At 40.6% G+C, this 143,078-nt stretch overlaps 1 protein-coding gene across 2 annotated transcripts; it reads left to right on the plus strand.

Annotated features, from left to right (window-relative positions):
- The first annotated feature begins 4,887 nt into the window (after positions 1 to 4,887).
- Positions 4,888 to 114,858, plus strand: Wwc3 (WWC family member 3). Of its 2 annotated transcripts, none has more exons than XM_057759384.1 (23): positions 4,888 to 5,473; positions 48,569 to 48,678; positions 51,991 to 52,194; positions 62,398 to 62,474; positions 63,954 to 64,033; positions 76,915 to 77,044; positions 77,884 to 78,033; positions 80,277 to 80,350; positions 87,937 to 88,179; positions 93,052 to 93,141; positions 94,016 to 94,578; positions 99,531 to 99,651; positions 100,627 to 100,701; positions 101,579 to 101,665; positions 102,604 to 102,796; positions 103,156 to 103,323; positions 103,668 to 103,819; positions 105,237 to 105,402; positions 106,466 to 106,630; positions 108,276 to 108,368; positions 109,998 to 110,225; positions 110,830 to 110,957; positions 112,302 to 114,858. In XM_057759384.1, exons 1-23 carry the CDS (start codon positions 5,190 to 5,192, stop codon positions 112,366 to 112,368), a joined length of 3,648 nt encoding a protein of 1,215 aa, XP_057615367.1. In that variant the 5' UTR covers positions 4,888 to 5,189; the 3' UTR covers positions 112,369 to 114,858. The 2 variants fall into 2 exon arrangements, with proteins under 2 accessions (XP_057615367.1, XP_057615368.1); XM_057759385.1 differs by having other exon boundaries at positions 99,534 to 99,651.
- The last annotated feature ends 28,220 nt before the right edge of the window (positions 114,859 to 143,078 follow it).

Raw genomic sequence — 143,078 nt, forward strand, 5'->3', positions numbered from 1 at the left:
CAATGTTTTTACCGCACACACATTTTTTCATGTTTTTATAGAAACATCATGGTTTAGTGATGGAAAACAAAATCTTAATATTTCTTACCATTATTCTTCAACATGAAAGCATACAGTTGGTATCTCCTTGGTTTTATTGTTCTGCAATGTTTGGGTTTCAAAAACCGCTATTAGTGTTGATGAATTGATATCATGGAGGAACTGAAGAAGGAGACATAAAGAGGGAGATAGTAAAACAAAGGTGTTTTAAATGGGGAAAGGGAAAAATGGAAGAGGAATTTAACTGGAAGATGGGAGGAAGGTAATACAGAGGGAGATGGTGGAAGGCAAGATAAAGAACACTAAGGATGTTTGAAAAGCCATAATGAAACATTATTTTATATGATTATTTTAAAGACATACAACATATGTATTAATGTATATGTATAGTGTGATATTATACCACATGGGCTGACAATGCTCTCCCCAGGAGTCATTGGTCATCTAATAAGTACCCCAGTGTGCTGGGCAAAGGAAATTTACATGAAATTGTTGGTCAAAAGGGTCTAAGAGTCTCCCCAGAACAAAATAGGCTGTGCCCATTGCCCTTGGTTGCCTCCCAGAACTTGAAGGTAAGGCCCTATTACTGAAGATAAGGCGCACTTCAAGCACAGGACTTGGAAGGATCAAGCTGGATCTGACCTGAAAGTCTCCATGAGGAGTAGGTCTCACTGGAAGCTTCTGTGGAAGCTGCTAAGAGAGAAAATAGCCCATAGTCCTACCTAGGTGTAGATGCAAGCCTTTGAAGCACAACAAGAATAAGCCTGAAGAAGACAACCTCAACAGTGAAATAGTGACACTTATGTCTTGGGAGTAACGAACTAGCTGTCTAATTAGACTTAAGGCCCTCTCAATACCAGGAACTCATGTCTGATAATATGAACCTAACCAATTGCCCATGACTGGAGAGGTCATATACCCTATTGGAGAAACTATTACTACATTTTCCTAAATCAGTATAGCTTCTAACTGTATTCTAAACAATGTTCTTTATACTCACACACAAGTGTGAGCATGGGGTGCCCAGCCCCATTTGGTAAATTTTCAAGACAACCTCTGCCCCTAAAGCTCAGAGAACACTATGGGAGGGGAGGAAGAAATATTGTAAAAACTCAGAGGACCAGGACATTTGAGATAATGTCTTCTAGATATGACAGGTATGCTGCACCTGTGAAATCTCAATGATATGGTTGCCTAAACAAGGCCTGCATAATGACAGCAGTTGACATACCAACGGGGTTAGGGGAAATTTCACCTGGATGAAGAGCTACAGGCTTCTAAGAGACAGATCAGTTTTTCCCAGAGACAAGATTCATGAGAGATTATCAAATCTCAAGCAGTTAGTCCTAATAACTTTTCATATAAGCAACACTAAATGGACTAAGATGTGTGTGTGTGTGTGTGTGTGTGTGTGTGTAACAATAATAATTAAGATGGAAGAGGTCAGGAATCTCAGACTGAGTGGAGAGGAAGGGAGGAGTTGGAGGGGAAAGGATGTGAAATGATATAAAAACAATATACTCATTTATAAAGTTCTAAAAAAAACATTTTTGTTGTTTCTTCAAGACAAGGTTTCTCTGTGTAGCCCCAGCTGTACAGGAATTTGATCTGTAGACCAAGTTGGACTCAAAACCAGAGATCCTCCTGCCTCTGCCTCCAGAGTGCTGGGATTAAAGGCATGACTCCCCCAACTCAACATTTTTTAAATTTAAAAAAGATCACTGAGTAAATTTTGCCTTGGGATTAGGAGAGATGTTTCAACAATTTCTAAAATGACTATAATAGACTTCTAACACTTTGCAATCTTCTAACATTCACAATTATAAAATCAAAGAAATGACCAACTCTAAAAACATTCACAGTGGCCGGGCGGTGGTGGCACATGCCTTTAATCCAGCACTCGGGAGGCAGAGGCAGGCAGATCTCTATGAGTCCAAGACCAGCCTGGTCTACAAGAGCTAGTTCCAGGACAGGCTCCAAAACCACAGAGAAACCCTGTCTCGAAAAAAAAAAAAAAAAACCAAACAAACAAACAAAAAAACATTCACAGTGCTCTATATCCTACAGAATCAAATATTTAGCCAAGGATTAATTGTTTTGCAAAGTAAACAAAGTAACCCACCTTCATCTTTCATAAGTTTTTAAAATTGTATGTCTGTCAAAGTATTGTCCTATGGCTTATCAGCAGTAAATGTTTGATTTGTTTGCCTATTTTAGATATTTCCACTCTGGGTTCTATGAAAATTTCTCATGTGAATAGGGATCAGAAGTAGAAAAGGTTTAAGGAGCTCTGCTCAGGAGGAGCCTGCCTCCGTACGGTGTTCTGAAGTGCGCCTTGTGCTTTGTAGCATGCGTTAAACAATCAGAAAGTATTTGATGACATCAGTTTATGGACCAAATGGCAAGAACTCAAAGCTTAGTAACCCAAAGGGTCGTGCCTCACTTTCCCCATCTAATATCTTTCCCCTTCCAGTCGCACAAAAGCTCCCCTGAGGCTTCAGGTTGAGGCTTAAACCTAGTCTTTGTTAGTAGACAAATCACCATTGTATTATAATTTTCTATTTCTTCATTTCAACCCCAAGAGGTGAGGTTGGAACACAGACCCTACCTAGGCTGTACAGTGAGTGCATCATCTCCCTCACCCTACCACCACGCCCAGTGCAGCATCTGCCCATGTGTGTGGTCAGTAGGGCAGCCAAAGTCTCTCACAATGGGGAAAGCAAATCAGTACTGGCCTTTTTGAGTTCCTGAGTGGATGCAGCCTAATCCCTCACATTACTCTTTATCTGTTCCTTTCTTCCTTTACCTGGCCGTCTCTGCCCTTTCTACTTATTTTCCAGGATGATTTCACTCCCATATTCATTTGGATCCAGATTTGTTGGATTCTGAAATGACAGCGTGCCTGGGAGGATGAGAATAAAGCTTGTCAGAACAGACAAGTATGTTGGATGATAAGCTGCCTGCAGAATGGGTAGGAAGAGAAAGGAAAAGAAAGCGGCAGTAGCTCGCTGGTGATGAATAGTAGCAACCAGAAGTAAAAATGTCAGGACACCCAACATAAAGGGCATTCTGTAACATATAAGACATGACAAAGATGTCTCCATGTCTTCAGAGATTACCTTGCCACAACTTAAATCCTTGGATCTCAAGTCTCTTACATAAAATTTAGTAATATTTGTTTACAAGCTACATGTTCCTCACTTCTAGATTACAACGTCAAATGCTATGTAGATAGTTGTTTTGTTACATTTTTTTAGGGATAATTGCAGGAAAAGAATTCTGTATACTCTCAGTACAAACGTAAGCACAGTGAGACTGACTACACAGTGCACGAAAGTGACAAAGGGAAATAAACAATCTTTTCTCTGCTTGCTTGGTCAAATCCACGAATTGGGGCTAGTGGGTATGGTGGGAAGCCTGCATTTGCTTTTATGACCCTTCTCCTCTTTCCTTGGACACCCAATAAGCATTCAGGGGCCACTAAAATGATACAACTAGTGAAATTTCCAACAGCTTTTTCTGGTAGAGATGCATAAATACTTGGGGAGCAAAGAAATTTTGTGGTTCTTTTTTTTTTTTAGGGGCAGACGGGAAAGACAGATCTTTTTTGTACACCTTTCTTGTCAGTCTTTGTATCTTCACAATCTTTTTAGACACAATTCTTCCTTTTATAAAATAGTACCATTTTACAAGAAAATCAGAAAGTAATAAAAAAGCAACAGCACCCAAGGAATGAAAACTACTGTGAACTTTTGTGAATTGGTGGACACGGGGAGCACGTTTTCCTCAAGCGACTTCAACTGTGCAGTGGATTTCAACAGACTTAGTATAAACGCTTTTACAGTACTGAACCTAAAAAACATAACATGTTCTATGCTCTATGGGACTAGTGCATTATGACCCTGGATCTATAGCTGGGGAATTTCGAGAAAGACCCAGATTTCACTTTGGGGGTCTCTATTTCTCCGCTGTGAAATATAAGTAGAACAGAAATACCAGTTAGGTTTCAAAGTGACCTGACTTCCTAGCCAGCACTAGCTTTCTAGGGTTTCCCCTCAAACTGTGGGATCACAGAGTTGGGTAAAGGGCAAAAAGAGGGTTCTGGAATCCAGTATATGGACCCTAGGTAGATCTTCTGAATATCTCCTTGCTGAGCCACGAGCTTGCCACCACCCTAGATGTCCTCTTACAGTTGTGTCCTCTGCTTCAACCTAGGAGGCTGTGGGTGTTCCTCTGCCGGCTCCTGCGGCTTTGCGTACTTTGTGTCTGTGTCTAGAGTTTGAGTAGTCAACAGACCAAAAGCTCAGCCTCCACCCCCAGGTGCGCAGAGGGGAGGACCCCAGGCGTCTAGGGTCTGAGGGCGGGTGAAGTGCGGTGACTGCCCTCTCCAGGAGTCAGTCCTGTGCAGGCTGCGATCGGGTGCAGCACGGTCCTCCAGGCCCTCCTGCCTCTCAGAGGTGGCCCGGGGGCGGATTGACGTGGCGGCGCCCGTCCAGGCCCCGGTGCGGATTCCCGAGGCCGGGGGAGGTGGTGTGAAGAGGGAGGAGAAGAAGGAGGAGCGTGTGGAACCGAAGAAGGCAGGCAGAGGAGGAGCCGCCCGAGGGGACGCAGGGCGGGCAGAGTTGCTGAGAGGGGAGGTGGAGCTCGAGAGGGAAATGGAGGAGGAGCTGCGAGGGAGAGGGAGAGAAGGGAGAGGCGGAGCAAGGGGCGGGGGAGGGGGAAGCCTAGGCCCGGGGCAGAGGAGGAGCCTGGAAGGGAGAGTGAAAGAAGAGCATCAAGTAGGGGCGGGGCTAGCCTGGACGGGGCGTGGCGTGGGAACACCCCGCCCTCCCGACCCGGCTCTGTGGAGCGAAGATGGCCGGACCGGCCTGTGGAGTGGAGGAGCCGCTGCTATCGGTGGCCGCGGCCCCGGTTTTGGGACTGTGACTTCGCGCGTGGCAGCGACCTGGGCCATCGCAGAGGAGAAGACAGCGCAGCTAGCGGCTCACGAAGCCTGTCGGGTGCCGGTGCGCGGGCGCCCAGTGGAGGATGCGCCGGGTGCGGCGGGCGGCTCCCCGCAGCCGCCCCCGCGCCCCGGTCGCCCGGCCTTAGTGCTGGCGGAGGAGGCGGCGCGCGCGGGGCGGCCGGGCGGCGGCGGGGCCCGAGCCGTCATGCCTTGGTTGAGCGGCGGCCGGCGGCGACGGCGGGGACAGTCGCGGGAGGCCCAGCGAGAGCCACCGCCTCCTGCTCAGCCCCAACGGGAGCCGCCACCGCCAGCGCCCCCCGTCGCGGTCCCCGCACCCTCAGTGCCCTCGGTACCGCCTCAGCCGCGGGCCCGTGAGAGCGCCGAGCTGCCGCTGCCCGCAGGCTGGGAGGAGGCGCGCGACTACGACGGCCGCGTCTTCTACATCGACCATAACACGCGCCAGACGTCATGGATTGATCCCCGCGACCGGTAAGTGGGCCAACGGGGGCTGTGGAAGTGGACGAGGGTGACACTTCAGAGGATGTGCTGGCGATATGTCCAGCCCAGCGTGGAATAGACTGGAACGCTCTGGATGCCTCTGTCCCTGGGCCCCCAGATCAGGATAGGTGCTGAGATGGGGATCATCGGAGTGCCTCCATTCCCAAGACTGGAGCTTGTCTGTACCCCCTTAGTCCTGTCTATGGTTGTAACAATTCCAACCTTTGGGCCCAGAGTCAGGATGGAGTACGGGAGGCCCCTGCTGTTGAGATGGGATTTGAGCTTCTTCTCCAGCCGCACATCCCTTCTCTCAGTACTCTGGCCCAGGATGGAGGTGACCGCTCTGGAGTCTCCAGCACGCGAAGTTCATATCGCCTTCTGTCCCCTTGTCGAGGGGTGGACACTGAATCGATTGCCTCACATTACCCGCTGTCCAGGGCCTGGGAGCTGGGCCCCTGGAATTTCCTCTCTGGAGTCTGACGGATGGCCCTCTTTTCCTTTTTCTGCGGTGTGGCCTCGCCCATCCATACCCTGGGCCTTGGGCGGCCCACCACCCCGGCTTTGGCGGAACAGGGATACCCAGCTCTTGGCAGATGCGAGATGCGCTGTCACCTTGGAACACACAAACGTGTGCGCCAGTTTTGAGAATGAGGGAATGAGTTCCCTGCCTGGAGGGCTCAGTCTGGTTTTCATCCAAAGCCTGGTGCCAGACGGGCATTAAAAAAAGTATTCCCAACCCTTCTGGAGTCAGGAGAAGCTGTTCCTAAACTTTTTGGTGCTGTACTGCCTTTAAAATCAAGTGAGTTAAAATTCTGTTTGAAATAGCCTTGTGTATTGTGGCCAGAATGGGATATGATTAGTCCCATATGCTTTTGGAATAAGTGAAAAACAAGAGTTGAATTTAAGTTTCCTTTTTGTGCAAGATATGCCCAGGGCACAAAGTTGTCCCGTTCATGTAAATAAATCTGATCAAGTAAAAAACAGATTCTTCTAAAAGCACTGCCAGATTTTACTTAATGTCATGTAATAAAGTATCTCCTCGTTCCATTGGGTCAACTACTTTTGGAGAGATGTCATGTGTGTGCGCGCGCATGTGTGTGTGCGCGCGCGTGCGTGCGTGCGTGTGTGTGTGTGTGTGTGTGTGTGTGTGTACGTGTGTGTGTGTGTGTGTAAATGGGAATTCTGTTGAAACCAAGTATTTCCACTGGTTATCTGATATCTTGTCCTCTCTGGAGCAAGTTCTCTCCACCCTGGCCTGGATGCCAAAAAGGAAATACTGTAGGCTTCCTAGTGATTTCAAGACTTGAAAAGGCTGCTTCCTCCCACCTACACAGGAAAGGCAGCCTGCATGGCACTGTCTTTGAAAATAAACTTTTGAGGAGGGAAACTGCTAGTTTTTTTTGAAGATTTCTATGGGTTTAGATGGAGCAAAACAAATCTAAACAATTGTGGTTCCCGAACATTCCCTCTAACCTTTGCAGACCTCTGGACACAGAAATTTACATAAATCCAATCTTAGTTTTGTGGGTTCAAAAATGCTTATTTTGAAAATCAGATGACATATAATTTTAACCAAATGTGAGAGCCACATCTGTTTGATCAAACCTTGGATGATTCTGAAATTGGTGGAACTGCTTGAAATGTGATGTTCTTTTGTGTCGTATTCTTATTAAAGTCCTAAATCACTAGAACATGAGCCAATTAAGTCAGTATTTAAAGCAGGGCATGGTAGCACATGTCTTTAATCTCTTGGGAGGCTGAGGCAGGAGAATCAAGAGTTCCAGACAAGACTGGGCTGCATAGCAAGGTTTGGCCTTGAAAGGGGGTGTTTTGCTTAGCAAAGTCTAAGCCCTACTTTATGAGGATAATATAACAATTGTGGCTATTTTGGAAAAGAGATTTATAACAAAAACATAAGTGTGATCATTTTATTTTAATGGTATAGCCAGCAACATAAGTCCTACAGGAATCGTCTTCTAGGTTCTTTGTCTCTGTAGATTTCTCTTTCCACAGATCTGCTTTGCTCCTGAATAACATTTTTTGCCCCTTTCAGATATTACTTAGGTTACAGGTTTTTAAAAGTCCCCTTTCTAAGTGCTAAGTGTTGATTGAATGAACAAAAGTGGATATTTTGCATTTTTTGTAAAGTAAAAACATGTGTGTACTTTTCTGAGACATTGTTTTTATAGTGAGTGAAAATTCAGCTGGGGACAGCTTGAACTTCAGCTCCCATAATACCTTGCATGAAATATGTATGGAATGTTCAGCAAGCCACAAACATTTCAGTGGAGCCTGCTGAAGGGTGTGCTAGTCATTCTTCCTCTTTGAAAACACAAGGTTGCCAATTTTTATAGGTGACTAGGAATTCTTTAAGGTTGTAATTAACTTTTATTATATGAACAAGACTACATATCAGAACACCATGTTTTCTCCATGTACACATCTGACAGGTTATGAATCTTGTTTCATTCAGAGGTCTAGAAAATGGTGTTTAAGAAACTTTCACCATATAGCTTCCAAACAGAAATGACAGGAGAAGCAAGGGGAATAAATAAATGTGGTAGGTGAAAACTGTTGTTGACTTTCAACATTATTTTATATGTAACAAAATTCTTTATAGCATCAAGTATACTGTTGTAAGCAGAATAACCGGGGGCCAGAGAATGTAAATAAAATCTCTTCTAGAATGTTAAAGTAATTCCATTCAATGTTAAGTTTAATAACATTAGATATTTTCAGCTCAGCATATTGGTGAATTATTGAATCTCTAATTTTTTTTAAAGTAATAGAGAGCATGCAATTTTTTAGGGAAACATCTTTACAGATGTGGCTACACATGTCCATGAAAAAAAGTGTCTCTATTTTATAAACAGAATTTTTTTAGTTCTGTTGTGAACCACCGTTGTATTTGAATTCATTTTTTCGTAGATTGGTACTGTTTATATGATTTTCATAGTCAGCTTAATGTTGTTGTGAAATTATTTTGCTGTTTCTATGGCTTGAAGATCACCAAATAAGCCATTGTGATTTACATATATTCTGCATATACTACATATACATTATACTAACCACCTGACAGAAAGTTCTTTCTTCCTTCCTTTTATTTTTATTTATTTATTTTTTGAAACAAAGTTTTTCAGTGTAACATCCCTAGCTGTCCTGGAACTCACTCTGTACTGTAGACCAGGCTGATCTCCAACTCACAGAGATCTGTCTGCCTCACCTCTACCTCCCCAATGCTGGGATCAAAGGGATACACCACCACCACCTGGCTACTAGAAAGTTCTTTCTTTCTTTTTTCGTTTTGTTTTTGTTTTTTTTTTTTCTTTTTGTTAGTTTTTCGAGACAGGGTTTCTCTGTGTAACAGCCCTAGCTGTCCTGGGACTAGCTCTTGTAGACCAGACTGGCCTTGAACTCATAGAGATTTACCTACCTCTGCCTCCCTAGAGCTGGGATTAAAAGTGTGGGCCACCACCACCCAGCTCAGAAAGTTATTTCTTATAGAAAATAATTATAAATCTTATACTTAGAAAATATAGTATAAGGGTTATTTTTTGTTTTTAAAAAACAATTTAGTGCCTTTAAGAGTTGTGTGTGTGTACTTCCTGCATAATTTTCTTGAATAACACTGTTCAAGGATCCAGTTGTTGAAACAGGCCATTCTGTTTCTTGTAGCCTAGTGGTAGTTTTACATTACTGGAAATGAAGAACGGTAGGCAAAATCACATTTGAGGGCCACAAGACAGCTTAGTGGTTAAAGGTGCCTAATGCCAAGCCTGATGACCTCAGCTACATCCCTAGGACTCAGAAAGAACTGACTCCCCAAAGTTGTTCTCTGACTTCCACATGCACACTTTGGCACGTTCCCCTATTCAAATTAAAAATAAAACGCTGTGAAATCATATTTGCAATCAGAGCTAAGTGTAAATAATGGTTGACTGCTACAATTATGTCATGGTATGAGAGTTGAGGGCCATTTGTTCACTAGATGGGGTTTAACCTGGTGCCACATGTAAGAATTTTGTGATTTATTAAAAGTCCCTTGAGCAGGCTTCTTCTTCTTCTTCTTCTTCTTCTTCTTCTTCTTCTTCTTCTTCTTCTTCTTCTTCTTCTTCTTCTTCTTCTTCTTCTTCTTTTTTGCACAGGAAAAGGACACACAAAATTTATTATATGCTCAAGACATGGGAGTATTTGACTCCAAGCTTTTGCCTTAAGGAGAAAATAATCTTGGTTCTGGTATTTGCTAAGTTGGAGCCTTCTATAACAGAGCCAGATAACATTGCTACCTTCTTGGAACCACTATTCAGTATTAATTAATAGGAGCTTGACTATATTTACCTCACAGAGTCTATTTCTGGGTTATGTGAACTGTCTAAGTTGAGCTTTCCGATAAACAACTTAATGATTTTTCCATTTTTCATTCTTTAAGATTATAGATAGTGTTTGTATGAACTGGGGGAGTTTCTGGCTTTAAAAGCCATCAGGGGTCAGCCCCTGGAAAGAGTCTTCCTTTTGTATCCATTTAGATGTCAACTACCACTTTTCAATCTAATATCTTTCTTTTTCTTCCCTTCTCTTTTTTTTTTCTCCAAGAAAAGTAAATGGAAAAGTCATTGATTTCCAAAAATAGCTCTCGGATGTTTAGAAGTCTCCAAGTTTCCTTCTCTTTCCTTTCACTCTGATTTGGGAAGTGGAAATAATGTGTATCACAGTCTCTGTTAGGTTCACTTCAGGAAACTTTGGGTCAAGTGACATGACAGGGTCACCTGGTAAGTCTGAGATAGGCCTTTTGGCTTCTTGCCCAGGGCCTTCTGCTGATGTTTTCTGTCTTTGCAAAACAAAAAAATCTGATGGAATATAAGTAAAGTTAAATTCTGTAGAAATCAATTGTCTCATCTAAATCTAATAAAACAAGGAAATATTTATGAAGATTATTAACCTCTCTCATGCTGGGACTTTACGTGGAGACAGGACAAGGGTTTTTTTGGGGGGTGGGGAGGGAGAAAGTAACAAACATATAAAGCAAACAAAAGTTATAAATGTCATGGGAAATACTATGATTAATTCAGTTCCTTAGTTTTTTTTTAATAATTTATTTTAACCTTATTTTATGTGCATTGGTGTAAAGCTACAGACAGTTGTGAGCTGCCATGTTGGAGCTGGGAATTGAACCCGGGTCCTCCGGAAGAGCAGCCAGTGCTCTTAACCGTTGAGCCATCTCTCCAGCCCCAGTTCCTTAGGTTTTTAAATAACTTCCAAGAAAAGAACGGAGAGTTCTCTCTTTTTTTTTAACTTACACTACTATTTATCTTTTTTTTTTTTTTTTTTGGTTTTTCGAGACAGGGTTTCTCTGTGGTTTTGGTTCCTGTCCTGGAACTAGCTCTTGTAGACCAGGCTGGCCTCGAACTCACAGAGATCCGCCTGCCTCTGCCTCCCGAGTGCCGGAATTAAAGGCGTGCGCCACCACTGCCCGGCTATCTTATATATTTTCTTGAGAATTTCATAGATGTATATAATGTGTTTTGACCAGCTCTTCTGGTTCCTTTCCTTCTAATTCCTCCCACTTTTCTCTTACAATTTCATCTGTTCTCTCTCTTTTGAAACTCACTGAATGTACTTAGTGCTGCCTGTATTCACACAGCTATAGGATCATCATCTCCTGTGGTAGTCTTTCAGGAAGTTTTATCTTTGGAGAAAACCTATTTTTTCTACAGCCACCAATTTCCATCTTGGGTGGGACTTCATGAGGCCCTTCCTTATCCATGCCAAGATTTTAGCTAGCCTGATCTTGTGCAGGCCTTCCACAGGCACTCACAGCTGCTGTTAGTTCAGCTGTGCAATGACTCTGTGGCATTGTCAGGTCTAGCAGTCTGTACCTTAACCAGTTGTGTGTGAAAGGAAGACCACTTGTTTGTCTGAGCTGCCCAGAAATGAAATAACCACACAGAAATTGTCTTCATTAAAATACTGCTTGGCCCATTAGCTCTAACTTCTTATTGGCTAATTATTACATCTTAATTTAACCTATTTCTATTAATCTGTGTATTGCCACGTAGCAGTGGCTTACGGGGTAAAATTCTCAGCATCTGTCTCCAGCGGATCCATGGCACCTCTCTGACTCCGCCCTTCTTTCTCCCAGCATTTCATGTTTCATGACTGGAGGGAGAAAAGTATCTAACAGTCTCACTCTGTTAGAAGAGCTCTCTTGAACACGGACTGGTTTTTATTCTTGTTCATCAACGTCTTGGGGCAAGATATTAAAGCACTTATAGAACTGAGCAAGATAAAGAGGAGGCCCATGAAATTTTTCCTGGAGATGAGGAAGTGCTGAGTGTGTTCCAAACAAATAAGAGAATGAACTAATATGACTGGCCCAGAAGTTGTATGTGAAGGCTTGGAGACTTGGGCCAGACGATTCCTAGCTGAGATTGCCACAGTTTGGGGACCAGAAAAGCTAGGAACATCTTGTTCAAACTCCTCTCTTCACACTTGAGAGCCCAGCTAAGTGGTGTTTTCTGCCCATAGTTAGAAGGCCATGGGATCTCCTGACTCTTGACCTATTGCTTTTTCTAGCATGCAACTCATCCAGTCCACACCCATTTTAAGTATCCTATCTCTGTTCATTTATTTAACAGGGTATGTTGCATAGCTTTTCTCTCTTCAGCATTTTTCCAAGGTTCGGGACTCTAGCAAGTAATATCAGAAAGGGCCCTGCCTTTGTGAGGCAAATGCTGTCCTTGCTTCACTAAGCCTCATGCAGCAAGTCCTCTCCATTGGGATTCCATGCCTTTTCCCCCAACTTCTGGAGACAGAGCTCACGGCCTTGTCAGTGCCAGACAAACACCCTGTCATTGAGTCAAACCCCAGACCCTGGCTCTGTGGATATGGCAGACATATCATATACCTTTTATCGTGTGCCAAGCATGTGCATTCATGCTTTCATCAGAAGCCAGTCATGGCTACATAAAGTATAGATGGACGCATGATGAAACTGAGGTCAATGGGAAGTTGACTCAGAGACCCCTTTCTTTCTTTTTTTTTTTTTTTGGTTTTTCGAGACAGGGTTTCTCTGTGGCTTTGGAGCAGAGATCCCTTTCTTACAGCCAGTGAGGGACCATGTATTTGACCCTCCCCCGAGTAGGCTAAGTTTTATGCCCTTTGTGCTGTTCTGGACCCTCTGGTTATTTTATTTTGCATTCTTTGTTGTTTGATGTTTATTCCCCTCTGTGGTATCATGACCTCTTAAAGACAGACACATTAATGCCTCATTCCCCATTAATAAGTTACCCTCCATGACAAGATAGATTTTGTAGATACAGTTAAGGTAAGGATTCTGTGATAGGGAGATAATCATGCCTCATCTGGGTGGATCCAGTATCACAATGGGGGCTTACTGGGGGGAGCAGGAAGATGAGGATGAGAGAGAGGTGAGGATATGACAGTGAAAGCAGAGATTGAAGTCACATGGCTAGGAATCAAGAAATGCAGGCAACCTTCAGAATCTGGAAAGGGCAAATAGAAGAATGCTTTCCTGGAACCTGCAGAAAGAGTTTCAGCCCTGTAGACACCTTGACTTTAGCAGAATGAGCTGAACCTGTGAGATAAAATAGACTTGAGTTGGTTAAAGCCCCTTGTTTTGTTTTTTTGTTTTTGTTTTTTTTTTTTTTTGAGACAAGGTTTCTCTGTAGCTTTTTGGTTCCTGTCCTGGAACTAGCTCTTGTAGACCAGGCTGGCCTCGAACTCACAGAGATCCGCCTGCCTCTGCCTCCCGAGTGCTGGGATTAAAGGCGTGCGCCACCATCGCCCGGCCGAAGCCCCTTGGTTTTTAGCAGTTTCTCTTGGCATCAATAGATATAACTATCTTACTCCTACGCATTGTATCCTAGGGAGAATGAAAGCACCAGGTCAGCTTGCTGCCTTTAGTACCAGCCTCCCATTTGTCACATGACAATAAAACAGATGCTATGCATTTTCCACTATTTTCTTGCAGTTCTTCTCTAGGATCCACCTTTCTTGTGGTTCGAGTGTGAAGTTTTGTTTTTGTTGTTGTTGTATTTCGAGGCAGGGTTTCTTTGTAGCTTTGGAGCCTTCCTGGAACTTACTCTGTAGACCAGGCTAGCCTTGAACCCCCAGAGATCCGGCTGTCTCTCCCTCCCAAGTGCTGGTATTAAAGGCATGCACCACCACTGCCAGGCTGAGTGTGGAGCCTTATATCCTAAGTACTAAATCCTTTGCTGAGCTGATCAAGTAAGAATGGTGGGCAGGTTGGACATCTCACAGCAATAGAGACTATTGGAGGTTTTCTCAGGTGATGGTAGGCCTGCACTAGAGAGGAATAGTTTCATAGTTCGATAAAGAACAAAAGTTACCCATAAGCATCTCAAAAACCTTGAACCAGCATATGAAACTTTGGGAATATATATTAGTTTGAATATTGCTCCATTCTGAGGGTAATCTCAACCGATAGGCATTTATGGTATATACATATATACAGTGGCACAAAGGAAAATTAATGCATCCAGACTTCATTATTTGGAGCAACCTGAGGCTGTGATGGTTCCCTGTGTTGGATGTGAGTGTGTGTATGTGTGTATACCTGTGTGTGATATCTGCTGCCTAAGATGCTCCAAGCCATGGAATCCCCAGCTTCAGTGCACAGAAAAGCAGTGAGAGACTTGCTTCTGCCTTTGTTCAGGTCTGGAAGTATAGAGCAAGCATATACATCTCAAAAGCATGCTTATGCCGGGCGGTGGTGGTGCACGCCTTTAATCCCAGCACTTGGGAGGCAGAGGCAGGCGGATCTCTGTGAGTTCGAGACCAGCCTGGTCTACAAGAGCTAGTTCCAGGACAGGCTCCAAAACCACAGAGAAACCCTGTCTCGAAAAACCAAAAAAAAAAAAAAAAAAAAAAAAACCATGCTTATGGGCCTGTGGTATCCCCAGTGTTTTTTTTTTTTAAATGTTTTATGGTTTATTTAACTTTATTTTTTATGTGCATTGGTACAAAGGTGTTAGATCCCCTGCAACTGGATCTTCAGACAGTTGTGAGCTGCCATGTAGGTGCTGGGAATTGAACCCGGGTCCTCTGGAAGAGCAGTCAGTACTCTTAACCACTGAGCCATCTCTCCAGTCCCCTCCCCAGTGTTTTTTTTATCTGGAAAATGCTCTATGTCTTTAAATGGAAGGGATTCAGGGAATGAGTGGGAAGGAGATGAGAAGAATGTTAATGCAAAGAACAAGGAGTGCAGCCAGGCTATCTGTACCACCCCCAGGTGGCTAGTTGTGCAGTGTTGGTGGGTGGACCACTGAGACAGACAGGACATCCTGAGCAGTTTCTAAGTACAAGCCTCATTCCTACCAGGTGAGAGAACTCATACCTGAAGCTTGGCCATGTAAACTTGTGATTTTTCTGCGTTTCAAAACTCTTTTTCGGAGCTGGGGAGATGGCTCAGTGATTAAAAGAGCTTGCTCCTCTTCAGTGAACCTGAGTTCAGTGCCCAGCACTCACATAAGGCAGGTCACGCTGCCTGTAATTCCACCTCCAGGGATTCCAACTGTCTCTCTGGCCACCAGATGTAACATACATACATAGATACATATAAATAAAATTAAAAACTAAAATAAATAAACTCTTTGTCTCATTATGTGGATTTGACTCAATTTGCCTTTTAATTAGTATGTCTATTGCTTAGTTTTAAAGCTTTGAAATATAATTTACATACTATAAGATAATCCACTTTAAAGGGGTACAATTTAGCGTCTTTGGTATGTTCATGAGGCTGTCAACCATTACCACTATCTCATTCTTGCCACCCCTCCTCATAGAAAGCACATGTTCATTAGCAGCTACTCCTTATCTCCCCCAAAGCCAGTCAACAACTAATCAGTTTTTCATGTATATCATCTCATAGATGTCTTATGTGGTTGTCCCTGGGTAATTCTTTTTTTTTAAAGAGGGCACATTTATTGTCACTTCCAAATGTACAAAAAAAATTAGAAAATAACCCCCCCTGGGTAATTCTTTGTAATACTCCCGTGGATCTTTTTCAAAATGAAAAGTGAGGAATCTGAAATTGGGGGTTGAAGGAACTAAGAAAAAAAAATCAATTTTTTAAAATTATCTTTTTTTTAACTCATCCATATTTTATTCTGATTTGTCTGCACAGTACCTGGCATATACATGCCCTCCATAGATGTTGAATGTAATCATGTATATGGGAACAAGTTTTACTGATTTGTAATGATTATTTTACATTTCCTTATTTCTTTGAATTTTTCTCATAAATTCTAGCATACTCAAGAGGAATTCCTCCTTACAAAGATGTCAGTGCCTCTATTTTGTTAGAATGGCCTCTTCTTATCTTGACTCAGGATGGAATCCATCTGCAGTTCTTGATAAAATTCTAGTTGCTTTTAAACACTAAGTCTCAAATGGAGAGGCTCTTATCCTTTTCCACAGGACATCTAACAGTATTTGGAGACATTTTGACTGCTACAACAGGGGGATGACATGTAGTAGGTAGAGGCCAAGGAGGGTGTTGGGTATCCTACACAAAGGGCTGCCTGCAATGCATAAGATGTCCTCATAAGGCTGATGAGAAGCCAAGAACAATGGCACTGGGTTTTGATCCTACTGCACGTACTGGCTTTGTGGGAGCCTAGCGGGTTTGGATGCTCACCTTCCTAGACCTGGATGGAGGGAGGAGGACCTTGGACTTCCCACAGGGCAGGGAACCCTGTCTGCTCTTGGGACTGGAGAGGGAGGAGGAAAGGAATGGGGGGAGGGGGAGAGTAATAGGGGGAGGGGGAGAAGAGTAGGGGGAGGGGAAGGGACATGAGAGGTGGGGAAGAGGCGGAAATTTTTTTTTTTTTTAAAAAGATGTCCTCATAACAAAAGTGATCCAGCACTAAATATTAATAGTGCCCGACAGTGAACTAAATCTGACATTTGGCATAAGAGTCTACAGTTGGTTGACACAGAATTCTGGTTGATCTTAGATATGAGGTATGGGGCAGGAATGGTTGAAGAGAAGGTCTTCTCCCCCATAAGGTGACATGGAGCTAAATAATGCCCTGTGGGGATTAAGCTGCCATTGTGCTAGGAAGGAGCTGGTTGTGACTGGGGAAAATGAAAGGCTATCCCTTGCTAACAGCCTTGCTAAGGTGTGTGGATAGATGGGTCACACCTCCGGGCTACCTACCCCCAGTACTTTTCTCACATAAAATTATACATGTCTTCTTATCTTTTAAGTCAGTTAAACTTGAGTTTCTGGTTTTTTTTTTCCTGTTAGTTACTTTTCTTATTGATGTTTATTGAGCTCTATATTTTTCTCTGCTCCCCTCCCTGCAAGGTCCCCATGCTCCCAATTTACTCAGGAGATCTTCTCTTTTTCTACTTCCCATATAGATTAGATCTATGTAAGTCTCTCTTAGAGTCTTCATTGTTATCTAAGTTCTCTGGAATTGTGAATTGTAGACTGGTTTTCTTTGCTTTGAGTTTAAAAACCACTTATGAGAGAGTACATGTGATAATTGTCTTTCTGGGTCTGGGTTACCTCACTCAAAATCCATTTTCCTGCAAAATTCAAGATGTGTAGTACTCCATTGTGTAAATGTACCACATTTTCCTTATCTATTCTTTGGTCGAGGGGCATTTAGGTTGTTTCCAGGTTCTGGCTATGACAAACAATGCTGCTGCTATGAACATAGTTGAGCACATGTCCTTGTGGCACGATTGAGCATCCTTTGGATATATACCCAAAAGTGGTATTACTGGATCTTGAGGAAGGTTGTTTCCTAATTTTCTGAGAAATCGCCACACTGACATCCAAAGGGGTTGTACCAGCTTGCATTCTCACCAGCAATGCAGAAAGAAGTGTTCCCTTTTCCCCACAACCTCTCCAGCATAAGTTGTCCTCAGTGGTTTTGATCTTGGCCATTCTTACAGGTATAAGATGGAATCTCTGAGTTGTTTTCATTTGCATTTCTCTGATGACTAAGGATGTTGAACATTTCCTTAAGTGTCTTTCAGCCATTTTAGATTCCTCTGTTGAGAGTTCTCTATTTAGGACTGTACTCCATTTTTTAAAACTTGGATTATGTGTTATTTTGATGACTAGTTTCTTGAGTTCTTTATATTGGAGAACAGACCTCTGTCTGATATGGGGGTTAGTGAAGATCTTTTCCTATTCTGTAGGTTGCCATTTTGTGTTGTTGACTGTGTCCTTTGCTTTACAGAAGCTTTGCAGTTTCAGGAGGTCCCACTTATTAATTGTTTCTCTCAGTGTCTGTGCTACTGGGGTTATATTTAGAAAGTGGTCTCCTGTGCCAATACGTTCAAGTGTACTTCCCACTTTCTCTTCTATAAGGTTCAGTGTGGCTGGCTTTATGTTGAGGTCTTTGATCCATTTGAACTTGAGTTTGGTGCATTCTCCTAGATGTTGATATCCAATTATGCCAGTACCATTTGTTAAATATGTTTTCTTTTTTCCATTTGATATTTTTTGCTTCTTTTTAAAAAAATCAGATGTTTGAAGGTGTGTGGATTAATATACGGGTGTTCTATTCAGTTTCATTGGTCCTCCTGTCAGTTCTTATGCCAATACCAGGCTGTTTTCAGTACTGTAGCTCTGTAGTAGAGTTTGAAGTCAGGGATTGTGGTTATTTATTTATTTATTTATTTATTTATTTATTTTTATTATTATTATTATTAATTTTTTTTGGTTTTTCGAGACAGGGTTTCTCTGTGGTTTTGGAGCCTGTCCTGGAACTAGCTCTTGTAGACCAGGCTGGTCTCCATCTCACAGAGATCCGCCTGCCTCTGCCTCCCAAGTGCTGGGATTAAAGGCGTGCGCCACCACCACCCGGCTGAAGTCAGGGATTGTGATGCCTCCAAGAGTTCTTTTGTTGTACAGGATTGTTTTGACTATCCTGGATTTTTTGCTTTTCCATATGAAATTGAGTATTATTCTTTGAGGTCTGTGAAGGATTTTTCTGGGCATTGCATAGAATCTGTAGATTGCTTTTGGTAAGATTGCCATTTTTACTATACTAATTCTGCCTACCCAAAAGCATGGGAGATATTTCCACTTTCTGGTGTCTTCTTCAATTTATTTCTTGAGTTTCTGTTTTTTTCCCAGCCCACAAAGGTATATTCATTTATTTTTTTTCTACCCAGTGTCACTTGTAGTTTTCATCATGGCATTTCCTTTTTTAATTATAATTTTTATAGTTTGATTTTCAAGTTTTCTTTGTGTAGGTCTGGCTGTCCTGGAACTAGCTCTGTGTACCAGGCTGGTCTCTGCCTCCTGAGTGCTGGAATTAAAGGTGTATGCCACTACCGCCCAGTGTCCTCATGGCATTCCTATAGGCTGTCACTAACACATATGCTGTCACTTATCTCCCTTAACTGTTTTAGTTGCCTGTGATATTCACAATAAAGTACTGTTATTGTAATGCTCCTGTGTACCCTCCCTCCCTCCCTCCCTCCCTCCCTCCCTCCCTCCCTCCCTCCCTCCCTCCCTCCCTTCCTTCCTTCCTCTTTTCTTTCTTTTTCTTTTTTGCTTCATGTTTGCCTTAGAAGGAAGATGATGTCTTTAAATGTAAGGTTAAAATAATGTCTTTCAGCTTATTTGTTTTTAACACACTCTATTTTGGAATATTTTAGAGTTATTGAAGAGCTGTAAAATTTGTTAACTTCTAATATTATCATAGTAGCTTTGCTGAAACTGAGAAGTTAATCTTGATTCAGATTACTGATAGGCAAACTTAAGACATTTGGATTTCACCAGTATTTCTACCAATGTTTCTTTTCTATGCCAATGACTTTTTAGAACCAAACAGTCTTGCTTTGAGGCTTTATGTATTTTTGGAATCATGGAACTTGAGAAATCAGATGTGATGGGGGTGATTCTGTGTTCTGATAAAGGTGTCAGCATCTGGAAGCTTTCATATACTTTTAGGAAGATCACAGACATCTGCAAGTCAAAATGTAGCTCCTAAAATAATGGAGATTTGGTTTGAAATAGTAAAATTTCCCTAGGAATCTCTGCCACCTACCCTGTTGCTGAATGAGTATATGCTCCTGTATTTGACCATCATAATCCTAGGTATATCACAAAAGATTCATTCCACAGTGAGTCACAGAAAACTCTAGAGGCTTTCCCAATACAGCTTGAACTAGTGGCGTATAGTTCCAAGTACAGGATGTTTTTTACATGAAAAGGGAAATTATTGGGCAAACTTCAGAAACAAGATGCTTAGTGAAACAATGAGACAAAGACACCAGATTGTATGTTCTGATTACTACTGTGTCCAGAAACTATAAATTTGTAAAGGTGGAAAACAGATTAGTGATGTCTGGGTCTAGAATTGAGAAGAGATGGTATTGGCAAAAAGGCAAGAAATATCTTACTGAATAATATCCCAAAATTTAAATATGTGTCATACAATTCACTAAATTTACTAAAATCCTGGAATTGTACACATGAAATAAGAAGAGTTTATTGTATGATGGGTATAGCTAATAAAGTTTGTATAAGCAATTTTAAGGGAAAATCTTTAAAATTCAGATAGCTACCTTGACTTTGTAGTTGGAGAGATCAGACTATGTAGATTAGACTTGGCAACCTCTTACCATGCAAAAGGATTTGGGGGCTTCTCAAAATGTCCTTACAATTGTTAGGGCAAGGTGCCAAGAAGTCGCATGTTACTATTGCTTAGGAGCTTTGCCAGCTGTAAGAGGAGAACAATACTATGCAGCAGCCTGGTAATAATGACAGAGGCAGCTAACTTTTTCACTCAGAGTCATTGGTCTTACTGTAGGATGACTCACTCATATTTCTGATTGTTTTAGGAAAGTTATATGACAGGATTGGGATAAAAGAGAACCAATGTGACATTTAGGTCTTTAAATATCAGCATTCTGATTTTGAATGAACCTCTGAAAATTGTATTACACACTTTTTGTATTTTAATTAGCATTTGAACAGGTGACCCGAAGCAGAGTGGACACTAACTAACCTTACACTATCACTAACTGTGTGTACTGATTGATTGCAGATAAGGGACAGCCTAGATGTACTTCTGGCTCTGCTATTGGCTGTGAACTTTCTGATACTGTTTCCTCTTCTCTAAAATTTAGTGGAGATATTTATTTGCTAGGTGCTTTTGAAGATTCAGCAAGATGGTTTATACACTTAGGTCAGTGTCTACTGTATAACAAGTTCTACATTTTATTTCTTTTTATTGTTTTTTTGTTTATGTGTGTAGGGTATTCTCATAGATGTGTAGGTGCACATATGTATGTGGAAAGTCAAGAACAATCTTGGGGGAACCCTTTCTCAGGTGCTGCCAACCATTATTTATATCTATCTAAATATTTTATATCTTATATATCTATCTACATATTTTATGTCATATTTATCTACAAATATATATTATATATGTGTGTGTGTATGATAGAGACTTTCACTGGTCTAATGTTCATCAAATGGATTAGACTGATTGACTTGTAAGCTCCAGAAATCTGTCTGATTACATGTACAAGCCACTATATATTCCTTTTTTATGTGGATTCTAGGGATTGATATCAGGTTTTCTTGTTTGCAAAGTAAGCCTTTACCAACTGAGATATCACCCTAGCCATTTTTTTTTAAGAATAGAATTTGCTGCAAGGTTAAGATCTTCAGTCATATCTGATTGCATCACATCAGTACTTTAGGTATATGCTTAGTTGTACACACAGTAGACCTTACTTTTGGGGTGAAATAAAATTTTCCAATAAAGTCTTTGCTGTTGGATCTTTGAAGGAAACTGTCAAAGAGTGTAGAGAGAGGAGGTAGAGGCGCCTTGTCCATATGCATGTCCTAGAAAGTCCTTGTTCATGTGGTTTATTTATTTATTTATTTATTTATTTATTTATTTTTTGGTTTTTCGAGACAGGGTTTCTCTGTGGTTTTGGAGCCTGTCCTGGAACTAGCTCTTGTACACCAGGCTGGTCTCGAACTCACAGAGATCCATCTGCCTCTGCCTCCCAAGTGCTGGGATTAAAGGCGTGCGCCACCACCGCCCGGCTCATGTGGTGTTTAATGTGCTTGGTAGGAGAAGGGGAATTTAGATTTGGCAGGGTTAGAGAGAAGCAGTGGAAAGCAATGAAGAGTTAACTTCACTGTATGCTTAGGTATTTTCCTAGCAATATGTGCCTAAAGCTGTAAAATATCTTCACCCTTAGGTTCACAAATTCCATTTAAAGTGGTGGTTCTCAGCCAGGGATAATTTTTGCCTTCCAGGGGACATTTGGCAATGACTGAAGACATTTTTGGCTGTCACGACATGGTGGTGGGTGGGGGTAGTGTGGCCTAAGGTCATGTAGTGGGTTGGAAGCCAGTAACATTGCTCATCATCCTACCAAGCCCAAGATGGCCTCTCATGACAAACAATAAGCCATCTCTTGTGTTTATAAAGTTCAGACCAAGTGGTCCTACCTGTTCCTATGGACGAGTAGTGTAGTGATCACAAAGACAATAGTGAATATGTTAGTATTTTCTAAAGTGAAAATTCCTCTTGAGGGAGTTTGATTGAGTGTGATACGTATAGGTAGTCTTTTTGTGGAAATTATCAGGAGAAACCTCTCCGGATTCAGACTGTGGCCTTATAGCTAATCCCTGAAGATGGTCAGAAAGGGTCCTTTCATCTGGGTAAAGAGCTTTATAGGGAGAAGAAAAAACCCACAGAGACTTAAGTGAATAACAATGAGCCAGTTGGAAAGTGATATTTGTAGTATCTATTGACAGGGACTCTGGGTTTGATTCAAAATAGGCTAGGAGGCCATTCTATTTGAAAGAGTTAACATGTCACTGTTGTAGGAGACTAGGGCAGTAGCTGAGGCATGGGGAACTAGTTAGGAGATAGTAGTTTTCCTTAGAGTCAGGCAGTGATGGATGAGGGCAAAGACGAATGTTCTCAGACATAGATGTGTGTGATTTCTTAAGACTCTGGATGCTGTGCTTTGGTCATGTGTATAATTCACCCTTATTGAGACCTTCTCTCAGACTCCGTTAGCTTGGGCAACAGCATATAACACCAAAATGGACATTCAGTCATAACAGTTGGATCAACAGAGAGGAGCTTACTTTTCTATATTGTCTGCAACTCTGCTGCTGTTACAAGGAATTTTGTGTGAAAGAAAATGCCGGGCATTGTATACATTCTGTTCTTGCAATTTTACTACATTCGTAAGATGTAATACATTAAAGATACATTAAAGATTGTATCGATTGAAGAGAGCCATACATTTTATGAAAGCCCATGTGTTGTAAATAATTGTGCTTAGAAAGTTATATTATTATTATTATTTAAAAGTGGTGATTATTTGCTAATTCGTAGAGTGATTAAGAACTTGAAATGACAGTCTATGGTTATCACCTCCCAAAAGTGTGTTACATTAACATTGACATTTCTTCAGCACCATGGTCTTGTTTTATTTGCTATACATACACTTATTCAAAAGGCATTTGAGATAAATCATTCTGTGATTGACCTGATCCAAGTTAACCTAAGATTGCCATCTTGTTAATCTCAGTATTAAAAGCCAAGACACCAGAAACCAATCTTCCCTCCTCCACAGCCCATATCATAAACCTCCAAAATGTCACCATGTACATGGCATATTGACAAAAATGTCAAGGATTACCAAGAATAGCTTCTTGCATTCATATGCAGTTACAAGAGAATGACAGAGTAGCTTTCGAATTCAAGTGCCACTGCAGTGGCCTCAACCAACAGTTCTTGTTTGAACAACTTCCAACGTTCATCATCTCTGCCTTGGGGGTTTTAGAAATACGTCATACCTTGAATTTTAAAATATGAACACATGTACTTCTTATGCTCCTGGCGTTATTTTTTTTTTTGCTTCTAGAGTTGTTAATGGAATTATTTTTGTTGTTCTATTTATCACCCAGTTGCCCTTTAAAATGTAGATATCTATAATGTTTTTCATAAACTGGTGACTGATTTTTTTTTTTCTTGAGTCGTTGTCAGTGTCCCAGTTCATAAGCTTGTGCCAGCTCAGTCAATATTTGATGTAATACAAAGTCTCCATTTCCTTTAGAAATACTCCTTTTCTCTTGTCACTTAGAGATACATAGTTCTTTCTTCTCATCTATTTAGGAATGGTTACTGACCTCTCTCTCACTGTTTGCAGGAGACCTCATCCCCTTTGTGTACCAGTGAAAATAACAACTTAAGGTTTCATTTCAGCATTTAGGGGCCAGTGTTCCTTTCTGTCTCATTTTTGAGTTCTAAAGCCATTGTAGATTAACCTAAAGCAGGTGGTGGGAAGCAGGAATTAAGCTGTTTTTTTCCTCTATCTTCATGTCCCATGAGATCAATTTGGAGAAGAATCCTTGGCAAGCTTGTAGCTTGTATCTTCAGGTCTTCTGTCAATGGTGGGATGTTCACTGATCACTTTACAGAGGCAATGAATGTGCCTCTGTGCCTTTTATGTATTTTCTGTGGTCTTTTTAGGACTCACTGGTGTTGAGTTGCTTTTCCCTTTCATCTCAAATTAATGAAGGTAATGAAGGGACTTCATCATAATCCAAACTGCTAAAATAAATGGGAATCAGGAAATTTTCCATGAAGCAAGCCCATGACATAATGGCACCTCAAGTGTATGAGTTACTAAAATTGGTTTTGTTGAAGTTGTTTCCTAGCAATGTTTTCAAAAGTTTGTAAGAAAGAATAATATATATATGCATATATATACATATATAAAATGTATACATACAGAGAGAGAGAGAGAGAGAGAGAGAATGAATGTGTGTTTGTGTGCATGGATATTTTCCCTACAAAATTGTGAATCTACATTAAAATTAAATTCTTCTAATAATTAGTGTCGGTTTTTTTATGAAACTAATGTTCTTAAGTTCTTTATGCCTCTCACACCACTTGCTTTAAAAATACAGATGAGAGCCGGGTGATGGTGGCGCATGCCTTTAATCCCAGCACTCAGGAGGCAGAGGCAGGCGGATCTCTGTGAGTTCAAGACCAGCCTGGTCTACAGAGCTAGTTCTAGGATAGGCTCCAAAGCCACAGAGAAACCCTGTCTTGAAAAAACCAAAAAAAAAAAAATACAGATGAAATAGAAATATAACATTTGATTCAGTGACATGCTGTCATCATCTGCAAAGTTCATGCTTGAAAAGTATGCACTCAGGTTTTCAAAAAATAAATATTAATGGTTTTAGTAAATTTTCATTTTGTGTTAGGCCACATTCATAACTGTCCTTAGTTGCATGTGACCTGTGGGCTGCAGGTTGGACATACCTGGTATTAGACCATGATTCTTTTAGCAAATAGGTTTTATATTTACGGAAACAAAAGGCCAAATCAGAATCAGAAAAGACGATGCTAGAGAAAGGTGTCATTTGTATCATGGTCAATAAAAGGACAAATGAATAAATCTAGTGATTCCCTCATAATAACTACTCCAGCAAAATTGTTTAATTAAATGGTATCACATTCATAGACCTCTGATTTAATACCCAATTTCTGAAATACCTGCAAAAAGTATCCACCATGAAGACAATTACAGCATCATAAACTTGAAGTCTATTTTTATGGTGGACCTTGCTCCTCATATTCTCTGCAGGAATCACAATCCCAAAGTGTCTGGATAGCAGTTTTATGGGCCTTCTATCCAGTGACATATATAACCACTGGTGTTTGGGGAAGCTCCTAATTACATCCATCTTTTTTTTTTCCCTGTTGATCTGGTCGTGGACGCAACTAGAGGCTGATTAGTTCTGCAAAGGGCCCATTAATGTTTGCACTTGTTTAGCACTTACAGCAAGTAAGCTGATTCTTGACAAGGGGCTCTCTAGTTCATTTGTAATGCATTCTATTTTTCTGTCTGATTATATGAACATCCAGCATCTTTACCAGCTACTTTTAAATCCTAGCTGCAAGTACGATTAACCTGGGGGGCTTTATAATAATTATATATTTATACTTACACATGCACACATGCATGCACACACAGTCTCTTTCTAGAAGATTCTAACCAGCAGGTCCTAGGACACTACTGATATTCATTATCCCTCCTCCCACACATAAAAATATTCAGGCTAAAAATTAAAATAAAAATTAAACAGCATTAATCACTAACACTTTAAACTGTATAATTCAATAACATTCAGTATGTGTACAATGTTGCGCAAGTATCACCTTTATCTTGTTCCAAGACATTTTTATCAGCCTCAAAGAAAACCTTGTTCCTATTAAGTAGTTATTCTTCATTCCTCCTCACCTCCAACCCTAGACAACTGCTAATCTGCTTCATGTATTTGTGAATTGGTCTATTCTGCCCTTCTCATGTGACTAGAACAGAGTATGTGTCCTTTTACTTTACCACTTTTACTTAGCATAATGATTTCAAGATTCATCTGATGTAACCTTTGTCAATATATCATTTGCTTTTATAGCTGAGTAATATTCCATTATATGGATAGGTCATACGTTGTTTATCCATTCATCTATTGATGGGCACTGGGGGTATTTCCACATGCTGAATACTGCTGTCATGAACATGCTTGTGTAAGTGTTTGGATATGGAACACTTGACCTTGGAAACTGTAAATGTTGGCACTTGTAAAGGAAGAACAACTGTGGAACAGCTATAAATGTCATTGTATTATTTCTTTGAAGCAGAGGTGAGAAATGGGGATCAGAATACGAGTTTGGTGTTCTACTGACCGCAAAAACATTTATATTTTTAGCGAGCATCTAGTTTCCTGCTCCCAACTTCCTTCATGCTCTGTCTGAGTCCCTCCCACAGGGTGAGTGTGATGAGTGTGTTGGGCAGTGGGGGTTTGTTATTTGTTTGTTCCCCGGTAGAGCCGAATTCCTTGAGGTTACCTCCTGGCACTGAAGATCTCAAATAGCTTTTCTTCAGTGAATATTTAAGCAAACGCATAGCACTTTGCAGTCTTCATGGAGCTTTTGCTAGGGTGGGGTCCTCTAGTGCTCTCATCCTTAGCCAAGGTGACATGCCTGAGGCTTATGAGCATCATTTATCCCAAACTTACTGCACGCCTCACCTGGCAAGTGTTCTTGGTACGTGCTATTAGGCTGCCCAGGCTGTTCCCCAGGAAGGCTTTTCCTTCTCTATGTTCAGCTTGCAGGGGTCATTGCACATTAAGGTGGGTTGACTCACAACAGTTGGCCAGATGTAATATGTTACAGAGTGGTGGGGCTGTGGTAGGAGTAAATGGATGACCCTAGTCAGCATTTGCCCCTTTTTCTTCTTTAGCGACTATTACCAATGTGTACCAGCTCTTCATTTTTTAGGATTTTATTTCAGAAATGAAATCTTCTGATTTTAACTGCTAACAGCCCACTGTAACAATGGCAGAGCATCCCCAGGGACAACCCAGAAAGCCAGACAGAACAAGTCTATAGGTGGAAGTGGCCTAGCCACCTCTGGAGTCATGTGATTCTAGCTTTTACCATCTAGCTGAAAGTGCTCATAGGTAGAGAGAAAGCAGAACTCAGAATTCATCTATAGCCCACTTGCCCCCAGGGATTGCAAGAAGGGGAGGCCATGGTGGATTCTGTGTGAACTCCTTTTACTTTTATTTTTCCGTGTACACCACCTACAACAGCTACAGCTAAATTTTCGGGGGGGGGGTGTCTTACCTCAATCCCCACCCCTGGAAACAAAGGAACAAAAATGTAATCATTTATCAAGTAATTTCTCCCTAACAATCTCGTAAAAGTACTCCTACATTATTACAGTGTCTTGTTAAATATCCTTTAAAAGTTACTGCACTGGGGATGTATCTCAGTGTGTAGAACACTTGCCTAGCATGCCAATACAGCATAAAACCAGGTATGGTGGTAATCTCAGTACTAGAGGAATGGAGACAGGAAGATCAGAATTTAAGATCAGGACATTATCAATTTGATAGTGTGCCTGAGACCAGCCTGGGTTACTTGAGTCTCTGTCTCAAAAAAGGAGAAGAAAGGAAAGAAAATCCCAGGTATGTTTTACAATGATCCAAATTATGTTTTGATTATTTTTCCATCCATAGCAAACCCCCATGGAGCTAGTATTCAATGAAAAACATTTTGGTGTGTGTGTGTGTGGGGGGGTGATTTCAAGACAAGGTTTCTCTGTTTAACAGCTAGTGTCCTGGAACTCACTTTGTAGACAAGGTTGAACTCACAAAGATCCTCATGCCTCTGCCTCCCAAGTGCTGGGATTAAAGGCGTGTATCACCACCTGGCAACTTTTTTTTAAGACAGGGTCTTGAGATCATCTAGCCCCCAGCCTTTGAAGTGCTGGAATTAAAGTTGTGTATCACTAAGCCCAGATAATGAATGAATGAATGATATGCATGTAACAATTCGTTGGATCATATTTTTAGCATTAGACATTTAGCTTGCTTCTTTCTTTTTTTTTTCTGGCTGTTTTAAATAGAATTTTGTTGCAGCTGTTTTACACACACATACACACACACACACACACCCCTATATATTTTTTGAGACAAAATTTCTCTATGTAGCCCTGGCTGCGCTGGTACTTGTTCCGTAGACAAGACTGGTCTCGAATTCAGAGATTCTTCTACCTCTGCCTCTGGAGTGCTGGGATTAAAGGTATACACCATCACTACCCAACTGCACATTTTAAAACTTATACATTGTTAGCTATTTTTATAGATAGTACTATAGGCATTTGCAGCCGCAACATTCTCTGTGATGGAGAACATTCGGATATATAGCAGCATTCGTTATCTCCATTCATAAGATACTGGAAACACTGCCCGATCTGTTCTTATGGTAACTGAAAATAAATCTTCAGACATTGTCAAGTGTCCGTTGAGAAGAATAGTGGCTGCTGAGTGAAATGACTGTACTGGTGTGATTAGTGAAGTGAAAGGTACCAACCGATGTCTTAATTTTAGACCTTGACCTGTGGCTCACTGCCTCTATTTACCCCCTACTTTGCACAGTCTTCTCTGAAAACTTGGGGTCTTCCATTTACCTTGTCTTCCATTACAGAATGCTTTTGGATTAGGGTCTCCAAAAGCAGCTCTTTTTTTTCTTATAATCCTGGAAGCCAGAATGTCTACATCATATTCTGGCACAGTTTGTTTCTTGTATGGACACTTTTTATTTCCTTGTGGAAATAAAGTTACTTTCTTACTGTATCCTAACAAAACAAAGAAAGCAAGCTCTGATTTCTCTTCATCTTTTTTGAGACACTATCTCACTCTGTTGTCTAGGCTGGCTTTGAGCTCGAGTTCTTATTGGTACTACCTGTAGTCTTGTCATAATCTTATAGGGACATTTGCCCTACAAGATTGGGTGCTGTGTCCTTCCTTATGAAAATATTTAATTTTTTATTACCTTTTCAGAGGCACTATTTCCAAATACTGTCATTTTCCAGATTACCACTTTAATATGAACTTTATATGGTGCATAATCTAGTTCATAGTATTCTCGCCTTGGCCCCTCAAAATTCATGTCCTTCTTACAATTTTTTTCCCATTTTAGCAGCCCCAAAGTATAAATTCATTCCAACATTAACTCAAATATCTGATGCCCAAAGAGTCTTCTACATAGCATCTAAATCAGGTTTGCCTGAGACTTGTGTGATTCATTCTGAGGCAAAATTCCATTCCAACTCTGAACCTGTAGAACCAGACAAGCTATATGCTTTCTAAATACACTGGTGGGGCAGGCGTATGGTAGAGAAAAAAGCAGGAAAGGAAGGAGTGGCAGGTCCCAGGCAAGTCTCAAACCTGACACAGCTAATTCCATAAAAATCTTAAGGCTGATGTCTAGGCTTTGGCTTGATGCCCCACTTTGCATTACCCACATGACTCTACAAAGTCCCTGACTCTGAAACCTAGAAGGAAACAGCCAGGAGGGGCTGGCAGCTTTGGTAGGCTCTGAATTGCCTTCAGGGTAGAAAAAAGAAAAGCAAAGAACTTATCAGTTTATATTCATTTTGGAACATCTCTACATTTACATTGTTTAGGTTCCAAGAAGTTTGACACCATTAATTTTTTTCCTGATTTCTTTATTTTATTTTATTTATTTAATTATTAAAGATTTCTGCCTCCTCCCCGCCACCGCCTCCCATTTCCCTCCCCCTCCCCCAATCAAGTCCCCCTCCCTCATCAGCCCGAAGAGCAATCAGGGTTCCCTGCCCTGTGGGAAGTCCAAGGACCACCCGCCTCCATCCAGGTCTAGTAAGGTGAGCATCCAAACTGCCTAGGCTCCCACAAAGCCAGTACGTGTAGTAGGATCAAAACCCAGTGCCATTGTTCTTGACTTCTCAGCAGCCCTCATTGTCCGCTGTGTTCAGTAAGTCCGGTTTTATCCCATGCCTTTTCAGACCCAGTCCAGCTGGCCTTGGTGATCCCAATAGATCATCCCCATTGTCTCAGTATGTGGGTGCACCCCTCACGGCCCTGAGTTCCTTGCTCGTGGTCTCTCTCCTTCTGCTCCTGATTTGGACCTTGGGATTTCAGTCCGTTGCTCCAATGTGGGTCTCTGTCTTTGTCTCCTTTCATCGCCTGATGAAGGTTAATATCCAGGAGGATGACTATATGTTTTTCTTTGGGTTCACCTTCTTATTTAGCTTCTCTAGGATCACGAATTATAGGCTCAGTGTCCTTTATTTATGGCTAGACAATCCCATGGAGTTTAAACTGGCAATGTGTTCACAAATTCATGGCTGTTGCTAAGATGGCTGATTAACATTGTGGGGAAATGTCTGTGGGTAATGCTTGTCCAGCATGACTTTGGCATTCTTTTCACATCATTTCTATTTCCACATTCTTCTTTTGCCCCTTTCCATCTTTAGGTCTATCCATCAATCCATCCATCCATTTTCCTTCTGTTCTTACAGTCCTCATCTATTTGGGCATAGAAGACTCTGGGGTCCACATTAGGTCCTGAGGGGTAAGACTGCTTCACGATAGTGGGGACATCTGGGATCTGACTCCATGGGCAGGTGGCAAGGCAGCCTCTCCTTTGAAAAGGTAATAAATATGGACGCTTGCAAGGATAGGGTATTTTGAGATTGAGTAATATTTGGAATTAGAGCACTGGGCTGTTGCTTCAGAAGATACAGGGGGAAAAAGGCCTTCCTCCTTGTATTCTCATTTTCTGTGATGGAAATGCTAGGTCATCTTTCAAAGCCAGAAAAGCATGGACCTTTGACCTTCTTTGCTTTCTGGATCTCAAGATAACTGCTTGGTTCTTTCATGTTCCCTCTCCCACCATGAGGCAGACCTTGAGCACACAAGGTTTGTGCCAACAAAGGAACTCAGCATGCAGTTCTGATAAGCATTGTTCCAGTGATACAGGTGGCCAGCCCGTTGAGCTCATTAGCAGGTTCAGTTTACCTGACAATTCCCTTTGATGATAATGCTGTGCTCTTTTTGGACAAGCCCCAGAACTGTACCCCCTGAGGAAAATAGCTTGAATCCTATGTGCACAGCAGCCAGGCTTAGTTGGCTGTGGCCTAATACCTGCATGCCAGGCTGAAGGTTTGTTAGGTTGCCTGGAATTCTTCACATATTTCACTGTAGCTTTTAGAGAGATTCATTGTGGATGCTAATGTCCTCTGGATGCCATAGAGTCCAGAAGTTCTGCCAGAGTGCCTGGGGTATATGGTAGTGTGTACTGGCTTACTTCCATACTGCTGCTGAGTTGTAAGTAGTTGGTGTGATATAGAGTATTTACTACATTCTTTTGAGTGTAGCATTTCAGCTTCTTTGCAGTTTTAAAGGGGAGTTTGCTATTAGGCCACCTCATAGAGCTATTCATAGATCTGGCCTCCAGATGTTTTGAGTCAAATATTGTTGCCCATTGTCCTGCTCTGAGGATTTAAAAGAGAACACCCCTCCCCCCAACAAAATACAATTCATATGACTTGATTTTAAACAAAATGACAGTCTCTGCATGAGCGCTTTTTATTTGGAGAATGGAATCCTTTGTGCTAGAGGATGTCTAATTCTAGCCTTGTAACACCTAGGCTGCTTCATTTATTCATTGTTTTGCACACCTGTGTTGGGGGTGCTGCGAAACAGGCAGCAGTATTCCTGCTCCTTGGGAGACTAGAGCAGAAAAAAAGCTCACCTTCTATGTCTTTCTGAAACCCTTGGGAGTAAAGCCACCAGCGTGGGTGAAATGATGAGAAATGTTCACAGAGGAAGCATAAGTGTCGTCTCCCAGTAATTTTGCCCCAGTGGAGATGTTATTCACCCCATCCCCTGTCAGAGACCTAGTAATTGACTCCATAGTGGCATCAAACACCCTAGCCCCAGCGTAGCTACTCCTATCCCACATCCAACTCAGGCCTTTTGATTTTCCGTCATCCTTGCTAGCTACATGGCTCCCTCCTGCCCACACCTCCCCTCTTTCTGCTCTGCTTTCCACTTTCTCTGCAGCCAGAATGGGAGTGGGAGTGGAGTTCTTTTTTTTTTTTTTTTTTTTTTTTTTTTGGTTTTTCGAGACAGGGTTTCTCTGTGGCTTTGGAGCCTGTCCTGGAACTAGCTCTGTAGACCAGGCTGGTCTCGAACTCACAGAGATCCGCCTGCCTCTGCCTCCCGAGTGCTGGGATTAAAGGCGTGCGCCACCATCGCCCGGCTGGAGTTCTTTTGAGAAGTCAGTCTGCTGAGGAAACATCCTGGTACCCAGTGGCTTCATACCACCTGCAGAGCTCAGCTTGTATTCTTTATCAGGGCACCCCTGACTTTCTTCAGCAGCTTCCCTTCTAGGATAGATCCCGAGTCTACCATGGGACTGGTTTGTCGAGTTGTCTCCTCTTCCTCTGCTTTTTTGGAGGCTGTGCATTTGTTCCTGCCTACATTAAAACTAGCCCCTCCACCTAGAGTTGGGGCTTGTTTACCCCTATGGCCATGCCCTAGGCAATGAGCTTTGAGAACAGACTTCTTGAACTAGAGTTTAACTACTAGCAGCATTGTAAGTATCCTGAGTAGGCACATTTTTTTTCTAGGAAGATTAATGCTTGACTCTAATTCTCAAAGCAATCCAGCTCCTAAAAAGAAACACCATCTCTGAGAGCTTATTATGTTCTGCATCCATTCTTGGCATGCAGTTCTTATGTCATAAAAAATTGACATTCCCCACCCATGCCTTTAAAGTTCATAGATACAGCTGGTGATATAGGCAAAGGTTTGTTTGTTTGTTTATTTTTGTTTCCTTTGATTCGAGACAGTGTTTCTCTGTGTAACAGTCCTGGCTGCCCTGGACCTAGCTCTGTAGACCAGGCTGGCCTTGAATTCACAGAGATCCGCCTGCCTCTGCGGCTGGGATTAAAGGTGTGCACCACCACTGCCTGGCTCAAAGTTGCATTTATAAACAGTTATATGTTTATGCCTAAAACAATCTAAGTGACTACTGACAATGTTCTTTTGCAGAAAAAGGTAATCAGTGCAGAACAGGGTGAGTGATAAAATCTGTTTAACGTTTCCTCCTAGAAATCTGGTGCAAGCTCCAACTAACACAAATGGAAGAACTTCATCTTTATAGTATTTGAAAAGTTTACAGTGAGATCCTAATACCCAAGGGACTGTGACACTGCTGCCTTGGGATGTCTGGGGATAGCCAAGAACCATCCTGGGTCGCCTCCCCTGTGATGCCATTTCTAAAGAATGTTATTGTTCAGCCTCTTCCCTCTCCTTTGGCCACTGTGCTTTTCCTTTCCCATTTCGGCTGAATTCACTTCTTCCGTTGATTGTTAATATTTGTTTCTTTTTTCCCTAATCCTTCCTTAAAACCTCCCCTTTTAAATTTTAAACACCTCTTCCTGCCTCTTATCTTCTTCAGGAGTAAACTAAAAGACAAATTATTATAATATTGTATTATATTTTTAAGAGATTGGGTCAAAATTCGTTGCAGCATTTGGAAGTATGAAAAATAAAAGAGGCTGGTCTTTTACCATTCTTTCACCAAAATAATCATCATTAGAAATCCTCTTATATATTATGTAAGGAACTCCTTAAGAGAATAAGCATGATAAAACAGCCATTGAAAAGCAGTGTGGGGGCATATTCTCATTATTCTAAAGTTATCTTTGAACCTTTCAGTTTTCAGTATGCAGGCTTAGGCTGGTCTCATCTGTAACTCTTCTGTTTTGTTTCCCAGAGCTCAATTTCTACCCAAGTGAAATGGGTATGGAGCCCAAAGCTTCCTGTGGACCAAACAAAGATCTACCACCTCTCAAAATTGGTGTGATAATGAAAGAAAAATTCTCTTGTTTGGCTGAGCACAGTGCTGGCCTCAGCAGTGTGGCTGTAGAGATGGTTGTAAACCGGTCAGGGCCATAGTTGTAGGTGATTTCATGCTGACTGGGCACATCTATGTATATATCTGAGGGTTCTGAATCTATTGATTTGGTCAACTTTGGATTAAAAACCTTCTTACAAATTGCATTTGGAGTGAGTGCATACAGTAAACTATGTAGGATAACAACTACTTACGTTGCATTTAGATATTATGCCCAATAAATCACATAGGATAACAACTACTTACAGTTTTTTTACATTGCATTAGATATTGTAAGCCACGTAGAGACGATTTAAAGTAAATGGGGGGAGTGTGGACAGATTGTATACAAATGCTATATGTGCCACTTTGTTGTGAGGGACTTGAGGACACAAGTATTTTGGTACCCACGGGGATCTTGAAACCAACCCACTGTGGGTATCAAGAATGACTGTATTAAATACATCCTTGAAGTATTGCTTTCCAGTTATTGTTATTACTAAAAGAGGATGATTTTACATCACATACACAAATGAAATATAAGCTTGCAGCATACTATACACCATAAAACCCTTATGAAATGTTATATGCTCCAGTATTTTTAAGGGTTTTGTGTGTTTGTGTATATGTGTGTGTGTACATGCACAGGGGTGCACGTGTGAGTGCAGGTTTCCCTGGAGGCTAGAATATGGCATTATATCTCCTGAAGATGGAGTTATAAGTGAGTGTGAGCCACCCAACTTGGGTTTTGGGATGAGCACCAAACTTGGGCCCTCTCCAAGACCAGTATGTCCTCTTAACCACTGAGCCATCTCACCAGGGGGACCTCTTTACTGTAGTTAATTGTTCCTTTTTGGGTTGTGACTATGGTGTGAGAACCCTATAGAGTTAATATGCTGAATGAAGACACTGGATCAGATGTCAGGTACTGAGCTAATGTTTACAGATATTTTGAAGATATTCTGAAACTTAATTAATCAGAGAATTTACAGATCAAATAGCCAGAGTGTATAACAGCTTTAAAGCAAAAGAGATGATGATAAATCTAGATTTCTCTGTTGTTTCTTTTTCCCTTGAGTGTTTTGTAGGAGCTTGAATGCTGAAATTCATTCTGACCACTGCAAGTCACTCAATAGGAATCTCAATGTTTGTATGTGTATTGTAAAAACGGCTTTTAGGGAGGGTATAGATTCCATTACATTCACCTGTTTTTGCATGGTTTGCTGAGTTTTATTTTTACAACTGTGACCGTTGTCACAACTGCATTTTAGAACACACATGCTTCCCACTTTCTCCATGTTGCTTTTCTTGCTTCTGGTTCCTTTTAGGAAAAGGTATGTTTCAGTAGCCTGACATTTCTGGGTGTCATCATTTCTTCACCTTTCCTGATGAATGAAGTGCAATGCCAGGGGATCTCTCTGGGGGTCATCTTCTTTGCTCTGGGGCTCAGAAAAGAATACTCACATGTGACCTCCAGAAGGTACCATGGGCTCCTCTGCACATTTATAGGTATGGCTGGGGCTTGAGAGGAGCTTCAGGATGAAGGTTCACAACTAATTTGGAGACTAGCCTGTCATGTTGCAGGCCATTCTCCTTCTGGTCCAGTCCCTCAAGACTCAACTCTGTATATCTGCTCATGAGTATATTTATTCCCTTGAGACCAACACCAAATAAACACAACTCCAAACCTGCAGTAGATAACAATTTTTGGGTGGCAGGCTGTATTCAGTGTTGATCAAGTCAAGTCTGACTCATCCTGTATATGCAGCAGAGCACCTGCTAGGCATGCCCTAGAGTTCCACTGGGGTTGAGTCAGAGTTGGAGGAGATGCCAGTCTAGCCCTGAAGGCACCAATACTAGGGAAGATGTGACATGTAAATAGGCACATCATAGAATAGAGCAAATACTGAGGCCAGCCAAAGAAAGACACTTCACTCAGGTGCCGAGTCTTGACAGGAGGAATCTGCATCACAGCCTAGAAGGGGCATGTGCCTATGAACATTATGTGAGTGAGTGGGAACTGAGGCAGAGAGAAAGAATAATCTGAGTTGGGAGATAGTGTTGCTAGGGAAGCAGATGGACGACAAGCCAAAATGGAACCAAGAGTTCCCTGCATGTTGTTTTATGATTTCTGAAACCTGATTCTTTTTTAATTCCGACTAGGGACTTGCAGAGGACAGGTTTTTAGGGGCCCCAACATCAGTCAGATGGTTTTTCTGCTGCCATCAGTCATAGAAAAAAATAATTGTAGAAGTTAGGTGACACCCTAAAGCTGAGGTCTCCAGAATAGTATGTATAAGACATCAGAGCCTGAACAGTTGCTTTTGGTGAGCTTAAGATAGGAAGAGCTCAATGTGTAAAGGACATGCTTGCTTTTAAGGAGTTCATACAAAAAGGAATGTAAAGCATCCAATTTATAGTTTTTATGGTCACTACATTTTAAAATGATGGTATTTTTCAGTACATAAAGAATAAAATGTTTCAGTATAGTGAGTTAAGTAAAATATGTCTTTGCAATTAGTTGAACCTACTTTTTAAAAATTAAGTGTGTGGCTTTCACTGTGTTACAGTACTGCCCTAGGGAAATAATTTTACCAACTAGGCTGAATTTTGCTTTTATTTCACCTTAGTTTTTATATCATTACAGCCAGGGGAACAAGACATTTTTATGTCATCTGCGGAATGTGAGCTTGATGGACTTACTGAGAAATTCTTTTCCTTGCTCCTGCTGGGTGACTGTGACTGGATTGGTTGGGCCTTCTCTGGGTGTGGTTTCCTCTGGGTGGTACACTGGCAGGTTGGTCTGAGGTCAACTTGCTTTTAAACTATGTTCCACTCATACAATATTATGCTGCTAAATCAGAATAATAATGACATTCTTCTAGTATTTACAGGAAAAAATAATACAGAAGGAAAATAAATCTTTAAGGAGTATAGAAAAAGTTTCAGAAACCTTGATATGGGCTTCTTTCTGTCTTTCTGCTTCATCAAGTACACACCCTCCCCCCCCCCAAAAAAAAGGAAGAAACTGAGGTAGAATTGAGTAATTTATCCAGGCTCCACAGCATTACTATATAGTTTTTCACCTTTCATTTTTTAAAAAGTTACCATTGTCTATGCCTGTGAGTCAATAAAATATGTATTGAGGGACCTTACATTCAGCCACGTGTTAGTTGATGGCATATCCCAGATCTTCTCACTTCCATCATACTCGTGCCTGAACACGTTTGAGAATCAGTTGAATAGGATAGCTGTGGGAGCTTGTCTGGGAAGTTTGGACTTTTTTCTAAATGCCTTCTCTACTGATTTGTCTTAGGACAATTTATTCTTTGCTGGAGGATAGAACGTCTTGTCAAGATCTTGTCTCTAGATTGTCTTCTCTTGGTACTTCCTTTCTTATGGACAGACATGCATTTAGGAAGCCGTGTAATGTGTCTGAAGTTGGCTTAGTCAGTAGCGAATCAGAAAAAAAGGATACAGGAAGTCTTCACTGATATTTTACCTGGCTTTGGTAGCCTTTTTTTCCCCCACTATGGAACACATCAACCTAAAAACAGAGATGTCCAAAGAAGAACTCATCCTGGTCGCTTGAGTCCCACTTTTCTTATCATCTGCCGCTCCCCACCCCCAAGGTTTGTTTTCCTGAAATCAGTTGAGATGGTTCATCATACAACTCCCAACCAAGAAAAATGAGTCCCAAGGAATAGCATCCCTTCATTCAAGAAATTCATGGACTAATAGGGAATATTGAAAAGTGAGAAGCATTGGCCATGATAGAAATATAAAAAGTGATGTTTCTTAGTCTTCTAATTTCAGTTGCTTAATGAAATAGATGTTTCTTGCTCGTGTTAGCTCAGTATGAATGGTGAAGGGGTTTCTAAACCTGTGATCCTCATCTAGGCTTCTTCCATGGTGTAACTCACCAATCTTTTGGACATTTTCTGCTATCTACCTACTCCTTTACTTTTGGCCAACAGAAAAGGGAAGAGAGATGGCATGGGGATTATGCCAAAAACTTATGTTGCAGGCCCAGAATACATGAATTGCCCTCACATTTCTTTGATTAAAGCCCAACCACATAGCCCAACCCAGGCAAAAGAGACTGGGAAGTGTGGTTTTTCTATGTTCTCAAGAAATACATATCATGGTTTGGTTTCTTTCCTATTATTTTGAGTAACAAGTACTAAGATACACACAGCCTTTAAATATTAGCTCAGTTATTGGAGCAGTACCATTTTCTTTGTATTGTTTTTTGAGGCAGGGTTTCTCTGTGTAACAGACCTAGCTGTCCTGGAACTAGCTCTTGTAGACCAGGCTGTCCTTGAGCTCACAGAAATCTGTCTGCTTGCCTCCCGAGTCCTGGCATTGAAGGCATGCACCATCACCACCCAGCCAGACAGTACCTTTTTAATGACTGTTGAAAAAAGCACTTGACACACTTCCCAATGGGATTTTGTGACATGAGGATTTTTTAATGACAAATTATTACCTTTACCTTTTTATTTTTTTACTTTTTAATTGATTTTTATTGAGTTCTACATTTTTCTCTGCTCCCATCCCTGCCTCTCCCCTCCCCGTCAACCCTCTCCCAAGGTCGCCATGCTCCCAATTTACTCAGGAGATCTTGTCTTTTTCTACTTCCCATGTAGATTAGATCTATGTATGTCTCTCTTAGTGCCCTCATTGTTGTCTAGGTTACTGCTGCTGGATTGTTGCACTGGGGAAATCTGTGTTCTACAGAACATGTATGGCTTTGCAGGTAGGGGTGCAGCAAACATACATACCTGATGGGAAGTACTTGTGGGTGGGGTATGATATAGAGTAGTATCACAGCTTTTTTGTATTAAAAATTTCCATCTCCTCCCCTCCTCCCCCTTCCCTCCCCTCCCCCCACTCCTCCCAGGTCCAGGAAGGTGAGCATCCAAACAGACTAGGCTCCCACAAAGCCCATAATGCAGTAGAATCAAAAACCAGTGCCATTGTCCTTGGCTTCTCAGTCAGCCTCCACCGTCAGCCACATTCAGAGAGTCTGGTTTGATCACATGCTCCATCAGTCCCAGTCCAACTGGCCTTGGTGATCTCCCATTAGATCAGTCCCATTGTCTCAGTGGGTGGACGCACCCCTCGTGGTCCTGACTTCCTTGCTCATGTTCTCCCTCCTTCTGCACCTCATTTGGACCTTGGGAGCTCAGTCCAGTGCTCCAATGTGGGTCTCTGTCTCTATCTCCATCCATCGTCAGATGAAGGTTCTTCTTATTTAGCTTCTCTGGGATCACGAATTATCACAGCTTCTTTCCACCAAAGCAGTGAAATAGATCTGATGATGGGCCTTTTGTTTGTCAGAAGCCATTTAGACTGGGGGTCTCTTGAAAATGTGCTAGTGAAATATTTGTGCAGAGGAGCATGCTGCATCCAATTATCTGTTCTCATTTGTTTTTACTGGGTTATTGCCACTTATGAAAAGCTGTGCACAATTCTTTACCCTGAGGGAAGATCCAGGAGCCATTTGCTCTTCAGATTAGTCCATTAGTTTATTCATGTACCCTGATAGTTTTGTGTTAGTGACAATGAAAAGATTAACTGTTTACTTTTAAAAATTCTTATTGTCAAGAAGATTTCATCTTTTTATGGAGGATTCACAATTTTCATTTAGGAATGAGCAGATCTAAGGATCTGTAGCTGACTGGGACCCTCACATTTCATTAAGGCCTTGCATGTCAGTTGCAATGGTTAGACTGAATTCTGAGTAATATTACTCCTCACCTTAAATTCTAGACTTGGAACTTGATAATAAGTGCCAATTCTATTTTTATTCATATTCTCAATAAACATTTGAGTTGAAAACATGCATTTAAACGAGTATTACAAATGGCTTTTCAGAACTAACATGTCAGGTTTGTGCCATGGTACCTGCTATATAAAACTGATAGACGGGGATGGCAAGATGCCTTAGCAGGTCCCACCAAGTCTGAACAACTAAGCTTGATCTGCCAAGTCCTATACAGTGAAAGGGGAGAACTCATATAAACTGTCCTCTGACCTCCATGCATTCTTTGTGGCACATGGATGCTCATATACATATGTGCACAAACACACAATAAATAAATGTAATAAAAATTGATAGACATTCAAAGAATTTTTTTAAAGATTTATTTATTTATTATGTATACAGTATTCTTGGTATTCTGTCTGCATGAGAGGGCACCAGATCTCATTACAGATGGTTGTGAGCCACCATGCGGTTGCTGGGAATTGAACTCAGGACCTGCTCTTAACCTCTGAGCCATCTCTCCAGCCCCTCAAAGAATCTTTCTAAAGAAGCATTGCAGCTTCCTTTTGGGGACAAACAATGTCCCCAGAAATTTGCTGCTTGCTGCTGAATGAGAACCTTGGCTCTGGAGTATAAATGTTATGCCACCAAAACTTGGAGAAAAACTAGAACAGCACACACAGTTGAATTCACCACATAAGTAACCACAAACAGACTGTGTCCAAGTTCCGGTGGACTTCGAAATATACTGGGAGCCAGGCATTTTAGAAAAGGTGAAGGAAGTCATTATAATTTCTTGGGGATTGGTTTGGCACTGAAATTGAGATTAATGGTGTCCTCTCTGAATAGCGTATTAAAAACAAGCATGCGTTGGAAATATAAAGATGACTTTGTTCCAGGAGACTGGAAAGTGTAGTTCAAGGGCAAGGGATTATTCTCTGGCCTCCTGATAACAAAAATGTGTACAGAATCAGTGCTTTGCTCTCTACCCCCACTTCCTGCTACTGGCCTCTACTTTTCTATAATTTGATATGATTAGTGTGGAATAGGCTCGTCCCTTGAGCCCAGCCTGGCTGGAAAGGAGAGTGTAGGCTTCTAGGCTTACTTCCTCAGGCCCTGCTGCATTCTCAGTTGCTGCCTTATAATGGGCATAGCAATGGCTGTGAAGATGTCCATGTCCTAATACCTGTAACCTGTGAGTGTATTGTTTTATGTGCCCAAAGGGACTTTACAAATGTGACTCAGTGAGAGAGATTTTGATGGGGTGGTTTTCCTGGTGGGTCCCATTTCATAGCAAAGTTCCTTGTTAATGGGAAAGAAAAGCAGAAAAGAGAGTGGGCCATCCCAGCAATGATTCTTTGAAATTAGGAGTAGGGGGAGCACAAACTACAGCTGCAGGAGCTGGAAAAGGCAAGGCAGCAGCTCCCCCCACTAGATATGTTCATTCTGTGCTTTTGTAGACTACATGTGGCTGAAGACATCTATGAATGCAGCCCAATGCAAGATGATAAACTTAGGACATTATGAGACTTTCATGGTTTATTTATTCACTCTTGTAATTTAATTACATTGTTTAAGAGCTTGAACTTGGTAGATGACAATTGCAATATCAAAAGGCTGGACATGCTCTCAAGACTTCAAAAGTAAAGCAGACCTGTGTAACCATGTTAGGTATCTTCAAACCTCTGAGAATGGTCAGAGAACAATGGGCCAACCAGCTGAGACTGCAGCCTTCTAAACTGTGAGAGAAGAAACGTGTGACTGAAACAACCATGTTGGTTGTAACAAAAAAGAAAGCAACCCAGTCTGAAGCAAGTGCTGGTGAAGTGAGATGACCGGAAGGGGACTAAGTGCCTGCTGGTCTCCAAGCTGCTGCCAAAGAGGCCACAGTCAGCCAACATGACCCCATGAGGTTCATCTGGTTATCCTCAGTGTAAATATTAAGAAACACGGGCTAGGGATATAGCTGAGTAGTAGTGTACTTGCCTTTTACTGGCAGGTTTTAGGTTGTAAGTTCAGTAGCTCAGTAGAAGGGGGGAGGGTTAGGAAATTGAGGCTCAGGGCAAAATGGAGTGACTCATTCAAGGTTTAATTCATGACAGTACACAGTCCTTTCTGAACTGGCACTTAGACAGCCGAACAGGATGTGGCAGACAAAGCAAAAAAAATCAAAGTCTAGGTTTCCACCGCTCTCTCAGTTCATACTGCTCTACTCTTTAAGAATGCCCGGCAGAACATAGTCTCTCTCACTTAGTAGAGATCAAGAAGTAGGATTTGCTCAGGGAAGAATCTGCGATGGCAAGATCTCTGAGTGGTGGCTCAGTACAAAGAAAGTGGCTCCTTTGTTTTTAGTTTCTAGTATATTCTGAAATTTCCACATTCTGAAATGTTGTTCAGCTCGTGCCACTGTTGGACCTTCTTGCCTGTTCCCTCAGGGTAAAGCATGCTCAGGCCAGATGGACTTATTCTGAGCTCTGGAGAACATGTATTAAAAATATCTCCAGAGGGTGGTGAAAGACTTTACCTCTTTGGCTGGTGAGAACCTAAAGTGATGGCTAAGCTCTTTGGTGATATATAACAAGTGTTTAATAAAAGTGCTTGCCCATTATTTATCATAAACAGCACACCATTGGGATATGCTTTAATAGTTAACTGTAAAAGCCTGGTAAATAAATTGTGGTCTGCTGCATAGAATGAAAGATTCCAGATATTGGAAAGTAATGTTAAGAGAGCTGAAAGACATAAATATTCAACTTAAAAAAATCAGTTTATGAAATTGTATGTAGTATGATATTATTTGTGTGAAAAGTAAGAAAAATAGGGAAGTGGAGCAAGGTAATATGTGAATCTAGGACTTCTGAATCATGAGTGATTTTGTTCCTGATCTTTAGATTTTACTATCTGGTTTTGTGTACTGAATTTAAGATATAGGGTAGAAAAACTTCCTAAAGTCCAATATTACCCCACCATTTAGATAGACCATGTTTTATCTGTTCATTCGTTGACGCCTGTTAGTTATTTCCATCTTTGTGCTATTAAAAATAAGTTTTTATCTGGACTGTGTTGGTACACACCTTTAATCCCAGGCATAGTCAGAGAAATCTTTTTGACTTCAAGGCCAGTCTTGTCTACAGAGTGAGTTGCAGGACAGCCTGGGCTGCTAAATAGAGAAATCCTATCTCAAACAATTAGAAAGTAAAAAGGAAGAAAGAGAATGAATTGTTAAAAAATTAAATAAAAACGATAAGATATTTGTATGTAGTATGTGTTCATGACTATGTCTATGAATAGATTTTCTAAACTATCTATAGTGGAAATGAAAGCATCCCCTTGTCTGCGTGAGAACTGTGGGTGGAGTAGGTGGGAATAATCTAGCATCCTGTTTTGGGGGTGGTGAAAGTTGAAGAGACTGGACAGGCTCTCTGTCAGCAAAGATGGAACCTTGGGAAACAGTATGCTGTCTGCTTGACTTGATCCTTTCTTCCTCCCCTTCTCAGACAAGCTGACTCCTATTTGATGTCCTTTGCCTGTTCATGGCCATACCCAGACACCAGCAATTGCCCTGCTTGGTAGTTTAATAGGAGGCTTTTAACTTTTTTCAGTGGGAATAAAAGCTCTTCAAAGTTAAAGCCTTAAACATGCTTTTGTAAGAAGACAAAATTGAATTGCTTATTTATTTGCTCAGAGAGTATTATCTAATCTTTTTCCATAGATTAGAAAGGATTCCAAGACCAGAGCTGACAAACTGCCCAAACCAGCTAATCTACTGGCCTTGCTGATTCCAGAATGTTCTACTTGGGGCCCGCCTGAGTGCCTCCCTTGCTAGCAAACCCACTTATCTCCATTTTAAACATTCGGATCTGCCTGACTTGGGGAGGTGGGTGGGAGTGGTGAAAAACACAGAAAGCCAGCATGATTTTACTTCTGTTCAAAGGGCATGTGGGGGACTCCTACCAGGGTTGGCTGAAACACAGCACAGAAACTAACCTTAGAACAAAAGTTCTTTTTCTTTTTAGTTTTGCCTTTTTTGTTGTTAGTTTATTTGTTTAATGCTCTTTTATTTTCTGAGGTTATAATGTAATTACATCATTTCCCCCTTCCTTTTCCTTTCTCTGAACTCCCCATTTGCCACCTCCCTTTACTCTCGAATTTGTTACTGTTTGTGGTTGTTGTTAGTGGTGGTGGTGGTGGTGGTGATGTGTGTGTGTGTGTGAATGTGTGTCGTTCATTCTTGAAAATAAAAATACAGCCTATTCAGTCAATGTAATGTTACTTGTATGTATATGTTTTCAGGGTTGATCATTTGGTATTGCATAACCAATTGGTGTGCTCTTGGTTCATTTTTCAGGCAGGGCCTTATTATGTAGTACAGCCTGGCCTCAAACAAATTTGTGATCTTCTTGCCTCAGTCTCTCATGTACAGAGAATATGGCCATGTGCCACCATGCTTTACTTTGTTCTCCCCTTCATTGAGTCATTCAGAATCATGTCAATTACTTTTATTGGTTAACGTGTTTCATAGAAAAAATGTAGGAAATGGGTAAGAGTTGTAAAAAAATGAAATGTACTTTTCTATACATTATTATTTTATATAATTTTAATTGTATGCCCAGCATTTGTACCAGTAAACGTAAATATAATGAAAATTAATAACATTTTCAAAGTAGAAATATTCCCCTTAGAGATAATGTAATCACAGTATTAGAAGTCCTATCTCCTTGGTTGTATTAAAAAACAGCTTTTGTAGTAAAAAAATTAAGTATAGCCGGGCGATGGTGGCGCACGCCTTTAATCCCAGCACTCGGGAGGCAGAGGCAGGCGGATCTCTGTGAGTTCAAGACCAGCCTGGTCTACAGAGCTAGTTCCAGGACAGGCTCCAAAGCCACAGAGAAACCCTGTCTCGAAAAACAAAACAAAACAAAAAAAAAAATTAAGTATAAATGAACAAAGTCAAAGACAAATAAAACTAGGCATAAATAAACTCTTGATACTCTTCATGGATGTCCATCACGGGATAGTACTGGCACATAGGAAGGAGTGTCTTGGACAAACTGAGACATTTAGACCTTTTGTTTTGTTTTGTTTTTCAACAAAGGGTTCATTTGGGTCTCTTTTTTTAAAACTTGTGTTTTGTTTTTTGTTATTTTGATGTCTTCAGATTTGGTGTTTTGAAGTTTGCTCTTTTTAATTTCTATGTCTTGTTTCCCTTGCTGATAAGCCATGCTGTTTCTTTCTGGTTCTTATTCTACTTTTTCCTTCCCTGCTTCCATTTGGTATGTAAGTATGGAAAAAGTGGAAGACTTCATGGCCTTGCGGGAGGTTGGAAGGAAGGATCTCCAGTCCAGGAGAAGTGAAAAGGATGTAAATAAGTCAACTTGTGCCTTATCTTCTTCACGTAGTCTTTGACCTATTTCTAACTTTTTTGTTCCGTTCCATATAATCTCTCCTCTTCATTTTGGATTCGGCTGAGTCCGTATGTTATTTAAAAGTTTAGCCTTTCCACATACTGAGCAATTTCCATTTTTCTTTTAATTGCATAAAGTTCATACAAGGTATCTGCTAGCATTAACAGTTTCATTTTTCCATCTTAATATTTTGATAAAATAACACAATCACAACAGATTTTTAAATGAAATATTAGCCAAGTTGCTGTACACCTTTTGGCTTCTCCTTCTGGTTCACATTGCCTTGTGCTGAGAAGTGTTTCTGTGCATCTTTCTACACACAATAGCTTAAAAACCATATAGGAAGATGTTTTAAAAAATTGCACACATGTTACCAGGCATACCTGAAAACACCTGAATTCTCTAACCTGAACTTTTTCCATGAGAAGGTATGCATCTTGGGCTCATTGGGAAATACAAGAAAAGGAATCTGACTGTGAAGGGTGGCCTAGCATTTGGAGTAATTTATATGAAAAGGACTGATTTTTCTGGGACTGGAGACATGGATATTATTGTACCTGAGATTCTCAGTGAGGATAGGAAGGACTCTCTCAGGGGAAAACAAATGTGTCTTGGGCTGCCTGCTGGTTTCAAAGGCCACCTTCCTTTACAAGATTTTTGCTTGGCTCTGACTGAATGAGGAGGCTAAACAGTTAACCATATGCCTATGGAAGATGTACAGAAATGCAGTAAATATGGCTCTGAGTCCTGTTTCATTCCTACTGGGCCCAATGGGGCAAAAACGGAAGTTGCTTCCAAGGCAAAAGGGGTTTGGGAGTTGGACAAATCCTTGCTAATGATTTATGAGGGGAGAAGCTGACCTTTTCAGGGCACTAATGGGAGAGTAGCTTTAATCATGGGTCTGGGAAAGACTGAGGACAAGGTGGTAGACTGGAATGTGAATGGTTTTTGCAGGGGTGGGTGGGTAGGAAGGAATCAGTCAGACAGGCTCTACCTGGAATAGAAGTTGTGTTTGTATAGCGATTGAAGTAAAAAAGAGCTAAATGCTTTGTATGGGCTTGTTTTGGGTAGGACTATAACAGCAGGCCAGGTCCTGGAAAACTCAATGCTGTGTACTTTTATTTGTGTGTATGTGTTGAGAATGGAACTCATGTAAGAGAAACACTCTATTGCTAAACTGTACCTGGAGCCCAGTAGTGTGCATTTTTGTACAGAGTCACTACATTTGAGGGAGAGTCTGTGTCTTTATGCCAAGTGAGATTTGATAGTTGGCAAGACAAGAGATCATGACATTTGTTCAGGATGGAAACTGATATCTTGCTTTTGGTGCTGGGTGTTTCCCAATCAAATCTAAGGTCTGTCACAGGTGGTTCTCAATCTCATCCTAACAAGTCAGGAAACATGTTGTTTAGCCAACAACAGCCAAAATAACCTTTTCAAATCCCAGACAGTGCCCTACAGCAATATCCTCATCAGACACGTGATCAAACATTCTGAAGCTGTATAACTCATGTGACATGATATATTTATTCCTCATGTAGTGTTAGCCACAAACACCTTTTTGGCAGAAAAACATCATTTTGATGTTTGTACAGTAAAGACATGATGAAGTAACATAGACATCTTTGGAATGTGGTTAGTGGTTTTTCTTGAAGCCAATGGTCTGGGAAAATGTGGTTGGTGCTATGGCTTTTGAGACCACCTTTAAGAACTTCATCACTTTTCTGTGGTTGAAGAGGCCTTGCTGTTGACATTAACTGAACTCCAAGAAGTGTGACTCCTCTTTGGCTTGCATTGAAAACAAGCATGTATGATTGTAAGAATTAATGTTTGACATAGAAAGGAAGTGGAATCAGGAAACATGCCAAAATGAAATTTATCAAAACGGCCGAAGTACCACTCAGTTTCCTCCAGGAGCAAAGAGTATGGAATTGTTATTTGAATAACTTGATTTTCTTTATAAAAAAACCAAAAAGGTAGGATCTTATAATTTTCCCAACAATTCTGAAGTCTAAAGTAAGTGGATTAGGCTCAGCCATGGTGTAGAGGTATGTTTCCCACTTGCATATGTTGATTAAATCATATCCTATGTGTAAATAATCTTAGGATTTATCTCTCTTTGTGTATGGTTCTCTAGGCTTAAATATGAATATTTACTATGTTGGGATGGCAGTGATATACTCAGGATTCAATTTGCGTTAAGGTAGAACTATTTTTCCTATGATCTGTTCCCATCGTTCACAAAATTCTGCCACTGCTGGTTTAACATGGAAGTATACCATCACACTGTTCCCCCTGGAAGTGAATCCTGTTTCAGATATGTGTTGTGGAATAGAACAGGGAAGTGTGCAATAGGTTGGACACTTACTGTGCTTATTCTTCCTCCTCATTCTCTTCCTCTTTAATGTACCATGTTTGGGAGGCTGTCCACAGACTATTTTATCTTTTATATATTTCTATTTTAGTATTGGCCATAGCTTCTTGAAATCACATGTTTAAAATGAAGATTAAAAGAACATTGAAATCCGTGTTGTTCTGATAGTGTTTTACCAACTTTTCAACCATCCTAGAAGAGATAGCTTTGTTGTCCAACCAGTTTTGGGAAATCTCACGGGATTGGCTACAGTTTCAATGTCTTCAGTTTTCTGCAGCCAGGGACTTGAACAGAAGAAGTGGGAGGATTGAGCTTGTGAAATTTAGATTGTCAGATTCCCATGCATGCCAGTCAGTGTGCATTTATAGAGACAACCAAAGAGATAGCTGCCCAGACTCAGACAATTATAGGTGTGTCCTGTTTTATACAACAGCTGCTGCCTCAAACCGGCTTGTCAATCAACATGATCGTGAGAGTGGGGGAAGGGAAGAGACTCTGATTAAAGAAATCCATGGTACACCCTTTACTTTCTCTATCTCCTGGTAAGCCGAGGATCTCTTAATCAGATTTTCTTTAAGGAGATGTTTGTAGGCATTGTTATTTGGCTGTATTTCTCTAGGAAAAGAAAAAAGGACCCTTTGAAATCTTTGATCCCTACTGTACAAGGAATGCAGAAAGTATTCATTCACAAGGCATATCACTATATTGTTAGATTTTCCTGGCTTTTTACTTTTGTGCAGTGGTTGATGTTTGATTCGTTAATGGGTAGAATGACAATATTGCAAGTACCTTGTACATAGACCTAAGGCAGAGTTCATGTGTATTGTGTGGAACTGAAAGTTGTGAGGGAGGACATTTGTCAGGGAGTGAGAACAGAGCCTGGTTCTCTCCTATTCTGGAAGAGTTACATTCCATTGCCATGGCCTCATTAATCACACTGTGTGGAAGATGACGCTTGTCTTACTTGTTTGGTTGGTCATCGTCAATATCTGTTTTCACTGGTGTTTAAAGTGTGCTTTGCAACAGTATGCTTTTAGTGGTGTGTGTACTTACATTATTATTGATTGTTACTTAAGCAAATCTAGTAAATTAATTTTCAACCAAGTAGTTGGGGCAAAAGCTGTCGATTAGATAATATGAATTATAATTCCATATGAAACAATAATTTAGATCAGCAAAATTATTCACATCTGACTTGACTTTGAAATTTGTTTTCACAATTTTGTTTTTCAGGATAACAAAGCCACTAACCTTTGCTGATTGTGTTGGAGATGAACTTCCTTTAGGATGGGAAACTGTATATGATAAACAAATTGGAATTTATTACATGGACCACATAAATAGTAAGTACAGTACCACATTTTCATTGCTATACGTGAGTTTTCTCTTTTCCTTGTTTTGTTTTTCCGGTTTTTACATATAATCTCAAAAATGATAAACCCTTGCTTTGTGAAGCAAAATGATTATGGTGCCCAATGAAATATTAAGGTTTTGTAATATGGTATACTAAGTTTTCTCTAGCTGAATTCTAAATACACAAAGTAGGCATATAGTTGTACCTCAATTCTGGTTTTACTGTTTCCTATAAGGAACAGATTTCCAAGGCATCCAGGAAACAGGAAAACTTCTCATGCTGATTGCAAAGTAGAACTTAGAAGATCTTAGAAGTTGACATGATTGTCCTTCCCTGATAGACAATGTCTGGAGACATTTCTTATAGCCAGGCCTGGGAGAGGTGCTGTTGGCATGTTGTGGGTGGAAACTAGGGCTGCGTCTCAACATCCTATATTGCTCAGGATGACTGCACCATACAGAATGAACGTACTCCAAATGTGAGTAGAGCTGAGATGTAGAAACCCACAATCAGAGGCTGTACCTCATTCAATCTGGTCTTTGCTCTTGGTGTTCTGCATCTTCATCAGCCTTTTTTGACCAATACTCAATTATTAAAGGTTCCATTTCTGACTCTCTTTGCACTTTAATTCTAGCTTCTATCAGTACTTTTGTCATTGTTATTTTGCCATGGGCCATGTAGCTTGGCTTTGCCTTGACTTGCTTTGTGTACTTCAGCTTATTATGTATTGGTCTGAAGATCCATGTTGTTCATTACCTTAGTAACTTTGAAAGTATTTCCCATGCTGGGCTTGTGGGGCTGACTTCTTGGGTCTGAATCTTTGTGTCTTAGATTTCGGAGCAGTGGAGCTTTCCCATGTGGGTCTCAGCCTCGAGTAGTGCAGCTGTTTCAAAGTCTAGTCAGTGATGATTAGAGAAGGGGAATAAGTACTGTCCTAGCCCTGTTACCCTTCTAGGCAGTTATCTAAGTGTCAGGAAGCTTTAAGGTGGATATATCACATACTGGAAAAGGTCAGAAGGGAAGCTTAGAGACAAGTTGAAGATAGCCCTTCCACTGGCCCTTAGCATGCTCAGCATCTCATGACTGTGTGTGTTCAGAGGAAGGTGGCCATCTAGGGTTGTCTTCCCAACTAAGGTCTCCAGGGAAGCTTTGAATATATAACACCATCTTGCACTCCGCGTTCCCTGGTTTTGGTACTGTAGCTGTGTTACTAGGCTTCCCCTTTTCAGGGCCAGGTGATATGGATGTTGATGCTTACCAGATGGCAAAGGCAGTGGATATATATAACTTTCCTGGGAAGGCTGCTTGCTGCTGTGGGTCCAGGACCCCTTCTTGCCAGTCTTCTCTCATAAACTTAGCAGTCCCCTTCTCTGGTATCCCCTGCTTGCCGTTGTTGCTTTCCTACTCACAAACTATTCACAACAAACATTTCTAAAGTTCCTCTCTACTTCCTATTGTGTTCTAGCCCTGGAAACACAGGGGAGTGAGACAAGTTATCAACTCTTAAGGGTTTACTACTCTCGAAAGTGGACATGCATCTTAAGAGCAAGAGACAAAGAACTTTCTTCCATCTACCATAAAAGCGTAGCCCACCACATGAGAAACAGTAGGTGGTGACAACAGTTGTAGTGGCGTGCCCCCTCCTTCCCTACAGACCTTTAGAGAATTCAATTGTAAAACTCTTTAAATGTGAGGTACCAATATTAAAATTGGAACTGTGTAGGTTTATGGTGAAGTGAGGGACAAAAAGATCCTAGACTGGCAGCTTGTAAGGTTCCCAAGACCCTCAGGGACACTGGAATAGTGTGAATAATGCTGTTCACCTGGCTGGTTGCAGTGGGTCTTACAGCTGAATAAACATAAGTAACATCTGGGCAGTTATTAAAAAAGCCCTGCCCATGTCCCACGTTAGGCCAACTGTATCTGGAACTCTGACACTGGGACAGGACTCTGACTTCTTGTATTTTGCATTTTTATTTCCCTATTTGAAATAGAGAAGGCTTGGAGAACTTTCTAAGAGTCTGCAGTGACAGTGGTGACTGAATAGGGGCAAGTAGGTGGGGAGAGTGTTTCCAAGGAGGTCTTAGTTTGGAATAGTCTCTCTCTCACCCTCTTTCCTTCCCTCCCTCCCTGCTACCATCCCTCCTTCTGTGTGGATGTGTGTGTATGCACGTATGTAAATGACATTTAATGTACCTTTTTAGCTCTGTAAAGTAAAATTCATAGATCATAAAGGAAAATATTTAAAAGTAAACAGTCCCATCCTCCTCTGTCGAGTTGTAAAACACTCTCATTTGACCCAAAGGAAACCCACCTCCTTAAGCAGTCATCCTGCATTCACCTCCGTCTCTTTCTTCCCCCTATCAGTCTGGTTTTTTGTCCCTTCCGCTTTGCCTATTCTAGACATTTCATATCAATGGGCTCAAACACTATGAGCCCTATTGGTTCTGGCTTCCTTCAATTAGCATTGTGCTTCTGAGACTCCTCCATACTGGAGGCTCTCCATGCTATTTCAGCATATCCTTATGACCCCTGGCATGTTGTGGGAGGGAGAACTCAGAGTGAGAATTCTTTGAAGATAGGAGTTAGGTTGATTCCTATTGTGGCTAAGCTGGTGAAGCTAGTTGATACTACTTATGGTGGAAAGGAAAGCCTAGAATGAAGCAATGTGTGCTGTGCATTTTTCTGACATGGTCTTGCTTTGGAGAGTGAAAGGCCTTTGTGTGAGAATGAGTTGTGCTCTGAAGACTAGCTTAGAGTTACTTAGATCTGTGTAGGAGTTGAAGTCAGGAAGCAGATGAGAATCACAGGCTGGAACTCAAGAGAAAGATTGGAACTGGAGATATATCTGGGCTCTTCCCAGGCCTGCAGAGTGAGAAGGCAGAAGTGGGAAATGTCACAATTTCAACTGTCAAGAGATAGAAAGGTCAAGATAGAATAAGAAGAGGAGAGGAACAAGCTCAGTTAGGGACAGCAGTGTGTATATTACCCCACATTAAAGAGGTCTGGAAGAATAATGCTATAAATACCCTATATAGTTCTAAGCTCATTTAGGTTCATCTTCTCCAATGTGTATTTTCTTGTATTATCTTTCCTTTCATCTCTGTAGCATTTTCTTTTCTGAGCTTTTGATACCGTAGTAGAAGGTGGGCCATTCTTCAGAAAGGTTCATGGTGTAGAACCTTCCATATTGTGCAACGTTGTAATTAATTAATTGAGTAGTCACGTAAAATGCTTGTCACTCAACTTGCAGATGTCACCTTGAACTCACTTGTTTGTGATTTTGCCCTTTTCATTTCAGAGCTTACCCAGATTGAAGATCCGAGGGAGCAGTGGAGGCGAGAACAAGAACGGATGCTAAAGGAGTATTTAGTTGTAGCCCAGGAGGCTCTCAATGCGAAGAAAGAAATCTACCAGATCAAGCAACAGCGATTTGAGCTAGCGCAGGAAGAATATCAACAGCTGCACAAATTGTGTGAGGATGATGGCCGCTCATATACCAGCTGTGAGTTGACTTGTTTCCTTCAATGAATATGTTTCTTTAAAGCCACTCTCTTTGCTCAGTTCTCTGAACCATAGTCAGCTTTATTTGGGCGAGACAGCTTTGTAAAGTCTCAGTCACATACTATTAGACAATCCATATTTATTAAGATGTCTATGTTGTATACAGATTCTAGAGTATGGTGACTAACAAAGAAAGATCAGGTGTGAATGGTGTAGAGTAAGCAGTTTAAGGCAGTGATGTGAAACAATCTCCTATTTCGTGATTGTCAGATTTCACTTGGAGGGTTCCACTTAGAGATGGCTACAGTTAACACTGCTTGACTGAAATGATCTCTTGAAAAAGTTGCAGATGGCTCCATAAGTACTGAATGGGGAGATCCAGGAGTCTGCAGATATGTCAATCTCCTGTCTGTGTAAAGGCTGTTCCTAGGCTTTAGACATCATTAGGCTTTAGACTTGTTGGGCAGAACATTGAAGGAGGAAAAACCCAGTCTAATCCAGGTTTCTCTGATCCTTAAATAAGAGGCTCTCCTCTATTAGTCTCAAAAGGAACCTTGGTTAGTTTAAAGACGGCCAGCGATGGGCTTTCATTTTACAAACACTTAGCAGGCATCTAAGTGTTGAAGGAGCCAGGTTCAGTTTCAAAAGACTGAGCCTTTTGTAACATGATCAGTCACTATTTGAACATGCTTGACCCTTCCCAAAAGAATTGCCTATACAGGTATACCTAGCCACCATTGTTCTCGGTGCCAATAATCTTGGAGAGAACATATAAACTTGGTAGTACTAGGTTTTGTTTTTATCAATAAAATCTAGTTGAGACATGGGAGTGGAGAAAATGACTAATGGCACTGCTTTATTACTAGGTATTTGATGTTGGTAATGGAGCTTTGACCACTAAAGATAGAATCTTAACTTTTTTTCTGTGTTGTAATTCAAAATGGAATTAAGGCCAAATGGTCATATGTTTTGTGCTCTTTTTTATTGCAACTACTTCTGAAGGTGCAAAGCTTAGAAGCTAAGGACTTTGGGGAAGGGTTTGCTTCTGAAGCAGGAATTAAAGATATTTCCATTGCTATGTTTCTTGAGGGAATAGAGGCAACTCAGGTATAATGATGTGTTGTTTCCAAGTCATCTTATCTTTTGCTCATAAGATACTGGTTCATCCATGTTTATTTTTTAAACTTTCCAGCAGAAAGTGATAGGTCAACTCAGCACTGAGCTATAGAAGCTTCCTTTTCTCTACACTTTTCTTTTAAGGCCGTGCTCTAATTTTGGTAGCAGAGCAATACTGGCTTCATAGAATGCATTGACAAATATTGCCTCTGCTCCTCGAAAGAGTTAATGAGGATTTGATATCTACACTGCCATAACTTCACCAAAAAAAGTCCTGGAGCGTGAAGTTCTTTGTGGAAACTTCTCAATTAGATAAAAGCCTATGTTTGTGATTCTTCTAGAGTCAGTTTTTGTAATTGTGTGTTTCTAAGAGTTTATTTACTGCATCTAGTTCCGAAATCTGCATTTCTTTTAATGTTTGTAGACTATGAGATGGTGGTCTCTTCCTTCATTCTTGCTATTAATATTTTATGTCTTATTTTCCTCTTTTTTGGTTTGTGCATATGTGTGTGAGCCAAGTGCAGATGCACATGGGAGCCATAGTTCAATTATCAGCTGTCTTCCTCAATTGGTCTCTACAATATTTTTTTTGAGACAGGGTCTTTCGCTGAATCTAGGGCTCCCCGATCAGGTTAGACTAGCTGGCTAGTCTACCATGTTGGTCCTAGAAATCCAATTCAAGTGCTTGGGCTTGGCAACAAGTGCCCCACCTACTAATCTATCTTGCTACCCCTTTCTCTTTTTAATTTTTTTTAAAAACTGAACTGTAGGTTAGTGATTTAAAACTTTCTTAATATTTACATAATTTTTTAAAATATAAATTTTTCTCCCTCAAAATTTAGTATGCTGTTTTTCCTTTTATTTTTTATGTGCTTCAGAATAATTTCTTAATTTTTTTATGAATTAAATTTGACTCATGGGTTCTTTAGAAGTAAATTGCTGGACTTTAAAAAGATGCACAGTTGCTGCTGATTTATTGCTATTGATCTATTGCTGATCTACTTTGCTATTTGTTACTACTAATCTATTGCTCCCAGAAACTATACTAGGTAAGATTTCATTCTTTTGAGATATTTTTATGGCCTAGCATGTATGGCTATCCTAGTATCAGAAGGTTACAGACTTAGAGCCTCAAAGTCACACCAAACTGAAACATTGGCTTATAACTGGGTCTGAGGTCATATAGTTAACAATTCCTAACCTTCGAGACAACTACATGGCAGAAATAAGGTTAATTAAATTAATTAGGATTAGCATTTTTGTAGCTAAAGAAGAGGCAAATATTGGCAGGGTTTTGTTGTTATGATTCACCTTAATACTATGGTTTTTCCCAGAAACCCTTATGTGCTTTATCTATTGCATGTTTTGGTTAGGTTTCCAAGAAAGAATCTCAATTCCGAATTTAGAAGAAGGGACTAGATATAATGGAGAGATGACTCAGTAGTTAAAGAGTACTTGTTCTTGCAGAGGACCTGGGTTTGGTTCCCAGCATCTACATGATGGTTCACAACTCCAGTTCCAGGGGGTCCAAAGCCCTATTTTAACCTCTGTGAGCAAAAATCACATGAGATACACAGACATACATGTGAGCAGAGCAAAACACTTGTACACATAAAATAAAATCAATAAATCTAAAACCAAATTTTGTTTTAAAAAGAAAGAGAAGGAATACGTGTCAGAAAAACTTGAATGAGGCAGGGCATTGCTGCCCATACCTTTAGTCCCTGCAGGTGTCTCTCTGTGAGTTTGAGGCCAGCCTGGTCTACAGAATGAGTTCCAGGACAGCCAGGGCTGTTAGAAAGAGAAACCCCTCTTGAAAAACCAAATTCAAAAAGAAAGAAGAAAAACTTGAACAATCTTTCTTACCAGTGACTGGAAAAGTAAAACTGAGTCAAGGGAAGGTATGGGCCGTGACTTAGAAACTACCAATTTAGTTTGGTTTGAGCATGGAGCCTCAGCAGTGTATGACCTTGAAAATACAAATATCCCTAAAGTACTCACTTTGGGGAGGAGTGAGTTTGGGGGGAGCAATGTGGTGCTGAGCCTATGGAGCAAGATTATTCACTACTTAATGTCCCATGGAGTTGAGACACTGACAAGATTATTTTTTATATTTCCATGGGCTTTTCAGTCCCTTGATATTTGGGCAAATAAGGAATTATATTCAATTATATTTCTTCCTCAGTTAGAAAGACTTAAGATACTGTCTTTGAAGGGACCTCTGTGTCTTCAGTAGAGGTAGCTGATGACTCGGTGGTGTAGTGATGTGTTCAACAGGTTCCATCGCCTGACCTGCTAGAAGTAACCTTCTAGACCCAGTGTCTTCTCCAGGAGTAGGCTATCTTGAAGACCAGAGTTGGGCCTGCCTGTTTTCAGGAAAAGGCTGAAGATGCCAATGGAGCTTCCTGGGGCCTATCAACTCACCAGGGGAAAAGTCAGCTATGAATGGAATCTAGGAGTTAATCCAAGTGGTTTATCAAGTGGCTGCTGTCCCTAGGGTTTCCACCAGGCGTTTTCAGTGTTCTGTTTAACCTGAGCTACTGATTACAATGAGGAAAACCCTGCTAGTCATGACTCAACTGAATTCTTTCTAGCCACAGGGTAAAGTTCAGTATAGTGATCCTGTTGGCTTAAATGCCTGTGCTCTAACAGATGGTTTATAGGCAACACTAGAGGGCCTGGAACCGTGTTTAGGAGCTGCTTCTGGCTGACTCCATAGCACACCTGGCTCCAATCAGCCACATGGGATGTCTCTATATTCCAGCTAATCAATTCAAGCAAGGAGGTAGCTAGCTATTTCTTTGCTGTGGTACTGGGAACTGAGTGCTATCTATCTAGATTTGCTTTTTATTATTTACTTCCTCCATTGATAATAACTTGAAATGAAAGAAAAACAGTATTCAGTAAGCTAATATTTCTTGTATGTTAGTATGATTGCCATTGATAATCACATGCTGTGATCTTCTTTGTTTTCTCAAAAAAAAAGTGAATATGAGGCTGGGGAGATAGTTTTAGTCATTAAAATGCTTGCCTTGTAACCATGAGGACCTGAGTTCAATCTCCAGAACCCATGCAAAAAAGCTGGGTATCATGCCACATACTTGTAATCCTAGCACTGAGGAGGGTAGAGACAGGTGGATTCCCAAAGGACCACTGATCAGTCAGCCTATCCTACTTGGCAGTTTTAAGTCAGTGAGAGAGCTTGTCTCAAAAAATAATGTGGTACCTAAGAAACAAAATCTGAGCCTATCTTTGATCTCCACTACACTTGTGCTCTGGCACAGGTATGAACAAGCAGATTTATACACAAGCAAATACTCCCCCCCCACACACACACAGAGGAGAAGCGGGAGAGAGAATGAGAAACAATATCATTTGGACTAAATTATTTCTTTAAGGTAATGTACCCGGGAGATGATTGGACTTAGATTGGAACCCAGATGTGTTTGTGACATTCAGTTCTCTGTACTCTTTCTTAGACAAGGAAAAGGCATATCAGAAGTGCTGATTGCAATTTTGAAACACACTCAGCCCTCCTCCATTTCCAAGTTATCTGAAAATAATGACTGACTATAAATTAATAAGGTGTCTAAAAATTATGCAAAATACATGTGGTAACTACAAGTGAGAGTACTTTCTATTTCTTGACTTTCTTGTGGACCACATTGGATCAATAAATCATCCGTTCATTTTTTGCGCAGACATTTAGTACCTGCTGTTGGTATGAACTAAATTCTGGGGACACAATTTATCCCTAATGGCTGATTGTCAGAACAATGAAGTAACTTAGAAACAAACTAAAACAGCCATATCTAATGCTGGAACAGAAGGATGTCGAGAGGATTGGAGGACTGGAAGTGCATTTTGCCCACACTCTTCACACATTTACCCCTGAGTTATAGAATCACTACAATGAAATTCCATTCACTGAAGGAAAATTTTGTGCCAATGCTGGGCCATCTGGTATCTAATAGTATCTGAACCTTGTTCCTGACTAAAACAAATTCAGATTCTCTGCTGTATTAGGGAAAACATGTCTCCAGGAACAGAGATCACAACCCTCCTTCATGTCTATGAGCACCTGAACTCACTGCCTAGTGTACAGTCCTATTTTATGCTTTGTAGACCACTCGAGATGAAACAGTTCTACACTGGACACACCCCTACTTTTTCCTACAGCTCCATTTTGCAGAATTCTCTTGTACATTTTTCATTGCAACATGTTCTTCTGTTTGCCTTCCTTTTACTGATTAATGCATTCTTTATCTCAGCAATTTTTTTTCTGTAGTTACTCCCTCATTCTTGTGAAACTCTAGCCTCTGCATGAATTTAGATGAACTATGTGACCATTTGCAGGAGCCTTTGGAAAACAATTCTTGTCTGTGGTAGAACTGTAGTCTAAGCCACAGGTCTGCAAACTATGCTAGGCCTGCAGGCTGAATTCTATCCATGAAGGTGTTTGTGAAAACATCTTCTGGGAACTGAGCCATGACCATTTACTCACTTATTGTCTATGGCAGTTACAACAGTGAATCAAGTATTTGAGACAGGCTGTATGGCCCAGAGAACTGAGAAAACATATTTAATATTTGTCTCTTTATGGGAAAAGTTTCTCAACCTCAGTCTACACCAGTTGTCAACCATGGGGACAAGTCTCCTGGAGGGCCTTTATCAACTGCTACTGCCTGTTAAGTAGCTGTGGATGGAGTTGGACATTTTTATTGTTTGTTCCTTTACAGTCTCTCAGGTAATTCTTGAGTTGAGGTCTGGTGACCTAGATTGCCTGTGACTTGTCCCATCTAGCAGCAGGAATGTAACTTTATTATCATGGTTCCAAGAATGAGCTGAGCTGCCCCAAGTGTCTCTGGGTGCCTGGGAAAGAGGCGGCCTTATCTCCGGTGAGAACGTGCTGACTCATCCTGGATTCTTTGGTCAGGTGGTGGCAAAGCTTGACCTTATCAGCCATCAGTGCTGCCAACATTCTTTCTGAGGCTCCAAGCCTATCCCACTCAGACTATCTTCCATCGGCACTCTGCTAAAGGTTTTCTCATCTGCTTGTCTGGCTTAGGATGAGGGCTTTAGGCAATCCTGTCATCCTTTTGTTTCCCTTCCCACAGGCAGGTTGGAGCAGGCCAGAGAAAAATAGATCACACAGCATTTTTCTCACATGTTAGTCAGCAAGCCTCAATTTAGAAGGCTACAGAAGGGCAAGCATGTTTACTGAGAGTTACTCACCAGGATCTCAAGTCCTAGTTGTGATTCCTCCTGTGAATAATGGCGTAGTGCAGGTCAAGTCACCACAACCCCAGGATTTTCCTGTATATAAGAGGAAAAATATTATCGTTTTCCCTGCTTGACAAAGATTTTGTGAAAATAGGCAACATGCATGTGAAAGGCACTCTATGATAATAAGGCATACTTTGACTTGTTGTGGTCTAGCTAAAACTATAACATTATTATTATATCATCCAAAGCAACATTATATTCCTGAACAGACCCCCCTTAAGTTTAATGTCTTTCTACATTGAACTGTCAAAAGAGAAGAGGTACTTGGGGTGGGAATCTGATCTTTATTATAAACCTCAGGGCTGGAGGTAGGCAGCTATCATGTAATAAAAGTGACATGTGTGCTGTGAGAAGGAGTCAGGAGTCCAAGCTATTCCTTGGACTCTGAGAGTGGTTCTGATAGACTTACTGGAACTCAGCATTTTATTTATAAGTTGAATTATACTATTAAAAGTTTTGCAGTGCTCACAACTATTCTTAGCATCTGGAGATTAAATATATTCACAGCCTTCGGTGCCTGGACTGCCTTTTCCTTCATCTCAGACTTTGGATTCTTAATTTTAGACAGGAACAGAAATGGTTTCAGTGCAGCCTGGACACTAAGCAATTCTTGAACAATGGAATCATCTCAAGATTGGGTTGGGGATTTTCATTGGTGGATTTGGAGCCTTTCTGGTGGTAGTCTTGTTTCATGGAGCACTCCATCTATCTTAAGTATGCCAAGCATGGTTACTAATTGGTGTTGTGGTTTTGTTAGGAAGAAGCAAGAGGTGCAGGTATGGAGGGGTTCCTGTGTAGATGTACAGTAGTGGCCACCTCAGCTCTCATGTGTTTTTCAAGTCCCTACTAATTTTTCCTATTGGTCTGTGTTACTTAGTGTGTGTGTGTGTGTTTTCAAGTGTGCACCTACATGTGTGTGTGTATTGGTGCACATGTGTGCGTATGAGTGTACATGTCTGTGGAGACCAGACCTCAGGTATTGTTCCTTAGGGGCTTTCTAACAACTTTTATTTACTTTTTGGAGACAGAGTCTCCCACTGATTAGGCTAGGCTGTCTGGCCAGCAAGCCCCAGGGATTCAGCTATCTCTGTCTTCTTAGCACTGGGATTACAAACACATACCACCATACTTAGCTTTTTATGCAGGTTCTGAAGATTGAATTCAGGTCCTTATGCTTCTGTGGCAGGTACTTTATACCCTGAGCTTTCTCCAAGGCTCTGCTGTTACTAGCTTTTAATATGGGATTTTTGTTGTTTTGATTTGTTTTCAAGACAAGGTTTTTCTGTATAACCCTGACTGTCCTGAAACTTTCTGAGTTTAAGGCTGTTGAATTTTGATGGCAGGGTTAGTTTCTAGTCTCAGTGGGAAAGATCCCAGATGTTAACAATTGCCATTATCCTCCTGTTTTAAGTTGACAAGTTTAACTTGAATGTATTACATTTAACCAGAGACATTTAAGCCTGGTGGAGTGTGTGTGTGTGTGTGTGTGTGTGTGTGTGTGTGTGTAAAAGTGGGCATACACAACATGTGTGTGCAGGTTAGAAGGCAACCTTACCTGTTGGTCTTTACATTCCACCTTGAAACACAATATCTTGTTGTTGCACACACGTGTTGCCAGATTAGTTGACCTAAAAGCCTCTGCGGATTCCCCTGCCTCCACCTCTCATCTTGTTGTAGGGACACTGGGATTACAGATGTGCAGTACGACACCTGACTTTACATGAGTTCTGGGGATTTAATCTTAGGTCTTGATGTTTGGGTAACAAATACTTTGCCAATTAAGCCATTTCCCTAGCCCTGATGTGGAGATTTTTTATAAATGATTTTTGCCTGTTAAAAACATGGTTTGAGGCACTGGAGAGGTGGCTCACCAATGTCTTTCAGGACCCAGGTTTGATTTCCAGCACCCACATGGTGGCTCACAATCATCTATAACTCCAGTTCCTGCAATCCAATGTCCTCTTTTGGCTCCGTGGGCACCAGGCACTCTGTAGTACACAGACATACATGCAGGCAAAATACCCATACCCATACAATTTAAATTTTTTTAAAAACAACATTGCTTGAGCCATAACATTCATTGTTGATCTTAAATGAAACTCACAAATCAGGTAACATTGATAGTTCTGTAGAATTTGGAAATAAACATTCTTATCTAAGATAGAATTCTGGTGTGTGGGTAGGTGGGGTGGGGGACTGCTGTCGGTTAAATGCCAGACTGTTTTCATGCTATGAAATTGTCTATGAATGATCTGTATCCCTTGCCTAAGAATTTTGGATTTTGTTCTTGTTTGTGACAGGGTCTCACTCTGTAGCCCATGCTGGCCTTCAGCTTAAAGCAGTCCCTTTGCCTCAGATTCCCAAGTCCCGGATTACAGGTGTGAGCTACCATGACCAGCTAAGAATTGCATTATAAAAATGTTTTCCTCCATGTCCTTGGAAGACCACAATTCTAAGTATATGACAATTTGATATAAAACTGGCAGACATTGCACTCTTCCAGATATTTATTTCCAGTAGATTCGGTTGTTTGAAGTTCTGACTAAATGAGGCTTAAATAGTAGATTTTCCATAGAGCTGTTTTTAAAATAGGAGCTCTGAACTGCTCAAATTAACTTTGGATGTGGTTCTAATTGAAGTTTTAAATAATCTTGCTGTGTAAGCTACTTGATGGTTTTAAGCTGTCCTTTCCAATATAAAGTGAAGAAAGGATCTTGAATTAAATTCTAGTTGTGAGCATCTAAGTTAAACCATGAGAGTGTCAATCATAGGTACTAAAATCACAGGAGTGAAAGAACAGGACAACAAATACCAGGAAGCTGATAATACTTGAGTAGGATGGCTCACAAATGAAGACCATGGAACTGTGGAAGAGAAGCGAAATCAAGTTGCCATAATACAAACCACCAAGCCTTCAACTATGTAAACAAAAGTCATAGTAATAAAAGGAAAAAACAGCATAGAAGGTGAGGTGGGCAGGGACAGATACTGGCTATCTCAGCCACTTGAATGCCAGCAAGGGTTTGTAGCTTTGTGTGGACCGGAACAGATCTGTGGGGTTTATTCACCCCAGGTATTGACTAGTCATACCAATGACACTGTGTCTTTAAAAAGCATTAAATCACATATTTGACACTGTTTAAGAAACTATAGGTTTCTTATTTTAGCCAGACATCCAAACAGACTGAGGATCAAAGTGTGAACATATTACTTCAGTTTCTAAGGAACAAATAATCACACTGCCTTCAGTCTGGTTAGACGGACACAGTAACTAGATTTTTGGCAGAACTGGAAAGCTATCTGCCTTTTAATTTTTATGTTCTTAGTGTTTTTTTTTCTTTCTCATGGCAACAGTTACCCATCTGGAGAATATAGATGTAAAGACAATAAAGATAAAATCCTTTGACATGAAACCATGGGGAATACAATAGTTAACTTTATGATTCCATCATTTAGTCACTTCTGTGTGTTTATATGGGAAAGAAAGTAACTAAACAATTTTCCATACCATATTCTTTTCTCTCGTGTCTATGTGGGCTTCACCCCGCATAGATTTGTAATAGAAGTAAACAGTTTATTTACCTGTCACTTACGCTTTTTTATGTGAACATGTATTAAATTCGAGTGCAAAAATCAAACCTCAAATCTTCTTGAGGTTGTGAAATGTTAATAATTTTGGAGCCAGAATCCATGTGTAAATCCCAGACTGAGAATCAATTATTAACGTGGTGAATCAGAAGTTTCTTTTGTTCATTTATTTTAAAGACCCTGTTATAAAATAAAACATTTTCTTTTTCCTTAGCCTTCTCCGGATATTCAACTAATACAAAGTATGATCCACACCAGATTAAAGCAGAAATAGCAAGTCGCCGGGACAGGGTAAGTAAAACCAGGGTTTTCACAAATGAAAGCACTGTATGTATTTTTATGTAATGATACTTATCGTGATTCATTGTGTGGTCATTGGTATGTCTGATACCAAGATATTGGTAAGATTTTTATTTCCCAAATTATTGTTGCATTTTGCTTTATTTTGCACTTGTTTTGCAATAGCATAAAATATTTTGTTTTGAAGCTGTTGCTCATCAGGCAAAAAGTAGCCAGTATCCATTGGTTTTTTTATAGGATAGACTATAAACCTTCCAATCATTTGGGAAGATGGAACGGTGTCTGGGCCCAGTGCCACAGGGCTACCAGTAGAATATTGCTTTTGACCCTTGGTATCTGTTGTTCTCCTTGAGTTGCTAGTCCCCAAAGAGCCAGTTCCTAATAGCCAGTTCTTCATCAAAAGGATTCTGATCCTTCCCTGGTGACACCTACATTCATTAAGTGACACCTTGTCTCATCCCTTTAGGCCCTTATCCACCTGCTTGTCTGAGAGAGGATCTGTATATAATTTTGTGACAAAGCTCGGGAAATATCTTGGTAATGAGGCCTCCTCTTTTACTGGTGTGCCATTCCATAAAATAGGCTATGTGTGTTTCAGTTCTCAAGTTTTAAACTCAGCAAAAAAAAACCACCTGTAGATCTTAAATTTGCAGGTTTGTAGGCCTATTACCCTGTGGTTTGATGGAAACATAGATTAGGTTCCCGAATCTATTTAAGGAATCATATCAGGGAATTGAGGTTCAGGTAGTCAGAGGCTCCAAGTATCCTTGGTAACATCTATGAGAAATAAATACAAGTGAAGATGACAAAATTTTACATTTTGTGATATATACATTGTTACCCTCAAAAACAACTAGTCCCCACTTGCATAGGACCTGTCAGGATTAGGGGTTTAAAAATTATTCATTGGAAATTTTCATACATGTATATAATGAAATATAATCATATCCACTACTCATTCCCCCCCCCTCCAACTCTCCCCCTATCCTCTCGACACATCTCTTTTCCAACTTTGTGTCTTTTCTTTCTTTCTTTGATAACCTAAGTCCAATTAGTGTTTGCCCATATGTGTGTGGGTATGATAGTATCTACTTCAGCATGGGAGTTCTACCAGTGACCACATTCTGACAAGAAGATGATTTTTTCCCTTCCCCATCAGCTATTAACTTCTCAGTAAGGGACCCTCTTCTCCATCTATGCTGGAATTGTGGCTGGCTTGATTTTGTGCAAGTCTTGTAGCAGGTAGCCAGAGTTGCTGTGAGTTCACAAAAGCAACACCATGCTATATCCAAAAGACAGTTTTTCACAGCACTCCTCAGGAGTGGGTTTTTTTTTTCATCTAAGCAAGGCCGTTTTCCTAGAGTAGTGGAGAGTGGATGATTCATGCAGTTGAAAGCTAAGGAATAACTTGGATGACTATTGTACAAATAATTTATTGCTGCTTGGATTTGAAAAAAAATTTGTTTTCAGCTTTCCAGATTAAAACGAGAGCTGACCCAGATGAAGCAGGAGCTGCAGTACAAAGAAAAGGGTGTGGAGACCCTACAAGAGTGAGTTACTTGAATGTGTACATGGGAGGATTTTCTTGTGATTTCCTTTTTTCTGACATGAACGTGTTATGTTCAAAAGTCTCAAGACTTTAACTTTTATGCTTTTATTTATGCTCATTATTTTCTGATCTCAAACATCAGAATCTTTCTTTTCCTTGAGGATACCTTATTTCTTCAAATGGAACTACTTGGGAAGCAAAACTCTTTTTATATTTATGCATACGTTTTAAATAGATGTACTGCTTAAGACTCACATGACTATTTACCTTTAAATTCAGGATTTTATTAGTTTCTCTTAAAATTTTTAATTCTAAATTTAATTATAATAAAATTACAGTCTAGTTTCTCAGTCTCAGTAACCACATCTAAAGTTCTCAGTGGTCACACATGGGTAGGACATATTTTCTGTACCATGATAATAGTGATACTTTGGGCTAAATGTCTCTTGGTGTGGACCATCCTGCACACCAAAGAACTGTGCATCATCCAACTCCCATTGTGACAATTTGTAATGTATCCAAACATAGTCAAGTGCCTGCAGTTGAGAAGCACAGGGCTAATGGGTACACACTGAGCAGCATAGGCTATAGACTCCCATCACAGAAAGTACTACTGGACAGTGCAAGACTAATTCCTTTTCACCCTTGCAGTTAGAACCGTATTCCTATAAGCAGTTTAAGGAGAAATTTCTTACAATTCAATTTAATTTAATACAATTGTATTAAATCAGCACATTAAATGAATGAGAGCCAGGTTATAGATGGTGATGGTGTTGGCCTGAAAGAATTAGTTTTCTTAAGAAAGTAGTGTAGACTTATTTCCTGAGAGACCTTTCAGAGCCTGGTTCCACTGGCTAAACTTGGCATGTGCTTCGTACTTTCTGTGCCTGTGTTTCTCCTCTTTACTCTATTGTCTTAACCATTTTGCTTGCTACAACAAAATACCATCTACTGGGTAGCTTAAAGAACCGTCTTTTATTTCATAATTATGCATGTAGTCTGGAAGTCTGAGTCTGTTTCTAGAAATGACCCAGTTCCATACTTGTAGTCACCTTTACTCTGACTGTATCCTTACATGGCTGAGAAAGATTGTATAAGTTTTGATCTCTCTTCCTTTTCTTTTGAGGGCATTTGTGGGTACACATATGACCTTTTCTAACCACCAGCCCCATCCAAGTACCTTCACATTAGAGCCCAGGGCTTCAACAGAAGAACGGTGGAGGGGTAAAAGTATGCAGTTGATTAGCAGCGCTGATCAAATTATTTGCCCAAAATGTAAAATTACCTGGTATCTAGTTAACTTTCAACCAAGGTAGGGGGTCCATCTGTAATGGTTATTGTAATCGGGAAAGATGAGCAGCATGTTTTGTATCCTGGATTCACACTCAGTAACACTGTAACAATATGAGGGCAATGCTGATCTGTATGGGGAATTAATAGATGTGTGTTTGTTGTGTGTATTTACCTCAGCCTTGTGCAAGGGGTATGATCTGGTCATATCAGATTATTTTTGATCATTAAATTGAGATTGACTTATTTTTCCTTTTGCATATGTATGTGTTTGGGGTGTGTTTGTGTGTGCTTGTTTGAGTGTGGGTGGACCTGCATGTCATGCATGTGGAGGCCTGAGGCTGTCATCCAGGAGTCTTCATCACTTTCCACCTTATTCATTAAAATGGGGATTCTCAATGGAACCCAGAACTCCTGCCTCCACCTTATGAGTACTGGAGTTATAAGCAGGCTGTCACACTACCTGACAATTAAATGGGTTCTGGTGATTGAAATTCTAAAAATTCTGGTCTTCATGTTTGTTGCTTATCCAGCAAGTACTTTAATTTGTGAACCACTTATCCAGCCAGAGACTGACGTTTGTAGTCAGCCAGGATTGGGGTTGGTTCAGGGTTGCTTTATGTGATCCTTTTATATTAAGGTCATCTGGGTACCAGGGAAGACACAAAACAGAAGATTTGTTGGATTTTGCTTGGGGGAACTTGGCATTTTCTGACCCTGACTCCCAGGAATGTTAAAAAGATGGCAGTTTCTTCAGAAACCCAGGCATGCCCCCTGCAGGTGGGTTTTGATAAGCCGATCAGCTTCTGAGCTCTTTTAAAGTCATTATCCCTCTTTGTTCTTTACTAGGAGCACTGAGCAATCTGTTTGTGTGGTCTGCCTGGGTTTTGGTTCTGCAATCTGAGATTCTTTGAATTAGCACTAGTCAGTTAGCACAGCTGTTTTTATTTTGCTTTTTAAAAGTTTTGTCTTAAGCAAATCAAGCCTCTTCTCCAGTGCTGCTCTGTAGGAAGCTGCATTGTCACTGTAAGCTTCCTGGCTACTGGCTTTGTTGCTCATTTGGTCTGCTTGATGCAGTGCTTCCCAGTGTATTATTGGTGCAGGCTTTTTATCTTCCCATCCCTCCTCCATCATTCAGAGAGCCTCCTGATCTCTCAACACTTTCAAAGTTACTTCCCTGTGTGTTGTGACTATTCCTTTAAAAGGGATGAATAAAAGGGATGAAAAAGTTGCCTGGACTATGTAGTTGAATAAGAGGTTGATTTTCCTGCTTTCAATGCCTTTTGCTACTAGTAGCTTTACTCCTGCGTGGAATAATCTGAGATTTTGATAGTGGAAGATTTTGTATGTTGGAAGCTGTGCTCCACTTAATTTTTTGTTGTTTTTTTACTTAAAAAATGTTCTGAGTATGGTTCAGAAAGATTCTGAGGCTGTACAGTAGCTTCAAAGCTCATAGGGAGCCAATTCTTGTGCTTTTCCCCAAAGGCTGTGGCTTTTTCAGGGAATTGCTGAGCTTGGTGCCCAGTGCTTCTAATGGCCCATTGTGGATAGCTCATTTCCCAGTTTAAATACAAAGTTTGTAGTATCCAGTTAAGATTGAATAATCTGGAACATAAAATATGCTGGGAACTGGAAAATGGACTTCCCTTTTGGCCTTGCCAGGAAGTAGTAGTTCACCTGGAGTAGTTGTAAGTGGCTCAAGGATAGGAGGTGGCCTCTGTTTCTCCTGCTATGTAGTATGAATGAGCACAGGGAGAAGCTTAATTTCATGCCTGCAACTGACATGACATATGAATTGTGGTTCTAAAAGAGAGAGGTATGATGATTCTAGTTAGTTTCTGCTTGTCTTAGCAAACTCCATGCTTGGGAGCAGTCATTGTAAATTTCTCTCTTTCCAAGGGGAGGCTCTTCCTGCATGTCTGAGCTCATGGAGGATACCCACACATACCTGTCAAAAGGTAGATGGGGAGATTGTGGACCTAGCCTTGGTCCTGAGGGAGGAGCTTACCTTTATTTCTGTGCCCTACCAGAGGGCCAGGCTCCAAACACCTTTTAGGAAGGAACTCCCCGAGAGAGCCCTACTTGAATAGCATGTTACTGCTCTGTTGGAAGCTGCATCATCACTATGTGTTTACTGTATTCTGTGATACAACCTCAGGAAAAGGAGAAAACATAGATAATTGCATCACTCTTAAAATTCTTTGCAAGTGAAAAACAAGCTGATACCTTGCCCTGAGTACCACTGACTAAGAGATTTTTTTTTACATCCTAATTAATTTTCTGCTGTTTCAATCAAATAAATCATGCATATTTATATTGTTCATGGAGAAATTGTTTGAGAAAAAATGGTCATCCCACTGTCACTGTGAAATCAACACTCTAAATTCAGATAACAAATGAAGTGTTGTACATAAATGTGAAGCTTATGGTTTTGTTTTGTTTTGTTTTTAATTACTAACGGTTTAGGGCAGCAGCCTTAGGTTTTCCTCCAGAAATTGTCTGCTGTTCTTGCTTCCCAGAAACTTCAGAGCACCTCAACAGGAGTTTGGCTGCTTATAACATTTTAAACTTGACTTGTTTATCTTGGTGAATTTCCTGGCTAGCAAGGAAATCCATCATTATGCTTGAGTCCAAGGGAGGAAAAAAGAACCTTTTGTATGTTTTTAAATCTATATATGCTGTAAATATTTGTGGAGGGGAGCTGGCCTTTGCTATATTTCCCAGATTAATGATGAAGTTTTATTTATGTGTGTGTGTAGAGATGCAAGCTTTCAATGATAGAAGACATATAAAAGGAGAGAGAAGAATATAATTAAAGCCTCCTATAGCCCTCACCCTATTTTAACACCACAGTGTCTTGTCTTAGCAAATATATAGTCCTGTCTCATTCCCTAAGTTCTTACTGAAACAAATCCCCAAATCACATTTAATTGATAAATCTTTTTCTAAAGCTACAGACCCCTTTTGAAATGTAACCTGAGTCCTAGTATCCCACTTACTAAGCACCCATCAGCAAAGAGCTTTCTTGTTTCCCCATTCTGTTTGGCTCCAGATTCCAATGAGGCCCACACAGTGCACTTGTTTGGTGTATCTGTTAAATCTCTTCATCTGTGAGTCTTCTCCTTTTGTTTTCCTTATAACTGATTTGTTCAGGAAAAGAATTTGTGTGGCCTGTATGGTTTCCCTGACTTAAATTTCAGTTCTTGATTTTCCAGATTTTCAGTGAATTCTGGCTTTGGTGGCTTGCTACAGCCATGCATAATGTTTCCCCTAAGCTTTCTGTCTCCTTTTGTACATGTGTATCTTTTAGGATAAGTACTTAAAAGTTAGTTTCGTTGGTCACCGGATGAATATATTTCTCAAATATTGGACATTGCCAAATTTTCTTGCAGCAGCTGCATCATTTTTCTTCCTACCACTGGAAGTGAACATTTCTGTTTTCCATGACTTTGCCAACAGAATGTATTGACAAGCTATGGCATTTTTGCCCCTCTCATTGGTGAATGAAAGCATCTATGGGTGTTATTCACTTGCATTTATTTCCTTCAGGGATCTTTGTAAAAGTCTTCAGAAAATAGAAGCATTATTTATCTTGAAAAATGTCTTAAGTGAGCTATTTCAGTGAAAGATCACTGGACTCTGTTGCCCTTAAGTTTTTGGAGCCTAACTTGAAAATTATCTTAATGTGACTCATTGCTAGTGTCCAGAGGCAAATAGAAGGGTGCAAAAACTAAAGCATATTGGTGGAATGAGCAAACATAAGAATGTGCTAGGCATGCTCACAGGTATGGACAGAATCCCCTTGGTAGTGCCCCATTTGGAGAGCAGAAGTGAAACTTGTGCTAATTCTAAGCTGAACTGAGAAGCCCACTTAACATGGCTTTACTCTAAGTTTCTCCTAACACTGCAATGTCCCTGATACTGATTTGATGGCCAGAATGCTGTCCTGACTCCCTTACTACCATATTTGTTGTTTGTGGTGTGATAGTTCCACACTTGACACCCAATCCCTCTCACAGATTCTTCTCTGTCCACTCTGAGCTGAACCACTATTGTGATTCATGATTCTTGTGAGTAACCACAGAGATTCTTTTTAAATGTCTCCCCACCTTATGATTCTCATGTGGCCTTCTCTTTCTCCTAGAATATAAAATAGATGTTTGATGAGTTAGCGTACTGGACCAACTTCATTTGCCCCTAGTTTCAATCTCATTCATCCATGCCACTCCCCTTGACCAACTTGCTAGCTCACAGCCTACCTGGGACACTTGCTTTTAGTACTGGTGCTTACTGCCTAAATTCATCCTTCTTTTCTGTGGGTTTCTGGGGCAAGTGACATCTTGCTTATATCCTTGATAAACCATCCTATTGAGAGAGGCAAACTCTCACTTACACATGGACCCTAAAGTGGCTTCATTTTGTTTAAAACCACGGATTCATGCTTTTTATTTTGCTGGCTACCTTAATGATTCAAATGACACTTTGCCTTGGTTTCTACCCCATCAGGAGGACTCAGACAATTTCTTGAACAATGATAACTCAGCATAATGAATGGATCCTAGTCTGAGTGCTGTGGGAGTGACTGATACCATGGTCTCTGCTAGCTGTCATGTCATTTACTTCACCCATAAATACTGGGGCCCTCTGAGTCTTGAGGGAAGGTCATCCTCAGTCCAAAAGTTTTGGGCTGCCAAGATCTTAGGGAGATCTGTTAATTGGCCTGGTTACCTTCTTATTAACTGCTCAAGTATTTACTTCTGCTTTACATTTTGGATTATATTTCATTTGAGCCCTGGGTTTTAAGAAGTTCTGTTACTTATGTCTGCTATTCACATTACCAAAAGGAGTGTCCACTAAGTGGTCCAATAGCCAGTTTCTACTAGGTTCTTTCCTACCACTCTGTAAGCCTCTCAGGCTTACAGTTGAGTAAGGAACTTCCAATTGAGGATGGATAGAGTTACACCTATTTACTTAAATGAGAATGACTACACACTTCTAAGTATTTGATATCATGCCGAGGCATTACTAGATAAGAGAGTTAACACTTTCTGTCTGAGGATTTAGAGGTCCAAAAAATAATGAAATTGTGTACAACTAGAGCAGGGTTCCATTAACAGTACCCCCTTAGCACGAGCATAAGGTACAGATTGTGCAATCCCCTTCTGGCAGTATTCAGCAGTAAGACACAGAAATGGGATGGAAACAAAAATGAACATTGTTTCCAGTGATGGGACAGACCCAGGTTCCACACAGGACCTGCTGTTAACAGCAAGCTGCCAAAAGCTTCCTGATGCACATTCAAAGCCCGTTCTAGAACTGCTAATTTAAAATGTAGTGGTTATAACAAAAATATTTATTCTTTTGTGTTGTAATCTGTGGTGTTAACATGGTATAGCTCTAGAGAACTGGCACCTCTTTTCTCAAAGATGAAGGTTTAAGGTGTTAGGTTTTATCCTTCTTCTTCTAGTAAATTCTACCAGTTTCTTCAACTGATCACCAAAAATGGAAACCTTAGGACAATAATATGAGGTTAATAATAAACATGTCTAAATGTCTCTTTTACTTGTATCAGGCTCCCTATCTGAGCTAATATTTTATCCCTTTTTCCCCTCAGTTTACTTCTTGGCAAAAAAAAAACCCTGTAAGGCTGAGTGTATAAGTAGTCTTCAGGTTTGACACAGTAGGCATTTGGAGCCCTTGACTGTGAGTGTCTTGTTAACCTAATGATGAAAAGGATGAGTACTGATAGGAGGAGCCTTTCTGGCCTTCTCACTATATTTCTTACAGGCTCTAACCTTCAGCAAGCTACTCAACTGTCCTGAGCTATGTGCAAAACAGAGTATGGAAAACGAAAGATTTTTCAGTCTTTGTACTAAATATTTTTTACACTGCATAAAAGCTTATGACTTTGTTAGTATATTTTATTTTTCCTGAGAAGTGATCACTTTTCTATTATCAGAAATATAAAACATAAACACAAATTTATACTCTTAATAAGAAAACTAAAAATGCAGTCCTTTGGTAGATATTATGGCTTTCTTTATGAAGTAAAGCATATTGATGCTTTATAAAAGACAAAATAAAATGAGTGGTCATCTGAATTTGACCAGAGTTTCTATACACATTTATTTGGGGAAACAAGTGCTCACTCTATATCTCAGGATGACCTGAAACTCACTATGTAATCCAGCCTATAACTTAAAGTGATCATTCTGCCTTAGTTTTCACAATGGTGGGATTCAGATTTGATCCATCCCCAACAAAGAATTTTTAAAAAGAAAGAGAAGTCTTAGATAAGTAAAATTTTCAGAAGTGAAAAAAAAAGATCTCGTCCTTTCGAAGTTTTTGTTAGATAATTATTGGTTGTGATTGTAAAATTAAAGCATTTTGACTTCTGTGAAATATTACTTCTTGTAAATATCTGTCTGGTCGCACCTTGGCCACTCTGAGTGAGTGATGTATGACATACTGCACAGATAGGGACATCACTTTACACTTTGATCCTGTGCAAGCTTAGTGTATGGATGAGTATTGAATCCCTGCCCTGCCATATATTAACTTGTCATCTAGACATTTAACTTAGTTAATTGCTCCAAACTTCAACTTCTTCATTATAAGAGGATTATGATTATCTTAAAAATCTGTTTAGAGCTTAAATAATATTCCCAGTGTAAAGCATGTAGCATGATTCTGCCATCTACTACTCGGTACTTGATATGCTGAATTATTTGTAGATGCTATTTCTATTAGAATACTTTTTTGTTTTATCAAGACAGGATTTCTCTGTGTAGCCCTGGCTGTCCTGGAATTCCCTTTGTAGACCAGGCTATCCCAGAACTTACAGTGACCTGCCTGCCTCTGCCTCCTCAGTACTGGAATTAAAGGCATGTGCCACCACCAGCACCTGTGCAGAATACTTATATATGATTGAATAACATAGTTTATGTAGCAATGTATTTTGTAATAATATGCAATTATTTTGATAATGATTTTTCAGAGGCTTAGTTTCTGAGAATCTGTAATCCAATAACTTTCATTTTTTAAAAATATTTATTTTTATGTTATGAGTATGAGAGTTTTACCTACTTGCATGTATGTGTACCACTTGTGTACCCAGTGCCTGAAGAGTATGGAAGAGAGCATTGAACCTCCTGGAACTGAAGTAACAGACAATTGTAAATTGCCATATGAGCATACTGGGAACTGAATCCAGGTTCTCTGCAAGACCAGCAAGTGCTCTTAACTGCTGAGCCTTCTCTCCAGATCCTTTCACATTTTTTACAGCAGACACTGTCCATTTCTGCCTGGGAAAACAACCTTATACAGAATAGGAAAGCTATGGAGATGAGATATGGCCCAGAGCCCCTATGTGGGTCCCTTTTGGAGAATTTCTGTTCCAGGGTATCCCTGAAATAGGGTCTGACAAGCTACTCTCATATATTATATTCATTCTCTCTCTCTCTCTCTCTCTCTCTCTCTCTCTCTCTCTCTCTCTCTCTCTCTCCCTCCCTCCCTCCCTCCCTCCCTCCCTCCCTCCCTCCCTCCCTCCCAGTGTGTGTGTGTGTGTGTGTGTGTGTGTGTGAGAGAGAGAGAGAGAGAGAGAGAGAGAGAGAGAGAGAGAGAGAGAGAGATGTGGTGTGTGAATATGGGTGTACAGGTAGCATAGCACATATTGTGGAGGTCAGAGAACAACTTCTGAGAGTTGATTCTTGCCTTCTACATTGTTGAGACACGGTTTCTTATTTCTGAGGTGTCGCATATCAAAGTCATCTGACCCATAAACTTCCAGTGAGTTTTCCTGTCTCCACTTTGCACTACTACATTTGGCTTTTTTGTATAGGTTTTGTGGTCCAAATTGAGGTCATCAGGCTTGTATGGTGAATGCAATTACACTCTGAGCCATCTTGCTAGTCACTAAACTTTGTTGTGTTTCACTGTCTCATGGCTACTTAGGTAGAGCTGTGGCCAGAGCTCAGGTCCAAGCCTTGAAGTCCATTTTTATTCTCTGGAGGCCTCTGCAGTGCTCAATGTTGGGCTAAATTGCACATGCTGCTGATGAAGTTGGGTCTCTTTTCCTTGATGTGGCCTCTGTTGCTAGTACAACCTAGTGTCACAACAGGCTGCTGGCTCCCCTACAAGTTTTAACAATGGCCAAGTTTTAATGCTGCAACTGCTGAAAGCTGCAGTGCAGCCACCACATTCAGGTCTGCTAGAGGAGCAGATGTGGGATTGTAGCCTTCACTATGAAACATATCTATACAGCTATGGATGCTTTATTGACGCCCATTCCCAGGAACTTGGAAAATTACATTAATATAGTCAAGTTTCCCTTTTCTATGTGAGGGTTGATTGCAGGCCTTGCTCTGTTTTTCATTCTGGAACAACAGGAAGGCTTAGTACCAGAGGCAGTGGCCATTGGTGGCTAGAGACTTTTCTGGCTTTAGGGTTTTGTTTGAAGATGACCTTCCTCTTTTCTATAGACTTCATAAGCCTACAAAAGTTTCAGTGTATGACATTAACAACTATATATGGTAAAGCCTTTCATCAGAAGATTAATACAGAACATATTATTCAAATAAGGCCTACAAGACATATTTGGTGACATTCTTGACAGTTAGCAGTTTAACATGTATGGCCCTTGAATTTTCCTTTTGTTAGAAACTTGTGATTCTTTCAAGAGTGTGTAAAGTGGAAACATACATGGGATGACCCTGCTTTATGTTTTCCTGCATTGTGGGTCCTAATGCTAAGAAGAATAGCTCTCAAGGGAATTTTTTTCTAGTGTTAGAGATTGAACTCATGTCTTTACACATTTTATGCACATACTCTAGCCGTGAGCTACACTCCAGATCCAGGTGTACAGCTGGACCTAACTGCCAGCCTGTGCACTTGAATCTCATCATTATTTGAGAGTGTCACTTTGTCCTTCAGTAATTTTATACCAAAAGCATTCTCCACCAGAGAATTCTTTCTACTGTTAAGTCCTGGGCCTTTATATATTACAGAGACCACAGACTTCCTTTCAATAGTAACTACTATATATGTCAGTGAATGATAATTAGTGTAACAAGTGCCTCCTCTAACCTTGTGGGAGCTAGTTGTTGAATAAACAAAATTCTCAGTCCTACCTGTAGGCATTCAGGGACAACAGGGAACCAGGAGTTGATATTTGTTTTGGTGATTCTCTAGTCTTTTTCCAGGCTCCCTTTCTATCTCATCATTTAGTTTAGCAGCCTCCTCTGTGCAAAACTTCAGTCCATGACATTGATTTTTCTTATGAAAATGTGATCAGTTAAGTAAGTATAGAGTAGAAACTTTTGTGATTTTCACACTCAACTTACAGGTCAAGACACTTGTAGTGAGTGAGAAAACCAACCATTTTGTCAGAAGTGGAACTGCTTTTGAAGACAAAAGAATTTTTGTACAAAGGGTCTCTATGCCTGATGCTGTCATTTTGCTATTGGTTTTTGTTTCTGTTTTTCATCCACCGAATAGCAAGCTGATACTATGCTGGAAAAACACACATGCATGTGTACATACACACACACGCACACACACACACGTCCATTTTGTTTTGTTTTGTTTTAAGACAGGGTCTCCCTGTGTAGCCTAATCTGGCCTCAAACTTCTGATCCTCCTGTATCCATTGCCTGACTACTCACCTGAATGCCACACTCAACAGAACTTTTCATGTTTTATTGCTAAAGTTCATGACAACCATCAAGGTGCTTAGGAGTTAAAGCTAATCACCTCAATCATTTGCATGAGGTGTTGTGAAGGAACCAGAGTAGGGATCTTTTGAGAACAAAGAACAGTACCTACAGCCCAAACTTCAGTTTATGCTCTTTCAGCATAGAACTCTTTAGTTGAAATATACATGAAAATAATTAAAATAGTGTATAACTAAATTTTTTTTTGCTTTGTAGAAATGTACATTTGAGAATGATCCCTTATGGAAGTGCCTGTGGAGGCAGACTTTGATTGGATTTGGGATTGTCATCTTGCAGTATGTGGGATCCTGTGGTGTATTTGTATCTGTTCTCTTGGGGAAAAGACTTAGGCTCTGTTTTCATAAATGTTCATAGTAATTGATGGCTTTCATATAAATACTGACTAGATCTATTGTCCTGTTCCAACTTGGTTTCTTGCTTCTGTATTTATCCTTCTGTTCCAAGGATGCCAGTAGATCAGGTCAACTCTGGTACACTCTTACACATATGACAAGGAATTTATTAATAATAATAAAAGAGTAAATTTTGTAATTTAATACCTTTTCTCCAATGCGTAAGTATTTTTATTATACTGATAATAATCATTACTACAAACATTACATTCTAGGCCTTCTGCCAGGTGAGTCCTTTCCTTACATATTCTCCTTAAATAGTATGCCTTTCTTGTGGGGGAAGTATTATTAGGTATTCCAATTTGAGACACAATGAAATAGATCAAAAGACATGGGTGCTTTGCCTAGGGTCCAACAGCTAATGAGTGGTGGAGCTGGGATTCTACTACTTATAGTATATTTGTGTAGTGGCCAATCAGGTAGTTTTGGACCCACAAGGATGATCTAGATCTTCAGGATAACCTGTGGGAAAATTAGTAGGCTCAGAACCTTTGTAATGGTGGGCCAGGAACCTGTCAGGTAAAATAGCTACTTTCCAGGGAAGGAATTCATTCTGCCTTTGGACCAATTTCTCCATCTCCTTAGCCTTAAAGGCTTCTGAGGCTTGACACTTAGGAGACGTGACATAGGACATGATCCCAAAACTGCCTGCTACTGGAAGGTGGAGCCAAGTCTGGTTGTTTTGTGTTCTATATCTACTACTCCCAGTCAGGCCTCTATGTGCACAGGTTGACTGAATGAATGAACAGACAGAAGGAGGACAAAGGGTAAGAAAGAGGAAGGGGAAAGAAAAGAAGTTTTGCTGAATGGATGTTTGGACTGCAGCAAAGTATCAAGGAGGTAGCTAGTATTAGTGATGTGATAACTATAATGAAATGAATGAATAGAGAAGTCATAAGTTTCCAAGTTTTGAGGGCTGAGGATATAGTGCAGTGGTAGAGTGCTTGCCTAGCTTGTGCAAGGTCTTGGGTTCACAAAAAGTACCACAAAAAAGTACCCAATGCCACAAAAAGAGGTTCCAATTTTTATTCAAGTACATTATTGGAACATACTACTTCTTGCTATTTTCCATGTACCCTTACGGTATACAAATCTCAGCCATAAGTTTATTTAATAAACATATTTGACCACTGACCTTGGTAATACTGAGAATAAATGAAAAAACTTTGGTTATCCTCCCAAAGAGGAAATATACAATCTTATCTATTACTCAGGCCTGACGCTTAGTAGAAAATAGAGGCCTCCTCCCCTACACAGGATCCTCCTGAAGCAAAAGCAGGCAATCATCAGCTAGGTCTCAGGTCTTCATATTTGCCACAAAGACAGAAGGTTTCATGGAGTCCCTGCTATTTTGTGTCAACTCTGTTTTTAACTATTTTTCACCTTTCTATATTTCTTTTGAATATTTATTTTTTAAAAGGATGTTATGATTTCATGTGGAATAACTCTAATTTCTTATTTTTAAACAGGATTGACCGGAAGATGTCAAGTTCTCACACCAACTACAAACTGGATGAGGCCCAGGCTATAATGAGTGAGCTCCGTACTATCAAGAAAGCCATTTGTACAGGCGAGAAGGAGCGGCGGGACCTGATGCAGGTGAAACCAAGGCTGCCTCCTGAGAACTCTGTCTGCCAACCTGTCTGTCATTTATTACATTTTATATATTTACTATATATATATAACTCATGAGTACTTTATATGTGTTTTTTGAGCACATGCACACCATGTTTAATTAAGTGTATTAATTCTGCCTGACCTCTTCCTTATGTAAACTCAGGATGGCTGGCCTCTTCCAAAACATTTTTGCCTGAGTTCTGTTGCACTTATGTATTCTGGTTCTAGTGTCTTCATTGATGTCAGAAGTGAATAGGTCTCAAAGCTTAAAGACTAGTAAACAGTCCTATTTCTCTTGAATATCCACACAAACAAGTTCCATGTGCCTGAATGCGTAGTGTAATTTGGGGCGTACTAAAATCCACAGGAGATTACTTATAACCAGGTAGCACAATGAATGAAAAAAAATCAGGTTATAAATGTGTGGTCTGGAAAATGTTTTATCTCTTGATTACCTATTAAAAAAATTTGAGGTGATATGCATCTTTGTCAGATCCAATTACTATTTGGGGATTTGGCCACTTTTTAAAATTAAGGAATGTGACGGCTCAAAAAGAAGGAACAATGGTACCATAACTATTCTCTATTTTATGTGTGTGTTACCAGAATGACTCAGTTTTTCTTTACTGAAATGACTAACAGTTTTCTTTAAAGTAATCAAAAATATGTTTTTGTTAAAAAATTAATGATAATGGGAAGTAGGATGGGACATCTGTCTAGTCTTAGACTGTAGATCCTTTTGAACCAGAAAGAAACAGCTGTTTCTAGAGGAAGGAAACCATGCCATCTCCACTCACAGAACTTGCTTTACTCTTTTCCAGAGCCTGGCCAAGCTTACTGATAGCTTCAAGAATAGCTGCTCCATTTCGGACCCTCTACAAGATCTCCCTCACAATACAGGCGCACTTGGTGACTCTGGTGTCCCTCAGCAGTTTTGTGATGCTGGATCTCAGACTGACTCTATAGGGGAGGTATGATCACCCAGAGCTGAGACATGAACATTCCCAAAGAGAAGTCACTGGCTTTGATGGTGGTGTCACACATTTGATCTAACATTTCATTTCTACTTCAAAGATACTTTGGCTTTTGTGTTGGTAAATTTGAAAGGAAAATCACATTTCTCACATTTAGCTGTAATGGTGCAGTGGTATAGAATGTATATTGTCTTATGATTAGGAGTCTTAAAAATGGCAGCTGCTTTGCCAGCATTAAACTTAAGTGGTTTGTTTGTTTGTTTGTTTGTTTTTTTATATCCATGATTATAGAGTGTGGCTTAGCAAATGGTTTCTGCAAAGGATCAGATAGTAAATCTCTCAGGCTTTCTAGTCACTTCCTTGTCTGATCAGCTGTCATTATAATACAAAAGGTGTCCTGGATGATACCTAAGAGATGAGCATTTTGGTTGTCACCAAAACTTTATTTCCCAAACAAGCAAACAAAAAACAGTCAGTGGACTGGACCTGGTTAGGATCAGATTACTGATCTCTGATTTAGGCTGTGATTTCCAAAGGCTATGTGGCTCTGTCAGTTAGGGTTATACTTTGTTACTATTTCTTGTTCTTCTAAGACAATGTCAGGAAATTGATTTTCTTTGAGACTTGAAACAATTTTAATATGCCCTTTCTTGATAATCAGTAAAGCACAAAAAACAAATTGGGAAGTATAGCATATATCATGAATTGCTGTATCTTAGCTGTTCTGGAAATAATGTTTCAATTTTATTTTCATTATTTCTCAGAGTATATTTAGACATTTTTGGGAAAGGATATTTTGTTTAAAGAATACTGTTGCCACACAGAGAAAAAATCTGTGAGCTGAAACACTTGTTATTTTTGCCTAGAGATTTTGGAGTGAAGAAAGGAAGCAAGCACAAGACTCATTGAGTTCTGGAAATGACTTTTTTTCTTCTTATCATAAAGTTGATTTAGAATTTATAGCTCTTAATTAGTTTGAGAAAAACAGATAAGATCAAAGCTCTCTAATGATTTCAATAAGCCATTCTAAAAATGTCAGGTTGGGAGTGGTGGCTGGTTCTACCATTACAGCTGTAAATTGTCATGCCCCTGAAGTTTAAAAGGGTCGGCCCTGGGTTGGCAGCCTTACAGCTGTTATCTTGGTTTAACTAGTTTTTTTTTTGTTTTGTGTGGATTTTGTTACCTTCAATATAATTGGCATGGAAATATTTAAGCCTAACTACTGATAGTATTGAGAGCATTTCAAACATAACTTGTAGGTGATACTCCCCAGTCCAGACCTTGCCTTGTTTCCTTTTATCTTTGGTTCCCTTTTTATGCCTTGAGTCTTAGAAGGTCATCCTCTAGCCCTTTCTTTAGGAAATTAGTCTGTCTAATTTAGACTTTGCCATTTCTGAGTAGAACATCTACTTTTCTGACTGTGTCCATGTGGGATTGGTTCCCAAACCCCATAGGATACCAGGATCCACAAATGATTATGTCCCATATGTCAGATAGTATGCTGTTTGCACGGAACCCCACATAATTCCTCCTGTTGACTTCAGATCATCTCTAGGTGGTTTATAATAACTGATGTGGTATGGGTAGTTATTATACTCTTATATCTTAAGAACAATGACAGGAGAAAAATGTCTGTGCATATTCAGTACAGATGCAACCATTGTGAACTTAACTACATTTTTAACCCATGGTTGGTTGAATCTACAACGTGGAACTTAAAATCTGTAGGGTTGGCCATATTTGGTATTAAATGAGGAGTTAGATAATCTATAGTGAAAGTATGGGTGAATGTTTTGCCTTTGTGTCAGCTTAACTGAAACGTAATTCATTTTTGTTATTTGCAATGATATAATAGATGAGTGTGTGTGTGTGTACATTTTAAAAAACAAAAATAATACCAGTTTTAGAAAGTAAAAGTCCTCTCAGTTCTCACCAGCCGGGGTAGCAGCAGAGTATTACATCTAGGCCTTTGAAAAATATATTGTAGTATGGTGGCACATGCCTTAAATCCCAGAACTTGGGAGGCAAAGGCAGGTGGATCTCTTTAAGTTCGAGGCCAGCTTGGTCTAGTTAGTGAGTGCCAAGACAGGCTCCAAAGCTACACAGAAAAACCCTGTCTCTCTCAATATATAATCTTAGTTTTTTTTTTTCCAAAAGTTAATTTTCTACTTTGAAGATATGTTTCTAATATTCTCTCTCTTTCTTTTTTTTTTTTTTTTTGTCCCTTGTGTTCTGGAAAGTTTCTCTTTGATGATAAAACAAGACTTGTAGGCCGTGTCAGACTTAATTGGCAGTATGAAGAAGCCCGAAAAAGGTAAGAAGCATACTTTTACAGCCTGGGACTTGCTTTCTTTCTCCCACATAAAAAGGCCAAGCATGTTTCTAGAGTCTAAATGCCCACATTTTACCAGAAAGAAATGAATGAAATAGAAAAGAAAGGTCCTTTATTCTTTATATCTTCTTAACATATCTGGTGAATTTTCAATGACTCTTAAAATGTAAAATTCTCAGTATTTGAGGTTTAGATGACTTGAATCCATAAGAGACTACTGCAACCTTCTCTATCATATGAGATACTTGGCAATTCTCTTCCTGCCCTCCTTCTCTTCCAACCTACAGATAGCATCCATCCATCAGACCAGTGGAAGCAAACTTTTGTCTTTCACACACATTGGTATTAATCACTTAGATTGATGCAGAAAGCTATTTATCTTACCATCAAAACCAATTTGGGGGCTGGAGAGATGGCTTAGTGGTTAAGAGCATTGCCTGCTCTTCCAAAGGTCCTGCGTTCAATTCCCAGCAACCACATGGTGGCTCACAACCATCTGTAATGAGGTCTGGTGCCCTCTTCTGGCCTGCAGGCATATACACAAACAGAATATTGTATACATAATAAGTAAATAAATAAATATTAAAAAAAACCAATTTGGTATTGATATGTCAGCAAGTGATAGCAGTATCAGAGTTCATTTGTTGGAGACAAGTGACATCATTTATGTTGACCTATATTATATCTTACCTGCCTTCTGCGAACTTTATATTTATCAGGGTTTGTGCCTTGGGTTTGTCTTTCCTCACTCCATCCCTCCCTCCAGTCTTCACCACTGAACATTGACCATATCCTTGCACAGCACAGTATTTTTGCCTCTGTGATTTTAGTGTCTTTCTTTCTCCTCAGGTGCTTAGATTTTCCATTTTCAATATTTGCATGGTTTACACCACCTCTATTTAGAGACAGTTTCTCTATTATACCTTATAGAAAGAGTCTGAAAACCAAATAATTTTAAAATGTTTCAAAAAACCATGAAACATTTAATTTTTATTTTACTTTTATATGCAGTGCTGATAATAAACCCCAGAGCATCACATATGTTAAGGATGTAGTCTTGCACTGAGCTATATCCCAGCTGCTTTTTTATTTTGTATGTCATACAGGATCTCTCTAAGGTACCTTGGCTGGCCTTGAACTCATGTTAACCCAATCAGGCATTGAACTTGTGATCTTCTATCAACTTTCTGAGGAGCTAGGATGACAAGGCCCAAACTGAAGAACAGCTTTAAAACATGCTGTGTAGTTATGGATTACATATTGTCTTAATATCTTCAGTGGGGAGAGCAGAATACCAGGCAAAGTGAGGGACTTAGTAGCTTGACACTTGGGCCAATGTTCATTGAGATCTTGAAAATCAGCTTTAAGAAACTGTAACATTAATAGAGAGGCAAACCATCTGATTTCCTGCTGTAGCAGTAGCCTAAACCAAAACCTACTTCTCTTTACTGGGAAGCATCTAACCAGCTCTCCCAGAACTTTTCAGGGTGGAGATGTGGTTGGCATTGAATCTCTCAAGTTCGTTGGCCAGTGCTGGTTACCTCCCTGGTCATATGCTTCATTTTTCATGCATTCTTTCATGATAGCTTTGGGTGCTTGTGGGGGCAATTGTTTCTTCTGACCAGGCCTCTGCTCCTTCGTGCCTGTTCCAAAGTGGGACTGCCAAGTGTGGGTGCTGGAATTTGCTGTGCTGTGTTAAACACAGAAAATAGATTATTGCTACACTTACGACCATAATTGTTATGTGTTGTTGTGACATTTACCAAACATAGCAAGTGATTTCTTTGTTCTAGAAGTGGTGTCAGTACATACCAAGTCACCTTTTAGATGTTGAAGTAATACATTTGGGCAAATAGTTGAGGATTTAAGATGATCCAGTTGGTAAACATTGCACTTAATCATTACTTTTGCATCAAAGTATTCTTTCACAATTGCTAGAACCCTGATAATATGTTTACTGTAACTACTTAGAAGAATCCAGGCCTCAACATTTCTACCTTAGCAGCATATTAGAGGCTTCTCAGAAATGAAAGACAAACAGCACTCTGCAGGTATGATGAGTTTAAGCATCCCAAGATGGGGAGAGATGTTCTTAAATGATTCTAGGATGCCCACTTCCAACGCAGGATCCTTGTGAGAAAGACTCTGGAAGGTCAGAGTGAGAGAAGGCATGGTGGGTGTTAATAGAGGCCAACTACAAACTGGAAGAGGCAGCGAGATGTATTCTTTCCTAGATGTTCTAGAAGAAACATGGCTCTGCTGACCTGTGAAGCTGTAGTCAAATAGTAGTGTTGTTTTAAACCACCACAGTTGTCAGATTTTTTGTTGTTTTTTGTTTTGTTTTGTTGTGTCAGTAAATCCAATACTTTATTTTAATCCATTGAATGATGCTTGCTAAGAAGATTAAAAAAGCAAGTTTTTTACTTAGTCTTCTGAGTCATGCTAGTAATTTCCAGAAATTCTCTCCTAGATACTGTGAGGCATCATGTTTTGCCACCTATCTGTGTATCTTTTAGGTTAATCAAGTTCACACATACAAAGTAACCATTATACATATCCACTGTATCACTTGTGTTTTGCCAGTTCTTAAAGGGGAAGAAGGTGATGCTTTTACACATTTTGAAGAAGTTTTTCCTTGAGTGTCTAGAATTGATGTTGTTTTAAATAAATACAGTATTATCAAAAATTCAAAGTTCTGGACAATGAAGGCTTTTGTGTGTGCTCAGAGTTAGAGGAAGTCCCTAGGAGTAGAATGTAGAATTCCAGGTGGTAATGTGAGAATCTGGAGAATTATCTGACTAAACTACCACTGTCAAGAATAACCTGTTTGGTATTTCAACTCTGGGTTGAAATGTCCCAAGAGGGCTGCTTTTACCTTTCCCTCCTGTAATGACTCTGGATTCCCATGACAGACATTATGAGAGGAATATTTTCACATGACTAGTTTAAAAGTTTTGAAATTTTTTTGAAATTGGAAGAACAAGTCTTGAAGCAATCCTGATGACGCAGATGGCTCCGTATTTTTAACTTAAGAGCTCTTGGTCCAGAACTGTGCATAATTTGTAGCCATCTCCATGGAAACGTTCAGCACAGATAGGAACAAAACATGTGGTGTATCCAGTTCCTGTGTCTTTGGTGTTGCTATCAGAATTGTTTCTGGTGTTCATCGGTTGTCAGGATTCAGTGGTAGTATGATTCCAGTTGAATTTGATTAGTCACTTGGATTTACCCCTTCTTTTCTCAAGTAGCTTTGTATATGGGCTTTGACAAGTAAATGAAAGCGTGTTTGCCATCATAACTCCATCTTTTTCATTTGAAGACTTGCTACTTTTCATTTTGTAAAGTTTCTCTCTAAAGATATGTCCATCTCAAGGGAAGAAAATGTTAAAAGAGTGTAGCTGAGAGGCGTGGTAGGACAGCAGTATATTGACAGATACTTCTTGTACCATGTGTTCTAAATGGAGACTTCCCGAATTTCCCAGGTAGAGGTTAGTGGAATCCACACTGACCTGTCAATATTCATTTATCCTGCTAAAGATGTTGTCATGCTTCCAATTAGATCTTAGCTGAGATTTTCTTTGACCTTTCTTTTATAAAAAGTAAAAGTTCACAAGAAGAAAACTGAGTGAAAATGTATGAGACGCCAGAAATGTGCTTGGAATTGAAATCTGAAGACACAAGTTTCTAAGTTAGCATCATGGCAGTAGGATCTGTCATGACTTGTCACCATCAAATGGGGGTAACAGGTTTCCTGAAGTTCTGTTGCTATTCCAGAAAGCCACAGGATTTTAGTAGCATGGGAAATTATACAACAGATTGAAGATTTTAGGTAGAATTTGGGATTATTCTTGATGTGTTGCAAACGTTTTTAATATTAAAAGTGCATTACTCCTAGAAAATGGAAACAAAGATTTCCCCATGAACTCCAAAGATCTGAGTAGTTTCTGCAGCCCAAACACAGGTTTCCATTCATGGTTTAACATGCCTTGTTTGTGACATAAAAAACACTTAGCCAGATATTAGGACTGAATAGTTCATATTTTGCTTCTGTATTAGACCTGCTCAAGGAACAGAATTTAGAAATCACATAGTAAATATGAAACCTGAAGTGAGATTTTGCTTTTATTTCCTCACTCTTAGTATAGGGAAACATATGTTTTAAAGCTCTTAAAGGCATTCGTGAGAGATTATATGTAAATGATAAGATGTTTTACCTATCAAAAAGAAAAGGAAAAAAATAAATAAAGAGTATAGTGGATTTGTACAAAAAAAAAAAAAAAAAGAAAAGAAAGGAAATCCCTTCCCAATTTTATGTGGCTTTTAGTGCTCTTTAAAAATGAACTTGGAAAAGTATTTTTTTCTTTTTCTGGAAACCTTCATCATGGTCTTTTTGAGCACTGAATTTCATTGAAATGATACTTCAAAGAAAAGCTTTTCTGGAAATTATTTTGCCTGTTATGTTCAGAATTGGAATGATGGCCCTCCCAAGGAATGGGCCTTCAAGCAGTGGATCAGCTATTTAGCATGGATCTAGAAGAAGGTGCACAGACCCTGGCAATCTGTGTTTTGCCTCAGGCAGGAAATCAGCTTCCTCATGGAAGCCTCCTGTTTCCGGGACCTTAGCCCAAAGCACAAGGCATGATAAGGCATGATATGGAAAGGCCAGGCAACTGTGCTAGCGGTCTGTTGTTGGGGGAATCCTTCCTTCTAGTGCTTTTGGCTTCTAAAAGAGACAGACCACAGACAGATGTGCCTCTTTTGACCTGGTTGAAGGAAGCTCAGAAGTCCCTATCCAGAGTGTGGTCACAAAGAAGGAGCTTGCCTTTTTCAACATGTCAGTATTCTAGATTCTGAGGTATCTTGAAAAGCAGCTTACAAGCATCTTCATTGTTGTTAAGTCAGAATTAGCAAAGCAACGTGCTTAAGCATGGAAATACTTTCCTAGTTTTCAGCATGACCCAAACAACTTTACCAGATGGGTTGCAAGAAATCATCCTCATCCGGATCTTGTTTCTGCTGGAGAGGTTGGCGCTTCCTAGCACATTTTTATTTTCCATAAGTTATGGAAAGTTATAGTACATGGCTTAACGTTGACTGTTCTACTGTTTCGTTATGCTTGAGATGAGCAGGCTCTTTGAAAAATTTTCCTGTACTTCTCTTCCCTCCAATAATTAAGCTTTTCTGCTCATTGATTTTTCTAGATAGTGTGATTCCCTTGAGATTTTTCTAAGACAGCTAGAATTATCTAGAACTGGATCTTTTGCCACCCTCAGCAAGTTTTGAATCCTTGTAGAAATCGGTTAGCATAGAGCTCCCAGTCTCAATGGAGTCTTGTTCTCTTTGTATTTAAACCCATAGGGAATTCAGACTGCTCAGGTTGGGGTGGAGTGGTATATACCTTAGTGATAAGTGACTACTTAGCATGTATGCTGTCTAGGAGATGGCTCCAGTAACACACACACAAACGCACACAAACACACACACACACCACAGGACAAAAAAAAAAACCCTCTATAGAAGAACTCAAAAGGAATGCTTTTGAGAATATGTCTGTATCATAAGTGTGACATATGTGGCTAGTTTTAGCTTAGCTTAGATAGGCTTTCTTAATAAGTAGTTAAACTGAAATAAAAATTTGCTGTGAGGACATAGCCAGATTTTCTCATTAGTCTTCAAGTCTTTTATATTTATTCTTTACCTTTGTTTTAGTTTTTAGTAGAATGTTCTAGAAATTTTACTGGATACAATGTCTAATTTTCTACTGGATTATTTATGGTCCTTCACAAAGTGTGCTTTCCTTGGGCTTCAGTAATATATTACAGCCATAAATTTTTAATTCCACTAATTAGACATAGGTGAATGAATACTTCAGCCCTGCTTAGTTGCTTCTAGCATTACTATTTTCAGTGACATGATTTGGCCTCATTTTTCTGGTACATTTTCAGGATATTAGTTTTAAGTTAGAAAACAGCTTATCTAATAAAGCTACTTATGTACAAGTAGATTTTTTTTACCTTTCTGGAGAATTGGGCTTGAATAAATGCATACATTTAGGTTTTAGCCTGTAGACCCTTTTCTTTCTGGGACCATGAGTTTCAGGTTGGTTCTGTACCTGGACACAGAGTTCTGTCCAATTCTCCAGACTTATGAGTCCCTGTGCATATATCTAGATCAGACGGAGCCTAATTTGGCACATGGCTGGGCCACAATTTATTTAATGCATGTGGTAACTCCAGACAATGGTGACATGTACATGGAGCTCAGGTTTGAGAAAGATTCTGAGGGCTGCACCCAACAGGCAAGAAGCCAGACACGGTTAGTGCCATGTGCCCTGGGCACAGGAGGTAGGCAGTGTTATGCGTGCTCCGGCCCTGTCTCTGCCATTCCCATTTTGGTGAAGAACAACATCCTGCTGGTGCCTGATGTAACTCCCTAAAGGTCAGTTAGCACCTTCCAGACTGGGCGGAGCTGCAGAGGAGGAAGCTCTGAGAGTCCTGGTTGTTCGACTTGAGTGAGCAGAAGAGCCCAGAGCCTCATGGCGTAGGAGTCAGTAGATCTGGACTTGGGCCTGATGGTTGCCTTTCTAACTGCTCCCAGGTGATCCTGAGGCGCCAGTCCTGAGGCTCCACTTTTATAATCACTGCCTTAGGCTGTGTGGTGCCTGACACTTACATGTTCTTGCAGATTTCTGTCATCTCAATGAAGTCTTTGGATTTCCTTTTTAGGCACGCGTGCCAAACTTCATACTCCACAGCACTGGGTTCACATTGGGTCTGGCATTTTTAGTTTTTTCTTTTCTTAAAGAATTCTTATCTAAAACATACTGCTCACACTTTTAAGTATGTTTTCAAAACACGAGCCATGTCTATTTTATTTAATCTGAATTCAACACCACTTCAGGGCACAAGAGACGAAATCTGTTTGCCAGGCAAGCACTTGGAAATTTAGGGCGAGGGAAATGTTCAAGCACTCAGCTTTTGTTGAGTATTTGCCCCCTCCTTAAGGCACTTTTCAATCCCACCTGGCCAAGGGCACGCTCTGGGGCAGGCAGAAACAGATGTGGAGCCTGGGGCCCCAGAGCTTTTCTTTTCTGAAACATTCCTGATGGATGCATTTTCATCCAGCTACTTTCCCAATGTGTCTGTTAGTGCTGACCCCTGGACAAAGGGGCAGAAAGGCAGGGGCATCTCTTGGATGAAAGTTTGGATACTGATGGTAGTGGGAAAAGGAGACGTGAGCAGCTTCCTTCCTCTCTGGGATGGTATCATGTAGGAAACACAGAGTGTTGCCATGTTGAGGGCTGCTAGCCTTATTTTCAATTTTTTAAAAAATAAGTACAATGTAATAATTGTCACCTCACAGCGCAGATGAGGAGAGATTACAAAGGATTTCTGCAGTGCTTTCATGACCCCTCATTTCCAAAGGCTATTAAGTTGAAGGTCAGAGCCATTATGTCACCATTTATTTAATCAAGTGAGTTTACGGAGTCAGCGATGGTGAAGAAAATAAGTTCACATAAGGTTTTCGCTTCATTCATTCCTATCTCTTTCTGCCCCTCTCTGTCTCAGAGTCTCCAATATTCAACAACAGCTGGCTCAGTTGGCTAACGAGTCATGGCCGGGCATGGCTGAGGCTGACAGGGACCGGCTGCAGCTCATCAAAGAAAAGGAGGCCCTGCTGCAGGAGCTGCAGCTCATTATTCAGCAGCGAAGGTCGGCAGAAGATGTGGCCCGACTGGAAGAAGAAAGGAGGCGCCTGGAGGAGGAGATCCAACGTGCTCGGGCCACATCTGCACAGGGTGCCACAGAAAGGTATGTGGCTTTCCAGGATTTGGGGGGCAGAGGATAACACTTGTAGAAATGAACACTAAACGGATGGCTTGTATATGATTTGAGGATGTTCTTAATTGATAACAGGTTGAACAGTCCTTGTGTAAAATGCTTGACCCCAGAAATGTTTCCAATTTTGGTATATTTTATTTAATTTAAAAACTTTATTACATTTTTATTTATTTTGTATATGTGTGTATATGAATGAATGTGTGTGCCACAGTACCAGTGTAAAGATCCAGGACAACTGGCTGCACTCGGTTCTTCTGTAATGTGGGTCCTGGGGATTGAACCCAGGTCACCAAGTTTGGCAGCAGAGGCCTTTTTACCTGCTGAACTATCTCACTGGCCCTAGAGGATTTTATTTTTATTTTATTATTTTTGCATGGTAAGCTAACTCTTTAATCATCAAGCTACAGCCCGTAGAATCCTTTCTCTCCTCTCTTCATTCTTCTTTCTTTTCTTCTTTTCTCTCTTCATTCATTTCCTCCTTCCTTCCCTTCCTTCCTTTGTTCCTTTTTTTCTTTCATTGCTTGAGACAAGGTCTTATGTACCCATTTTGGCCTACAACTTGCTGTGTAGATAAGGTTAGCCTTGCATTACCGATTCTTCAGCCTCTACCACCTAGGTCCTGGGATCTTGGGCATATGCCTCCTCTTGGGGCTGGAGGTTTGGTTTTGTTCTTTAATGTTTCAATATTTTTGTAGATGCACTTCTATGAATTTCTAATATGAAAATCTAAAATCCTAAATGCTTCAAAATTCTAAATCTACATCATACTTAGATGACAAAATAGCCTGAGATTCTACATTCAGATTTGGTACTCCCAGATAAGAGATGTTCCATTTTTTCCTGAGAACAGTGACTGACTGGTATGTTTCCTTAGAGAATATGTGAGAAGTAGAATCATGTGCCTTCTGTGCTATGAGAGGTACCAGATGCTTTCCAAGGTTCCTGGCTCCAACTCAAAACTGGGACATGAAAACCAGGTGTAATGGTTCACACCTGTAATCCCAGCACTTAGAGGTGGGATAATGTCTTGAGTTTGAGACCTGCTTGGGGTACATAACGAGTTTCAGAGTTTGATAGTGCACTACAGAATGACTTCTTTTCTCCAGAGAAAAGGAAACAAATATAAAGAAATAGTGGAGGACAGCGATAGAGAAGGAAGAAGAACAAGCACCATTTAACAAGCACCATTTATACTGTTCCCCTTCTGGTGCAGTTGCCTGGGGCTTCTGCCTGTGTTTGCAGAGCAATACCTCTTCAGGATAGGAGGCAACTGCAGTATATCAAGGGGGCACAGGTGGTGTTCCAGCTCTAGAACAGGGAGCCTCTGTTGCCTGGGGACCCTGTAGCATTGTGGGTGTCTCCCTATTGCTTTTATCTCCAACTTTGATTTCTAGCCAGGGAAGCCAGCTCTTTCTTTTGCAGTAGGAAGTCGGCAGCCTTTTGTGAGTTCATTTCTGAATGTACCCCTCTTCAGTTACTCTTGAGACTCTTTTAAGCACAAGACACGTGAAGCTTGTGTCTTTGTATTCTCAGACGCCAAGTTGTTCAGCCTTTCATCATGTGCCACGTCTCCTGGTTTCCATTTGCTGCCTGCGATTGTGGAGTGTGATGAAGGTTGGATCTGCTTTCCACATTTAACAGCTGTCAGTGGTTTATCTGTGGCTATCTGCCGAGCTTTGGGGACCCCCCACCCTTTGTTAATATACTGGCTTGCTCCAATTCAGTATATTGACCTGACCCTAAATTGTACCTTTCAGAGCATTGTCTACATAGTCATAAGAGTTTAAGTAATCAGAATTAATTGACCTGTGCAGATACATTTAGTGATGATTTCATTGTGGCTTCCTTTTTATTTTATTTTTGTCTGTTTTGAGATGGGGTCTCTCTCTCTCTCATATATATATATATATATATATATATATATATATATATATATGTATATTCCCTATATACACCAGGATGATCTCAAAATCATAGAGATCCACCTATCCACCTGCCTCTGAATGCTGAGTTTAAAGGCATGCACTGCTACGCCCACATTCACTGTGACTTCTGACTGTTCTTCATATTGCCTAACAATCTTGATATTTGGATGCTCGTTGTTAATCTTTAGGTGGCCTAAATGAGTGGTGGTCTGGAGGTACTTGGAGCTCAGAGCTCATGCCAACATTGGAAGGAAGAGGTAGGGTTTGGAGAGTTCAGCTTAGCCTAGTAATGAGTAGAATGAATTTTAATTTGCCTGAGATGACAGCCTATCCTACCATCTTACTCCAAACCTAGAACTGAGTCTGAATCTCAAACGGCACAATGCTACTGATTTTATTTTTCTTTTGTACTCTTGGGCTTCTGTGTTTTCTTAGATAAACATTAGCTTCTCTTCAAGCTTGGTATTTTCTTTTATATATTCTGGATAGGAGTGCCTAGAGTTCTTGTTGGTCTCAGTTCAGCAGGGTGGATTTGAACTACAAATAGAGCCTGCCTCCTCAGAACCTCTACCTGCACACCCTTGACTATGACTTTCCTTCCCATGTGAGGTTCAATACTTGCCAGTGCTGTGGGCACAGGGTACACATCTACAGAACTCTCTGGGGACAAAGTTAGCTCCAATGATTGGGACCAAGAGATGAGACAACAAAGCTGGACTAATTTTCTTGTAGCTTGTGGTCTCCTGTGGGGCCAACTTCGGTAGTCAGTTCTGCATCAAGCGCCATCAATATGAGCAGACTATATACAAGTGAATTTCCTAATCTGCTACAAAATGACCTTGGTTAAAGGAGAACATACATGTGTGATAAGTGTCTCTCCCCTTTGCACTTTGTATCAGCTGCTGAGTATGAGATGAGCGCAAATGCCCCAAAGGGTTCCTGCAGCTGTTAACAGGTTCTGCCAAGTGGATGCTGGGCACATTTCTTAGTGTCACTTCCCACCAATTTAAGTGTGAGATCACATGGTAAGAGCTTTCTCGTAGCACAATCTGTATGTTTAGACCCAAAGCGGAGGCAGAACAAATAGCTTCTTCTTGCCAAGTTGGGGTACCTAAATGACCAGGACCCTATCTTTGCCTGTCTCAACTCCAAGGTCATTCATGAAGAGTTACAGTTAGAAAGTTCAGTGAGGGAACATATTGAAACTCTCTTTCTTCTACTTTTTCTCTATTTTCTGGGAAAGAAACTACAGATGAAAGTTCGGTGCCTTTTCCATTGCTACGTGTTAGGTAGGAATTTAAGCATGACCCCAAATTTGGGAAATATTTTGTGATGAAAACATGCCTCCTCCCTTTCTTGTCATATATTAACAACTGAATAAGAATACCAGGAAGTAGAAACACTGGGGTCTGGTAAATTGCCCTGCTTGTTGGTTCAGGCTGATGACCAAGCTTTGAACTTACATAACTTAGGCAAGTTTCTTTCATTCCATGAGTGTTTCCTCATCTGTTAAATGGGATAGAATCAAATGACCGACAGGAAATAAGGTGTGACATAATTCCAAGTGTTAAAGCATTGTTCTTTTTTATGCACTAATAAAAAACTCCTAAATACCATGTTAAAATAGTTAACCCAAGAGGGCATTCTGTTGCTAAAGTTTTCTTTGAAAAAATAATAAGACATTTCCTTCAAAATTATAGGTAAGTAGAATCTTAAAACTGTTACATTAAAAAGAGTGTATTGTAGCTCTTCTCAAGTTGTTGGATCCAGACTCTACATCCATTGTTAATACTACTAAGGACTCCCAAAGAGCTCATACTGGTTTTTTACCTGTCAGTAATTAATGATTTAGAAATTAGTTTGACATTATTATTTGATAAACAATCCTTAATAGAAATAAAAATTTTATGGCTGATAATGTTTTTGAAGTAAGGAAAAGAGACAATAGTACTTTAACATTTTTGTAATAAACTTTTTAAGCATCTGGCTTTCTAGAAGGCAGCTGCTAGAGCATTTGGCCTGTATGTGTGGTGAACACATGAAGATCTTTTATGCTCACAGATATATAGTGAAGAAGGGATATTTTAGGACCTCTGACAGGCTGTCAGGGATTCCCCTAGGATCTATGGACCATGCTTTGAAGTCATTGGATTTAATGTATGTTATTCAGTTTTAAAAAGTGTAGTGTAATGAATGACTCCAGTTATGAAAATGTTTGAATTGGTGTAAAATGTTATAGGACATGTTTCACTATAATATCAATGAAACTTTGCATGGTTTTTGCCTAAGAGGGCCTAGGATGAAGGAGTTGAATTTGCTATAAGGAATCCCATCAAATTAATGCATGCTGTGTACTTGAGCCAAGCTTGTAGAGTCCCATTAGTCTGTCTATTCTTCTACCCATTTACCCTGTCATCTTTCACTCACCTTAACCACCATTCACACACTCACTCACCTGTCCATCCACCTGCTCTCCCACTTGTCCACTCACCTGTTCACAAGTTCATGTCTTCATCCATCCATAGACTAACTTACTTTCCCTTTCATCCATTTGCTCTAACCATGTATATATCAAGTATCTACAGTATTTTAGCCCAACGTAGAGTTTTAGGAATGTATTTTTCCAAGTAAGACAAAATGTTTTATTATGTTGTCATTTATACTGTATGCCTATAGAATTCACTTAATCATTCCAACCTGAATTATTTATGGGGCATTTATAGTTGAATTTCTCCTGCATCTGTTCCTCTCCCTTTTACCTTACTCCTCTCTTTCCCTTCCTCCCTGCTCTCCTTTGCCTCTACCTCTTCTTCATATGGTGATGAGGATGGAATCCAGGTCCATAAGCGTGCTGGGCAAATGTATCATTGAACTACTTTCCTATCAGACCACCAAATAACTATTTTTATGTCTATAGGATTCTACTTCAAGAAAAAAGAAATTGTCTGCTTATGCAGCTGGAAGAAGCTACACGTTTAACATCATATCTCCAATCCCAGTTAAAGAGGTAAACTACTTTTGAAGGGAAATGAATGCCTAATAATTATTTTATTATAGAGACATGTATTATATTACAGTGGCATGTGCATGAACTTCATAGTTTATTTTAACTTTGCTTTTCTGCTGGTAGTAATTGGAACTTGAAGAGGGATTTAACAGCCGGGCGGTGGTGGTGCACGCCTTTAATCCCAGCACTCGGGAGGCAGAGGCAGGCGGATCTCTGTGAGTTTGAGACCAGCCTGGTCTACAAGAGCTAGTTCCAGGACAGGCTCCAAAACCACAGAGTTACCTTGTCTTGAAAAACCAAAAAAAAAAAAAAGAGGGATTTAACAGAGTAGAAAAGTAGGTATTTTTTTGTACATAACTTGCTAACATACAACTCAGATAAAATGAGGAGAACCAAATTTGGTTTCAGTATAAGTAAGTCTGACCAAAGTATGTTTGCACATGCCTATAATTCTATCATGTGGAAGGCTGAGGCAGGATGATATAGTTTCAATTATGAATTCAAGTGTATTAAAGGACTGTATAATTAGCAACTTCAAAAGCATTCATCTATGCATGTTTTTGTTGTGGAGCTTTTTGTAAATGGATGCATAATGGCATCTCCCCTTGTCAAGCTCTTACTGTATTATGAAGCAGCATGTGAAGGACTTTGTATAAATGACATTATCAGTTACTCCTCCAACTCAGGAAGGAGTCTACTATTGTGTATTGAGTTTCATTCAAAAGAGATAAGAAACAAACTCCACTCAGTTTCTCTCAAGCTTAGAACCGCATTCCTGTTGTTCTGTTCTTCCCTGAGGCTACAGCCCAGGTACCATGTGGTGGGTAGTGGAAACAGAGTGTGTTTTTCTGAGACCATGGCTCTTTCATTTCAGCCTATCTGCCAGCACCCTGACTGTGTCCTCTGGGAGCAGCCGTGGGTCCCTGGCCTCCAGCAGGGGTTCTCTGGCCTCCAGTCGTGGCTCCCTCAGCTCCATCAGCTTCACGGACATCTACGGCCTCCCGCAGTATGAGAAGGCTGATGCTGAGTGTGGCCAGCTTCTGCGCTTTGATCTGATCCCCTTTGATTCCCTGGGACGTGATGTCCCCTTCACAGACCCACAGAGTCACTTGGGCTTCCACAAGCAGAGGAGGTCCTTGGATACACCACAGTCTCTGGCCTCACTGTCCTCTCGCTCCTCCTTGTCCTCTCTGTCACCCCCCAGCTCTCCCTTAGACACACCTTTCCTCCCAGCTTCGAGAGACTCCCCTTTGGCACAGATGACTGACAGCTTTGAGGTGCCAGGCCTGGGAACACTGGACAGACTGCGGTCACAGGCCTCTACTCTAGGAGATGAAGATTTGCAGGGAACTGTGACACTTCAGCCACATTCAGTCCCTGTGGATGGGGAAGGACCCCGTGAGCGGGGACCTCAACTTGTGGCTCCCGCTAGTGGAAGTAAGTGGTGATGACTTTCGAGTTGCTGGTGAGCTATTATTTTATTATATTGATAGGGCTAAAAAGAGTCCAGATCTTCACTAATCTTTCCTGTGTGTGTCAGCAAAGATTGAGCTTGATGCAGTTGTAGTCAGCTCATTTATGGAATTTACTTAATTGTTGAAAAGTAACTTTAAGATCTACATAGTCGGGCTGGAGAGATGGCTCAGTGGTTAAGAGCATTGCCTGCTCTTCCAAAGGTCCTGAGTTCAATTCCCAGCAACCACATGGTGGCTCACAACCATCTGTAAAGAGGTCTGGTGCCCTCTTCTGGCCTTCAGGCATACATGGAGGCAGAATATTGTATACATAATAAATAAATAAATATTTAAAAAAAAAAGAAAAGATTGTTTAAAAAAAAAAAAAAGATCTACATAGTCTTATTCATAGGCATTCATATTCAAAGACAAATAACCTCAGTGCACTCAGCAGGGCATGTGTTAAAATGAAACTTTCTGTGTATGCTCTCCTCAGACCAGCATGTAAATTTGCATCTGATTGCATTCTAGTAGAAATATCTACTTCTTCTGTCACTTTGACTTTTCTTTCGCCACATGCCCTTGTTTTTAAGTTTATTTCTATCAAAAGTGGAACTAATTCTGATTGTGCCATTTCAGAAGCCATTCCAGTTAGCACCCAATCATTTCTCTGTTGTTCTCCAGATGGAAGACCACCAGACTATATAGTAGGACTCTTTATCTACTCAGTTGTGTTAGTTCAACTCCTTATGGATACGGCAATGTTGTTTGAGAAACTATTGACAATTGTAACGTAACCCCAAGAACAAGGGTTCCTGTACCTGAGGTTCAACCCATATAGTCAACTTTCATTTACACAGCAAAAATATTCTAGACATTCAATTTAGGCTAGCAATAGATAATTAATAGCATGGTGGGTCGTTCTTCCCTGCCCTAAGGGAAATTTGGCAAAGTCTAGGGAAACACTAGTCCTCCCAACTGAGCCAAGGGCTTACTTTTGGTACCTAGTGGATTGAGGCTAGGGAGGTTACTAAACCTCCTATAATACATAGTACAGCCCCTACAACAACAAAAATGATTTAGCCCAAGATGTCAGTAGTGTGGAGGCTGAGAATCCTGAGACATTTTCTATTGGCTGTCTGTCCAACATAAATAAGGTCACAAATAAAACTGGAATACAGAAGTAACGTAGTAGAAACAGCTTCAAACAAGCAGTCTGCAGGCCAAGTTTCTGTTCCCTGTCATGTTGACTTCTAGTTCTGTGACCTTCCTTGAATTGTCCCACATTTCTTGCCCTTAAACAAGGTGATCTTTATGGTTTCTTCCATTTGCCACAGTTTTGTTATCTAAGAGATAGATGAACTGATAGATTGATAGAAATATCCATTGATCTTTACCTTATATAGCAGTCTGCTAGCATTTACGTGTTTATCTGGATATCATTATGTTATGGGTTGCCTCTTGGCCTTTGAGTTCTCTATTATTTTGGTACCTTATCCTACATTTGCAAACATACTTGTATGCCCATTCAGGTAACCTTTATTCCTTTCGTTCTTCTTACAATTACAGGGTCATCACTCCATATTTATTCCTTTCAACAGAAATGAAATTATGATAGAATTCTACATATGCCTCGAATAAACTCATCTTTCTCTCTACTCTTCCTTCTTCTAAGTTCTCTTTAAAGGCTGAATTTCAAGAATATTTGGTTGTGAAGAAAGTCTGCATGAGGGCTCTCTGAGTCAGGGAAAAGACGGGTTTGGAAGGGGAAGAGTTGAATTAATTCCTGAGCTGAATTAATCTTGATTTTTTTTAGTTTTTTGATCAACAATTTAGACTGGGAGGGTTTTGCTTCATCTACATTTAGAGACTGCCACCTGGTGTTAGATTCTTGGATGACACTGTCATTAACTTGTGTCCTTAGGAATTTGAAATAATTGACAGAATCAGTTCCTGGGTCCTGCTAGATGCTCCCAGGATCCAGAGCAGGTAAACTGATGTCAAGCCTCAACACATGGAAACTCCTTGCCTTCCTGTGTGATTTGGCAACTCTGCATTCTAGAGTTGTCATAGCATTCAAGCATGCTTATCAGATTCCCCTCACTCTATCATCTGGTGATGCTTAGGGTAATGCATTTCCCTTCAATTTTCAGCCTTGCTCTGTAAAATCTAAGTTTGGCTTCAGGCAAGTTTTAGTAAGATAAAATTTTACTAAGATAAAAATCTAAATTGCCCAAGCTAGAAGGCAGTGATTTCCCCTTATGCCTTAAGGCAGTCAGATGGGCAGGTGGCACAACAGAAGGGTAGGCTGTAATTTGGAACATTTTTTACATTTTTGCTACAGTTTGTCTTTCCTGGATTTTTAAAGTTAAATGCATCCTGATTTTGAAATACTTTCCTGTTTTTACCTACTGGTTAGAATATGCTAACAATGTCCACAAAATTCTTTTGAGTTTGCTCAGTTTATTTTATTATTATTTTATTATACATGCCCTGTTTAAAATTATTAGCTGGAACCTTATAGTTTTCACTCTGATTTTTTTATCTCTTCTCATGCTGTTCCACAGAAACATTTACTGTAAGTGGCCTTGGTATTTCTCCATGTCCGTCTTTGTTGCTCAGGCTGCGGGCACAACTTTTGCAGGAACATCATGCTTAGGATGGCTGGGGGTGGCAGCTTATTGACTGTCATTATCATTATTATTTCACTGTTATTATTCATAATAATCATGTAAGAACTTTTCTAAAAGATTTCAATATTTATTTCCTACATGTATTTTTTTTCTCCAGAATTTAATAGCATTCATTATTTTAATATGTCAGTGGGCAGCTTTGGCTATGATATGATTTTCAGTTTTTTCCCCTTTCTATGAAGCAGTGTTTATTATGTTCCTTGGTGTTAGTGTCTGTCTATCTTTAATGAGGAAAGAGCCGTGTGGTTTTTGTATGTTTGTTTTGTTTTTGTTTTCAAATGAGTGGGTAGAAGACTTCTTTCTAGTCCCTGTTTCATTGGTACTGTTTTTTTCTGTTTCCTAAGTCTGTCTTGAAATCCTAGAGTTGTGAGTATGTAGTGTGGAAGTTGCTGTGTCTTTTTTCACTCAGGGAACCCAGTGAAGTTACTCTCTGTTGCTCTGTGAGTTCAGTGACTTTGAGCAGTCAGTCTCCCTCCTCTCTGAATGGACTGTTATTGTAATGAGGAGAGAACTATTTTGCTTAGCGTTGTACTGTGGGGTAGGACTATAAAAGTGAGAGGATTGTTACCTAGCGCTGTTTCTTTGAAGGGATTTCAAGGTGGATGGAGGAAGCATCCCTGGTGGGTGTCAGAGGAGTGAGTGGAAACAGGTATTGGCTTTACTTACAGAGATCTGCTGTGTAGGGTCTCAGATACCAGAAGGTTCCACATGCACACAGGGCTGGGATCATTTCATGGGACTGGGATGAAGACAAGACCAGGACTTTGGAGTTCTGGTTACAATTTGAGAGTTTTATGCCTTCAGCTACTTCAAGATAGAGCCTGCTTCTGTCCTTGGCTGATCATAGTAGAAGCAGCTTACCCTCATGGTTGGTATTCCAAACAAATGGAAGGCCAGTTTTTGTTTCCAGTTATCTGCTTAATGTGTTTGGGTTTAGTTGATGTGCTAATAATTTGGTTAAAAAGAGCTGGGTTGTCACTGGATTCATTCTTTCCTTCAGTTCAGAGTGTCGTTTTCAGTTTATGGAACTTGGTTAGCCAATGAAAAGCAAAGAGACAACTGAGATACCTATATTATTAGCAAGTGGCAGCATAGCAGTGCTTAACTTGGGACATAATATGTATTCTGTATTTTAACAAAGTATGTCCCCTGTAAAACATAGGCTCCTACATATATAACCACATGTAACATAAAAAAGGTTGAGTGTGTTTGTATCATTTTTTTTTTTAAAGGGAAACCCACTTAAGTCAAAGAAAAGGGTAAAATAGGTAAGAAAGTGTCAGTGATTATGTTTGGCTCTTAAAAGTAGATATAAAGATAAAAATCAAATACTCAGGAATGATAGCATTCTGATCTAGGAAAGCTCTTCCAGAAGCAAGTGTGGCCCAGGGTGGCTAGGGAGGCTGCTACCGTGAGATCAACAGAGATATGTTGGTCCCTGTGAAAGTCACAGGTATCCAAGACTGTTTTCAAAGGATGAATTGGTGTCTTTGTTTAGAAAATCATTGAATTCTGTTAGGATATATTTAGATAAGTTTTAAAAGGTGATCATAAAAGCAATATCAAATAGGTTTATTTTGTAAAATGTGGAAAATACCAAAGAGCGTAAAGAAGGAAAGTGAAAAATAACAACTCACTGTAACTGCTGTTCTTGTGAGTCTTTGTTCTTTTTTGAAATATTGTTACTTTTTAATCAATCAGCACATAATATATTATATGCCATTATAATATATTTGAACAAAGTGTGTTTTGTGATCCTCTTTCTCCGCATCTCCTCCAAACCTCTGCTACCTCTATCCCCTCCTTTTAGCTTTTCCCTCCAAGACTCTTTTAGGGAATTCCCATTTCTGTCACTTTACATCATATGTGATCATCATCAAAGGGAAAATACAAGATGTAAGAGTCCACATGTATTTCTAGACAGTTAAGAAACTTCTTAAAGAAGATGCCAGTGCCAGCTGTAATGCTGTATACTATAATCCCAGCATGCAGGAGAATAAAAAATATCTCAAGTTTAAAGTCAGGGTTTCATAGTGAGTCTCTGCCTTAAAAAAAGGAGGAAGTCTATTGCTTTGGTTTTGGTTTTTGTTTTGAATATTACAAACATGCACAGTGTCTATCTGCATGCACATGTCGTGGCTTGTCTCTGGAGCACTTACTGACTTTTCAGCACTCTACCATAGATGTTCTCCTGGCCTCCTATACTATCACCTCCTGACCCAGGTGTGTCCCTTGTTTGCAGCAGTGACCCTCCGGGAAGATAGTGCCAAGAGGTTGGAGAGGAGAGCACGCCGTGTTTCTGCATGCCTGTCAGATTACTCTCTTGCCAGTGACAGTGGGGTGTTTGAACCTTTAACTAAAAGGTTAGGAGACGACCACCTTGTTTCCTCATCTTTAAGTACACTTGTCAGAGCATTACTGGTATGCACACAAAGGATCTATATGGAACTTTGTTTACAGCACAATGCACGTGTTTCTGCCTCCTTTAGTCTTTGCGAGGTTGGGGAAATGCCTCTGGCTTTTGTACCATTTGGAGGCTGGTTCTTATTGTGTTGTTCTTGAGTGGGTTTTTTCCCTGGTCCTGGCCAGTAAAGCTGAAAAAGAGCATTACATGCAAGGGACCTTCATTCCTAGCAATGAAGTTCCTCTCTTTCTTCCTCCTTTAGTTCTTCAGCAATAGGGAGCCCCCTGTGGTGGAAAAAAAACAAAACAAAACAAAAATACAAGTACGAAACAAGACACCTGTTGTTGCAGGTCATACCTATAATTTCAAGCATTATAGAGGCTGAGATAGGAAAAATTGCCACAATTTTGAGGCAACCTTGGGCTAGTGAGTTCTGGGCCAACCTGGCTCATGATAGCAAGACCCTGTCTAAAAACAGAGAAGTAAGCTGGAGAGATGGCTGGGTGGTTAAGAGCAATTGACACTCTTATGTCAATTCATAAGGATCTGAGTTCAGTTCCCAGTACCTACGTAGCAGCTCACAACCATCTGTTATTTCATTTCCAGGGTTCCAATGCTTTCTTCTGGCCTTCATGGCCCCTACATGTCCACAGTTCATATATTTATGCTCAGGAAAATACTTATTACATAAAAATAAAAATAAATAATTCCTTTTCTTAAACCAAGGGAGAAATAAAGAAGTGTGTGGGCAGGTACCCGTGAGATAACACATGATGATCCTGGAGTACCAGCCATGCCCTTTGAGCCCCTTAATGAGTCACAGTTTGATAAAGCTTTTCTTAGTAAAGGACACCCTGAGCATGAGAGAAAGTATACATATCTATAATGCTCAGTCCTTTTGGAATAAACCTGATGAATTTACCATTATGTTCAGAAATGAAGATTCTGAAGAGACTGCTTTGGGAGACACAAATGGAAACAATGAGCCTCAGATCTATGTGGGATATCTGTGAGTATAGAAGCCAACTTCAAGATGCCCTGTGGTACAGGGCCCACTTTTGTGGTCTTCAGTCACCTTTGATATTCCCAGTCACCTTTTAGCCTTAAAGATGCCCTGTAAATGGGGACCTGCTTCATCATGGTTCTCATTTCTATGGTCAGGTGAAGGGGGGGAGGGACCCCATGACCCAGATGTTGCTTCCCCATTCTTGTTAGGTCAAGTCTTACTTTAGTCTCAGATGAGTTGACTAGGGTAGAATGAAGGAGGGACAGAGAAAAGTGGCTGCATTACTCTTTCATCGCTGATACTACAACTGAGGACTGTTAACTTAAGTTAGAAGTCAGAAAGGTGGGATGCTCAAAGTTTCATCACACTCAAGACCTTGGAGGTATATTTTCCACATTTATGCTAGAAGTTGACAGTGTGTTGCTAGAAGTACAGATATCAGGTTATCCCCAGAATAGGTAGGTCATCCAGTGGTCTGTAACAATGGCCCTAATTTACAGTTTCAACAAAAGCAGGTGCCATGATTTTTTATGCTGGCAGAGAAGGATGTTCAGGTTTCTGTAGTTTTGGATTGTCCATTCTTGTCATTGTGTTCCAGGTTTTAGTGCTAAAACTGTTGACATTTAGAATTGGGCCATTCTTTGCTATGGTTTCCCATCTTTTACACTGTAGGGTATTCAATTATGTCCTTGACATCCATCCACTTGACTCTCCCTTTGCACTTTTGATAATAATAAATACTTCCAGATAGCACCAATGTCCCTTGGGGATAGGATAGGGTAAAGTGTCCTTCAGTCTGTGGCCACTGTTGCAGTTGAATCACAGGGTCATTTCCTCCATGGGGAATTTGTAATCCATGAACATGAGTTTTATTTTCTAGGCATGACAGTACAAATGAATATCTCCTTGTGCATGTGCTGCAACTGAGGAACCTTGCTGGGCCGGTGATGAAGGAAGACTGCAAAATGTAAGTTCCTGGTATTGGAGACCTGGAGGCTGTGTATTGCTAGTGATGACCTTCCTTTGGCATTCCTCTGCATTGAAGTAACTCTTTGCCTATTCTGCTTGGCAGACTAGGGAGAGGAAAGCAGTTTGGGAGCCTGAATTTGAGCAAAACAGTTGGAAACATCTGTGTAAAGTACAAAGGAAAAAAAAATATATATATATATACACATGAGCGTAGTTGATTAGTTGAGGCATTTGGTGTGGTCTTGCTGCCACTAGTAATATTGAAGATTACCATGTTCTCAAAGGGCTGAGTGGTGAAGATACAAACCCATTCCACTCTGTGATCCCATGATTTGTATCAAGAGGCCTGAGACAAGATTTTGGCAACCCTTGGCTAAGGACAGTAACAGGAAATGGGAATTAGGACCATTTGGCAGTCTGCTGGTGATCTTAGTCTCAGTGTAGAATTTCTGCTTCTCCGTGCTCTCTGTCCCTAGGTGGGTACTTGTGGAGGGTCTCACTAAGGTGGGGGCTGCCAATAATGGGCCATTCAAACCTAAGGTACTCATCCCCATCCATTCCTTGTGAACTAGCTTTGTAAACGTGGGGATCCACAATGGGATTCAGTTCACTTGGTGATACACACAGCAGTGGTCACAAATACTTCAGCCCTCTTAACTATGTGCCAAGTTCCAGGCTGTGGGTAGAAAGCACAGGAAACAGGCTTTATGTCTGTGAATGCTAGAACTGTGAGGAAAGAGCAAAAGAGCTCCTGCTGAAGCAAAGTGTCCAGCAGAACCTCACAGCCCCCAGTCTTATCTTGGCCAGTCAGGCATTTTCCATCCAATCTACAGAGTTGGACATGGATGTTGGGAACCACACCACTGGTGTCATACCAACAAGTGTGCATATTAGTCCATGCTGCCTACCAACATGTTTCCTCCCCTCTGTCCCCAGCCACATCCGCGTCTACTTGCCCCCACTCGACTCTGGCACTCCCAACACTTACTGTTCCAAGTCTCTGGAATTCCAAGCTCCACTGGTGTTTAATGAAGTGTTCAGAATCCCTGTGCATTCCAGCATGTTGACACTGAAATCACTGCAGCTATACGTGTGTTCAGTGAATCCTCAGCTACAGGAAGAATTGCTGGTATGTGTAGCAGCAAAGCTTCTGCTGGTTTTTATGGTGCTCTTCTTCCCCTTTTTTCCTTTCCCTTTTTTCCTTCATCTTCTTTTCTTTCTCCCTCCATCACTTCTTTGTTCCTAATTTCATCTGTCATTTCTTTTTATTCTTCCTCATTTATGTTTTGTATATACATTGTATGGGGGTGAGGCAAGTAGGAGTGAGGACGTGCGTGGCACAGTGCATATGTGGGGGTCAGAGGAACATTTTCATTCTCCTTCTACTGTGTGGGTTCTGGCAGTCAAATTTTCTATATTAAGGGACCACAGTTATGAAATAACATCATAAAAGACTGGTTCTGGATTTTATTTTTAACACCCATGCAGGGAATTGCTCAGATAAACTTGGCCGACTGTGACAATTCAAGCGACATGCAGCTGCGCTGGTATCCTGTACAGGTCTTTGCCAGCCCTGAGCCTCCTAGGCCAAAAGAACCTGTGCGAGTTATGGAGAGTACCACACGGGACACCACGCAGGCAAGCTCCGGAAAGACGGTACATGGCCCTGGCTCAAGGAGCCAATTATGACTGTTTTCTTGACTTTGAGACTGGCTTTGCTCCAGGTATTCATTTCTAAGAAGTTTCCTTATAGACTAAAAGTCAGCATGTGTTATCATTGAAGGAATTTCAAGGGAAGGAATCAGATGGGAACATGGTCATACACAAGGCCACTTTCTGAAAACAAATTTTTAATGCAAACATGTTTATGATTTGTACTAATTTGTGGACATAGAGCTGTAGGCACAAGGTGAACAGTATGTTGCTGTGAATGGTGGGGTTTGTTCTTCTGTGTGGCCAAGAGATTATCTGGTTCTCTGAAGCATCCTTTCCTTCTTCAGGATGCAGTGACAGTGCTGCTGGCCAGAACCACAGCACAGCTACGAGCTGTGGAGAAAGAGCTTGCAGAGGAGCGTGTAAAGCTGGAATATACTGAGGAGGAGATTCTGGAGATGGAGCGCAAGGAAGAGCAGGGAGAGGCTGTATCTGAGAGGTGAGTGAATAGTCCCCTGCCCTTCTAAGGCCACAGTAAGAGGCAGAACTCTTTCTGTCAGTACCTTAGGGAGGTGAAATGAAGTTCTTGCAGACAGGTTAGTCTTCCCAGTGCCAGTCAACATGGCTCTCAGGGGAGTGTTTATAGATGCAAGTTGTGTTTCTCCTCTTTGCCTCTCTAGAATGTTCTGGGTGATGCTACCATACCATTGCTCAGGAGCCAGATTCTGGTGGGGAATTTCCTGGTGATCTGAACTGGAGAAATACCCAGAGCTTTGTGCTCAGTCCTCTTCCTTTAATTCCAGGATTTCTCTTTAGGACTCCCCTCTGCTGAGACTAATGATAACAAAGTTCCTCCCCCTTTTGGTTTTTGGAAATGGGTTTTTAGTATTTAGCCCAAAGTGGCTTTGGAGTTCTCTTGCTAAAGCCTTCTGAGTGCTAGGCTTATAGGCATATGCCACTATCCCTGACTCAAAGTTCTTTAAGCTTTTTGTTCTATGTTTCATTTCTTTTAGGGTACTGAGAATTAAACCTAAGGCTTTGTACATGCTGGGCAGTGGGCAGGTATTATACCACTGAGCTACACTTCCATTGTTATTGTTATAACCCACCTTATAGAGATTTCATTTATCTGCAATTTGCAGTGTGCAATTCACTAATTTGAGGTATAACTTCAGTATGCCATGTTTTTTTTAACCAAACTCAGCTATGGAGAAAAATGTCATAAAATGAAAATACCATCCACCACCTCCATTATCAGTCATCTGCATTGCTCCTTCCCTCTGACCCTGTTCTAACACAAATTCATTTTGCCTCTGTGAACTTTCCTCTTCTGGACACACTCCTCATGGAAGCATATTATTACATAACCAGGCAACTTCTCTTTCTGTTACTGCTTGAAGTGGCCTGTTAGTGACTCCTCGACTGTAAAGGACTGTGAGAAATGGATGAATAGTTCAGGTGAATGAGCACCTCTGGTGAAGTGGCTTGACTGATCCTCTATGGAGCCATTTGCATATTAAATTCCTTCCACAGATTTCCATGAAGAATATTGTCTTTGTGAAGTTCAGTTTCTTCACCTGATTTTTCCTGAATTTAGTTTAGACAGAAATGTGCTTTTGGAGCATCTGGCAAAAGAATAACGTATTCTGTTAATGGCTAAACAGCACATTTGAGGGAATTTTCTGCTAGAGATTTTGGTACCTTAAGTGACTCCATTTGGGTGATAGAGAAATATAAGTACTGTCTTCCTTAGAGACCAGAAATAGTCCTACTTTATGAGAATAGCAGTGGTCTTTAGTCACTGAACAGAAACAGGTTTTCTTTGCTCTTTCTGCTGCTCTGCTCTTCAGACATCTATGAAAGGCATCATCAGCTCTGATGAACTTTTCATGGGCTATTGCAATGTTTACCTTTAGGAGTTGGCAGGCTGACTCAGTTGATAGTGGCTGTAGCAACTGCACCCAGACCAGCCCCAACTACCCAGACTCCTGTTACACTGGTGTGGACTCCATCCATGGGCATGTGTTTACTGGCCAGGTAGATTCTTACAACCCTGAGAAACTCCAACTCCTGCCTCTAAAGGTAAGTAGAAAGTGTCAAAAGGACCTTTGAATGTATGTACAGTACCTGGTCGGTCCTAGAAGGAGAGGGGGGTATGTCCCAATACTTATTATGGAAAGTGTGAGGGACAGAGTAGAAGAGAGGTGAGTGCACTGTAGGAAGCTAGATTGACATACTTACATGTAGGAGTAGAACATGTACTCACTAATAGCAATGGAAATGTGTGGCATTTGAAGACAATAGCTAAGCAAGGGCTCTGTATTACTAAATGCTGAACAGTAGCATTGCCTAAGATCTGTAAGAACTTAACGTGGGCACAGTAGGTCTTACATAAATGTTCATCACCCATAGATTATAAGGAAAAGAGAGCTGTAACATAAAAGGGGAGCTTTTTACACCATTCTGTGGTGATCCCTTTCCATCTTCAGGGACAAATATGTTTTGAGCAATTGACATTGTATCTATACCTCATTTAAATGCTATTACCCTAACTATTCAGATAAATATTCTGAACATGCTACCACCAAGGTGCCTGAAACAGCAGTATGAACCCTCCCCTTGGGTGAAGCAGATTAGAACAGGTGTTTTAGACCAGGCTTCCAGGAATTGCTGCTCTTCTACTGCTTATAACCTGGAGAAGTGGCTACCAAATGAGTGGCTGTGGAGGTGTGTTGATGTTTTCCCCTTTCTTTATTTACATTTATGTTTTGGAAAGGATTAGGTTGTGAAATGGTATGATTTCTATGGAAAATAGCCTGGCATTTCTTCAGTGCATTCTGGTAGTTCGTTTTCTCATACCACTTGCAGGATAAGGCAGCAAGATTGCCATGTGTTCAAGGTCAACATGTAGTATGCAGTGAGTTTCAGACCAGTCTTGGCTACATAGATTCTGTCTCCAAAAATAGAAAAACAGAGTTGAATAGGAGTAAGGAGTGAGAAACCAAACTACTATGCCTTTTTACAATGCCACTTTTGCATGGTAGTTTTAAAAAGGCAGGTAGACTAGCCTCTCCTTCGGAGAGGAGGTTGTTCACACTAAATGTATCATTTGTATTATGGGAGTAACAGAAAGACTACTACCTAGGTTGACAAAGAGACCACCACAGAAGACCTTTTGCTAGAGGAACCAGTGAGTGTTCACAAGGAAAGGCTTAGCCGCCGTGCCCGAGGATCTCCCTTCGTCCGCAGCAGCACCATTGTGCGCTCACAGACCTTCTCACCAGGAGCAAGAAGCCAGTATGTTTGCAGGGTGAGTTGAATTTCATCTACCCTTGTCTGCAACATTTTCTTCTTCATTCTCTTTGTCAAGTTCTCATTTTTACTATTTCTGCTAAAAGACATGCGTATTCTCACAAGACATACCAATGAATGAATGAACACCATATATGATTGGAGATAAACTTGAGTGCTAGGAACTCAGCTTGCCACCTGGCTCTGAGCCTGTTGATTTCTGGGTTTCCTCTGAATTGTACCTCCCACAGATTTTCACTATTCTATGTGTTCCATCTCATAGAGGCAAGGTAAATGTTGTGACATCAGCCTCAAAACCAGCAAGTCAGAATGGGAACAGTCTTGAGTTGCATAGAGATCTGTAGGTTGTACTAACATGTTCCTTAGAAGTTCTGAAGCATGGTTGAGTGGCTGAGCAGCAAGGTACCAGAATTTGAAGCCTGTAGGCTCTAAGGAGTGCATTCCAATTCATTATACTTTCGGGAATGGTGGATATATGCAGTCAAATCACATTGGAAGGCTTTACTAAATACTGACACCCAGGTCCTACTCCTAGACACTTGTCACTGACACAGGTGGGACATAAGAATTAGAACTTTTGAAGTTCTGATGTGTACATGGATTGAGAACCAGCAGGTAGGTGGTCCAAGCTACTGTAGTCATTGAAAGGAGTACAGTTAGTTTGAGCTGAATAGGCAGGACCAGGATGACAATAACACCATTGATCTGGATAGTGAAAGGGTTTTTAAGGGAAAATGGTCATGATGCTCATAGAGGTCATTGGACATACTCATCTAAATACCATCCTCATGGTCTATTTGTAGCCTCTGCTCTGGCAGAACCACCAGGAAACCGATTCGGGTGCTTTTTGGCAATTGGGTGGTAGTGGGGCAGAGTTTGCTGCTTAGAGGAAGACTGACAGCTGCTTGGTTGAGCTCTGTTCCCTGCATTAAAAAGACTGTATTTATTGGTGATGGTGTTAGAAGCCTTGCTGTTTATATGCATGTTGGTATGACCACAGGGCAAGTAAGCTTCTCTGCCACTGCGTTTCCTGAATATCTGCTGTAAACTGGTACAAAAAAATAAAACTGGGAAGGCAAAACTTGGGCACTCACACAGACAGCCATTGATCCATTACTACATGAGATCCGTAGGGGCTCCCATAAAGAAGTAGTCTTTATTTCCCTCTTTGAAACCACACCTTTCCCTTGACTCACACAGCAGGGCTTGGTGAATGTTGGCTTGCCCTTCTACCAGGAATGAGTCTCTTTTTCCAGAAAGCCATTTTACTAAAACCAGAAATAAAAAGCAAATGTGAATGATTGCTAAACAGTGAAACATACTGAAGACAGTACCTGCTTTTATAAGCATCTTACCTAATATCAAATTGTAGTTGGTATGGATAGCACAGAAGTATGGTTGATCTGATCAGTGTAGAAAGTCCATGTGGTTAAGTTGACAAGCATGAAAGAAGACCAGGTTGGCAGTTTTGTTTGCTTCATTTGGTTTGGGTTTTGTCTTTGTTTTCCCTTAACTCTTCTCTAGGTCCAGAGTTTTAAATGCCTGGGAGAAGTTTAAAAAAAAAGAATCCCATTTGGAATACACAGCTAATGAATAGAAAATGTCTCATAACTTGTTTCTGAATATCATTCTTTTTGGTGCAGCTTTATCGTAGTGACAGTGACAGTTCAACACTGCCCAGGAAGTCCCACTTTGTTCGAAATACTTTGGAAAGGCGAACCCTTCGCTACAAACAGGTGTGTGCTACAGAAACTAATATGGAATCTATATCCACTCTGTTTTATTTGTATAATCCTCTTTATTATTTTATTTTTTTTTTTATTTTCCGAGACAGGGTTTCTCCATAGCTTTTATAATCCTCTTTATAAATGTATTATTTTAGCAAATGGTTAAAGCCACATTAATTAAATGACAATATTTTTATTTCTTTGTAACTTCTTTATAAAATGTAATAGTGGCATAATGCTATTAACATTTCTTGATGATTCTATATCACTTGTGATCATTATTTTCTTAGTTCACTAAATGAATAATCATTTCTACATGATGTTATTTTTCATTTTTGACAGAAAATGATATATAGGGTTGGCAAATTTGGGCTTCTTTTTATGATTTATTTTTACTTTTAATTATGTGTATGTGTATGTATGTGGGAATATGTCACGGGTGGGAATATGTGCATAAGTGAGTGCACATGCTGTGGAATCCTGGGAAGGGTGCCTGATCCCCTGGAGACTGAGTTATAGGCAGTTTGTAAGCCTTCTGGCATGGGTACTGGGAACTCAATTCAGGTTCTTTACAAGAGCAGTACATGGTGCTCAACATTTAGCATCTCTTTAACCTCTAGACCTGAGTTTCTCAGCATACAGCATGCTTCTACAAAGAACTGTCCTATAGCTTTCATTGCTTTTACTTGCCAAGGTTTTTTTCTTCTCTTTCTACCATGCCAGCTTTAAAAGTTATAGTTTGTAAGGTACTAGGTAAGTCCCTGTCTTTTCTGGGCAAGCATCCTTTGGAATCAATATTTTTAAAAATCCAAGATTCCCATGTGATGTTGGTATACAGATTAGTTTCAGATTGAGAAATCTAAGAAAGCATATGATTGGGCTGCAAAGTTGTGTCTGAACAGCAGCAGCGTGAACATTGTGAACTGAGTCATTCTTTGTTACTGTCCTATGTTCTCTTGACCTTGACCCTTTGGATGCCAGAAACACCAGACTTTCCTGCTTTTGTGTATTTAGTATTTCCCCTCTGTCTTAAACATTACATCACTTTTGTGTGTTGCCAGTTGTACTTTTCAGATGTAAGTCAAAAATGAAATATAAAAACCAAAGAAAATGCACATTTTGCTGCTTTAGACATACATTTTGAAATGGCATTTCTAAGTATGTTCATTTTTTTATCCTGTCGGCTGCATATATATAAGGGACTGTTGCTGTATATATTTACAAACACAGTTGTAGGTCATTATTAAAGAAAAAGGTTTGTTGTTCCTAATTTTAATATTGAAGTAGAGATTTAATCTTGCCAGAATCTTTTTGTTGTTGTTGTTTGTTTGTTTGTTTTGTTTTGTTTTTTGAGACAAGGTTTCTTTGTAGCTTTGGAACCTGTCCAGGAACTAGCTCTTGTAGAACAGACTGGCCGCAAACTCTCAGAGATCCACCTGCCTCTGCCTCCCTAGTGCTGGGATTAAAGGTGTGTACCACACTGCCTGGCTCCAGAATCTAGTTTTTTAAAATGTGGATTTGGGATAGGTTGTGCTTAAAGAAATTCTTGTATCATAGCCATCTCCTGTTAATTGTGGAAGAACCTTCCAGAAGGTGATGCCTGCAAGCTCAATGGTGCCCCCTGCCTGCTTTCCACAGCCCTGCAGGTCATCTCTGGCAGAGCTCATGGCCCGTACCTCCCTGGACCTGGAGCTGGACCTCCAGGCCTCGAGGACTCGGCAGCGGCAGCTGAATGAGGAGATTGGAACCCTCCGGGATCTGAGGCAGCGTCTGGAAGATGCCCAGTTGCGGGGCCAGACTGACCTTCCACACTGGGTGCTCCGAGATGAGCGGTTCCGTAGCCTACTGAAGGAAGCAGAAAGACAGGTAAGAGGGCCAAGGGCCTGCTTTAGACTCCTTTTAGAACTCCCCAGCTGTTTTTATCCATGATTGCCTACCTGAGCTCTAGTTGTGAGTGTTCCTATAATGATGTAGTAATTGAAAAGATCCTGGGACTTGTTTTATGACATTCTCCCCTACTATGCACGTTTATGGTGGTACCAGTGGACACCTAGAGGTTCTTTGAGGTGAGTGTAGGGCCCCCAGGTCCTTCCTGCCTTGTGTGAAGAATGTCCTGGGGCCACATTCTGACAGGCCTGGCTCCAGCCACTGCAACCACCTACAGGCATTTCTGTGAAGATTTCCTCTGGTTACAGAAAGGGCTGGCCTTTCTTGAGGATCTTTGTGGCTGGTGTTGTATCTTCTGGACTCCAGGCATAGAAGTGAAGGCATTCATTATTGGGTGTGGGGGGATTTCTAGATAGGGTTTTTCTGTGTAACAGACAAGGCTGGCCTAAAACTCAGAGATTCACCTGACTCTGCCTCCTGGGTGCTGGGATCAAAGGCCTGTGCCACCACTGCCCGGCCATTCTTTTTTTTTTTTTTCTAGGTAGCAGTAGAAAGTCTTGCTCATTAAATGTTTTTGTTGCAGACCAGACAGACCAAACTTGACTACCATCAAGAACAGGTAGCTGAGAAGATGCTGAAGAAGGCTTCCAAAGAGATCTACCAGCTGAGAGGGCAGAACCATAAGGAGCCCATCCAAGTGCAGACCTTTAGGTAGGGGGGAAGTGGACCCTGTGCCCAATATTACGGCTCACTGCTTTCCTATCACCATGGCACATGGGTTAATACAAAAGGCACAGTCATCAGGTATCTACTATAAACAGCATGTCCTGCCACTAATAACATTTTGGTGTTTTCTTCTAATTTTTATACTTTATACTTTTTTATGTCACCTGTAATCATAATATGGAAGTCTGTTGTTTAAAAATTAAAATATCCCAGGATGCTACATACTTTGGTAACTTATTTGAACATAATGTTTTATCTATAATTCACGCAGTTGCTCTATTTTATTAACCAGATGCTGCTTTCTGAACATTTGCTACTGTAGGTAACTAATTTGCATACATACACACATTCTTGTCACCTTTCCTTTTTAATTAACTAAAATAAAATCTACAAACTGTAAAACATGTATATCATATAATTTAGTGATCAAAGACTTGTCACAGGATCAAGCTTTTGTCAACATCTACTTTCCCACATTAGACTCACTATTGTCTTAGATTTTAATTGCATAGATTGGGTTTACCTGTAACAGCAAGTAAAGTTTTCATGGAAGAATTAATTGCACCATTATATCTGTATTCTTTGTGGCTGTAAAAAATTATAGTGAAATTCAAAAAGTATAAAATGAACACATTTAAAACAAACAAGTTAATAGCATTTGCTGCATCAATAATGTCATGCTGCTACTACTCCCTCCATTTGGTTTTTAAACACTGTCTTCATACCCTCTTGGTGGTCAAGCCCATCCCCCTCTCTGAGCCCTGCCAAGGAGCAGTGAGCATCCTGCTCCCTGTCTCTCTGCATTTGCATCCTCTGCACATTTCCTATTAATGGGATCATGCCCCATGTAGTTTTCTGAGTCTTGATCATTGCATTTAGCATCAGGTTTCTGCAGGTCATCCATATTGTAACATTTGCCTGTGTCAGCCCTTTTTATTGCTAAATGCTATGCTTGACTTTCAGCCTTCATGTTTTGAAATCTTTAATATTCATATTCTTGACATAACTACATTAAGTAGTATAACTTCTTACCCTAAATTTGATTTAGAACTCATTTATACACTTTTCATCTTCTTATTCATTTCTTAATAGAACAAGTATTTCCTGTGCACCTACTACATTCTAATTAGTATTTTAGCCACTAAAGATAAGCACACCAGAGGGCTTTATACATACCATTGTCACTGGCGATTTAAGTTCAGCCCTCCCCTACTCACCTTTGCTTTGAATGATTCTACGGCCTGGCATAAACTAGACATACTCTGCCACTGAGCTACAACCATAGCCTTTTAAGAACCACTTCTAACATATAATTCTTTCCAATCCTAGGGAGAAGATAGCATTTTTTACGAGACCAAGGATTAACATACCTCCTCTCCCAGCTGACGACGTTTGATGTAGTGCATTGTGCACATGAAGTATTTATCTGCCTGTTTTATTTTCATGAAGTTCTTAGATTAGCTAAATTTGTCTTTAAAATATTTGTGCAAAGCTATTAATATACACATTTTGTAAAAAAAACATATATCTATACATATATATTTTATAATAGTGACGGCAACAGGGCTTGGTTTTTCCTTGTTGTGAAATCGACATCTCTGAAGACAGGTTATTTTATAAAAGATCAACTATCATGTTAAGAGTGTACAGTTTTTACGCTGTTTTATTTGACTTAAAGGCTGGAAGACAGAAACGAAGTGAGTTCAGGCAAATTCACTGTATTGTAATTTATTTATAGTACTTTTTTTCCTTGAAGGAAAATACTGACTTTAAGGTGTATTTTAAGACTGAAATTTTGTTCTTCAGTATTTGTCATGCAGTAGAATGGAACTTGGGGCCGGTTTTGTTTCTGACACCTGAAACACAAACACTATGTGCTGAATTTGTCACATGTATCAGTTTCTCATAGGTGCATTTACCATGTATATTGTACACTTTCACTCTCTGTGTGTTATGTTAAAATATCAACTGCAGTGGTTCAGTCATACTATGCAAGCTGTGTATGCATTGTAGGGCTCAGTGTGCTGGGCACTGATGGCTCCTCATTGCTGTGTTGTCATCTAATGCATCTTTCTGTGCTTACCACAAGTCTGAAGCTGGCAACAGAGCCTCCGGCATCCCAGGTTTCAGCCTGCCTGTCCACTGGTGACTGGTGGCTGTTCACATTGCGTACATTTGTCACAGCATGTGCAGCTACCTTTGCCACCTCTGACCGGTCTGACAGACAGCAGGGTGGGAATACTTTCCCACTACCCTACTGTTTTGTGAAGGAAAGTGAAAAGAACGAATACAGCAGCTACTAAAGGCAGAGACGTAACCTTTGAAGGTGCTTTTTGTGTGTGTGGAGAGAAGGGCATGTGGGTAACATGGCTTAACCAGCAAGTCATGTCAGGAGAATATTTGGGTTACATCAGAATGCTTCTCTCATATTGGAGTGAACCATTATTCCTCGTGGAATCTTAGAGCTAGCTAATGAGGGAAAATTTAATGGAATAAAAATATGCCATGATTCTTTTAAATGCCAAACAATTTAGTTTGCCTAGCACACATTTATTCTACATAAATGTGTTTTCTTTCTGAGGCCTTGAATGAATTAAATGAAGTAATCACAGGAAATGTCAAAGAAAACAGAACTCTCTTCCTAGATCTTCCTGTCCCTCCTTGGAAATGCCCCCCTTTTAATCAGGTCTCCTTTCTCATCCTATAACCTCTTCCCTTGTATAACCTACTTTCATGTTTTGATTTATTGAGAATGAATTTTGTAAAAGCATTTCACTGACATGTGACCAATCACAGACAATGGAATTTGTCAGTGGTGGTAAGACTGAAAACCTTGTTTTAAACAGTTGTCATCTCTTGCTATGCATTCCTGTTTCTAGCCTTGCTTCCCATCCCCACCAATTTCCTTTTTGTACGAACCTATAATAGTGGTAGAGACCCAAGGTGCCAATCTTAAAGCACTGCCAGTAGCAAGCAGCATTACTCAGCAGACTCACTCCTATGCCTGCAGAATATTAGGACCTTAACCTCCAGCCAGAGCCAACTTTGGCTGATACTGCCTCACAGAGACAACTCTTCCCAGCCCACTCTCTACCTGGAATGAGGTAGCTTTTCTGCCAACTCAAATTAGGGAGCAGCTGAGGAAAACCTACTATGCCAATACCAAAAAATAAAAAATAAAATAAAATAAACAGACATACTTCTCAGAAATATCACTGCCTACCTTATACCAATTTCTATGGGGAGCATTGTCTTCCTACTCATGCCCAACAGGAAATACATGCAGCCCCTGCTTTGAAATCAGTCTAGGGAGGAGCACCTGGGTTTGACACCTTTCCATAATATCTCTCCCTGCCATCTGGCTTTGCAAAGGTGAAGTGTCCAGGTGTGTTATATAGACTGTTTGCTGCATGTTAGCTGTTACCAGACATGGTACGCAACACCGTCACTTGCTTCCTTCTGGCAGCTGCCAACATCTTCAAACTACCATGCCCAGAATATATTACCCACTTCAGACAAATGAAAGGCTGTGGGCTTTAGGGGTTTGGGGGAGGTTTCCATCTGCTGTGTGAGTTTGTATGTATGCTTAGCCTGGTGAGAAAGAAAACTACTCTCTCTGGGCAGCTCTGGTCAAGCAACAACACAAATTCTGCCACCAGGGTCTCTGAAAACAGCGCCAAGTATAAAAGGGAATTTGGTTTTTCTGCTTTATCTAATAATTGCATTGTCAGACTTTGGTGATTATTGCTGAAATAAGTAATCTTGTGTTGTGGGAATAAGTTAGAATCAGTATTCATCTCTTTGTTTTGTCGCTGTTTTCTATGATTGTGTCATCTGTATCGTTTGAAAGTATTTCTTCTATAAAATTAAACTAACCTGCCTTAAGAACAAACTAAAATGTGTGGGTTGTGGTTTTTTTTTTTTTGAGAATATATAATTTAATGGAGTCTTTTAAAAAAATGAAAAAATGGTGCTGGGAATTTAGATCAGTGGTAGAGTACATATTTCACTCTTCCGGGATAGACTGTTTTAACTCAGAAGAAACCACTCCTCAACTGTAGTCAAATCTGGAAGCTTGATCACACTGAAGTTCATTTTCATTTCTTTCCTTTTTTGAGAGGGATGACTGGTAAGATTTCCATATGGTCACCATCTCATGACTTACAATATCTTGTACTTTTTTGTAAAGTCAACTACTGTTGATAAGACCTAGAGCCAAGTGGTCCCCTAAGGATTAGTTAATGGTAATCTTCTGAGTCTAGCTTGTTTGTTTTTGTTTGTTTGTTTAAATCATGAATCGAAATAGTTAAAGGAGAAGCTTATCTGTTTGGATACCCTGTGAAAACAGTTTCTGTGGGATAGGCATGATAAATGCTTGATTTTTTTCCCTACTGGTTTTCAAAAAAGCAAATCATACTACCACTATACAGTGGTAAGCAATTTGTTTTTGTTGTTTATTTCTGAGATCTTTACCGTCATTATTACTAACACATGTATGTGAAACTGCCTAGTGTTTCAGTGCACTGGGTTTGTCCCTAGTGCTCAAATTCACCCATCTTTGACTTGAGAAATCTGCCCAGCTTCTGTGTCCTTCTGTTCTGAGCCTAGTAGTCTGAAATGGCCTCATCACCACTGTCCTGCACAACTCAATGCCCCAGGACAGGAACTAACCATTTTCTCAGGGCAACATATTTTGTTGTTAGAGGTCTTTATTGCTACTAGGCTGGTCATGACTTCTAGATTTTTTTAAATTAATTTATTCATAATATATGCCTGCAGGCCAGAAGCGGGCACCAGATTTCATTACAGATGGCTGTGAGCGACCATGTGGTTGCTGGGAATTGAACTCAAGACATCTGGAAAAGCAGCCAATGCTCTTAACTACTGAGCTGGCTCTGCAGATCCTATTTTTAGATTTTTAAAAATGGTTTCCTAGGGGAAAATGAATGGCAGTGCTAGAATATCGCTCCACCATTTATTTTAACCTATATCATGTAAACACATGCACACAGTTTGAGAATAAGACCAACAATTCTACTGGCAATAGAATTACTGGAAACTGTTAGGAATATTTTCTAACATGAGCTCCCTGCCGATGCAAAATTTCTAATCAAGCCAAATCAAAACAAGCCAAATTAAGAAATATCCAGGTTTAATGGGAGTTCTGCGTGCTCTCTGGTGGCCCTGAGGGGGAACCAGGAAGCTGCAGGAGCAAGAGGAGATCAGGAGACCTCGTGTTCCTCTTTGGGGAGCTCATTTAAATACCCTGGGGATTAATCCCAGCACTCGGGAGGCAGAGGCAGGCGGATCTCTGTGAGTTCGAGACCAGCCTGGTCTACAAGAGCTAGTTCCAGGATAGGCTCCAAAACCACAGAGAAACCCTGTCTTGAAAAACCAAAAAAAAAATAAAAATAAAAAAAAAAAAAATAGCCGGGCGGTGGTGGCGCACGCCTTTAATCCCAGCACTTGGGAGGCAGAGGCAGGTGGATCTCTGTGAGTTCGAGACCAGCCTGGTCTACAAGAGCTAGTTCCAGGACAGGCTCCAAAACCACAGAGAAGCCCTGTCTTGAAAAACCAAAAATAAATAAATAAATAAATAAATAAATAAATAAATAAAATAAAATAAATAAATACCCTGGGGGAAAAAGTGGTCCTGACCCCTCCCTCCCTGGGGATGGGGTCGGGACCTGTCCTGCTGGGATTTGGAGTCCAGACCAGGTCTGGGGGATGGGATAGATGCGAGGAGCTGGGGCCTATGGTCCCAACTTGACAGAAACCATTTGGGATTTTTTTCTGTAGTCTCTTCAACCTTAAGGTATGTCTTATTAGGAATGTAAAGTCAACTTACTTTAAAAATTTTTATTGCTATCTAAAATGTTGACATAGTTCCAAAGACAAATATGCAATGTGAAGTCTATCCAAAGAAGACTTATTTTTATCTTATTTTTATTTTTGCCCTTTTGCCTTCTTTTCTTTCTTTATAGGTAATCTTTTTCTTTCTTTCTTTTTTTTTTTTTTTTTGGTTTTTCGAGACAGGGTTTCTCTGTGGTTTTGGAGCCTGTCCTGGAACTAGCTCTTGTAGACCAGGCTGGTCTCGAACTCACAGAGATCCGCCTGCCTCTGCCTCCTGAGTGCTGGGATTAAAGTCGTGTACCACCACCGCCCGGCTTAGATAATCATTTTTAAAAGCTTTTATTTGTATTGCTCGTGAACACACACTTGTCTGCACACAAATAAATATATACAGATAAGTACACATGAATATAAGCACCCAAATATGTGCATAATTACATTTGAGTCTTTTCCCTTTCACAGTAACATTCTCCACTTAATTTTTTATTTTTTACAGCATTATATTCTCTTTATTATTTTATTTTATTACTTAAAAAAAACCAACCCAAATTCCCACTCCCTCCCCTTCTCTCACTCCCTTCACAGACCCTTCCACTCCACCCCCTCCAATCCTAAAAGAGGGTAAGGCACCCAGCCCTGTGGCAAGTCCAAGGCCCTCCCTACTACATCTAGGTTGAGCAAGATATACATCCAAAGAGAATAGGATCCCAAAGAGCCAGTACATGCAGTAGAGACAAATCCCAGTGCCACTGTCAGTGGCCCCTCTGCCCCAGCCATACAACTGTCAACCACATTCAGAGGGACTAATTTGATCCTGTGCTTGTTCACTCCTAGTCCAGTTGGAGTCAGTGAGCTCCCATTAGCTCAGGCAACCTGTCTCAGTGGGTGAACTCACTTGATTTTTTAGTATAAAAATATATCTGAGAGACTGTAAGTGTAGCTCAGCAGTAAACCAGCTGTGTCACATACACAAGGCTGACAGTTTAATCCCCGACTCTGCAGACAGTGTGTGCTCATGCTGGCGCGCACACACAGGCATGCGATTGCTCAGGCACACACATACACAAACCCACACACACACCTCTGTAGTGGTTGTTCTAACAGCTTTCCTCTAATCACTTTCCTAATCCCCATGTCACTTAGTTTGTCTCCAGTAAGAACACGTGTCATTAGATTTTAGGTCACATGGCTAATCCATGATGATCCTAGCTTGAGATTTTTAATTAATTACTTTTGCAAAGACTCTAAGTAAGGTTACATTTTCGGGTTCTAAGGTGAGATAACTTTTGGGTCACCCAAACAATACCATTTAAGCCAGTGTATAGCCATGTGTAGGGGTGGAGGCCTGTAATCCCAACATTTGGAAGACATGAGAAAGGAGGAGCCTGAACTTAAAACCCATCTGTTCTGCATAGTAAATCTGAGGCTGATCTGAGCTATATAAACCATGTCTCTAAAAAGAAGACCAGTCTTTTTTTTTTTTTTTGTATAAACCTAGTACAGGCTGCTTTCTGACAAATTTAAATCTGACCTACATGCAAAATACATTCCTCCAACTCCCATTTCTGTCACAGTAGTATGTACATAGAGTATTATTCATCCCCCTTCCCTTTTTTAAATTTTGCAACACTGAATTGGTGGATATGAGTTTATCCAGCATCCTCTGTTTGTTTCAGTCTTCTACTATTAAAAACTAAACTTTCCAGGCGATGGTGGTGCACACATACCAACACGTGCATATATCACCCAAACTTCAAAATGAATTTTGAAAACTACAACTGTATGTAAACCCAACATCTGGGTTTCCGCCATTAAGATATTGCTGTGGTGGTAAATTACACGTACACACATACATATACTTATTCACACATACATGTTAATACCTAATACATATTCTATTGAAAGCTTTTACATGCCTTTTAGTTTTTAAAAGTTATTTTATGCTTTTAATTACTTTGTTCGTGTGCATGGCTACATATAACATGTATGTGGTACCCACAGAGGCTAAAAGAGGTCATCAGCCCCCTGGGACTGGATTTTCAGGTTACTGTTAGCTATGATATGGATGTTGGGAATTGAACCTGAGTCTTTTGGAAGAGCAGTCAGTGCTTTTAACCACAGAGCCATTTCTTTAGCTTTCTTGTGTTGACAAAGGTTTCTGTCCCACCAGGTCTCATAGCTGTTCAGTCCCAATGAAACACACAGAGGTCTACATTAATCATAAACTAGCTGACCTACTAGCTTGGGCTTCTTATTAACTCTTACATCCTACATTAACCCATAATTCTTATCTGTGTCAGCCATGTGGCTTGGTATCCTTTATCAGTGAGGCATTCTCATCTTGTTTCCTCTGCATCTGGGTTACGACTGCAGACTGAACCTTTCCTCTTCCCAGAATTCTCCTGTTTTGTTTGCCCTGCCTATACTTCCTGCCTGGCTATTGGCCAATCAGCATTTTATGAAATTAATACAAGACTGTTGGAGGAGGGCTGCTTGTTGGTTCCTGGCTGCCTGGCTAGCTTAGACCCAAAAACAATCACACAGAAACTGTATTAATTAAATCCTGTTTGGCCCAGTGGTTTTAGCTTCTTATTAGCTAACTCTTATATTAATTTAACCCATTTCTATTAATCTGTATACTGCCATGTGGTTGTGGCTTACTGGGTTATGTTCCCAGTGTCTGTCGTGGGTGGCTCCATGGCTTCTTTCTGACTCCCCCTTCCTTTCTCCCAGCATCGAGCCCAGCTTTCCCCACTTAGTTCTTTTCTTACCTGCCATAGGCTCAAAGCAGTTATTTATTTATTAACCAGTAAAAGCAACACGTAGACAGAAGGACCTCCCACACCACAAGACCATTGTCCCAGAGCAATTCTTCCCCACCCCATTTTTCCAAAACAAGAACTCTAAAACCAGTTTCCTTTATTTAGCTTTTTCCTGACCATTATCCATAACTTGTAACTAGCACTCTAAACAAAGACAAACATCCATAATCCATTATTGGGGAGTGTGGGCATAGTTTTCTAGGCTACTTCCTGCTGATTGGGGCACTGAACTTCTTATGGAGACCAAAAGAAAATTTAGAATTATGATCAAGTCCTGACTGGAGAATTCTGTGAGGCTTCAGCCAGCAGTCTTGAAACTGTTCTGAATGTAGAACTCAGAGGAAACTCCAACAGAGGTCTTCTGAAATGTTGGATAATATGGACCATCTGCTCCTATTGGAAATTCTTCAGTGAGTCTTCCTTGATCAAACCTGATTTTTCTTAACCCATAATGAATACACAGCTTCTCATTTCCTGTGAAAACAAAAGCAAAACCTCTTGTCCGTAGTAACATGTCTTTTGACTTAAATATTGAAGTCAAGGCATTTTCAAAATATATATGTTGGATTAATCCAGGAGCATTTGTAATCAAATGTCTTTTAGCAGCTGTTGTTCCTTCCTCAGCTGTCAAACAACTTATAGACAACATAATAACATACAGTATCCAGACTTTCTGTGTATTTTCCATCTTTATGTGGCTTTATTTTAAACTATATTTCTTTTTCAATTCTTGGTTATTTTGAGACCATATTTCTCTGTGCATCTTTGGCTGTCCTGGCACTCTGTATAGCAGGTTGTCCTTGAACTCACAGAGATCCGCCTGCCTCTGTCTTCCAAGTGTTGGGTTTAAAGGTGTGTGCCACCACACTCAACTACTCTTTTTCTTTCTTTTTGAAGGACTTTATCCCTTTTCTCTCTCAAGCATACATTGATTTTTAAACACATTGCAAACAATTTAAATGGGTTTTTCATCTATAAATCTATCTTTACTGTATATCTCTCTTTTTCTGACCACATGAGTCTTTAATTTGCTAAGCAATATGGCTAGGATTAAAGCCATGGCTTTGATGGCTAGATCAGTGACATTCTGTAGCTTTCTGAGAGTCTAGCCTCATGACAGAGGTACCAGCCAGAGCCATGTTTATTGCCACAACTCTATGGAGTTTCAAGGTCCCTGCCACCACCAAGAAGCATGCTGTCACTATTCTTAAACACCATTCAGGTGTTTGGTGGTGGGGCCTCTTAAAAGAGCCGCAAGGCTTTTGCAGCTAAAGCTGAGTCAGAAAGCCTCTCTTAAATGAGATGCACTTACCTCTAGAAAACAGAGCCCACCTGAGAAAATGCTGCTATCAAAAAGCCATGCTTAACTGTGTTTTTTTGTGCCTAGAATTCCTTCCCAAACTCTCTCAGGCTTTATGTGGATATGGTTGTCCATGTTGGTACCATTTTGTTGACAGAGATTTCTGTCCTGCCTGATCCTGCAGCTGTTCAGCCCTGAAGAAACACACAGAGGTCTACATTAATTATAAACTGGTTGTCCTATTAGCTTAGGCTTCTTATTAACTAATTCTTACATCTTAAATTAATCCAGTATTCTTGTCTGTGTTAGCCATGTGGTTTGGTACCTTTTATCAGTGAGGAATTCTCGTCTTGCTTCCTCTGTGTCGACTGCAGACTCAGCTTTTCCTCTTCCCAGAAGTTTCCTGTTCTGGTCACCCTTCCTCTACATCTTGCCTGGTCACCCCACCTATACTTTCTGCCTGGCTACTGGCTGATTAGTGTTTTATTAAAATAATACAACTGACAAATCTTTACAAAGTACAAGACCATTGTGTGCTTTTTATGAACACTGCTGGAGACTGAATCCTGAACCTCACATGAGCTGAGCACATGTACTATTATAGATTCCAGCCCCTTTTTGAGTATTTTAAAAATGAATGGGTTGAATTTCTTGTACATCTGTTGAGAGGAACATAAAAATTTCTTTCTTATCCATGAAAACATGATTGGTGATGTTAATGATTCTCCTGGTAGATAATCAATCAACCTTGCTTTTGAAAAATTAACAAAAACAATGGAGGATGAGTATATTTTTAACATGTTTTGAAGCTGATTTGTTAACATTATTTTTGTATTAAAACAGTGTAAAAAACATTTTTGATCTTTAAAAGTATTTATTTAGTTATATTATGGGTTTTAATTTTTATTTCAAAGTTGTTTTTTCATTTTACATACCAATCATAGTTCCTCCTCCCTTCCACTCTCCCAACTTCCCCACAATTCATCTCCCATCCACTCCTCAGAGCATCCATGCATGTCTCTCTTGGGGATCCTCCTTTTTACTTCTCAGGGGTTGTAGATTGTAGCCTGGTTATCCTTTTCTTATGAGTGAGTATATACTGTGTTTGTCTTTCTGGGTCTGGATTACCTCACTCAGGATGATCTTTTCTAGTTCTGCTGTGGGAGCTGTGGGTGTGGTCTCTTATAGTTTAAAAAGCAGCACGAACCGTGTACCACTCTGTTGCTTCCAGCTCCTGTTCAGGCTGCTGGACTTTGTTCCTGTTTGCGCTCAGAGGACTGTTGTTTAGGATGGTGATCTGTAAGTTTTCCCCTTAAATAAATAACCCTTTTATTATCCTAATGATGAACTGGTGTGGGATTGTTTTACAGCATCATAGTTCCATCCATGTACAAATTTCAAGATATCATTATTTTTTACCACTGAGTAATACTCCATTGTTTAAATGTACCACATTTTCTTTATCCATTCTTCGGGTGAGGGGCATCTAGGACCTAGTAAAGTATAAAATTTTACTAATAATAATGTCATTAACAGCTCTTCCCACCATTGTTGCGTTTATTACATCTCTACTTGAATACCCATTGGCTGGTACTGGAAATATTTCACATGCTGGGTGAAAAATTTAGCAAGTTTGTTGGGTTTCTTTCTTAATTCTTTTTAAAAATACTAACTTTAATTGCTTTTAAAAATGAAATTAGCCAGCTGAGTACCCTAGCATATAGTCTGTAGTTACAGCTCTTAGGAAGCTGAGGTAGGAGGATCATGAGAGCAGCCTGGAATGCATGATGAATTCTGGGTCGGCCTGAGCCATGAAGAGAGACCTGTTCAAAAAAAATAAACAATTACGTTAATTTATAAGCCTTTTTATTTTTTAAAATGTCATATTTTAAAAAGTGAATAGGAAATGTTTATCCCCCATTTTCATCCAGACTGTCCATCACTCATGAACCACCCATCCCCAGATAAGTGGAAATATAGCTTGGTTAGTTTATTTTTTAGTTTTTGATTTGTTGGTATACATGTATTCATCTTTGTTTATAACTACAAATGATATGTCTGTATTTTTCACTGTAGTTTTTCATTTAGCAGATTGAATATGTCTTACATGTATGTGTTTACATGTGTTAGCAGTCTGTTACACTTGTGGCATATATAATGACCAGAGATCATCATCAGAAACTTCTACTTTATTTTTTTTCTGTTTTGTTTTGGTTTTTTGAGACAGGGTTTCTCTGTGTAACAGTCTTAGCTGTCCTGGAACTAACTCTTGTAGACCAGGCTGGCCTCAAACTCACAGAGGCCTGCCTCTGCTTCCTGAGTGCTGGGATTAAAGACGTGCACACTACTACCCGGCTTCACCTTATTTATTTTAAGACAAGGTCTCTCATTCTTGATTTTTTGAGACAGAGTTTCTCTGTGCAACAGTCCTGGCTGTACTGGAACTCACTCTTTAGACCAGGCTGGTCTCAAAATCACAGAAGTCCACCTACCTCCACCTCCTGAGTGCAGATATTAAAGGCTTTGGACACCGTTACCTGACTGAGACAAGGTCGCTTACTAACAAAAAAACTTTAAAACTTTTTTGAGACACAGTCTCACTTAAGTATCCCTGACTGGCCTATAATTCACTATGTAGACCAGGAAAGCCTCTAATTTGCAGTAATTCTCCCTCTTCCTCACACATTTTGAGATGACAGATATGTGATACCATGTTGTCTTTGTAAAAAAAAGAAAAAGAAAAAGAAATATTTGCCAAGGGAAAGGTCAATTGTTGTTCCATAAAAGAAACATGGATCTCTCTCTCTCCCTTTCCCTCTTCCTTCCCCTCCCCTCCCCCCTCTCTTTTTCTTTTTCTATTTGACACAGGACCCATGTAGCCAGGCTGACTTTGAACTTGCTATGAAGTCAAGGATAATTTTGAACTTTTGGTACTTTTGCCTATATCTCATGAGTGTTAGTGCATATATATATATATATATATATATATATATATATATATAAAATCAAGCACTCTTCCAACTCCTTCCAGCTAAGGTATATCTCCAGCTCCAAGTTTTTCTTTTTTTTTCTTCTTCTTTTTTTTTAGGGGGGGGGTAAGTTAGGAGGAATTAAACCATAAGGCTATCTGGTCCTGTTCCATGCTCTATTTTTATTTTGCAAAGTAGTGTTTTAAGCTATTTTATTAATCCTTTTTCTATAGAAGTTTGTCTTTTAAATTTTGTCGCTTGACTCATTTAGTTTAACTAGGAACATTTGTATTATCAATTGGATTAAAACTATCCATTATAGCTTGGTGGGGTCATCAATGAAGACCCCAGTGAAGGCCGTTATGCTTCCCAAATCTATCAGTAGCCAATAGTTCAACAACATTGAATAGGATCCCCTAACCTCCTCCACCAGCTATACCTGTTGACGGGCATATTTTTGTTTGGACCCAGTACATGCATCTGTAGCTGTCGTGATTGCAATAGCTGGATCTTGTTAAGGAGCTGGCATTTCACATCCCCCAACTCTATGTTCTGAATATTATATTCTTTCTGCTATACATTCTGCAATTTCCCCTGAGCCCAGAGGGGAAGTATAAATGTCTTATTTAGAGATCGATTGCATTTGTCACTCATTCCCACTCATGAGTCTCAGCATCTATCATCATTCACTGGAAAGAAAGGCTTGTCTGATTAAAGCTAAGAGTACAATGTGAATATGGGAAAGGAATCAATAGGGATGGAGCAGGCCTGACAGGGTGGGGAAAGATATGTGAGAGAGTAATCAGGATATATTATACACGTGTGAAACTGTCAAAACCAAAATTAATTAATACGAATTTATTTTTTGAGGTCAACTTTGGCAAGCTCTATTTTTATTATGTATGGTTGTGTCTGTGTATGGGTATGTGCAAATGAGTGCAGTCCCAGAGGAGACGAGAGGAGGGTATCAGAACCTCTGGAGCTGGATTACAATTACAAGTGGTTGTGAACTACCCAACTTGGGAGCTGGGAACCAAACTCAAGTCCTCTGAAAGAGAAATATGAGCTCTTAACTGCTGAGCCATCTCTCCAGCCCCATAAGCTGTAATAGTTTGAATTTATTTTATCTATACTTTTAAATTTCTTTGTAATAAGCCATAGGGAGCAATCTTTTAAAGAAAAATATTTTCTTTTGCTGAGGGATCTATCTATTTATATCAGGAGGTTGGAAAGATTGTAAAAGCCAGAGACGATGGACAGCTCCAAGGAAACATTATCTTCTAGGTCCAACAGGACTGATGAACATATGAACTCATAGAATCTGTAGCAGCACAGATTCACGTCAGATGGTATCCCAGCTCTGAGAGAGGGAAGGGGACAAGAACTTCCATCCTTAACCAAAAAGCTCTCTCCAATAGACATTCACTGCAAAGGAAATTTTTGTTTCTGCACTAGAGTCTTACTGGGTGTACAAACCGTACTTAAAGGCAGGTCCCATGCCTAACAGTAGATGGCCAACACAAAAGAAGCTCCATGTGTTTTCTTTTGGTGTGTGAGGGGTGGTTTCTTCAATTTTGTTTTATCATTTTATTTTATTAGATTTTGTTTGTTTTTTTGTAGATAGAGAGAAAAAGAGAGATAGAACATGAAGTTGGATGGGTAGAGAAGTGGGGGAGGATCTGGGAGGAGTTGGGGAGGGGAACATATAAACACAATCAAAATATATTATATGAAAAAAGTTCCTTTTTTCCCTTCTTTCCCCTGTTGTTTCCTGCTTTTTGTGTTTCTGTTACTTCCATGTGTTTTCTTGATTAGGTTAGGTTTTAGATTAAAAATAAAACCCTTTCTCCCTCTTTTTAAAAGCCCGAAGGGCAGGTATGTGCTGCCTCCATGGACTCCAAGGGAGAGTCATTTCTGTCTCTTCTAGATCCTAGAAGGGGTTAAAGGCAGTCCATAACTTGTGGCTCCATCCCTCTTATCTCTGTCTCCATTTTCACAGGGCCTTCTCACCTGTGTTTCCTCAAATCTTCCCTTGCTTTCTCTTATGAAAACAGCACCTTTTGGATTTATGACCTACCTACGTTTCAGCTTGAGAATCCTGAGTTAATTACCTCCAACTGATTCTATTCATAAAGAGTCATGTTCGGACATTCTGAGTAGACCTGAATCTGGGGAGCAGAACACACACACATTTCCACACTCTACACACTTAGCCACACATACTCAAGTGCTAGTAAGCTGCTTATTGATTACACTAACTGGATGCTTTTCAGCTTTGTTCAGGGCTTGTTCCCTTGAGTTGTCCTGGGTGCACTGATACTTGTGTGTTAAAGCTCCCATTTTTCCTCACACCAATGGTAATTCCTACTTTTGAAATCTATTGCCTAATGACCTTTTAACTTTTCATTGGACAACATCACCCACAGCACAGTGAAGTGGCCATCTTTATTGTTTCCCAAGCTTTTTCACGGTCTACTCCGTCTTGTTTGATACCCAGAGTGCAAAAGTTGCTTTTGTTTTGTTATGTTCTCCCTTGAGTACCTATGTATATGTTCTATTTTCAGATTTTCAATCTTTTTTTGGACCTATCTGTATTTTCCCACAGATTAATATTAAAATTCATTGTGTTTGATATTTCTGGAAATGCTTTCCTTGAATAGATCATTTAGATGTGCACATGTATTAATGATAATGGTTTATAAAAACTTTCTTGCTTTTGTTCCAGGAGACGCTTTCCAGTTGCTGCTTGGTTCACTGCTGGCAGTTGCAGGAACTTGTTCCAGGAGCAGGCTCTTCTTTTAGGCTTATTCCTTAGGCTTAGGAAGCCCTTTAATTTTATCTCAAGAATGAATAGAATGTAACAAATAATGACAACCTTAGGGCTTATAACAACACGCATTTGCCCTTTTATATTTCTGGAGATTGAAAGTTTTTTATGGTCTACACCAAGCTCAAATCAAGAACTGTGTTTAGTCTGCAGGCTCTAGGGAGCAACATTTCTTTGCCTTTTCAACTTCTAGAAGCTCCTTAGATTTGCCTGCTTATGGTTTCATCCTGCATCCTCAAATTCATCATGCAGCATCTTCAACTCTTGCTTTTTGATTGCTTATTCGATCTTCACATCTCTTTCTCTGATTTTGATCCTCTTATCGCCCTCTTATTAGGGCACTGTTGATGTTGCAACCATGCACATGTTCTAGGGCGTGCTGGCTGTTTTTGTAAACTTGACACAAATCTAGACATGTCTAGGAAGAGGTAATTGTAATTTTGAAAATGTTTCCTTAAGATTGACTTGTAGGTAGATCTATGATGCATTTCCTTGATGGATGATTAATATAGGATGATGGACCCACTGTGGGAGGTGCTACTCCTAAGAAGGTTTTCCTGGGGTGTATAAGAAATCAGGCTGAGCAAGCCATGGGGAACAGGCCAGTAAACATTTCTCCATGGTCTCTGCTTCAGCTCCTGCCTAAGGTTGCTACTTTGAGTTCCTGCTATCATTCCCTTTGATGATAGGTTGTAATATGGAAATGTAAGCCAAATAAACCCTTTTCTCCCCTAGTTGCTTTTGGTCATGGTGTTTTCCACAGCAACAAACGCCTAACTGAAACACAGGGCAAACTCTTCATCACTCCAAAACCCCTAAGTTAATCCACATCTGTATACATCCTTTCTTCATCTAAGCCACTGTCTTTAGAGGTCCTGCAGACAAGAAATTGAACAATTTGGGAGGTCAATTGTTCAATATAGTGCAAAAGTATCCCTTTGAAGGGTGTGTTTCTGAGTTCCTATCTGGATATCTATGTACAAGCATCTCTATCTTTGCTTTGAAACCAATGACCAGGTGCCGCACACCGTGGCCCCCATCTGTGCTCTATGTGCTAGAACGCAGTTCACGAGCTTCGGGCAAGGGGCTGGAGGTTGAGAATACACACGCAGAGACAGACCGACATACAGACCTCCCAACACTGGCACCAAAAAGTCCTCCTTTAATAGCACCTTGGAAGCTTAAATACCCTGAAGTCAATGGCCAACACGTGAAAATCCAATTTTCTGATCCTCTAGGCAAAGCTCAGCTGTTAGTCACTTCAATTAGAAGGCTCTAGACAGGGAAGAGCAGCTGAAGGCCAGGACTTAATTGGTCCCAACAACCAGGTACTGCTGTGTCTTCTTGAAGCAAGGTCTGGAGGCCCCAAGGGCAGAAACTGTCCATTTTGTGGCTTTTGGAAGCACCATGCCTGAGTTCTGTGACTAGCAGCACATAGACCTCTGGAATTTGTGCCTTTCTGTCATTCCCACCAATAGACCTTCCAGCCAGATTGCTTTTCCTGCACTGAAAGTACAGGCAGCATGCCAATGGCAATAAACACAAATTGTTTTACTTCAGTGGAATTCATTTAGTAGGAATACAAGGTGGTGCTAACAGAATTATCTATGATGATACAATTTTTCTGGATCCCAACTAAAATATTACAGTTACTGGAGCACATGTGATAGTTAATCACCTGACATGTAGCTACTGTGAATGGGGGACTAAATTTTAACTTATAATTTAGGCTAATTTCTTAATAAGTAGCCACTGCTGCTGGTGACCAGCGTGGTTGTCCAAGTAAAATTCAGAAAAAAATCATATTTCTGCCTTACTGTACTGAGACAAGATGCATTTTTTTTCTAGGTTAAATGAGCTACTCCTTACTTGGGGGCAATAAAACCTTAATTCTGTCATTTAGATAAATTGACATAATGTTGAAGCACCATATATATCCTGAATCTCAGAGAAGCCTCTCTTTCCAGTGAACTTTGCTAAGTGAATATAGATTTATGGCTACACAAGGTATTGAGACTAAATGACATTGGAGTACTCAACCCTAAAGAAGACATGCATAACATTTCCAGTCTCAGGGAACACTGTGGAAGTGGGGAGCAAAAAGAATGTAAAATCCTAAAAATAGGAGAAGGACTGTGAAACACAACTTCTGGATAATACACAATTGTAGTAGCCATGAACATTCAACAACTGTGGGTGACTGCACTAGGTCTGCACAAGAATGGGTACATCTACAGGCAGGCATGAAGGGAGGAAATACTCCAAGGGCTCCCCCTGTTCCTTACTGCTGAACTCCTTCCTATGGAGAGTTTCCGGGAGAGTAGGAGTCATTGCCCTTGTTAGTGAATATCCCGCTGTTGACCCCAACTGACTTCCAATCCAGTGGTCTCACAGATGGCCCTGGTTAAACTACATGGGTCACTGTTGGGGGATGCTGCTTGTTCGTTCCCGGCTGCCCAGAGCTAAAATAATCACACAGAAACTATAATATTTGCAATACTATTTGGCCAATAGCTTAAGCATATTTCTAGCTAGTCCTTACATTCTAAACTAACCCATCTCCATTAATCTCCATTAATCACCTCATGACTGTGGTAAAGTTCTGTCCGACATCCGCCATCTGTCTCCGGAGCAGCTACATGGCTTCTCTCTGACTCTGCCTATTTTCTCTCTATATATATCTCTTCCAGCCTGGTTATATTCTGTTAAGCCACTGGTCAAAAGCAGCTTCTTTATTAACCAATGGCAATAAAACTTATTCACAGCATACATCACCTCCCACGTTAGGTCACAAACCCAAATGAAAAGTCATGAAAATGGGAGAGGGACTTCCTCACTAGGGAGCAGCTTACTGATGATTTTTCCTACTTTTGTAGCTAGAATGCATTATATAAATGCATAAAATTGTCAAAGAACTAAATAAAAGCCCAGTTATTTCTGTGGTCCCTGTGCAATGGAGATGGTATGTAGCAGTGACCACTATGTATCAACTTCTCATACAGTAGTTTAAAATCAGCCATGGTGAAACAATATACTCTATGGGAGTCAGGAAATGCTATAGCTAAGACTGCTTCTGCTCTAATCTTGAAGAACTGGGTTGTTTGTAATTGACAGACATGTTACAATACATTCGTCAATTGGAGAAGACAGCTTTCTGCACCAAACTTGGTGATGCATAACTGTCGTACCAGCCCCTCTGGCTGAGACAAGAGTATTAGAAGTTTAGAACATGCTTGGGCTACAGAGTGAGTTCAAGACCAACCTGGACAACTAAGTTAGATTGTTTTTAAAAATGTCAAGAAGAGGGCTCTAATTGTAGCTCAGTGGTAAAATGTTGGTTTAGCACATGCATGTCACTAAGTTCAATCCAAAGGGGAAATCGAGGGAAGGAGAAAGAGAGAGAAAGGGGAGAGATGCGAGTTGCCTTGGCACAATCTGAGTTTCCTGGCAGTCAAAAAAAAAAAAAAAAAAGAGATACTACCAGCCACAGAGTTCAAAGTGTAGAGTCACGGGGTGTATGCGGGGGGGGGGGCAGGGTGGTGGAACAACAGTTTTCTTACTCCTATGATTTATGCAGGCTTTTGCCTCAGGCAGCCTAGAATAAGCAATGAACTTGACAGGAACGCTATTGAAAAAACAGGGTGTTTAAGACTGTCATTTATCACATCCATAAGGGTATTCCCTCTACCTGGATAGTGGAGTAATATAGTCCAAGTCTACAATTTTCAGATGTTTAATATAATCTGTAAACACCCCTCAGAATGCCCGAGATAGGCTGCATTGCACAGTCTTACATTTCACATCATTTTTGTATTCCTCTAGATATTTTAAGACTCTGATCACACATATAGAACCAAATTAGATAGGAAGGATTCATTCATTCATTCAAGACAATGCACCCAGGTATAAAGTTACTCAAGAGGCACCACCTAGTGGTGGGGCACACCTTTAATCCCAGCACTCAAGAGGCAGAGGCAGGTGGACCTCTGTGAGTTCAAGGCCAGCCTGGTCTACAGAGCTAGTTCCAGGACAGCTAGGGCTAAGATGTAATTCGTGATCCTAGAGAAGCTAAATAAGAAGGTGAACCCAAAGAAAAACATATATTTATCCTCCTGAATATTAACCTTCATCAGGCAAGGAAATGAGACAGAGACAGAGACAGAGACCCACATTGGAGCACCGGACTGAAATCCCAAGGCCCAAATGAGGAGCGGAAGGAGAGAGAGCACGAGCAGGGAACTCAGGACCGCGAGGGGTGCACCCACCCACTGAGACAATGGGGATGATCTTTCGGGAACTCACCAAGGCCAGCTGGACTGGGTCTAAAAAAAGCATGGGATAAAACCGGACTCGCTGAACATAGCAAACAATGAGGGCTGCTGAGAAGTCAAAAACAATGGCACTGGGTTTTGATCCTACTGCACGTACTGGCTTTGTGGGAGCCTAGGCTGTTTGGATGCTCACCTTCCTAGACCTGGAAGAAGGTGGGAGATCCTTGGACTTCCCACAGGGCAGGGAACCCTGACTGCTCTTCGGGCTAATGAGGGAGGGGGACTTAACTGGGGGAGGGAAATGGGAGGCAGTGGCGGGGAGGAGGCAGAAATCTTTAATAAATAAATAAATAAACAAAAAAAGAAAATAAATAAATAAAGGCAAAAAGAAGAAAAAGAAAAACATGACTGAAATTTGGGTGCAAAGTTTTAGAGCACCACAAAAGGCATCCATAAAAACTGTATTACTTGTTAACGTAAAGTTTTTTTTTTTTTTTTTTCGAGACAGGGTTTCTCTGTAGCTTTGGAGCCTGTCCTGGAACTAGCTCTGTAGACCAGGCTGGTCTCGAACTCACAGAGATCCATCTGCCTCTGCCTCCCAAGTGCTGGGATTAAAGGCGTGCGCCACCACCACCCGGCTAACGTAAAAATTAATACAAGAGGTGGCTCAGCAGCAGTTAAGAACACTGACTGCTCTTCCAAAAGACCTGGGTTTGACTCCCAGTACTCACATGGCCAGTTCACAACCATCTGTAACTCCAGTTTTAAAGGATCCAATGCTGTCTTTTGGCCTTTGTCAGGCATGCAAGTGGTGCTCAAACATACATGCAGTCACAAAATCCATATGCTTAAAATAATAATAAAAATTATGCAAAAATTTATAATGCAGAAAATGCCAAAATTTATTACATGCTGTTTAAGACTGGGGAGATGGTTCTATGTTTAGGCACACCTGGGTTTGATTTCTAACACAATTGCCTATAACTCCAGCCCCAGAGGATCCAACACCTTCTTCTGACCTCTGAGGGCAACAGTTATGCATCTAACATACATGTAGGCACAACAAGAAAACACAGAAGACTACGTAAATCTAAAAAATACATTTTTGTTTGAGGAGTCTGAATTATTGTGCAATGCTAGCAGTTATGTCCAGTAAACCAGGGGTTATATGTTTCATGTGTCCCCCTAAGAAGGTCTTATACAGTTTTACAATGGCATCTAAATAAATTGGGCATGCTATATGTGTGTGTGTGTGCACATGTGCGCGTGTGGGTGTGGATGTACCCTTAAAAATTTTTCCTAGGGGGGCTAGAGAGATGGCTCAGTGGTTAGGAGCATTGCCTGCCTGCTCTTCCAAAAGTCCTGAGTTCAATTCCCAGCAACCACATGGTGCCTCACAACCATCTGTAATGAGATCTGGTGCCCTTTTCTGGCCTGTAGGCACACATGTAGACAGAATATTGTGTACATAATAAATAAATAAATAAATAAATAAATAAATAAATAAATATTTTTAAAAATTTCTCTTAGTTGAAAATACAGATTTCTATACACAGGTACATACATTTCCCCTCATGTCTCCCATGCAAAAAAAGTCACTGCTTCCTCTTTCACAGTGATTCACTTATGCCTCACAACAACTCCAAATGGTGGTGTCTTAGGGTTACTATTGCTGTGATGAAACACCATGATAAAGCAACTTGGGGAGGAAAGGGTTTATTTGGCTTACAGTTTCACATCACTCTTCACCACTGAAGGAAGTCAGGACAGGAACCTAGAGGCAGAAGCTGATTCAGCATCGTGAAGGAGTGTTGCTTACTGGCTTACTCATATGGCTTGCTCAGCCTGCTTTCCTGTAGAACCCAGGATCACCAGCGCAGGGATGGCACCACCCACAATGGACTAGGCCCTCCCCCACTGATCACTATTTTAGAAAACACCTTACACCCTGATCTTATGGAGGTGTTTTCTCAATTGTGGTTCCTGCCTTTCAGATAACTCTAACTTGGGTCATGTTGACATAAAACTAGCCAGCATAGGCAGATTGTGTAACACTGTCCCTGTTTACAAAAGGGAAAAGTAATATTTATGCAAATGTGAAAAAATAGCGCGTAGAGGACTGGGGTTATAGCTCAATTGGTAGAATGCTAGCTAGTATCATGGGTTTGATACTTAGCACTGCAGGTACTGGGTACAGTGATGCACCCCTGCAATCTCAGTCTTTGGGAGAGGGAGGAAAGAAGATCAAAAGTTCAAGGTCATTTTCAAATACGTAGCAAGCTTGAGGACTGTCTGGGATATATGAGATTATCTCAAAAAACCACAAAAAGTAATATTGTGATATATTCATAATATATCAATATTATATGTTATTTGTATTAACTTTTGGTTGGGAATATTTTTGTTTTTGTTTTTGTTTTCTTTTCGTTTTTTGTTTTTTTCAAGATAGGGTTTCCTCTGTATAGCTTTGGAGGCTTTCCTAGAACTTACTCTGTAGATCAGGCTGACCTTGAACTCGGAGAAATCCATCTGCCTCTGCCTCCCGAGTGCTGGGATTAAAGGTGTGCACCACCACCAACCGGCAGTTGAGAATATTTTTAACATTTATTTTTGCTTTTAATTATGTATAAATGTAGCCGGGCGGTGGTGGCGCACGCCTTTAATCCCAGCACTCGGGAGGCAGAGGCAGGCGGATCTCTGGGAGTTCGAGACCAGCCTGGTCTACAAGAGCTAGTTCCAGGACAGGTTCCAAAACCACAGAGAAACCCTGTCTTGAAAAACCAAAAAAAAAAAAAAAAAAAAGTTAAAAAAAATTATGTATAAATGTCTGTGTGTTAGTGTGTGTATGTGGGTATCTGCAGACAGTTTAGAAGAAGGTGTGTGATCTTCTAGAGCTGGAGTTACAGTCAGTTTGGAGCCACCAGATGTAGGTGCTGGAAACTGGGGTTCTCTGCAAGAATAGCAAGAATTCTTTTTTGCTTGTTTGTTTTTTTCTTTTTTATTAGATTTTTTTTTAAAAAAAAATACCAATCCAAATTCCCACTCCCTCTCCTCCTCCCATTCCCTCCACACACTCTCCTACCCCACCCCACTCTAATCCTCAGAGATGGTAAGGCACTTTGCATTGTGGAAGGTCCAAGGCCCTCCCTACTATATCTAGGCTGAGCAAGGTATCCAGCCAAAGAGAATAGGATCCCAAATAGTCAGTACACGCAGTAGGGATAAATCCCAGTGCCACTGCTAGTGGCCCTGGCCATACAACTGTCAACCATTCTTTTTTTTTTTTTTTGATTTTCGAGACAGGGTTTCTCTGTAGTTTTTTTTTTTAAGATTTATTTAATTATGTATACAGCATTCTGCTTGCATGTGTCCCTGCAGACCAGAAGAGGACACCAGATCTCATTACAGATGGTTGTGAGCCACCATGTGGTTGCTGGGAATTGAACTCAGGACCTCTGGAAGAACAGTCCATGCTCTTAACCTCTGAGCCATCTCTCCAGCCCCTTCTCTGTAGTTTTTGGTGCCTGTCCTGGAACTAGCTCTTGTAGACCAGGCTGGCCTCGAAATCACAGAGATCTGCCTGCCTCTGCCTCCCGAGTGCTGGGATTAAAGGCATGCGCCACCACCGCCCGGCACAGCAAGCATTCTTTTTTTTTTTTTTTTTTTTTTTTTTTTTTTTTTTTTTTTATTTTTTATTCTTTTTTAATTAAAATTTCCACCTGCTCCCCGTTTCCCATTTCCCTCCCCTCCTCCCAAATATTGCCCCCTCCCCCCACTCCCCTCCCCCTATCCCCACTCCTCTTCTCCTCCCCCCACACCATTCCCCCTCCCTCTCGATACTGAAGAGCAGTCCAAATTCTCTGCCCTGCGGGAAGACGAAGGTCTTCTATCTACGTCCAGGAAGGTGAGCTTCTAAACAGGCTAAGCTCCCACAAAGCCAGTTCATGTATTAGGATTGAAACCTAGTGCCATTGTCCTTGGCTTCTCATCAGTCTTCGTTGACCGCCATGCTCAGAGAGTCCGGAATCAACCCATGCTTATTCAGTCCCAGACCAGCTGGCCTTGGTGGGCTCCTAATAAATCAGTTCCACTGTCACAGTGGGTGGGTGCATCCCTCGTGGTCCTGATTTTTTGCTCTTGTTCTCCCTCCTTCTGCTCCTCATTTGGACCTTAAGAGCTCAGACCGTTGCTCCAAATTGAGACTCTGTCTCTACCTTGATCCATCGCCAGATGAAGGTTCTAAGGTGATATGCAAGATATTCATCAGTATAGGATAGGGTCATTTCAGGTTCCCTCTCCTTAGTTGCCCAAGGTACCAGCTGGGGACATATTCCTGGACACCTGCGAACCCCTCTAGAGTCAAGTCTCTTGCCAACCCTAAGATGGCTCCCTTAGATAGGATATATACTTCGCTGCTCCCGTATCCATCCTTCCTATATCCCAACCATCCCAATCCCCCGAGCTCCTCCCATCCTCCCCTTCTCATATTTCTCATCCCATTTCCCCTTTGCCCCATGCCACCTCACCCGCAAGTTCCCAGTTTTTGCCCTGCAATCTTGTCTACTTCCCCCTCTCCATGCGGATGACTATATGATTTTCTTTGGGTTCACTTTCTTATTTAACTTCTATAGGATCACACATTATATGCTTAATGTCTTTTACTTATGGCTAGAAACCGATTATGAGTGAGTACATCCCATGTTCCTCTTTTTGGGTCTGGGATACCTCACTCAGGATAGTGTTTTCTATTTCCATCCATTTGCACGCAAAATTCGAGAAGTCATTGTTTTTTACTGCTGAGTAGTACTCTAATATGTATATATTCCACACTTTCTTCATCCATTCCTCCATTGAAGGGCATCTAGGTTGTTTCCAGGTTTTGGCTATTACAAACAATGCTGCTATGAACATAGTTGAACAGATACTTTTGTCATTTGATGTGGCATCTCTTGGGTATATTCCCAATAGTGGTATTACTGGATCTTGGGGTAGGTTGATCCCAAATTTCCTGAGAAATCGCCACACTGATTTCCAAAGTGGTTGCACAAGTTTGCATTCCCACCAGCAATGAATGAGTGTGCCTCTTTCTCCACAACCTCTCCAGCAAAGGCTATCATTGGTGTTTTTGATTTTAGCCATTCTGACAGGTGTAAGATGGTATCTCAAAGTTGTTTTAATTTGCATTTCCCTTATCGCTAAGGAGGTTGAGCATGACCTTAGGTGTCTTTTGGCCATTTGAATTTCTTCTGTTGAGAATTCTCTGTTCAGATCAGTGCCCCATTTTTTTATTGGGTTCATTAGCATTTTAAAGTTTAGTTTCTTGAGTTCTTTATATATTTTGGTGATCAGACCTTTGTCTGTTGCAGGGTTGGTGAAGATCTTCTCCCAGTCAGTGGGTTGCCTTTTTGTCTTAGTGACAGTGTCCTTTGCTTTACAGAAGCTACTCAGTTTCAGGAGGTCCCATTTATTCAATGTTGCCCTTAATGTCTGTGCTGCTGGGGATAAACGTAGGAAGTGATCTCCTGTACCCATATGTTGTAGAGTACTTCCAACTTTTTCTTCTATCAGGTTCAGTGTGTTCAGACTAATATTGAGGTCTTTAATCCATTTGGACTTGAGTTTTGTGCATGGTGATAGATATGGATCTATTTTCATTCTTCTACACGTTGACAACCAGTTCTGCCAGCACCATTTGTTGAAGATGCTCTCTTTTTTCCATTGAATACTTTTAGCTCCTTTATCAAAAATTAGGTGTTCATAAGTTTGTGGGTTAAAATCAGGGTCTTCTACTCGGTTCCATTGATCGACTTCTCTGTTTTTATGCCAATACCAAGCTGTTTTCAATACTGAGGCTCTGTAATAGAGTTTGAGGTCAGGGATGGTAATGCCTCCAGACGATCCTTTATTATATAAGATTGTTTTGGCTATCCTGGGTTTTTTGTTTCTCCATATAAAGTTGATTATTGTCCTCTCAAGATCTGTGAAGAATTTTGATGGGATTTTAATGGGGATTGCATTGAATCTATAAATTGCCCTTGGTAGAATTGCCATTTTTACTATGTTGATCCTCCCTATCCAAGAGCAAGGGAGATCCTTCCATTTTCTGGTATCCTCCTCAATTTCTTTCTTCATTGACTTAAAGTTCTTGTCAAATAGATCCTTTACTTCCTTGGTTAGGGTTACCCCAAGATATTTTATGCTATTTGTGGCTATCGTGAAGGGTGATGCTTCTCTGATTTCCATCTCTGCTTCCTTATCCTTTGTGTATAGGAGGGCAACTGATTTTTTGGAATTGATCTTGTATCCTGCAACGCTACTAAAGGTGTTTATCAGCTGAAGGAGTTCTTTGCTGGAGTTTTTGGGGTCGCTTATGTACACTATCATATCGTCTGCAAATAATGAAAGTTTAACTTCTTCCTTTCCGATTTGAATCCCTTTGATCCCCTTATGTTGTCTTATTGCTATTGCTAGAATTTCAAGCACTATATTAAAGAGGTATGGAGAGAGTGGACAACCTTGTCGTGTTCCTGATTTTAGTGGAATAGCTTTGAGTTTCTCTCCATTTAATTTGATGTTAGCTGACGGCTTGCTATAAATAGCTTTTATTATATTTAGGAACGACCCTTGTATTCCTAATCTCTCTAAGACCTTTATCATAAAGGGATGTTGAATTTTGTCAAATGCTTTTTCCGCATCTAATGAAATGATCATATGGTTTTTTTCTTTCAGATTATTTATATGATGGATTACATTGATAGATTTTCGTATGTTGAACCAGCCCTGCATCTCTGGGATGAAGCCTACTTGATCATAATGGATAATTTTTCTAATGTGTTCTTGGATTCGGTTTGCCAGTATTTTATTGAGTATTTTTGCGTCGATGTTCATGAGTGAGATTGGCCTGTAGTTCTCTTTCTTGGTTGTGTCTTTGTGTGGTTTTGGTATCAGAGTAACTTCAGCTTCATAAAAGGAATTTGGCAATGACTTCTCTGTTTCAATATTGTGAAATACATTAAGGAGTATAGGTATTAGGTCTTCTTGGAAGTTCTGGTAGAATTCTGCATTAAAGCCGTCTGGACCTGGGCTTTTTTTGGTGGGAAGGTTTTTTATAACAACTTCTAATTCTTCGCGACTAACGGGTCTATTTAGATTGTTCACCTGGTCCTGGTTTAACTTTGGTATATGGTACTTATCTAAAAAAGTGTCCATTTCTTTTACATTTTCCAATTTTGTGGCATACAGGTTTTTGTAGTAAGATCTAATGATTCTCTGAATTTCGTCTGTGTCTGTGGTTATGTCTCCCTTTTCGTTTCTGATTTTGTTAATTTGCGTATTCTCTCTCCGCCGTTTGATTAGTTTGGATAGGGGTTTATCAATCTTATTGATTTTCTCCAAGAACCAGCTTTTTGTTTCATTGATTCTTTGGATTGTTTTCTGTGTTTCTATTTTGTTGATTTCAGCCCTCAATTTGATTATTTCCAGTCTTCTACTTCTCCTAGGTGAGTCTGCTTCTTTTCTTTCTAAAGCTTTAAGGTGGGCTATTAGGTCTCCAATGTGTGCTTTCTCCGTTTTCTTTATGTGGGCACTTAATGCTATGAACTTTCCTCTTAGCACTGCTTTCATAGTGTCCCATAGGTTTGAGTATGATGAGTCTTCGTTTTCATTGAATTCAAGAAAGACTTTAATTTCTTTCTTTATTTCTTCCTTGATCCAGGTGTGGTTCAGTAGTTGACTGTCCAATTTCCATGAGTTCATAGGCTTTCTGGGGATAGCATTGTTGTTGAATTCTAACTTTAATCCATGGTGATCTGATAAGACACAGGTGGTTACCGATTTTTTTTTGTAACTGTGTAAGTTTGCTTTGTTACCGAGTATGTGGTCTATTTTCGAGAAGGTTCCATGAGCTGCAGAGAAGAAGGTATATTCTTTCTTATTTGAGTGGAATGTTCTATAGATGTCTGTTAAGTCCATTTGATTCATTACCTCCCTTAATCCTCTTATTTCTCTGTTAGGTTTCTGTCTGATTGACCTGTCCATTGGTGAGAGAGGAGTGTTGAAATCTCCTACTATTAGTGTGTGTGGTTTGATGACTGCCTTGAGTTTTAGTAACGTTTCTTTTACATAAGTGGGTGCTTTTATATTAGGGGCATAGATATTCAGGATTGAGACTTCATCCTGGTGAATTGTTCCTGTTATGAGTAAAAAATGTCCATCTCCATCTCTTTTGATTGATTTTAGTTTGAAGTCAACTTTCTTAGAAATTAGTATGGCCACACCTGCTTGTTTCTTAGGTCCGTTTGCTTGATAAACCTTTTCCCAGCCCTTTACTCTGAGTAGATGTCTGTCTTTGTGGTTGAGGTGTGTTTCTTGTAAGCAGCAGAATGTTGGATCCTGTTTTCGTATCCAATCTCTTAGCCTGTGCCTCTTTATAGGTGAGTTGAGTCCATTGCTATTAAGTGATATTAATGACCAGTGGTTGTTAACTCCAGTCATTTTTCCTTTCTTTCCTTCTTTCCTTTGGTAGTAGAGTTTGTGTGTTTCCCTTCTTCAAATTGTGCTGGTGAAGGGTCATTAGATGTCTGAGTTATTGTGGGCATTGTTGGACTCCTTGGTTTGTGATTTTCCTTCAATTACTTTCTGAAGGGCTGGATTTGTGGCTACGTATTGTTTAAATTTGTTTTTATCCTGGAAAATTTTGTTTTCTCCATTTATAGTGAACGAAAGCTTGGCTGGGTATAGAAGTCTGGGCTTGCATCCATGGTCTCGTAGTTTCTGCAGTATATCTATCCAGGACCTTCTGGCTTTCATGGTTTCCATAGAGAAATCAGGTGTAAGTCTGATAGGTTTACCTTTATAGGTAACTTGACCTTTTTCCTTTGCAGCTCTTAATATTCTTTCTTTATTCTGTATGTTTTGTGTTTTGATTATTATATGACGAGGAGATGTTTTTTTTTGATCCAGTCGATTTGGTGTTCTGTATGCTTCTTGGACCTTCAAAGGAATATCTTTCTTAAGGTTGGGAAAGTTTTCTTCTATAATTTTATTAAATATATTTTCTGGACCATTGAGCTGTAGATCTTCTCCTTCTTCTATCCCTATTATTCTTAGGTTTGGTCTTTTTATTGTGTCCCAGATTTCCTGAATGTTTTGTGATGAGAATTTGTTGGTTATGCTGTTTTCTTTGATGAGAGTGTTTATTTTCTCTATGGTATCTTCAGTGTCTGAGATTCTTTCTTCTATCTCTTGTAATCTGTTGGTGGTACTTGTCTCTGTAGTTCCTGTTCGTTTATTCAAATTTTCCATCTCCATCCTTCCCTCGGTTTGTGTTTTCTTTATTACTTCCACTTCATTCTTCAAGTCTTGAACCGTTTCCCTTACCTGTTTGATTACTTTTTCTTGTTTCTCTTGGTTTTCTTGGGTATCTTTGAGAGATTTATTCATTTCCTCTACCTTTTTGTTTGTAATCTCTAATTGGTTGTGGCAGTTTTTCACCTCCTGTTTAAGGTCCTCTATTATTTTCATAAAATTCACTTTTGAGTCGAATTCTTCTAATTCTTCTGGATTAGGGTGTACACTTCTCATTTCGGGATTCCTGGATCCTGGTGATGTCACGTTGCCTTTCAAGTTGTTGGGGGAATTCTTGCATTGGCGCCTGCCCATCTTTTCCTTCAAATGGAGCCAGGAGAGGCCTGATGTCTTGGACCAGTCTTTGCTGTGACTAACTCTCTAGGTGTATCTCCTCAGTGTAGGGGCAGGAACCGTTCCCTTCCAGGTGAACTCCTCAACACCAAAACATGGATGCGTGGTATTCCAATGACCCGCGTAAAGAAGGCCGAATGCAAGGGGTCGGGCGGGGTCAAGTAGAACACAGGCGACACTGCAGTACAAGCTGGAGGTGCCTGCGCTCCCTTTCGGGGGTTGCTGAGGCCTGCCCGCTAGGCAGGCACTCACTGCTCTGGTTGGGTATCCTTAGTGTAGGGGCGTTTGTGCTCTCTACCGGGACCGTCCGCCCCAGGATAGTACACACTCACCCGTCCCGATGAAACTTCTGGCACCTACACAGGAACTCCTGGATGCCCCAATGAGCCAGGGACTAAGGGAAGTAGGGCGCAGGCAGAGCAGGTCCAGGAGATCACAGCAGAGACTGCAGCCCCAGCAGCAGGGGCCCGCTTTCCCTGGCGGGGACCTTGAGGCCTGCCCTCTAGTCAGGCACTCACTGGTCTGGGCTGGTAGCCTTAGTGAAAGGGCAGGAAACTGTTCCACAGCTAAGGACCTTGCAGACAAGGCAGGCTTGGGGGTGGGGGTGGGGGCGGGTGTGTAGGAGAGAAAGCCTTGCAGCAGGAGCTGGGGGAGGGGCGTTTGTGCTCTCTACCGGGACCGTCTGCCCCAGGATAGCACACACTCACCCGTCCCGATGAAACTTCTCGGCACCTACACAGGAACTCCTGGATGCCCCAATGAGCCAGGGACAAAGGGAAGTAGGGCGCAGGCAGAGCAGGTCCAGGAGATCACAGCAGAGACTGCAGCCCCAGCAGCGGGGGCCCGCTTTCCCTGGCGGGGACCTTGAGGCCTGCCCTCTAGTCAGGCCCTCACTACTCTGGGTTGGTAGCCTCAGTGAAAGGGCAGGAAACTGTTCCACAGTAAAGGACCTTGCAGACAAGGCAGGCTTGGGGGTGGGGGTGGGGGGCGGGTGTGTAGGAAAGAAAGCCTTGCAGCAGGAGCTGGGGGGGGGGCGTTTGTGCTCTCTACCGGGACAGTGCGCCCCAGGATAGCACACACTCACCCATCCAGATGGGACTTCTCAGCACCTATGCAGGGATTCCTGGTGGCCCCAATGAGCCAGGGACCAAGGGAAATAGGGGGCAGGGAGAGCAGGTCCAGGAGATCACAAGCAGAGACTGCAACCCCAGCAGCAGGGGCCTGCTTCCCCTGGCGGGGACCTTGAGGCCTGCCCTCTAGTCAGGCACTCACTGGTCTGGGCTGGTAGCCTTAGTGAAAGGGCCACAGCAAGCATTCTTAACCTTTGAGCCATCTTACTATTTGTGCAAAATTTGAGTTAGTGTAACTTGGTAAGACCTAGACGTAGTGCTGAATGTTGGACTTTCTTTGGCAGGTGGATCCAGTTCTTGCTCTCCAAGAGTTATAGGACTGATGTGAGCAAGTGATTTGAGTCTAATGTGGTGCAAACCATGTCAGGGTCTCGGGAGCTGTGGGTTCACAGAGGAAATGAGGGGATGGTCATGGCAGGGATATCATGTAGAGAGAAGTAGGGACCATGAGTCCATGTTTGACTACACAGAGTTCCAGGTTAGAGAGCAAGAGACAATGTCAAGGCTGTCTTTTGTCTTTTCTGCAGGACAAGGACATAGCATTCTCCCTGTGCTATTGCTGATAATACCTGAGAGCACACATCAAAGGCACCCTGAAAAGAAATGTGCTCAGTGTACTGAATATTTGACACATGTATGTAAGACTGCTTGGACCAGATGGTGGTGGCATATACCTTTAATCCCAGCATTCAGGAGTCAGAGACAGAAGGGTCTCTGTGAGTTAGAGGTCAGCCTGGCCTACAAAGCAAGTTCTAGGACAGGCTCCAAAGCTACAGAGAAACTCTACCTCGAAACAAACAAACAAAAAAGAGTGCTTGGGAAATGTATGATTAAAACATATTTAACGCACCCCAAAACTCTTGAGACTTTTACACCAGCCTCTGAGAGACAGACACTGGGTTCTATGCACCAGAAATCTAAGCACCATTTATTGTGGCTCTCTCAGAGATGGTGTATATTTAGACAGGCAGTTATTCTTTCCTCATGCTCTAGTGTTGACATGTCAGTGCTTCATTATAGACCAGAGGCTCCAGCACATTCTCAAGGGAAAAATGCCTCAAAATGGCAGGGACATCTAATCACACTTTATAAGCTATTCTAACCCAGAGGCCCTTAGCCTTATTGATATTTAAGAGACTACATTAGTTACTGTCATAAGCAGTGGTTCTGCACACTGTGGCCTCTTCTCTTGTCTCTCTGAGCTCCGCCCACTGGATGCCAGGAATACACTAGTC

This window comes from Chionomys nivalis, chromosome X (genome assembly GCF_950005125.1).
Source record: "Chionomys nivalis chromosome X, mChiNiv1.1, whole genome shotgun sequence".
In the NCBI taxonomy this organism is placed as follows: domain Eukaryota; kingdom Metazoa; phylum Chordata; class Mammalia; order Rodentia; family Cricetidae; genus Chionomys; species Chionomys nivalis.

Bases quoted from the DNA above. Each gene is read 5' to 3' on its own strand.
- Wwc3 (XM_057759384.1), top strand. From the start codon at position 5,190: ATGCCTTGGTTGAGCGGCGGCCGGCGGCGACGGCGGGGACAGTCGCGG. The intron at 101,666-102,603 runs GTAAGTTCCTGG...CTCTGTCCCCAG, and splicing joins ATGAAGGAAGACTGCAAAAT to CCACATCCGCGTCTACTTGC. The intron at 105,403-106,465 runs GTAAGTAGAAAG...ACTACTACCTAG, and splicing joins TCCAACTCCTGCCTCTAAAG to GTTGACAAAGAGACCACCAC.